We start from the raw sequence: 144,179 nt of genomic DNA on the forward strand, positions 1-144,179 counted from the left end.
CATTTAAAACACTGTCAGATTTAGGAGGGGACGGTGCGAAATCCATCAAATGTAAGACAAGACTGGAAAGAACACAGCAACATATTGCAGTATTATTCTTTGCGATGGATCTCTGCTCTCAGCTACGCAGTTGGTTTCAAATGTGGCTGACTTTAACACGAGCTGATACTGAGCCAGAGGCCTGCTGCTGCTGCAATGCATTCTGGTCATCACCAACAGAGGGCGATAGAGGTTAGAACACATATTTTAAAGCTCTGTAAATATCTGTGCATGAGCTTGTAGATCATTACTGATCCTTCTCTGTATGTAACTCTATCTACTCCATTGTGACAGGGTAGATGTGTCCCTTACCCAAAGGCTTTCTTAAGACTGAAAACTTTCCCAATTTTTATGATTGCTTTGATGCGTCACGACTGAGAAATCAAAACTCCAACTTGGGCAATGAGGATATGTTTGAGAGGAGAAGAAGGATAAAGTCTTGATCCTGCTTGTATTTCCTCTCATAATTGCATGTGTAAGATATGTTCAGACAGGTTTTTGTATTTGTTAGACAGGGGAGGGGCTACTCACATCTGCAGTATCACTGTTTCAAGATACAGGGGCAGTGCTGATGTTTGTTGTGGGTACTTGTATTTGCAGACAGATGAAATAAAGATAATTCCAAAGGAGAAAAATATATATTATGTGTAAGTAGATTATTTGAAATGATTTACGTAATTGTGTACTCATAGACCGACTCACTTTAAGACATTTACAGATGTTTGTAGTTCTGTGCCGCTGTGTACATTTTAAATTGTGCAAATGTGTAGTGTAGTGTAAATGTTTGTTATTGGTTTATCCGGCTTAAATATTTGAATCCCTAACCCTAAATAATCAAAACTGGCTAGTGCAGCCCACCCCAAAAACCTATTTTAATTTCCTTTACATAAATAAAGACATTTGCACCATTAATGGATGCAGAAAAGGCACAAATTCTCAACCTCCAAATTACATCCTTGAATCATTGTGTTATAATTGATATGGCATGCAAATTGTCATGTCATGGTCAATGTTGCTGTCTGTATTTGTGTCATTATGAAAATGCTCAGTGCTATGGAGCCCAGAAACGAACGTAGGCAGTCACATGTTATCAGCCGTGTCACAAATGGACATCAATAAATGATAGCCTATTGTCAGTTGGATAATTCAAATGGAGTGTAAAGAAATGTGCTTTTCCACTGGAGTGGAGAGGACAGAGTGGTTGATTAACATTGGTGGATAAACTCACTGAGCCCCGGACTTGTCTAGCTACGCAGCTGTAGCTAACTTGTAATGAAACTACACCAGCCAGTACACGTAATGTCAAGCATATGCGCTGCATACTGCTGCTGTAGCATTAATAAACTATTAAGAGCAGCTAGGGCACTTAACTAACCAACACTACTTCATGGTAAGTCACAGACACCATGCTTCTATCTTCATAACATCTTTCTGTGCATGTTTCTCGTCTCCACTGAGGACCACAATGGAAATAATGGGTTGAAAAATGAAATGAGCTAGTGAAACATAAATAAAAGAATGAAATAGTTTCAGAGTCTCAAGTGAAAAGGAAATAGGAACCCCGAAGGCTGAACACTGATAGACAAAAATGGTGTGAATTCAAATTAGGACAGGCACAAATACTGTAGGTCTATGTAAAAAGCCTTATAAAGATATTTTAAAGCCCCTGAAAATCTTTTTTTTCTTTAAATATTGAATATTCATGACTCAATAAGCAACATTTAAAAAAAAGAAACATGTTAAAGTATTATAACACTAGTCATCAGGAATACGTGGGTGCGGTTTGATCAGATTAACAATGATAAAACAAGCCAAGTCATCAGATTTGATTCAAATATTGCTAAACCCTGATTGGTGCACAGAAGTGTGTGATGTCACCTTTTTCCAATTGGACTCCGCCCATTCCAATCTGGCAAGTGAAATAATCAAAACTGCTCCAACTTTTGCAGAACACAGCTTGTTCATATATGATCCTATGAAGCTGATTGAGAAAATATGTTTTTAAGGGCTTTTAAACACAGTCCTCTTATTTTTATACTGCAGCTGTTTTCACATACGACTGCATATAACATGAAAATAGGAAGAAACAGGTGGATTACTTAAAGATGATGTTTGACTACTGAATTTCTCTTGAGTCAATGTTAAAAAAAATTCTAACCAGTCAACCACAATGGAGAAAAAAAAAAACCTTGTTTACTCCTTATGTGAGAAACATTAGTCAACGGCTGTCTGAGGCCGAGGCCTGGCTGTGTGAAGTGGAAATGTGTTTGAAGTTAAAGCTGGAATGCTTGAAGAGTGGACATATCTGTGTTGTCACATTAACTCAGACACATAAGATCTTTGAAAGCTCTCACACATTGCTTTTGTGCTCTTTTGAGCTCAGCTTCTCAGTGAAGTTTAGCATGACAGGACCAACATCCAGTAAAACTATTAGGGAAATATACAAAGAGCAAAAAGTAAAGCAAGAAATGTGTAATAGAGGGCAATAGGTGCTTGTAGCATGTGAGTGACCCTCTCATCAAAACGTGGCACACATTTAACATCATTTGCAGACACAAAACAGAATTAAAGAAAGGGGGGATAACAGACTGAAGCTAGAGATTGTTGAATTAGCAAATTGAACTCAGAATACGACACCGCTTGTCCATTATAAGAACATCAACTACTCCAAAAGGGTCAATCATTTCAGAAATGAGAATACTGTGCAAGGAGATTGGAGGACTGCATGTGACCTTGTGCACAGTATAATTTTATGCTCAGCAGATTGATGTTGTTATCGCATCTAAATTACAGCAGAAATGATTATGACCGTAGGCACCGTGGATTCAAAGGAGGCAACAAAGGACTTTATCTGTGTGGCAGATTAATGTTGTGCACATATTCTCTCTCTTGGAGACACTGGACTCTGCACTCAAGCATACCAATCCCTTGAACTTCTGAGATAAGATAGCCAAGGTATATGAATAAAAGAGGAGGCAGGACATGTAAGAAATGATTACTTAGAAGAGAAATGTCTTCATTTCACTACATATATATATATATATATATATATGTTTTTAACTACGTTTAAGGAGTTTGTGCTGCAGTCACATAGTGAGGATCTTAAAACAGTGATTCTGATATGATAAAAATGTCTACATTGTCGGTTTCATTATGAATCTGTTATTCTCACTTTTGTTCCTGTTAGGTCACCAGATGACATTTTAATTTCCCATTCCTCTAACAGATCAGAGGAAATATGTTAAAATAATATCCATGGCAGAGAGGAGTCAGATCCAGAAATCCAGGGTATGTAAAAATATGAAATAAAATGTCATGAGGCAGTTACAGTGCCCTAAAGTTAAATAATTTCATCATCTGTTAGAGTTTATCATTCAGGGTCACATACCATAAATGTATTGTATTAAATGATAAAAAATGTTTCTCTCCGTATACTTACTATGATTATTATTTATTACATTCTTAATAATTAGTATGTACTCTGCACCCTCCCCCTCTCTCTCAGTCTCTAACACACCATTTAATTAGACTTTTATTGTGCTGTTATTCCATTTTGCTCCCTGACTACAGTCCACAGTCTTTTGCTTCCTCCTGTGCTATTGCTTCATAGCTCTAACTTTCATATCTGCTTGTTCCAGTGATTGTGCGTGGGCGTGTGTATGTATATGTGAGAAATGCAACAGTAAACGTAGATTGGGCTCACGTGCCGATACATCAGTGCATCATGCTGTGGCTTGTGTCATGCTGCATTTACAAGCAAAGCACAAAGAGCAAAGGAAGTACCTTTCAACTCATTTTGTCTCGGCCATTATGGTTGACAGATAGATAGATTGATAGATAGATAGATAGATAGATAGATAGATAGATAGATAGATAGATAGATAGATAGATAGATAGATAGATAGATAGATAGATAGATAGGGGGCTCAAGGTTTCTTTCATATTACAAATTTCAATTATGATGAAAAAGTATTATGAATTATGACATGATAAATCATACTGATTTCAAAGTTTTCAAATCACAGGTAAAGCTCAGAAAAAGCACACATTGCAGTGGGTGCACTGAGTCTTTCCTGCAGGCCATGTGAGAGGTTGAATACATATTTTGTGCAGGGGACAAAAGAGATGTGCTTGATGCTGGCCCTACCCTCTGTGTCAGTTAGTGTGGAATCAGGATGTTGGACTGAGGGGCAGGGCGCTGGGCCTGTTAAATATTGACTGCAAGTGTAATAATTAACCTGCCACCAACTCCTGATCCCTTAAACTGGCTGCTCTGCCTCACTGCCATTGCTTCACCGTCTTGGCTGACATTTACATCGAAATGCGCCTCTTTTAGCTTTAGTATCACCTTCTGTGTCTTCGTCTGTCTTGGTCCTGTCTGCTCTGTTTCTTCTTTTCTGTATTCCCCTCTGCTGCTCTGGCCCGGCTCCCTGTGTCAGACACCCTGCTGCTGCTCTTCAAACCTTTGGCCTCGTCCTGTGAAAGCCAGCGGGCCATGCATTTGAAAGTGAGTACAGTTCTTACCCAAAACTCAATTCTAGGATTTAAACAACGTAGAAGGACAACTCCAATCATTTTTTTAATCAAAAGAATACCCGACAGAAGCAGGTGGCAAACCAAAAATATATATATATTTGCTACTTTTATATTTTACTTCATAGAAATGGCTCTATGTTTAAGAAAACATTATGTATTGTGAGACAAAGTTTTCCTGACTTTAATATGCTGAAAACCTTAGTAAACCTAAGTATTTTTTCTCTTTTTTAATGTTTTAAAAAATGTACATTTCTTTTGGCGCAGATATAAAATAAAACATACTAGGTGTAATTGAAGTAATTTTCTAATAAATGTTAATAAGGCAGAAAGCGATGGATGCAGTCTGGTTAATCTATTCAACAGAATAAAAAGCAACAAAGTAAACAGATATGGTCAAACAGAGCTTCTAATCATTTAATTGCTTTATTGTTCAGTTTTGTTCTTTGTGCAGAGTTTTACTGCAAGGCATAGTCTACAGAGATATTTATCTGCAAGCTGCACAAGGCAGGTTGATAGAGAACAAAATGCATAACAGGATTTGAAAAAGACCTCGAAAAGCTTCAAACTGACAGAATATTGACAAACTGAGACCAATCTTTTAGTAATTATGAGGACAAATGTCAGTGTAAGCAGGAAATGGAGGGCCTGCAGGTACATAGGTCAGGCACACCCATATATTCACATATTGAAAAGTGCACTCATGTTGACAGCAACCATAAAATCTGTGTTATCTATACAGGCCTTGGCCCTTTGGCCGTGCTGTTGGAAGAGTGTGAGCAATGATGGCCTCTACTTGAGGCAATAAAACTGGGAGGAGGAAATTGCTGGGTCAAAGTCACTTGCAAGTGGATACTCCTCACGTACTAAAGCAACTGCCTTTAAGGCCAAATCCTGACTTAACCTTGGTGCTGTCTCTTGCTCTTTTCTCCTCTTTCTCTCTCGCTTTCATCTCAGGTATTTCCACACCAGCGCCCAACACTTAAAACGTGATCTTCGTCATAGGTTTGTCCACCTGCAACATGGCTGACTCGGAGAAGAACTGGAGAAGCTGTAATTTGTCAGCAATGAGCCTTCTGGTGCTTGCTGGATGTAACAGCAACTCCATGTGGAAATGATGTCCGTTCCAGTGGAGGTGCTGTTACCTGCAGAGAGCCGCCGAACACAACCTGACGAGGCCTGAACACTTCCTGAGAGGTCGCAAAGCTCACTGTTTCATTAAATGTTGAGTTCGGTTTTTATTTTGAAGTAGCCGAAGAGTAATGGGACACAAGGTGATGACCTATGAATTGACAGCCAGTGATTGTAACATCTGCCTGTCAGTTCTGTAGGCCACTGCTGTGTTTGTCCCTCTGAATGCGTACAGTACAGATGTGGATGTGTCTACAGTCGGTGTATCGACGAACCAACTGGGACGTTTGTGCCTTTTATACACATCACAATTGTTTTTGAAGCATATTTTACAATTAATAAAGTTTGAATGTGTTGCTCTATGCGTGGATGAGTCTGTCATTTGTCCTCTCTTGATCTGGCTAAGATGAATATGTGTTGTCAAAGAAAGTCAAACTTTAAAACTCATAATTATGATATACTAATAGTTACAAGATCATTAAAGGAATAGCAAAGATAAAGTTACCCCAATATATAGTTTATAGTACATATATATATATTTACTATAGTATATATATACGAACTATATACTATGTACTACGAACTACGAATATAGTATAAATATATATAGTAATGATGTAGTGTGCCCTTAATTGAAATCTAGCCTGCAAACACAATGAGTGTGTTTACAAAATCCTCATTAGATAGATAGTCATTATTGTCCATTGGGAAAATGTGTTTTCACAGTCTGTACATCATTAAACTAACAATGATTGATAACGGCCATCAAAATGTGACTTTTGCATTCTGTACTATTAACAATTCATCGTTTTGAAAAATGGCACGTTCATTGGACTTGAAAATGTTACATAGGATTCACATTAAAAGAAAATATTGGGCACCTGGGTAGCTCACCTGATAGAGTGCACCCATATATAGAGGAGGTTTACTCCTCGACGCAGCAGCCGCAGGTTCAACTCTGACTCAGCCCTTTGCTGCATGTCGTTCCCCATCTCTCTCCCACTTCATGACTTCAGCTGTCCTATATAGATAAATGCCCCAAAAATGATCTTTAAAAAAATAAAATATTGTTAATTCGTAGCAGCTAGTGTGTGTCCATATGCCTAGGCTTATTGTTCCTTATAATAGAATGTGTCCAAATGTAATACTGTGAAAATATTGATGTAGACTAGGTGACATGTCTATCTATCTATCTATCTATCTATCTATCTATCTATCTATAATAATGTAAGTGTCAGGCAACTGTTCGAGGGGCAGACAACCTGACCTGTGCAGTCCTCTACTCTGTATTTACTCTGAATAACCCCATGAGCAACCTGTCGTGAATACATTACTACAAATGACTTAGTTTCCTAATGAGACCAATTACTACAAAAATACAACTGAAGGGCGCCTGGGTAGCTCACCTGGTAGAGCATGCGCCCATGTGCAGATGCTCAGTCCTCAAAGCAGCGGCCGTGGGTTCGGTTCTGACTTGCAGCCCTTTACTGCATGTCATTCCCCCTCTCTCTCCTTTCATGTCTAAGCTGTCCTGCCACAAATAAAGCAAAAAAAAGCCTAAAATGCAAAAAAAAAAAAAAAAACTTAAACAAATACAACTGAAGGAGGGACAGTGAGGAGTTGTAGTCCAGAAAACCAACCAGCAGCCATGTGACATAACTTGGCCACAGGTATATTCTGGGTCATTATATTTGCTGTGTTTTGATTAAATTCGAATTTATATTGGAATATGCTTCAAGGAAAAAACAGTATGACCTGGAATGATGACCTATGAATATACAGGCATGAAACTGCTGCCTTTGCTGCCATCTGGCAGCTTGATGGACACATTGGACAGGGAGCAAAGGCAGTTACTTTCTTTGTCTGGTACGGATAAAGCATTGCATTTAAGCTGTTAAAGGCAAAGTCAAATATTACTCCCAGGCACAAATCAAGCTGTGTAGTCTGTCCGGAGGATTAAGCGAAGGCGGAAGTGGCGAGGACTGAATCATATTCGTTTACTTTTTGTGAATCGTGATGTCTCTATAACGGCAGTGGTCTTTTATTTAATAATCACCGAAACTAAATAAAGACACCGAGTTAAATACAACGTCGGTGTATCCGTAAATCATTATACTCAGTTTAATATATTAATAGGGATAATAAATAATGATAAATGTGCTTAAATAGATGTATTGTAAAATCAGAAGAACCAAGGACATAAGGACAAACCATACAATACATCCATGGGACAAACACTGCCATCTAGTGGTGAAGCGACAGACGAGCACTTCCCGTCACTCGTGACGCAGAGAAACGCGGTAAAACGATATTCCGGTTTGTAGAAGGAGGGCAACAGCAGCAGCAGCAGTAGTAGTAGCAGCAGCATGGCATCCGACAGCACCATGGATAACGTTAACGGACGAGAGACCGTTTCCCTGAACGGGGAGCCGATAGTTAAGCGGCCACGGGAGAGTGTCTCGCAGGACTGTCCTCTCCGTGTCCCGAAGGAGCCTCAGAACAAAGTGACCGTCGTGCTCGGAGCGCAGTGGGGCGACGAGGGCAAAGGAAAAGTTGTGGACTTGCTCGCAATGGATGCGGATATTGTATGCAGGTGCCAGGTACACAACTACGCTGTCGATTTAACTTCACAATTACCTGACTACATAATACAATGGCGGTGTTATTAAATCGTCCACTAACAGTAACATGGTTGTTTGGTGAAAGTCGTTACCGTTAATATTCATGACCGGGTTGCGACGTCAACAACCTTGTCTGACATCCCGGATGTGGAAGTGCTAATTGAATGCTAAGTTAATGCTAGTAAGAACCCGAGGGACAACTGCTTGCCTGTTTCTCTGGGTTAAAAAAAAAAATATATATATATATCTATCTTCTGCCGTGGTAGCATAATGTGCTCTTAATCAGGACATGACCTCAACATGTGAATGTAACTTTATGTAACGTTAACGTACTGATTGTCCATTGTTGCCCAGCTGTTCCTATCTCTCTTGGCAGTCAACCCTGTGACATTTAACTAGCAGAAATGTTTTTTTCTTTTGATCTCGTGACCAGACCACAGACAACAAAAAACACTGTTACTGCAGGGGTTGAATAACAGTTGGCCCTGTTCTTATGAACCAGGCTAAGGTGTTTATACAAGACTGTGTCACTGTAACTGTCCTCTGTATTGATGGTTTCTGTAGTTTTCTTGCCTTCAGTGTTGTCTCTCATCAGAAAACTGCCTTCTTGCCGAATGTCTGTTCTGTTTGCAGGGAGGCAACAATGCAGGTCACACAGTGGTTGTGGACTCAGTGGAGTACGACTTCCACCTGCTGCCCAGTGGAGTGCTCAACAAGAAGGCTGTCTCCTTCATTGGTGTGTGACAATCCTTGTGTTTTTATTGTTAAATACTTGTTTTAGTAAGTTGGCGGGAACAGAAAGATCCTAATAAAACAATAAAAAATGAGTATATGACCGAGATCAGGGTGGACATCGAAAGCACAGCAGATAACCTTATCAGTTGTAATGTGTCATGTAGTTAGTGGAGTGAGCTGTTTTTGTAGTGCACACACACCTAGCTAAACCGAGTATGCTTGGGTACATATGGAAAATCAACACAGTGCACACAAGATTTACAGGACTATAGATAGTTACACAAAGGTTAAACTAACCCACAGGTCAAACAAATAAACAGTCAATGTAAACGTACCCAGTTTTGCTACATTGCTCTGGTATCACAAATACCATTTAACTTTTAACATGAAAGAGGAAACATTTAAAGGAACTTCTGTTAAAGTAATTGGATTTAACCTCAGGGAAAACATCAGCAGTTTATTACTCATAAGAAGTTATTTCTCACAATGTTTGTTAAAGATTCATTTTGCATTACAGGCAACGGAGTGGTGATACACCTACCAGGTCTTTTTGAGGAGGCTGAAAAGAACCTGCAGAAAGGCAAAGGTAAAGTTTTCTGAATAATAAGAGAGAAGCAGTGATATCAACATATCATGTTCCTAAGAAAGCAGTGTCAGTATCAGTAAATGGAGCCGTTTTCATTGAAGTCATTTTAAGACATACACAGGTGTAAATAAATGATGGCTGAATTCCATTTAGTGCTGTCTGGGTCCTGGTATTGCACATACTGGCTTACTCTCACACTGTCATTGTTTACTAGAACATATGCATCAATCAGAGCCATAGGTCATATTATTAGTAATACCTGTGTTTTACCTTCTGTGACAAGTTAAAATGTTTGCTGTGAAAAGATCTATTCTACTGTCTAACAATTTCCATGTTACGTCATGAAACAGGAAGTGGTTTGTAACTAGACTGTACATTGTCAAATCTGCCCCAAACTCCACAAGTTTTGATAAGAGTCCCGGCCTTAAGACCTCTACATGCCAATATTGACTCATAGTCATAGCGCCACCTGCTGGCAACAGGGAATTAAAGCCTCATGTGACAAACATCTCGGATATATATGTGAAATTACATTGTGTGGTCCACAATTTACATAGAGCAACATAATGCACGTTAAGTGCAGGTTGTGTAACGCCACGTAGTGGACACAGGAAGTGATCCAAAATTTGCAATAGATATTTTCCAGTGCTTCGCACTTTGCGCACTGTCCAACGGTCGTGCAAATGTACTGCTGCGTCAACCGGCATCCCCGTCAGTAGCTCCGACGTACGGGGAGGTTTTCGCAGCTTGCAGCTTTAATTAAAATTTGTGTTTTCTGTTTTTTTTTTATTGTATACCACTTGTTAAAATGGTCAGACCAGAATTTATAATCAAACTCATGGTGATTTGAAACACTTAATTGCCTTAAGAGACAGGTCTAAGAAATATAAGGTGTGTTGTATTTCACAAGACTTTCAAAAATGTACATCATTATCAGATAATATGAAAGGGAAAATATTGGTTTCTGGCTTCAAAAACATAGAGCTGTGTCCCTAATACACAAGAAGCCCGCAATGGAATTTGTAGGATGTAACAATACCTGCTAAATAGATGAGGTATGCAGGTGTTTGTTGTAGTGCAAACATGTAATGTGGTTTTCATTGTATTGCATGCAGGATTACAAGGATGGGAGGAGAGATTAAAGATATCTGACCGTGCCCACCTTGGTGAGTAAGCATTTCCCCATTGACATTTTTGAATTAGAACTGTCCTCGTATTGACAGTCCCTTCTCTACCTCTAGTGTTCAACTTCCATCAAGCTGTTGATGGAATCCAGGAGCAGCAGCGGCAGCAACAAGAAGGGAAAAAGTAAATCTACTCTAAAAATACTGTATCTTTTACTTTAAAGTGTATATTTTGTGTACTGTTCTCAAGGTCGAGTGATTATTTTTCTATTAAAATCAATAGTTTATTAATGTTGTGTTTTTATATGTTCTCCAGTTTGGGAACCACCAAAAAGGGTATCGGTCCTGCCTACTCGTCCAAAGCTGCTCGCAACGGCCTGCGGGTCTGTGACCTCGTCTCAGACTTCAAGGTTTTCGAGGAAAAGTGAGTTTTCTGTTTTTCTTCTAATTTCCTTAATTTTCATATTTTCATTATATCACATTACCCGTGGTCTAAAATGAGATAACATGTCAAAGACTGCCGATTGGAACTTCAGATCGTGTCGCTGTGCAAAGTTTAATATTTCCAACTTCATAGTGTGCAGAGCTTTTAATGTCTTAGTCGATTCCGTTTTGGTTTTGCAATACTTTGGCGAGCTTGTAAAGAGCCGTTGGGTTTCCATCCCTAAATGCGATAAAGGAACTTCTCAAGACACAAATTTGGGTTCAGGAATATTTTATCATGATTTATTTTATTTTTTTTGTAAACCCAATGCTTCAATACTTGTAGTGTCTGTATCTTCTCCTGCCACCAGATGGCAACATCTGGCTGTGGTACAAGTGAAAACTGCTGTTGCTCTGCTTTTTAATGGGATAGCCTCTCTGTCCTATTATATCATGTTGTGAAATGATATTGTGTATTTACTTGCTGAGAGATGCACATACTGTAAGTGTTAATGAACATGTGTAAGCAGACTCTGTCCTCCTCGCAGGTTCCGTATGTTGGCAGAACATTTCTTGACCATGTATCCAAAACTTAACGTGGACGTTGACAGTGAACTGGAGCAGCTGAAGGTGAGCCAGGAAATGCTGACCGAATCACATCAGTGTGTTTTCACTCAGTCGCTTGGCATTGATGTTGTAACAGTAGACCTTGTTCATGGAAGACATTCGGACATGTCAGTGGGTGTAAATAATAAAATGAATGATGGCCGAATTTAGCTTTGCTTTCAAGGTCCTGGTGTTGTGCGTACTGGCTTACTGAGACACTAGAACAGAGACATCCTTAATGTTGTTACTAACAACTAGGCTTTTACTCATTTCAAATGCCTGCTGTGAGAAATGCTTTTTTTATTTTGTGAATGGATACAATTATTTAATCTATATTTGGCTTGATTAATAATAGTCTGAAAAAAAAAAAAACATTAGTAATGCTGATATTTGTTATGACACTAATGCAGCTTTTATAGATGGAACAAGTAAAAAATGATGACGTTGCCTAGAGATGATTGTTTATTCACTAGTTTTATATGATAAGGGTGTCAGTTCCCTCTCAACTGAGTTTGAATGGTTGACAGTAAGAGTTGTAATTGCTAAACAGTATTCAGTGTGTTCATTATCTTAGTATACAGTATTTTCCATTCCTAATAGGTTGTAGATTTCAAACAGCACATCTAGAGATGCACCTAAGCACTTGTTGGTTACTGTTTTTCAGGGACTTGCAGAGAGACTGCGTCCTCTGGTGACTGATGGGGTCTACTTCATGCACAGAGCTCTTACTGGTCCCAGTAAGAAGATCCTGGTGGAGGGAGCCAACGCTGCTCTGCTGGATATTGACTTTGGTGAGCAACACAGCGTTTGTGGAATTGATAATAAAGATGGACGGGTGTTTTGCTTCCTCGGGTTAACAGACGTCTCTCCGTTCAGGGACGTATCCTTTCGTGACGTCTTCTAACTGCACTGTGGGAGGAGTGTGCACTGGTCTGGGCGTGCCGCCATCATACGTTGGCCGAGTGTACGGTGTCGTCAAAGCGTACACCACCCGGGTGGGCGTTGGCGCTTTCCCAACAGAGCAGGATAATGTGAGTAAAGGCGCATATGAAATGAAGCAGTTTTTAGTTGTGTTAATTAGGGCTGCACAATATATGTTTTGTTTGTTTTTTTGCGTTATTGCGATGTCAACTTATGCTATAAACACATCGCGAAAGACTTTTTTTGAGTAAGTTGAAAGAGAGTATCGGTATAAAACTACTAGTGCTGTCAAACGATTGAAATATTTAATCGCATTAATGTCATAGTTAACTCGCAATTAATCTCACATTTTTATCTATTCTAAATGTCCCTAGATTTCTTTTTGTCCAATTATTTTTTCTCATTTTAATGCTCTTATCAACATGGAAAAGTGGATTGGCTCGCACGCCCAAACAAGTGTGTGCGGTGTGCCTGTTTTGTTTCCGGTCTAGCTAGATCCGGTGTGGTGTTGTAGTTTTTCTAACGTTACTAGTTGTTGCAACAGCATGTGGGAAAAAAAACTACAAAGTTTGCTAGGCCAAAAGGAAGGTTAATCTCGCGCTAAAAAAATTCACGCCGTTAAAATGGGTTTGCGTTAACGCCGTTAATAACGCGTTTAAGTGACAGCACTAAAAACTACACTTTAAAATGTAACTGTCATTCTCTTTTTGGTGGAGCATTTTATGTTCGATTCAATTTGTTCAGTAAAAGAATAATTCATTGATTTTCTTTGTTTTTTCAAATTTCAACAAGCAATTTTCTGTACTTTAGCAGAATACTGAATGCAGCAGAAAGGTAGAATTGAGTACATTTTAATATCTGTTTATTTATCGATCACATATTTTCCTCATGTCGTGCAGCTCTAATGTTGATGGAATAAAAGCTCCTGCTAATTAGAGATACATGTTTACAAGCTGAGAAGTCTTCAATGTTGTGATTCATCCCACTGGCTTCTCAGGCGCCAACATACTCCACCAGGTTGAAGGAGATATGCGATGTTATTGTCAGGTTACCACAGCAGCCAAGCATATTTAGTTTTAAGATGAAGGTAATAGGAATATTTTTTTGATGAACCAAAATTCGGGGGGGGGAAGTAAACGTCCCAAAAAAAATCTGAATGACCATTTCCAGTAACATCATCGTTTAACTTGATAAGATATCTTTTTATGGATGAGTTATCATGGTTTATAGGTTGGTGCGTACAGATTTAGATTTCTCCTAATTCTAAAATATCACTTGAGAACTTGGAAATAAAGCGAATATTTATCACATTATAAAGCAATCCTGCGATGAATGCAGTACCCATGCAGAACAATATATTACTGAGCAAGGACACACGGTGTCATAGATGTGAAAGATGCAGCACAGCTCAGCAGTACTGCAGAGAGATGAATCATCTGGCCTGTGTCTCCTTGTTCAGTAACTGTTAAATTGAAGCTCACTGCACTAGCATTGGTATTAAAAAAGGTTCCAGTCAGTACCCAGCTGTAGCCGTTATTGTGACTGTGGGGGAGTTTTTATTTTCATTGAGCCCCCGACACACCAACACGACGGCCGACCGTCGGCAGTAAAGCAGTCGGACTGATCAGTCGGCTCCCCGAGGTCCAAAAAGTGCCTCGGAACACACCGAAGCTTTGAAAGTTCTGTGTGTGCGCGAGACGTAATACAAAAATTAAAACCGGAAATGACAACGCGTCACGTGGGTCTGGCTTCTCCAGCCGATAGTAATGGCGGCTTGTTCCAAATACGATCTCGTATTTTACGAAAATAGTTCTCTGAAAGGTGTTTCTGAAAACATTTTAAGCGAGAAATAGGCCATACAGTTGCTGAATCTGTCTTCATTTCAGATCGACAAAGGTCAGTTTAAAAGATTTGTCAGATTTTGAGAGGCGTTCGTCACTCATCCCGCTCGCTATTTCCAGGTTAGAGTCCGACTGCCCGCCCTCCGACCCAGCAAGTCAGGTCGGCCAAAATGAAGGCCGACAGCTCCTCTAACAGACGACAGCACGGAACACACCGAACACACTCGAGTCACTGACCTCGCCAGACTGTCCGACGGCCGATTATCGGGTTGGTGTGTCAGGGCCATTACATGGAGATGAGACTTGACTAGTCAAAAGAGAGAAGATTAGTTGTAATATGTAGGGCTGCACAATATATCGTGTTTTTTTTTTTTATAAATCATCATCGCATTATCAACTGCTGCAATAAACACATCATGACCAGAGGCTGCGACATATCGCGATTAGGGCTGCAGCTATCGATTATTTTAGTAATCGAGTATTCTACCGATTATTCCATCGATTAATCGGATAAGAAATACTTTATTGTTTTGTTTTATTGAAGAGCAATAATAAACAATAGTTTGGTTAAATTTTCGGAAAAAGCAACATTTGTGTTGCCTACATTGCTTACAATATCATCTCTCAAAAAACTAAACCTATGAAGTGCATTTAAGTGCCATATTACGTTGTAAAGTTTTTAAAGAAAACATTTTCTGAAATGACATCAACCTCACACTAAGGCCTACATTAAACATACATAAACATGACCTGCAGTTGTGCAACTTAACTTTCAGAACTACAAGTTTCATCCTGAGACTGATCTGTATATAGGCCTATATGTAAATATATGTAAATATTAATTACATATACATTACACCGTTGCTAGTAGATCGTTGATCAGCTGTTTCTCCGTGAAGAGAGAGAGTGGTGCGAAACGATCAGCTGTTTCTCCGATGGGATAGTCAACAAGTCGGCTCTTTAGATCAATTTGTGGTCACCGCAACGTATTTTCTTGCCTTTTGTTTTTGCTGGTTGTTGTGTTTGGTGTAGTTTCATCGTCCATATAACTCCGTGATTTACTTTATCGGGTCCGCTTCGTGGAATGGATGAGAAATGTTTTCTGTTGAGATGCTGAAGCACTGACGTCGTGCTATTATTGTGGTAAGCTGGTTCGGTTTTTCAGTAGACACACTGTACAGGGATTTCGTTTTAAATACATTTGAACTGATTCCAAACTTTGGACACTTGGACACACTCTGTCGTTTTCTCCAGCCTGTCTCTTCTCTTAGCCCCTCACTATTTACGCTCTGGCATGTGCCGCCCGCAGACTTAGCAGCGTCTGGTGTGCGACAGTAATAATGATCCGTGTGGAAACGCCGTCCGTCAGCAATACAACGTTGGTAACATTTGATTTAACGAAGCTTCGAGGCAGATCATTTTGCATCGAGGATTTTTTGTAATCGAGTTATTCGAGGAATCGTTTCAGCCCTAATCGCGATAGATGCTTTTTTTCTGTTAGTTGAAAGTGAATATCAGTAGAAAACTGCACATTAAAATGCAACTGTCATTCTTTTTTTAGTGGTGCCTTTTTATATTCAGTTCAGTGTTCAATAAAAGAATGTTGGAAATGATTTCCTGTTTGTTTTAAATTCAACAAGCAATTTGTTGTATTTTTTAGCAGAACACCGAAAGCAGCAGAAATGCTGAACTGAGTACACTTTAATATCTGTTTATTTATCGCGAGTAATATAGACATTTGCGGACGTATCTGGGGGATTTCGAAAAGTATATGTAGTTTTATATTTCAAAGCAGTTGTTTTTCCTTTTTGTCTTTCACAGTTGACAGTGTGTGCTTCCTGTCTGTTGTGTTTCAGGAGACTGGAGAACTGTTACAGTCCAGAGGGCGAGAGTTCGGTGTGACGACGGGCAGAAGGAGGCGTTGTGGTTGGCTGGACCTGATACTGGTCCGGTACGCCCACATGGTCAACGGCTTCACTGCGTAAGAACCCATCTCAACCATTTCAGAATATCAACCCGATCTGCTAATGTGATTACTGGAGGTCCAGTTAAGCCTCATGGTGCACCCTGACTCTCCATTGCCATCAGAGTTGAACAGAGTGACTTCTTTCCTTGCAGGATTGCCCTGACGAAGCTGGACATTTTGGACACGCTGCCGGAGATTAAAGTGGGCGTGGCCTATAAGGTTGATGGACAATCTCTACCAAGTTTCCCCGGTAGGTCATTCCCATTTAGTTGTTTTGAAGATGTGCTCGTTGCTCCCATGACAGAAAAATAGTAGCCGGATTCAACAGTCAACAAGCATTAGCTTAATCACTTCAAATTAGATGTTAGTGTTGCCCTAAAGTAGGGGGCAGAGTTTGATCACTGTAGTATTTTCATTATCTATCATTTTATTTTTATTTTTTATTAAAAGACCTGAAAATAGTGAAAACTGAACTTTACAAGTCTGACCTGCACAGCTGAAAACCCAAATATAAATATATATATATATATATATATATATACACACACACAATTTTCTGTGATATAAAACAATGGTAGTAAAGCAGCAAATCCTCTCACGTTTGAGAAGCTAGAAACGGTGAATGTTTGTCATTTCTGCTTAAAGAAAAGACTATCTTGATGTCCTGCTCTTTAATTGAAAATATTCGACTTTAAGACTATCCATCTATCCACAAAGGTTTTAATGCCAGAAAAACACAATTGCTGTAAACGCAGGAGAGGACCCGATCACTTGGTACTACTTAGATTTTGGTTACAGGTGAATGAATGTAGCGTTTATGCTCCCCAGTGTGTTGTTTTACACGTCATCTTCTCCTAGCAGGAAATACAGCCTCGTGGGATTTGTAAATTTATTTTGCAGCAGATTTCAGGGTGCATTAATCTTCTGTATCTCTCTGCTCGCACCGCCCAATGGAGCAAATTGAATTGTTCAGCTAATGAACCAGAGGATGGTAAAACAACTTCTCTCTGTCTGCTTCTGATGTGACGCTGCAGCTGCTCTCGGCCAGCCTGTTATCACTGATTTCCCCTCATACGTTTCTCATCTTTATGGGGCTGGATGTTGGATGAAGTGGCTCTTATCCTGACCCAGATTTGTTTGCTAGTTGTGCTGCAGTCTTTTATCAATTAGACGTACACACCGTTTCAGATAATAAAATGTATCAATCTTGCGTGCAGACCATAAATGGCGGTAAAGGACAGCTGTCCAGCGTGTTGTTTTGACCAGTCTTTAAACAAATTAGTATGAATCAGTCACTGGAAACCAGAAGAAAAACATTTCATAAGAGGTAAGATCAACTTTATTGATACCACAATGGGGAAATAAATAGAACAGAACAGTGGTTCCCAACCTGGGGTCCGGGGACCCCTCAGTGGGGCGGCAAAGATCACAGGGGGTGCGCAAGTCTTTATCTGGTTTGATGTTGAGGTAAAAAAAAAAGTTTGCACATGTTAAACAAATTATGATGATACACTAAAATATATAATGTATACAAAAGTCTGTATAAAAACTATATATTTTTGTTCTCGCTTAAAATTGTAGGCCAAACCTCCGGGACCTCTTAACCTGGGACCCTTGCTGTCATCAGGTCAGCTGCTAGCTGCTATCATCCTCGTTTTTCACTTTATGTATAAAACATGGCGGAGAAACGTAAAAGTGCCGATAACTCCTCTGTATCAAAAAAGAAAGTAAGGCTCCATCTCGAGAGTTGCCTCAACTTTGGTTTCGGAGGGGGGGGCTCAGCTTTTCTTAGACATAAGTAGGCGGGGGCGCCAAGGAAAAAAAGTTTGTGAATAAAATAGGAAGACAAAATAAGAGAGTAGTAACGGTAATATGTACACTATAGAGTAAAGCAGCAAATCCTCTCACGTTTGAGAAGCTGGAACCGGTGAATGTTTGTCATTTCTGCTTAAAGAAAAGACTATCTTGATGTCCTGCTCTTTAATTGAAAATATTCGACTTTAAGACTATCCATCTATCCACAAAGGTTTTAATGCCAGAAAAAACACAATTGCTGTAAACGCAGGAGAGGACCCGATCACTTGGTACTACTTAGATTTTGGTTACAGGTGAATGAATGTAGCGTTTATGCTCCCCAGTGTGTTGTTTTACACGTCAGCTTCTCCTAGCAGGAAATACAGCCTTGTGGGATTTGTAAATTTATTTTGCAGCAGATTTCAGGGTGCATTAATCTTCTGTATCTCTCTGCTCGCACCGCCCAATGGAGCAAATTGAATTGTTCAGCTAATGAACCAGAGGATGGTAAAACAACTTCTCTCTGTCTGCTTCTGATGTGGCGCTGCAGCTGCTCTCGGCCAGCCTGTTATCACTGATTTCCCCTCATACATTTCTCATCTTTATGGGGCTGGATGTTGGATGAAGTGGCTCTTATCCTGACCCAGATTTGTTTGCTAGTTGTGCTGCAGTCTTTTATCAATTAGATGTACACACCGTTTCAGATAATAAAATGTATCAATCTTGCGTGCAGACCATAAATGGCGGTAAAGGACAGCTGTCCAGCGTGTTGTTTTGACCAGTCTTTTAACGAATTAGTATGAATCAGTCACTGGAAACCAGAAGAAAAACATTTCATAAGAGGTAAGATCAACTTTATTGATACCACAATGGGGAAATAAATAGAACAGAACAGTGGTTCCCAACCTGGGGTCCGGGGACCCCTCAGTGAGGGGCGGCAAAGATCACAGGGGGTGCGCAAGTCTTTATCTGGTTTGATGTTGAGGTAGTTTGCACATGTTAAACAAATTATGATGATACACTAAAATATATAATGTATACAAAAGTCTGTATAAAAACTATATATTTTTGTTCTCGCTTAAAATTGTAGGCCAAACCTCCGGGACCTCTTAACCTGGGACCCTTGCTGTCATCAGGTCAGCTGCTAGCTGCTATCATCCTCGTTTTTCACTTTATGTATAAAACATGGCGGAGAAACGTAAAAGTGCCGATAACTCCTCTGTATCAAAAAAGAAAGTAAGGCTCCATCTCGAGAGTTGCCTCAACTTTGGTTTCGGAGGGGGGGGCTCAGCTTTTCTTAGACATAAGTAGGCGGGGGCGCCAAGGAAAAAAAGTTTGTGAATGAAATAGGAAGACAAAATAAGAGAGTAGTAACGGTAATATGTACACTATAGACAGGTGGGGAGAATATATATATATATATATATACACACACGCACGCGCGCGCGCACATATGAAATGGCGGGCGCCTGGGTAGCTCACCTGGTAGAGCATGCGCCCATATACCGAGGCTCAGTCCTCGACGTCGCGGGTTGGTTCCGGCCTGTGCCCTTTGCTGCACATCATTCCCCCTCTCAATCCCCTTTCATGTCTAAGCTGTCCTGTCAAAAATGAAGGCCAAATAAATAAATAAATGAAATGGCATATTGCACAGGTCACAGTAAGATGTACAGAGTAATAAAATAATTAACTATGAATAAATAAGTGCCGAAACTTTTTACGCGTTGGCTCATGTTTCATCTTTGACTCAATGTAATCAATGTGCTTCTGTTGTAGCGAACATGGACGTTTTGACGCGGGTGTCAGTGGACTACGAGACGTTGCCCGGCTGGTGCTGCAACACGGAGGCAGCTCGGAGCTTCGAGGAGCTGCCGTCACAGGCACAGAGTTACATTCGGTTCATCGAGGACTTCCTGCAAGTGCCAGGTTTGTCAAGAGGCACTTTACATTAATGGATAGACTGCAGCCAAACTGTTAATTTGCTTTGCCAAACCTGCCAGTCACGTCTTGTCTGTCTTTCTTTTTCTCATTTCATTTCAGTGAAGTGGGTTGGAGTCGGCAAGTCCAGAGAGAGCATGATCAAACTGTTTTGATCCGTCTGCGGACCTGTAGTCCTCCTCAACAAACAGTTCAGATAATGATTTCAGGTTTTGATAGGATTACCAGAGGAGTTAAAAATGCAAAGTCTCCTAAAGGAAATACTTCACCAGCAAGGCTATTTGTGAAACTTTAAGTTGCTGCTTGGGAATCACATTTACAACCATTTTTCTTGGGTATAATGTATGCATTCCGCATAATGTTTTCTATATTTATTAGGCTGTTAACTTTTAAAACTTGGTGCAAATGGGTCGATCATTTATTGCATTCTATAGTAAAGCGCAGTTGTTGTTTTTTTTAGCATTTGAAGCTAATTAATCTTAATTGATCTGTTCTCCAGATTGTTGTTTTGTCACATATATCTGCAGAGCCATTGATGAACAGATATAGAAGCCTTCGTATTAAAGGGCACAACATAATAAAGCAAAGAGATTATTTTCAGACTTCGTAATGAGATGGACAAATGATTGGAAGCCATCGTGCGATCAGTCTGATTGCAGACTTTTCTATTGAACCATTTTAAAACACTTTAAAAACACGAATGCATCTCAGTTAAGTTTGTAACAATATTTTCATGATGTATGTTGGAATGAACATAATGCTTTTTAAATCATCCTCAAAATAGAAAACTCAACACTAAACAACTGTTTTCTTCATCATAATTGAGGAAAAGTAGGTAGAAATTCCACGAACATGGAGACATTGGCTCTTTTTGAGAAGTTTGTGTAAATGTAAAAAGAAAAATGACCAAAAGGCAGTAATGTTCCAATGTTTCCTACGTCATTCATTGTCAATAATGTAAAAGACTCTTACTCAGCTTACTCTTATCAATAAAAGGAAACTAACCTTTAGTGTTTCTTTTATTTTGTCATTTTCATTCAGCTTTTAGTAAATGGTTTAGCCCAGAGAAATTCAACAGGGGGTCCGTGACCCCTAGGGGGTCCTCAGAGTTAGTGCAGGGGAGCCGCCAAATTATGTTTACAAAATAACATTTACATTTTTTCAAAAATGTATATATGGCTGAAGATATTCATTAACATGAATCATTTTAATAGCAAACATAAATTGGCCTTTTTGTGTGTGTGTGGGGGGGGGGGAATGTCATTTACACATTAAAGTTAAGCTTACTTTGGGAGCCATACAGTTCAGTTTAAGCCATTCATTTTCATCCGTGCGGCTCAGTTTAGTGCAACTTTATTTTTTATACAGAATGTGTAGTAGGGGGTCTTTACTCCGTCTCTCTTTTAGCTAAGGGGTCCTTGGCCTAAAAAAAACATTGAAGACCCCTGGTTTAGCCTATTTATGTCTGGAAAACATAATTCTGAGAAGGTCATTGTTTTAGGCGTTAATGTGAAGGTGTAAACGTGTTTTACATGTTATTATAAGCATTCTCACATTGTTCTGCTCCTGATGCATAGCTACTGTTGTGATTCACATTAATATTGCTTATAGGGGTTTAGAAGTAAAATAAGGTAACTACCACAGTTCTGTTGCTGTCTTATTCATAATGCACACATACTATCCTTTATCCTTTTGAAATCTGCACCTGGGATTGTGTGATGGCGCTACGCTGTGTCTCTGCAAGAAAATGTAACATATTTATATTATCGATGGATCAAATTAATATAATTTGAGAGGTGTAGCTCATAATGATAAACCCACAGGGATTTAATACCTGACTGCACTTCATATCAGCTTTGGTTCATTCTTTCTGTTCCCAGAGAGACAGACAGCTGGTGTCTAGCTGGTGAACATAGTTGAGCATTTAGCAGCTAAAGAGACAGATATTTCCTTCTAGAAGTTGGTGGAAACAAAAACAGCTAAAAGGAGGGTTATTACCATTACATTCGCCAGGTGTTCAGAAACACACATGATAATGTGGCTTTATATCTGCTGAATGTGTAAATACTCATTAGTTTGCCAACACAATTTGTATATCAACTTTACAAGGAATTATGCATGACTGATATTTTTTAAACTAACGTTTAAAAGAAAATCTCACGTACCCCCTGCAGTACTCCAAAGTACCCCCATTTGAGAAAGCCTGCTTAATGCAGTGGTTCTCAACCTTTTTGAGTCGTGACCCCCCCCCCCCCCCAACCCCCTCGACAACGAGAAAGAGAGCTGCAAACCGATGTAAACAGCTGTTTCTACACGCCTCCCCCTGCTGATTTGGAGTGATTTTTGTGAATGCTCTGATTAATACATGTAAACAAATAATGCTTTGCTTTAATGACAGTTTAGTTTCAGCAGCTAGCACCTAGCTTTGTCCAATGTGCTCCAGGCTCTGTGGCTTTTTGATGTGTTTGTGACTTTTTCTCTCCCCCTGCCCCACCTTCAGACCCCTTTCTGTGTTCCAGGACCTCTTGATTTACAAATGAGGCTCTGAATATAACATGGAATGTACCAAACTCACACAGTGATGTAAAAACCATTCCCCAGTCTAGAATATGTTATTTCATTTTTTGCTCCCCAACCATCTGGCGACCCCCAGAAATGATCTTGCGAAACTCCTTGGGGGTCCCGACCACCAGGTTGAGAACCACTGCTTTTCTGCACTCTCCTTCACGCACCCTAGCCTGTGATCATTTTTCTCTCACTCTTCTTACTTTACACCCTCCTTAGTTAGTCGACTTCCTCTCGCGATTTAAAAGCTTTTCAGGACCGGGAGGCATTAGATTAAAGTGTAAAGTGGATTTCTTGGCATATTGATTAGAGGTGTAACAGTGTCCTGGAGCTTCTCAGATATTTCAGTCTGATGCGTTAAAGGCCCTGCACACACACACACACACACACACACACACACACACACACACACACACACACACACACACACACAGGTGTTTTCAGCTATGAAGGCCTCTGAAAATGCTCAAAAAGAATGCAATGTCATTAAAGTCTGCAGACAGATGCATAAGAAAAACTATTACTAGTTCAGTCAAAGTGTTTTCCTTGCTTGTGCAATGATATGATAGGCTACACGTTTTTAAATAATAGCACAATTTAGGTAATAAACCTAAAATCTTTTTAAGTACTAGTATTAATAAGCTACTGTCGGATAATTGGTGATGTATGCTTAGTAGATAAGTTGAAGTCATTCTTAAAGTCAAATTCTGTAATGTGATGAAAATGTACTCCAATAGAACAGTTAATATGAAAACAACTTAATATTGAATATTGAATTTGTAGCTCCGTGCATCACTTTGTCTGGCATTCTGCTAAAACCCTGATCGTATGTGGTTTTTGGATTATAAAGGTTAATATGCAAGTTACTTACAGAAGTTAAACATATGACTATCCACTGCTTCACATTGTGTAAATCCAAATATCTTACTTCCATTCAAACCACCTGCAGATCATTTCGCTGCTTTTAAAAATCGCATTTTATTTCATTCCTAAGAAGACTTTGTGTTTTTGTGCTGCTTCCCTATATAATAAAGACATTATTTTCCTGATGTTTTTTTTTCTAGTATGTCGAAAGTGCATCTTCCGTTAAATGGGCAAAATTGCAGACGTTTGCTAACCAATCAATTTCCAGTCCAAGAAGTCCCTGCATCATCAAAAAATGGCACAACGTGAGCTTACAGTAGATCATGCAAGAAGGCTTAATTGAAAATAAAGTGCTCATAATAGCAGTGTAGTCCCCCTCCCCCTCTTGGTACTGTCTGTTCCCCTCTCTCCCTCCCTTCTGTTTACTACCACCTTCCTTTACTTGTAATTGTAAGCACATTTATCATCAGGTCAATAAAGTTGAGCATTTCATTCAAATCTAGCTACTTCTCAGATGTTCATCCCTCATCAGATCTCTTTTTTTCCCCCCACTGGCTAGATGTTGATTCATTTATCTTCATACTGCCAGCTAAACCATACATAAAGTTAAAAGGATACCTGGAGTTGAAGCCATCGACCTACAAGAAGTAAGGATTTTAATTTCTTTGCATGTCTGAGGAGTTTGATGGAAGTGGCTGACTTCTTGTGATATGAGCAGAAGGGATTGTAGAGAACCACTTATAACCACTTTTGATTGTAGCATGACCTTTCAGAGTTCAGAAAATCTGGAGTAATGTTTGTATTTCTGAGTGTTTTTTTACTTTTTATATTTGAACTACTTCTGATGATGAACAGTCAGAAGAGTTTTCCTGACAATAACTTATGCAGTAGGAGAGAATCGTTTTTGTGCGAGCAATGCAAAAACTACCAGGCTTTTGCTTTTCCTGCAGCATTTTCTCCCTGTGTTCTCCATAGAGCTTTTTTTTTTTAAACATTGTTCACTGCATTTATAAATAATCATTCCTTCGTTCATTTCCGTAAAGCTTTCTCATACTGCACTGTCATGATTTATGTAGCCAGAGCAATAAGACACCTGTTTCACTGGGGTTGGACCGTGTTCCGTTTTTGTAAGAAAGGAGAGACAGCAGCTCTCGCACAGACTGAATTGAAGGAGCTAAATGTATTTAACCGTTTATTTGGTGAGTGCATAGAATAAATCCAATTCTGCTACTCAGCAAGTAGAAACCAAGTGCAAAGTATTTGCAGGAAAAGATGGAGAAAGATTTGTCAAGTTCTATCTTATTATTACATATACTCATTTGACAGCTGCATCTAAATACATTATAACAATGTTATGTCTAATGTATTGCTTGTATGCTTTCTCATTTTAGTAATTAGTGATAGGAGGTAATCTGTTTATTACATGTGCATATCTTACTGAACTAGTGAATAACATATCAGTGGGCACTAAATGTCAGATATTGTAAAAAGATTTTTTTTTTAAGTGTACATTGTACAGTATATTAGTATTTCCTTTGCTCAAAGGTACAAAAGTAATTTAGTGCATTGATTAAAAAAAACAAAAACGTTTAGATTCATCTTGCTGAGGAGGGCGTGTCAAACCTTTCTGATCATTGTTGGTCAATACAGCAACATAGTGTGATGGTGTGTAACTGGCTTAACCTGACTCCGCCAGATGGATTTGCTCGGCATATCCATCTGGGAACGTTCCGTTGGAGAACTTTTGGGAAGGGGCGAAAATACTGGTTAGCTGATTGGATAAACCATCTGTCTATCACCACCTATGTTGGTGATAGACGGGCCAAATCAACCAATGAGATCAACGATATATCAAACTCTTGTCGGGAGAAGAGCAAAAACATCTTTTCCTCAGAGAAAAGCCTCCAGTGCCGTTTTTTGCTCTTTCAATGAAGGAATACTTTCTAATTTGGATAAAACTTGCGCGTTAGCTACGCTCATCTCATCCGTGGAAGCCGCCATGTTGTTTAGACTGAACAGTCGCTTCTCGTTGCGTCACACCTAAACCCGCCTCAAAACTAACGCTGATTGGTCGGTCGTTTGGCGAACGGCTCAAAATGTTCTCTAGCTCGCGAGATCAGGACGGTCTCACGAGGCTATAGCTGGCTGTCAGTTTAAAAAAAAAAAAAAAGGGCTTTCTGTGGTTGTGAGTAATAAATATGTGAAAACTTGTATCTCCAATCGACAGAAAAACATCAGAACCTCTTTAATTAAAATATTATGTGCTCATACTGTAAGTAAATGTGAATGAGTCTTTTCATGTATGTCCTCCAGCCCTTACTGTTGTTTTGTTGGCGGCTTCAAAAGACTAGAGAGCTGCAGGTACACACAGCAGAACAGCTGCACACCCAGTCAGTCTGTAACGTCCAACCTCACCATCGACCACCACAGCAGTAAACTAATGGGCTCTCTCAGTCTGCTCCATCTTTCTTTCTTTCAGACAAAAAATAACAATAAAGTATAAAAACACAATAAGTGTGTAACAACACACCAAAAGAAAAACAATATCTACAAAGTGTTACAAACAATTTGTTCAATCCGCCCGAAAAGGAGCTGGACGAAGCCGTAGCTTATTTTTCTCACCCCTCATTCCTGTATATATCATATATTTTGTAGAAGTATGTATCATATATTTAATATTATATATTCATAGCAAGATAACAAATAGACATAAAATATATATCGTTTTAAACATCTACCAAACATTTTTTTTTACATTTTGCACCAAGCCACTTGCTCTTCTGTCAGGGCCTGTCACGATTTCTCCCACAAACACCATCTCTCACTTCACGGGTACAACATGTACGAACACAGCAACAGCACAGAGCTCATTCAGACCTGTACATTTTCAGCAATTACAGCAATGTTGTATGTAGATCAGGTATCATGTACTGTATGTTTGTTGGGTCTTTTCTGATCTCTAGCTTCTCTCAGCTGTATATAAGAATATATTTCTTTTCAGTTACTCTCCGTGGTGGCTGTTAGGGACTTCAGCAGAGCTTCCAGGATGTAAATGGCAAAGTGTGCTAGGGCAATATATCAGGCTAAGCGGGAAGAACAGTTTTTGTTCAGAGAGGAACTTGGACTTGGAATCGGAATTGGAGGTAGTACATTAACAGTACAAGGTTGTACTGCACATATTTATATTTCATTTATATTACTCTAAACCACCTTCTGTAAACCAACTGTATGCTACTGTCTACACTGCAATCTATTTCTTGTCCTGTCTATGCACCACCTGTCTATACTTTGTATATCGCATTGCACTTTTCTGCTTTTTTTTGCACTTCTGGTTGGACGCAAACTGCATTTTGTCTTTGTACTTGTACTCTGCACAATGACAATAAAATTGAATCTAATCTAATCTAATCTAATCTAATCCAGTCTAATCTAATCAAAAGGATCAAACATGGCATCCAGACAGTTACCATCTATATACATAGCAAGCAGCCACTCCCTGAATCTGTGAGTAATAATTAGTTACATTCCGCTCCTGATTAGGATGGATGTTATTGGATGGAGATGTCTAGGATTGTTTAATTGATTATTGATGAATCACCATCATCCCATCTCCCCACCCAGCAGCTATAGAAAAAGTATCCCACATCTTTTGTGGTCAGAAGCAACAACATTGATTCTGTCAGGACGCAAAGTGGGTTTTCGGCTAGTAATACACACAAAAGCCTCCACAAAATCAGCCATTTACAATCAAACAATTATTTCTCTATGGTGGATTGAACCGATCAGTGGATGAGGTGATCATATGGATTCAATAGAAGTGGCAAGCTGCTCAGCATCAAGTTCCCGTTTGTGTTTTTCTTAAAAATGCTTGTTTTGCTGAGTGATATATTTGATCTCCATAGCCAGTAATGGTCGGCCCTGACTGAGCAACACTGAAGCATCTTCTGTATTCGCCCACTTGGCTTTATTTATATTTATATTAGTTTTCTCTCTGCGCCGCTCATTTGTCTCTCTTTCAAAAAACATTTACATTTCCTCTTTTACTACTTATAAATGTGATATGGCCTCACTTTAGTAGTTTCTTTATGCCAGTTCAGTGAAGTTATTACTTAAATTGTTTATACAATAACAGTAAAATAATAATGTGATAATGCAACATTGATGCAGATATATTTTGTCATATAGTTGTGTGTAATGTTTGAGGAGAACATCTATTGTCATTTCTGTGGTCATCTGTTTAGTACAGTAGTGCAGTGGCAAAGATATGAAAAACCTTAGCAACACACAATTTTTGTTATTAGCCATTAGCTAATTTTAGCATGCTAACACGCTAAACCAAGATGGTGATCGTGGTTTGCAGTGTGGCTCCTTCTTTGCATCTGCATGTTAGCATTAATTATTGTGAGCATGTAAGCATGCTTATAGTAGCATTTAGCTCACAGCGCCGCTGTGCCAAAGTACAGTCTCGAAGAACTCATCGAGTATTCTTTGAGTATTTAACAGTAAAGTAAGGGAGGATGCAGTGAAAAAGTGTTAAAAGAGAACACAAATCCCTGCAGTTATTCAAACTATATACTAGTGTATGATTAGTGTGTACTGATTTGTAGTGATGTAATCAATTTATTAACAGTCTCGCTATTAAACTTTGAAAGCAGGAATGTCCTGTCAATGCTGGTACTTATGATGTCTGAGAGTTTGCTTCAGTCTCCTGGATCTGCATTAGAAACCCTATCGCCATGTTTATATACAGCACACACGCACACGCAAACGCACACGCACACGCACACGCACACAAACACACACACACACACACACACACACACACACACACACACACACACACACACACACATACACACACAGAAAGAGAGGCGCAGCAGTTCTGTCGAGCAGAGTGTGTGAAAGATGGAATATAGAGAGCAGGGTGAATGGTGACTGAGCTGCAGAGTCTGCAGAGTCTGCAGTGTAAAACCAACCAATGTAAATGTCACCATTATGTGTACCTTTTAATTTATAGTGAATGAGTGCTGCATGACTGCTGGCTGTCTCTATGTTAGTCCTATGTCACCTGCCTAGGGGCTGCAGATGAAAAGTAATTATTTTGACTAATTCTGGCATATTTACATGGTGTTTTTTTTTATACAACAATGTTCATAAATATGCATGGTCACTATCAAATAAACCAATAAAATAAAAAATAAAAAATAAAAAAAATAATCAGATCTCAATGAATCTCACACATTGATCCTGTAAAATATATTGATACTACTGCATTGGACATTTCATTTAACAGTCATTCACAATAAAAAAAAATGGAATGTGAACAATTTTAATTACAGAGTGAAGCAAATGAAGGTGCATTATGTCATTATATTGTTACATCGTTACCTACTGTATAAAAAAACAACTAACTGGAGTCTGAAAATAAACAAAACATGGCTCCAGCTTCATCATCATATCCACCTTCCTCTTTGCTTCCCTCTCTCACTCTCTATATAAAATCTGTTTGATTGAGTATCTGTTTCTGTCTTGTGTGCTCAGCAACAGCCTCTCTCCTCTCCCACTCACACACACACACACACACACATACACACACTCATGCTCATACACACCTCTCTGTATGCGGCTGCCTGAACTCCTGAAACACTATGCATGGGGCGACTGGTACTCTGGATTCTTATGATTCTTCATTTTGAGGTAAGCGCACACAGGCTGGACTGTCAGTACCCTACATTTACATTTTACGGACCTGGATGGACCCTAAGTGGCAATAAAACGGGATCACTACGGCTATGGCTTGGTTGCAGCAGCAGCAGCAGCAGCAGCAGCGGCTACTTAATGCAAGACCTATTACAATTTCCTTTTGTCTAGTGGTGTATAATCTGTCTGGCTTTCTGTGTTGCAGTCTGAGGTGGGTATGCAGCAGATAAATTGCTGTTGATAGATGTTCGATGAGCAGTTTGCACATTCAGATGTTCTTTTTAACTGTGTAGTTCTGTGTAGTAATATGCTTCAATAATGTATTAAGTGTAAAACAAAAAAAGTGGATTATTGTGTTCTTTAAGTAATTCATGAACTACTAGTATATTGTTATTCACATGAACAATCACACATGTATTGTTGTATTTGTCTCCTTTTTTCATACAAATGCATGGAATGTATATACAGTAAGAACCAGGCATTTTAATGAATCTTACTAATACAGGTATGAGTTTTACATACACTGCTACCTTCTGGCTATGTGATGTGTTTAATTTAGTGAGTGGACAACCTCCTTGTGTATTCCCAGCAGCTGTAAAACTGTTTGGAGAGAAGTGTATATTTTGCTGTCACTGTGTGACAGTTTATTGCTCTAATTTTGGATGAAGATCAACAGCAGTCATCTGCTGACTAAGGAACTGCAGTCTACGAATTAAGAAGACAGGAGCTTGTTAATAAGCTTGCAGTCCACCGATGCAGAGTGAACTGGAAATGGCAGACCCACTGGTCCAAATGATAAAAAAAGAATCTTTCCCTCTTAAATCATTTTTTAAATCAAGTTTCCGTGACAAAGGGAGTGTCGGACACATCTATCAGTTTTCTAAACTCCATCGCTTTAACAAGGTAAAGATGCATCAGAGTGCAGAGGCTCCAGTTTTAGCTGTAAATGAGAATGCCTTCTTGGTTTGAGCCGACAATGACCAACATCATCACACCGAATCAGGTACAAAGATCTCTGACATCCCTATCTGCTGTATGTGGAGGTACCTGCGCTTTGCCATATTTCTTCTGCACCTGCTGATCTGCATCACCTAAAAGGAAATAAATCTTCATCTACAATGGGGCATCTTTTTCATCCAGAGCAAAGAACTGAATGTTTACATAGGTGTGGGTGGAATAACAAAGCTGAACTGTCTCTCATCACAAACTAAAAGGCTTACATGGTGCATATGAGGATGAGAAAAAAGAACAGTTGGCTTCCATTCCAAAACATGAGCGACTTGTGTGTGTGTGTGTGTGTGTGTGTGTGTGTGTGTGTGTGTGTGTGTGTGTGTGTGCGCCTTGCTGAGAGCTTCACCTTGTTGTTGCCTGTCATTGAGCATCATCCTCACTACTGACAGCTTTTGTGTTTTTGAGAAAGTGAACCTATTGTTGTTCCTTCTTATTTAAAATCATTGATGTCAATGCTGTTAGTGCTGAATTGTATGTTAAAAAAACGTGTCTCTGCTTCTGCCTAGTGTCCCCTCCTTCAGAGTGTGAGGTGGACGGAATCCCCAGTAGTTACGGATCCAGGGACTCTATCCTCAGGCCTGGCTCGAAGAGGGACTGGAAGAGACGAAGGCGTGGCCAACTAGAGCGGATTGACAGGTAAGCTCAACTGGTATGGGTGCGTTTGTCTGTGTATTCACAACATGGATCATTTACGTTTTAAAGCCACTCGTGCAGTCACATCTGGTCGAAGTGACAGATGACTAGTGTTTTATTGGGAATGTTGCATTTACCGTGTGTCAGCAGTTCCATTTAATGCCTCATGTGCAGCTAATAGGCTGGCTGCTGCAGGCCTGTATAAAGTGGTGCTCATACGTTTATAAACCCATGCTAAAGTTGATTAAAAAGAGGAATGAAACAATCATCTTTTGGAAATTGATCTTAATGCCTTAATTAAAAAAATTTGGAAAAACCCAACCTTAAAGGACACCAATTTTCTTTGTGAATGAAAGATGTATCGTACATAAATAAATATTCTTCCTTAAAATACAGGGGGCATAAGTATACACACCCCTATGTTAAATTCCCTTAGAGGCAAGCAGATTTTTATTTTTAAAGGCCATACCTAGAGATTGGCATGGTCTTATTTCACTTAGCCTAATAGCTGCTTTGATTTGCATTGAGAGATGATTTTATAGAAAGTACCCCATGCCAATCTCTAGGTATGGTGAAGGGTATGTAATGATGTGGGGCTATTTTAATTCCAAAGGCCAAGGGAACTTTATCAGGATGCATAGTATCCTGGATCCATGAAATAACTGGCCTTTAAAAATAAAAATCTGCCTGCCTCTATGGGAATTTAACATAGGGGTGTGTATACTTATGCCCCCTGTATTTTAAGGAAGAACATTTATTTATTTAGGATGGATTTTTAATTAAGGCATTAAGCTCAATTTCCAAAAGAAGTCAACTTTAGCATCCGGGTTCATAAACTTATGAGCACCACTGTGTATACCGCTGGGGTTGCTGTCAGGCACTGTGGTCAGTATGAAACCCTTGTGTTTGTGTGGTTGCTGATGTTTCAGCTGCAGCAGCTGGGATCCAGGCCACACCAGCGCCGAGGCTGGCAAAGGGAAACAGCAGCCTGCGTACGGACTGAGTGGAGGTGTAGCCATGCGCTGCTCCACCCTACTCGGCATCCTCACAGGGGTGCTTCTCTACTTGGTGCTGGGAGCTGTGGTGTTCCGTGCCTTGGAGGTTCCACGCGAGGAGGGCAAGTACATGCAGCTGCAGGACACGCGCCGGGACTTCCTGTTGAACTTCACCTGCATGGGCCCAGACGACCTGCAGACCCTTATAAAGGTACAGCAGGTCTTCTCATGACATCCTCTTGTTATCTACTTTTTATTTTGGAATATATTCCAAGTGTTTAACAGATAAACAAGCACCTATCAACAGTGCAGTCTGCTAAGCTACTCTTCCCTGATGGGTTTGAGCATATTAGTGACACACTACAGACACTTTTGTGTCAATTTTGTGCTACCTAAAACAGTGGTTCCCAACTTTTTGGGCTCGTGACCCCTTCTAATTAAGAAATATCTGTTGCCTCATCACCGGTGCCTTGACATGTGTTGTGAACAGTTATACCAAAAAAGAGATTTTCCTTCACTGGTGATGTCATTTGAAGGATTTTTACAGGCCTGAAGACGTAAACGCATTTCACAAAAACATTTTCAGATTTTTTTTCCTTTCCTTGTCTTATCACTTCATCTTGTGACCCCATAGATTTTTATGTGGGAGCCTTTTGGGGGCTGTGACCCCCAGGTTGGTATGTATTATAAAGACTATTTGTGGACGACTTTAATGCTGCAGCATTTCCTTCCTTTCACTGTCATGCCAATTTCAGCTGTTTGATTTATAGACAACTTTGCAAGCTAAAAACATAATAATCAACTTTTTAGTTAGACGTTTTGTGCTAGAAACTATTTGAAACTAATCATTTTATGGTTATGGATTATTATAGTGAGGTGAAATTTTGTGTTGTTTTCTGTCCGACACACAGCAGGGTGTCAAAGTGTAAAACTACACTTTGCCCTGACTGCTTCACAGTTTATATTCATTGGGAACTTGACAACGCAACTTATCATATCGATCAGTTGTGTGTGTGTTCTCAAGGTGACCCTTCAGATTTAGTGTTTGCAGCTGGTCAGTGAAGCTGTCTGTGACCCTGTAGGCCAGATAACAGGTGTGGTCAGAGCAGCTATGTAAAGATGGGTCAGCTACTCTGTGTGTGTGTGTGTGTGTGTGTGTGTGTGTGTGTGTGTGTGTGTGTGTGTGTGTGTGTGTGTGTGTGTGTGTGTGTGTGTGTGAAAGCTGACAGTTGGCAACCGTGCTGTGATCCTGAGATGTTTGTCCTTGCTCCAGAATGAAAGTTGTAAATTACTGTTTTAGCCTGCAAAGTGATCTATAGATGCCATATGGCTGACATTTGAAAAAAAAAAAAAAGGTTAAAGAGATCTGAAGGACATGACAGAAGTAAACAGGGTGGTCCTTTATTCAAGCAGGCCATATTTTGTTTTTAATTATTTAATGGAAGATGATAAGAGATCTGCCGCGCTCCTTTAGTGCATCCTGTTTACTGATTAAATGAAAAGACTGAAAGGATAATGAGGATATATCAGAGTTTATAATATTAGTAACGAATGGATGAATACTATGGAACCCCAACATGTTCAATATTAAATGAATAAAAAAGTTTAAAATATACAACAATTTGTTAAAAACAATGAGAGAATTTGTTAAAACTCAACTCATTATTTTGATTACATCTATTTTCATAGTAATCCAATTTTATAGGAGTTCATATTTATTTCATTATAGACAATGCTTTTTCAAAATGCCCGTTTCCCAGTGCCACTTTAATTTTGATGTTGAGTTGTATCCATAATGAAACATTATTTCATAATGTCCCATTTCCTGGTGGTGTCGTCATCTGTCACCGCCCCTTTACCTTTCAATAAATGTCAAATGGGTATTAAACAACCCAAGGATAAAAGCGTGAGAGTGAATGCTTAGAGAACTCTTGAAAGGACATTGTCTACAAACTCATAAATCTTAAAGAAAATAAAGGTTAACAAGCATCTGGGGGCTTTCTAAAAGAACAAGGTTCTAGGTTTCCAAATTATTATAGTAGGCTACTTGAAATATATCTATATAATAAGCACCCAATGATTTGATTGTGCTGTCAGAAAAACAAACATTCATGAGTGAACCAGGCAGCTGTTAAGTAGTTCTTCAGATGTTTTTCTGCTCAAGATGCGGCGTTGTGGGTCAGGTTTCACTAGTCTCGCATTGCCAGACCTTCCGCCACAGCGCTGTGGAGGAGGGTCTGGCTAGTCCACACAGCAATCCGGGATTGTAAAAGAAAAAGTGCTCTGGTTTATTGGCATGTCTTTAAACCAATCACAAACGACGCTTGCAAAATAGACTGGGGAAGGAACTTGTTTTGGTTGAACGTGTGTACGTTCAAAGGTTGTTTTAGTCGTGCAACAGAAAACTCAGATTGGACAGATAGTCTAGCTAGCTGTCTGGATTTACCCTGCAGAGATCTGAGCAGCAGTTAACCACAGTCCTCAGAAGTCCACCGGAGATTAAAATTCCAACACAAAGAAAGTGGAAGGTAACGGACATCCGGGCCGAAAAGACGGACATACGGTGGAATTTGCGGCGGCGACGGAGCAATCCCGGAAGTGGAACATCCAGGATATAGATTAGGTTTCACTGAACCAATGTCAGCTGATGTTTCAAGGTCCTCAATAGAAAAGTTCCTTCCTACTACAATCTGTTCTCAACTGAGTAATATGAGATGTCAAAAAAAACACAAGACCACTCTTGTACAGTCATACATTTTCTACCTCTGGCTATAAATGTGGTTGATCATGTGTATTGAAACACATAAATCTATGCTGACATGGGATTATGTATCTGCACAGTCAGGCATGTCAGTATATGGCGATGCAAAGCTCTACAATCGTAGTCCATGAAATGTGGCTAAATAGGCTGACAGGCTAGGATGTCAGACAGTATTGTTTTTCTGGCTCCTAATAGTTCAGACAAATTCCCTGCTGTAGTGAACAGTCTACACAGAGGCTGCGGTGCACATTGTTAACCTCATAATGTAACCTTAGACCCTGAATTTAATTTAACATGAGCCAGTTGAGGAGTAGAAAAAGCTTTCCACATTTCCACATTTCAAATTGTTCAAGCCACAAAACCAAAGCCCAATTATTCATTTTTTTTTTTACCGCTGACTTCCTAGAGGGAAGCCACCTAAACACCTAAAGCAGCTAAACACTGCACTGCCTCTTGGAGATTATTTTGGGCCTTACAAACTTCCTTGCTTGATATGACTCAGTCAGATTTAGTGAAGTACAGCTAATTTCATAACCCAAAATGTGCTGTGTTAGTTTGGCAAACTATTGGCCGTGCTTACACTAATTAGGAGCTTCAGCGATTCAAATGAACGCACAGCTAAAATCGCAAAACAATAGAAATCAATCCATTTCCAAATGAGTTGGGATAGATATATGCAGTGGCGTCAGTCCAACAGAGAGGATCAACCAGACTCAGCCCTGTCTTTGTCATCATAAACGTCTTATTAGAAGTAATTATGTCTGCAGAGACCACGTTCAATCGCAACTTCATCATACTCAGCTTTAAATTCAGAGTTAACAAATGTCTCAACAAAATTGATAATTTGATCAGGAATTAGATTATCTGTGTATCGGGGCAGAATGGATCCGTCACAATTGTACATCACCAGTCACTTCTTTGCCACTGACTGCCTGCTACTGATGCCATGACAATGCATTTTCTACAGCATTACCAACATTACTGGGTTAGTTAATTGGATAATGATAAACAAAAGCTCATGCTTACGTGTGTGCCTTTGAAACGTTCAACAAATGAATCATGTGTACAATTTGAATTTAATGATAGGCTAGTTGATTAGTTTGTATGGTTATGCTAACCCCTCTTTTTTAATATCCAATTAAATATCAATTGCCACCAAAAAACCACTAAACTCTTCTCTTCTCCACCGTCCCTTCCCAGGAAGTAGTGGAGGCCGTCGGTGCAGGTGTGGATCCCAGCAGCAACATCACCTTTACCAGCCAATGGGATTTGGCCAGTGCCTTTTTTTTCTCAGGGACTATCATCACAACCATCGGTGGGTGTCCAAGCATAAGACGACTGATTAAATACTTGTGACTGGAATCTGTTTAAATTCTGAACTTTACATTTTGTGTCTTCAAATCGGCTGCTCTTCTTCTGACCCCACATGTTCAGGTTTTGGAAACATCTCCCCCAAGACAGAAGGAGGGCAGCTGTTCTGCATTTTCTACGCTCTTGTGGGAATCCCGATGTTCGGTATCTTGCTCGCTGGAGTCGGAGACCATCTGGGTACTGGGCTGAGGAAAGCTGTTGCAAAAATAGAGACTCTCTTCCGGGTCAGACCCTCAACAGAGCTTTCAATGTCTTTCTTTGTGTGCATTGTACATGTACTTCCCTTTTATTTGTCTCATCCCACCATGTTGTTTCACCTTGCCGACAGAAATGGCGAGTTAGTCCAACCATTGTGCGTGTGATCTCAGCCGTCCTGTCCATCCTGCTGGGTTGCCTGCTCTTTGTTGCGGTGCCTATCCTGGTTTTCCAAGAGGTGGAGGGGTGGACTCTTCTGGAGTCGGCCTACTTTGTAGTTATCACCTTGACAACAGTGGGGTTTGGAGACTACGTTGCAGGTATACAACAGTTCATCAACCACCCACGTGTTTCTTAAAGTGCCCATATTATGCTCATTTTCAGGTTCATAGTTGTATTTTAAGGTTGTACCAGAGTAGGTTTACATGGTTTAATTTTCAAAAAACACCATATTTTTGTTGTACTGCACCGCTCTCTCTCACTGCTGCAGATCCTCTTTTCAGCTGGTCTCTGTTTTAGCTACAGAGTGAGACCTCTTTTCTTCTGCTTCTTCTGTAGTATCTTTGATTGCACTCGCACATGCTCAGTAGCTCAGATGTAGATCATGTCAGCTAGCTAGCTCCATAGACAGTAAAAGAAATCTTACAGTTTCTCCAACTTCAGTCAGTTACAAGGCAGGATTAGCTAGGAGACTTCTAAATGAGGGCGCACATGGAAGTAGTTCTTTTGTAGATTATGGTGAACTAGTGTGTGTTGTAGCAGTGCTTTGCTATTGAGAATGAGGTAGCATGCTAGCGTTAGCATTAGTGTTAGCATGCAAGTGTTAGCATGCTAGTGCTAATGCTACGAGCTAACGGTTGCGGTTAGCCAGCTCGTTTCGGCAGGACACATTCAGAAACCGTATCTCACTCAGAACAGCATGGATGGATTTTTTTCAAAGTGTGTATGCGTGTGGAAGCACCAGAGACACAAAATAACTCCCCAAAACCCAGAAAAAGTGTTTTTTTCATAATATGGGCACTTTAACATAGTTTGCAGTGGTGTGCAATGACTCTCATGCAGGCTGAGTCCGGGTTCTAATCGTACCCACGGCCCTCTGCTGCATGTCGTCCCCCTCTCTCTTTCCCGTCTTCAAGCTGTCCTGTCAATTAAAGGCCACAAAAGCCCACAAAAAGAATGTTTATTCAGTGCACCAATACATCCCCATTAAAAAGCCTTTAAAAAAAAAAGGGCTTTTCAATACACAGATAAATACATATTTACTCAGGACATTTCCCTGTTTGTGCAAAGCAGCTGAAGTGAAAGCATAATTTCCGTTGCAGTCTAATTTGTTGATATTCGACTTGCGCTTTCTTTTTTTCATATTTTTGCATTTCCGTTGAATTTATTGATCTGTAGATGAGTATGACTTAATTAGCCTTCCATAAATATAACTGTCAGTTGTAATGTATTAAGTTCCCTTAGCACAGACAATTTTCATTTACCTAATACATTATTCAGGACTCTTTCCTTGTAAGAGATGCATTATTGATTACCTAATCTGCTATACTGTATAGTATCTCGTATGTTAAATGTGTATTTACTTCATAGAAAATGGATGGATGGATGGATGGATGGATGGATGAATATGTTGCCTTTACCCACTGCTATATACTGTGTCTTTGTATCTTATCAAAGGGGATTCTGGAATTGCGGGGAGTGACCACTGGTATAAGCCTTTGGTTTGGTTCTGGATCTTGTTGGGTCTTGCCTACTTTGCATCTATCCTGACAATGATTGGTAACTGGCTTCGAGTTCTATCTAAGAAGACCAGAGCTGAGGTATCTCTCTACCTCTCCTGTCTGTTTTTATCATGTCTTATCTCTGCCACTTTCTTTCCATCATCTCTGTATTTATCCTCTCCTTTTTAGATGGAGGAGCTTCGAGCCCACGCCACTGACTGGACTCAAAACATCCAAAATATGTCCGTAGATTTTCGCATTGCAGGAAAAATCGATGACCCTTTCAAACGGCGTCGGCGAAAGCGCCGCCACGGCCCTCGCAGCCAAGGCCACAGTGTGTCAGCTAATGAGGCCCCTGAGGGGAAAGAAGAGCAGCGTGAGAGTCAAACAGAGTCTGGATCTTACTCTACCTCCTCCTCCTCTAATGAATCAGGATCTGAGTCAGAAACACACTCCCAGGTCACTCAGACGGAGCGAGTGCCTGAAGAAAAAACTACAGAGTCTGTAAAAGGGGAGACTCTTCCAGATCCCCACTTGTCTCAGCCTCTGGACTACTTTGGGGAGAACCTTGCCTTTATTGATGAGTCTTCAGATGCCCAGAGTGGTAAACTACATTTGGATCCTCTGCTGGATACATCACAATCCAACTGTGCACGTTCTCGTCCGCCCAAAAGGAGACGCCAAAGAAGACCTGTTCCACAGAGGAGCCCCAAAATCAACAGCTCCAACCATGACAAGAAGGAGCCCAATGGAAACCCCAAACCAGTTCCGGGCCACCAGTGAAGCCTTAAGACTGAAGCTGATTACAGAAACTCCACCGCTAGCACAAGTATCGACTTGAGAGATATGAGATGTGTTCATAGTCTGACAGAAGAGTTCTTAATGTAGCAATTTATTTGTGTATATGTATGCTTACTTACGAACACTTAAGATGAAAACACGTTGCAGAAGCCTTAGCCACTTGTGGTTTGCATCTAATGCTCTTAGCATGCGAGTGTGTATGCCTCAATCAAAGATGATGAAGTGATTTTTATGCCAATGTTCCCATTACTTTCTGAGGTGTTACTGCTCTCTACTGGGCCAAAACAGAAATGCACTACCACTCTCTCAACATGAGGGTTCCCGCCTTTTATTAATCCAAATAGTGCAAGAAACAAGAAAGAGCAACCAAAAAGCATGTGGTCAGTGTGTTGCTCATGTTAAACAGAGGTTGCTTCGGTCTAAGATACTCTTGAATCCTGCCAACAATTAAACGGGTACTAACGAGGCTCTTGTACATTTTTTGGTATGTAATAACTTTTTTTTAATACTGTGTACAACCGTACCATTTGCATTTTGATGGCCAGATGCATTAATCCTACTGTACTGCATATATGTAATAAAGATATTTTAATGAAAGCAGCACTGTGTCTTACAAGTATGTTTAGCATATTATTACTAAGTACTTGGTTTCTTAAGAAGCTGTTCCAGCCTATAAGGTTCTCTAGGAAATCACTTTTATCATCATATGTTGGGTCAGTGGCCTGGGGCACGAAGAATGGCACATCACCCATGAAATCAAGTAGGTCAACATGTCTAACAAAGCTGGGATGGAGCATAATAATGTGCATTAGGGAGAGCTGAATCACTATGGGTGTTTTCCAGAGACCAAACACCAAACACGTATCACACTGAACCACTGAAAACCAGGATTGGCTACAATATGTGTCCCAAACTTATTTTAGAAGATCTCACAGTGCCCAGCATACAGTGTCTCTGGGATCATCTATGGACTAGAATATGGTATCAGGTTTCATACCAGATTCAATTACTCATGTCACAAATCAGAAATCGTCAGTCGCACGAAATGTCCTACACCTCTTGGTGGCAACGTAAGCCTCTTCTAGGATCAAACCAGGGACTCTGACTTTGTCATCATGTGTCCAACAAATCATCAAAATGTCCAATTCACATTTTTATAGATGTAGTGTCTAAACACCACCAAGATGTCAAACTAAAAAACAACAGAATTTGCGAAAGGTGAAAAGGAAACACTTTCAATTTTAGGGCGCTGTTTGAAAATACTTTTGGTGTTAATAGCCATGGGCTGTTATAATAGCTGTTATATTCAGACAAAAGGTAAACACATATTTAAGTGTAACAAGATGAAGAGTCCACAGCAAGGCTTAACCTGATGATGGCACTGAAGGAAAAGTCAGGGGATCACCAAAGACATCAGAATTTGGCACCATACAAGTCTGTAAGAAATCACATTGAACTCTGTTGAAATATTTCAGTCTGGACAGATGACTGACTGACATTTGAATCCTTGTAGCAGCTAAAAACAACACTACTAAGACAAGAAAATAGGAAAGGTTTTAAACTGATTCCAGGCAATGGTAGTTGTTTCTAAATGAAGTTTTGCATTTCTCCGAGTTGTGTCCGGTACAATGAAATACAGGCCTTATTTTGTGCAGAAGGCGAGGATGAAAACATTCATGTGGCTTTAATGCTCACTATAGACAGATTTAGGTTGGTAGAGACAGGCCAAACATGTGCTGCAGGATTTGAATAGCACGCATACAGTACTGTTATTGTAGACGTCCTGTATAAATGCCCTTCAAGTTGTCAATATGGCCCTTTTAGCATGTGCTGTCGCTCCTCAGTTGATCCATGTAAGTGATACTCGGCTGGACTCTCTACCTTGGTGTTTCAATCTGAAAATGGCACCAAGGACAAACATGGTGCAGCAACAGACTTTCTGCAGTTGTTTTGTTGTCTGTATTGTAATTTGAGTTTTAAAAAAACGCCTATGTTCCGTAATGTCACAAAATATCTGGTACATAAAAGTTGAAGTTCATACTAAATTATAATCCCACCCCCTCCCTTTCTAAGTAAATGGATGCAGATTTCTCTCTTTTAAAAACAACCAGCAGATGGCATACACTGACACATTTCCCTCCATATGACAGTCCAACCCTAACTTATACAGTATACATCCATACATCCAAGGTCTTTGACTGAAATTGACTTGCATTTGTTTGTCTGAATAATTTGAAATGAGACAAATTGCACTTAGCCTTTTGTTGGCGAGTAGGCAAAACGTTATGGTGAGTAGGCAAAATGTTTTAAAGAAGCAGAAAGCAAGTGAATGTTCATCGGCCGTCTAGAAATCTGACACTTTTACTGCAGAATATGTAAAAAGTCGGGGGGGGAAACGGCAGCCTTCTGGCATTGCGTTCAGGAAGTCAGCAGGCAGTGATGATGTGCTGTGGCAGTGGGTGACCTTTTACTGGAGGACACACACTCAGCTGCTATAACGTCATCAGTACTGCTGTTGCTGCAGAGTCCCTGTGCTGCCACTAGAGGGGGAATAATGGCTAGTGTTTGAAGTGCGGATGTAGTCTACACTACTGACCTGGAATTAAAGGGAAAATTCACCCTGCATTAGAATCCAAATATGTTAATTCTACAGTTTTGCACACTCCAGGTTTGCACAAGTATTTCCTTCAGCTGGAAGACAGAAACACAGACTGCAGACTTGTGTCATTTAGAGACAAATTCTGGAGCTGCTCCATAATGAGGACAATTCACAATTCACAAAGGGACGCTGTACACATCTTCAACAAAACATCTAGGCCTGGCACTCCATTGAGTGTATCCTGATGTCATTATCAAGCCATGATGATCTGATCTCCAATTTAGTCATTTACTGACCTAATCATTATAATATAGCACAATGTAATGCCCTGTTTTAGGGTGAATTTTCCCTTTAAACTTAATATAAATGTAGTAAGTAATAGGAATATATACAGTATACATGTAGCAACAGAGACATAAAGCCTTCTGATTGTATAGCTATGGACCAGGGCAAACTGAAATTGAAGACCACCATGCTGTTAGTAAGTATCCTACTCTGTATTCAGTCTACTAAGCTAATATTAATGATTATAAGCTGATCAAGGAGTTTATAATATAGATGGAGGCTGTTCGCTCTCATTGATGCAGTGCCCAATGCTATTTGTGTATCAGGCACAATGGCTCCTTGGTATTTATGTTGCCTGTCAGCTGACACCTGTCTGAGGTCAGGACCTGCTGTTGGGAGCACCCTAGGGACCCCAGCTGGTATTTACATTGTGCCTCTACTCCTCCACTCTTCATAGCGTGAACACAATATCCTTGGCGACTACTTGCTGTCATGAGTAAGACAGTTGTAATATTATAATGCAGAATGATCTGTCAAAAATGTTTTTTTTAAAAACCCATAAACTTAACTGTCTGTACTGATCTGAACTGTTCATACGTGAGTTTGTTTGGCCTTCCTGTCTCTCATAACCACACACGCACACACACACACACACACACACACACACACACACACACACACACACACACACACACACACACACACACACACACACGCATCCTCATTATATCTATATTCTTTTCATTTATTTTATACCTTTGTTGTGTTGTTTCACGTATCCAACCTTATGCTTGTTTTTTTTAATTCCATGCTTACTTGTTTTGTATAAATTGTAGATTTCAGGACTTTTGTAATTGCTCATAATCCTTTTTGCCCCCCTCATCTTTAGGTGAGATTCCTTCTATAAGCCCCTAGGGGTTTTACTCTTCTCACCTACACAATCTTTTTTTTCTCTTGTTGTGTTCCTGTTGCCTTGATTTTATTGTGCAAATAAATACTACTAAAAGAATCTCAAAACATAAACTATGTTTATGCTTTTTAATTGTTTATTTTCATTCTCTTTTGATTTTAATTTTTCCTTTAGTTATTTAGTTACCTTGCTTTTGCTGTTGTTGCCTTTTAGTGTTATTATTATTATTATTATTATTATTATTATTATTATTATTAGTAGTAGTAGTAGTAGTAGTAGTAGTAGTATTACCACTGGGTGGATTGCATAAATATATATATATATATATATATATATATATATATATATATATATATATATATATATATATATATATATATATATATATAAACAATGTTTGAATTGTTCTGTACTGTGCTGTAATTGTTTGGAAATTAAGTAAATGAGTTGCAATAAAAGTATAAAAACAAATACATAAACTGTTTCTGGCAGATCCAATGTTCCGGTTTTTGAGTGAATCTAATGAATATAGCATGATAAGAGGGTGATGCAGACTGCAGCAGTATGAGGATGCAGTGTCTGCAGAATTGCAGTGTCTGCAGCACAGACTCAATCACCTTGCTTCAAGGTCGTAATGACACTGCCGTCAGTTTTTCCTCTCATGCACGCGCACCACTTGGAAAAGCCTGTCTCGTGCCCAGAGCCAACTGCAAACATGACCACATCAAAACGCATGCCCACTGTTGTCCTGCACCTCTGTGACAGAGTGTGGCTGTATCGCTTATTGGTTTAAACAGGCTAGACTAACGTGTATTGGGCTATAATTAGAGAGGTAATGCTGCCGGACTCATTGGGGAAATACTCACTTGTCCAAAGTCTACACCGTGGGCTGCTATAGGCTACTGTTTTTTTTGTTTTGTTTTTTCATATCATTTCTTTTAATTAGTGGACAAGGTTGTCAACTCATCCGTGACAACTTCCCTCCTCTCCGTGCCAGCTGTTACCAGGCATGTTGGAGAGCAGGGGGCAGCCTATTTTGAGAAGCAGCAGGCTACCAAGAAAAATCATTGAATTGTTGATAAACATTAGCATACACAAGCGATATCTATATAAAAAAAAAAAATAGTAAGTAAGACATGTTTGAGAATACTATTTTTTTTTTTATAACGCATCTGGCAAACTGTATGGCAGGCTACTGTTTTTTCTTTCCAAACTACTACACCTTGATTATTTCCCCTTCTTATCCCATTGCAGTGCTCTCCTGATCTCCACTTCCTTGGCTCCTGTCCAACCAGGCCTAGTGTAGTGGTGGAGAGAGCCGGGTTAGTGTCACAAGACCGACAGCATGACTACATTTTCCACAGAGGTGTGCTGCAAGGGACATGTAGGCCTATCCTCTTCTTTGATTCTCTCTGCAACAGTCCCCTAAAGCATGTGGCATAATTAAAAAAAATGTCTTCATACCAGCCATTCTAATATTAGGCCTAAATGTTATGCTATTAGGTTGTTCGTATTTTAGGTTAATACAGCATACTACATGGATGGGAAATGTAGGCTACCAAAAGACCAATAGAAAACTAAATTTAAACGTAGGGAGTATACAATTCTATTTAAATCCCTGTGGAAATTCGACGTTTTTTTATTTTCAGTGGGGGAAGTGTGCTGCAAGAACAGATCAAGTGGCACGACACAACTGATTTGTTGACAGCGGATCTGAAATCAACACTCTTTAAGAAGCGGATCTTAATAAATATACCTGGACTATTAGGATTAACGTAGACTGGGTCATATTTTTCCCCATGAGTTGCAGGCCCTTATTATAATGCTGATGACGCTGGTGGAAGGTGCGTACAGTACGGACGTAACGGAGACAGCGGACGCAAATTGGGCAGAGGGAGGGGGGAAAGACACGGGATAGAGGCTACGTCACTGAGCTAAGTCAAGCTAGCAAGAACAATCCACAGATACCGGAAGTTACTTAGTTTGAGCTTGTTCAAATAAAATCATGATTTGTGTTCATTTTAGTAATATTAACAGTTATAGGGATTATTGGGAGAATGTTGCACATTGAGGTAGTAAAGGATAACTGTATCATATTAGACCTCGCTTATTGCTTTTAAAACGGTGTCTGGCTCGAAGTTAAAATATTATGTGAGTCGACAACGTTTTATTGTGGAAGTTCTTTTTTCTTACCGGACATTCGGTGTTTCTTCTTGAAGTCGTGATGCTGATGTCCAACTACAACCTTAATGTGGCAGACGAAGACGAGAATTTATAACACCAGCGTACAGAAACCGAACAGTCGGATAAGGCAGTGTGTCGCCGGTTGTTGTTATCACCTTATTATACGGTAACGTAGTGATGCGATGTGAGAAACCCTGCAAGGCTTGGACTGCGCCGTTAACCCGGTTAAACCGACTGTGGACTCGCCAGCCGCAAAGACTTGACTGACTTCAGATAAAAACATCAACCCTGCGATGTTTTTACATTACCCAGTAAGTAGCTTTGCTCACCAGACACTGCGGAGAGAGAGCACATAGTGTGTTCAGGCTATTATTAATCTTTGTGCGGAGATGTCAGCTGTCTTAACGGCAGCCTGATGTGCATCATGCACGATTCGAATCGCCTGGCAGAGCTAAGTTCGCGTGGCCACGTTATTGGGGTAGGGGGCACGAGCCGCCGAATAAACATTTAGCACGCTACATTGTGTAATAATTCCCAGTACAATCTTCCTTCTCATAATTCACACGCAAATAAATGCTAAAACACTCTGGCACTGGCTAATGCTCTACTCACCGGGTAACCCCCCTCCCCCCACCAAAATGTCTCAATAAATGGGATGCATGGTCACTTGAGTAAATGAAGAATGCAGGTTCCATGGTTAAATAAGATGCAGCGTATATAGCCTAAATGTTTTCGTATGGCTCACCGCAGGTTCTCACTCAAAAGGCGAGTCTTCCTGCATAGGCTAATAACACCCCGCACTTCTCCAACTGTACACACTTGAGTTTTTATTTATTTATGCATTTGAACCCCTCAGAGTTATTCTTCCTTCTGTTTTAACACACTGAACTCCGCACGACACCGAGCCTGCATGGACCGGGATTGAGATCACTGATCTTAAAGCATAATCCACTATGGCAATTAACCTTTCACCGGTCCGAGATCAGTAGACAAGGTCACCCCTGGGTGCTGTTCTCACCGTCTCCACAGCGCGCCGCATTTGAAACAACTCAAACTGAGTTTTATGTACAGTGATGCGTTATCAGGGACAAAAATCGCCGATGCCCCCTAACAAGAGTATGATAAAATAGCTTTGAAACCTTCAAGGCGAAGGAAGGACTATGATCTATGTGCTATGACATTTGACTTTGAATTTATGGGGGAAAAGTGTATTTCAGAGATAGCATTTAGTACAAGGAATTATTTGAGTGTATGCCAATCAAACAAAGAAGAAGCTTAATCTACATTTTTAATTTAAATGAATAGTCTTTTTTGAAATGTCACATAAAAAAAATGAAATGGTAAGTTCTGATCAGTTCCAAAGAATATCAATAAAGCATCACAGTTTGTTTCCACATATTACAGTCTTGTTGTCAAGTTTAAAGTTGCCGTTTGGCTATAATGTTATACTCTTTAAAATGTCCAAAGCCAGAGCCCTTTTTAAACTTTAAAGAGAAACTTAAATTATGTTTCATGCAATGTTTTAAAAAAAAAAAGAAAAATTGTAGTTTCTAATTAAAACTGGTCTTTTTAATTATTTACAGAGAGTTATCACCAAACTTTAGCTTATGACTTTGTATAAGTGAGGGACAAGGTGTTGGCTTTACTCGGTCTGTCCTTCAAGCATTCCTGTGACGGTGACCTTTGGAGTGTGTCATGCAGCGCATGGGGGAGGGTACCCGTGCAGCGTGCAGAAATCTGGATGGATACAGGGGAATATGTATGTTAGGAATCAAAAGTCAGTGCTACGACCATGCACATGAACTACCGCAGAGGAAACAAAACTATTGCCAATATAGAGGTGTTCTCTGGTACATGTGAAGATTGGCACTGTTAAGAGCCTTTTAATTATCTAATATGACAACTAGTTCTCAGATATCATGGTTATTATGAGACTTAACAATATGTACTGTACTGACCTGACCAATAACGTGACTTGGCTTTAAGTTCTGTGATGGTACTAACAAACATTTGCTACTTTGTAGGTGTCCTGATAACTGCAGACTTCAACCCAAAGCAATAGCACTTCATTGAGCTACCACTGGGTGTCACAGATCTACATATAGGCTTCAAACTCCAGCTCAGCAAACAGGTAACATGTTTTCACATCACCTTTTATGAAATATTATCCTATGCTTTAACTAGGATTATGTCTGTTATTTGTTCATTGTTCAAAAAGTTCATTATTGTGTGGCTATGAACCTGTGATGGACTTTTAGCTGGCAATGTTAAAGCAACTCATAGGGCATGTTGAAAGAGTGGGCTGTGATTGCCCTGCAAACCCAAAAAGGATAAACGAATGAGGGGAGAGATGATCGTGAATGTGAGAACCTCCAAAATTCTGTGTGAGGAGAGAGGAGCAATCAAGGTGTCGAGGTCTTAGGGGCTCAATGATGCCGTAGCTTTAAAGTTTTTTTGGATGCTGTACATGCAGCCTGGGGGGAAATAAAAAGCTTAGGAATGTCTCTTGAGCAGAATCAAAATGAGGGCCACAAAATAAAGCCAGATGCCTGTCATTCATCATTAGGAATCTTTTTTGTATTCTGTCAGGTAAAGTGAGTCAAGACTTTGTATTCAAAGCTAAAACACTGGTAGTAAGTTAATTTCTGACCTTGTCAGTCAGCTTATTATAGGCCTATATCAGGTTTACAATTAGTACTGAACATATCTATCCAAAGTCACCTCTTCCTCTCTTATATGGAATTCAAGTCTATGTTAAAATAAATGTCTACTAACATTTAGCTCATTTAGCAGTTAAATAATGATGAAAACTGCTTATGTAGGATAACAGTATCAAACTGTTTCCAGAGGGCTCTTTGACCTAATGGGTTTAAGCTACAGTATATCCAACCATTATCATCTACCAGCTGTTAAAGAAAGCCGATTGTAGCCTGGCCCATCTCAACACACACGGACGCACGCACGCACACATCCAACACAAAGCTAGCAGGCGCTCGCAGTCTGGAAACCGATTTTCTGTCAAACCTGTGCCATGATATCACACCGCGGAGAGACTTTAATGCTGTACTAGTCTCCGCTATCAGGTAAGATGCAGCCTAGTCCGGGTTAGAGTGACAAAAATAAACCTCGGCCCCAGCAGGAGAGAGCTGGTCAGTCAGGATTAACGCTAGCTACCCTTAGCTTAGTTAGCTAAGGGTAGCTAACCTGTCGTTATAATAATGTGTTTGCTGTTCTTAAAGCTAATGCTAACGCTACTCAAAACATGCTGGTACATTAGTTTACAGTACACACGACACGACACGTTTCTATGGTGAGTGAAATAGATAAGCATTTAAGATAACATCAGCTGGTTGTTCGCTCTATTTAATATGCTTTCATAAAACGAATAGTAACCATAGCTTTTATGGCTTGCTTTTGAACATGTTCTATATGGAAACCGATGTTCCTCAACGGAGATGTCGAACTGGCCTGGGGTACACATGTTGTACTTGTTGGTCTGCTTTAAGTCTAAGCAAAAGTCAGTCACATTGTTGATTATCTGGGTTCGTGTTCTGTGTTATTGGCCAACTTATTTACTGAGCTTGTAAACTCAGCCCAAGTAAGCTAAACTTTAAACAGGCGTGTTGCTGTGACTCCCTTGCTGCTTGCCAAACAGTGCTACAATCAAGTCGAGAGGGGGCAAACTCCAAAGAAAGTGTCGACTGCCAGCTAACGTTACTACAGGATTGCATTATCAGCTGTAGCAATAATTATGATAAAGACATAATGTTCATACTTGGTTTGCAATGAGTGATATTTGGACCAAGTAGTGAGCTCCTGGCTCAGTGTCTTGACCCCAGGATTTAAAAAGCCATACTTCCCTGTGTTGTGAATATGGATAGCACATACATTTGGAGAAATTGTGTTTGCTAGTTGACATTCAGGAACTGGATGATAGCATTAATGCAATGAAAGCCTCCTCCCTATTCTTTTGTCTTAGTGGGTCTTGGTCTTATACACCTTATATTGAACAGCTTTGATCACCTTCAAATCCCATTTTCATGTGCATGTCCCGACTGAAGGATAGAGGAACAATTATTGAACAGATAAGTTAAAAGACAGTATCTTAATAGTAGTATTTTGATGTAATGAAGCACAGAACATCTTGTTTTTCGAAGAGTCATGCTGGATGTTAAGTTGTCAGGAGAGGCCTGTTCATTATATGTCTATAAATGAGTAATATATAACATTCATACACCACAGGTCAGGACTGAGCTCTCATTGATTATATGCCATCAACATACACATTGTTGACTGCTATTTTGGTAGTCAGGGTGCTAGTTAATTTGTTTAGAGATTGCATATAAATGAAACAAATCTTAGTCTATACACTATGTACCATAAAGTAAATAACATTTACCATTTTATGAATTATGCCAAGCACCTATACCTTTATTGAATTAGGTCGGTAACCCAAGCCATTGTGTACAGAACATACAACGGTTACTAATGCTAATGTTGTCATTGTGGGCAGGGTAAGAAATTGGGGCATTGAACCGACCATGAACAACAACCAAAAACATTTTTAATATTGCAACACTTTGCACAAGCTGCAACTGGATTATCAACCCAACTGATAAACAATGAAAAATGGGTTGGTAATAGCAGTGTATTGGCAGTATGTACACATGAGACAATCCCAAGTTACTTTCAGGCCTTAACTGGATTGAGGCTATTTAGGCTGCAGACATCGTCCTCACACAGTGATCTATTAAGTTGGAACAAGAGCACAATCGTTAGAGTAAGGCTCTGCATTAATGTATCCACTGATGAGTTGAAGCACAGAGACACACAATACAATTCATGCCCCTTTGTTGGTCCCCTTTTCAACCTTTTTTTCTGATCCCTGAACTACTGTTGTCAAATTAACAACAGTGAGATCTACATTTCTATCATCATTTGCAAATTTCAGACAGTTTAATGAAACATGAACAATTAGTCTTTGTTTGGCTATACAGTATACTGACTGGGTCCCCTTTATTACAGCAGTGGTACACCTACGTTCTGAATTTATTACCATAATTTGGGCAGGGCGGAGTGGTGGTCCCTTTGCTCACACAAATATTCACCCAGCTGTTTGTTGGGTTACTTGAATGCAAGGAACAACCTGACGCAAAGGCCCATCTGATGTTACTACGTTATATGTCAAAGAAATCAGATTGTTTTTAGGCTAATTATCTTATTTATAATGGATGCAATGTATGATTGACAAAGAACCCTGCCATTTGGCATTAGAACTTTGTTACTGGAATCTCAATCGCAACTTAAAAGCACAACTACTTGGCAATCTAACCATTCCCATTGCTCTGTATTGGCTTTGCATTAGGTTGTGTAAGGTCATAAATGTACACTCACTTAAGAAATTAAATATATTTTAATTGTCATAATGTACTTCTTACATCTCCCATAGTATACCTTTGGTCAGCATTTTGAATCCAATTAAATCATAAAGCCTTTCTGTCTTGTTGCAGTTTGATTTTCACATTTGTGGCAATCTTGACCTTTGATACTCAGCTAAAACTGAGCAATCTGTAAGTGTGTGAGAGTGAACTTGTGGGTTTTAAAGTATTTTAGGGAGTATATGTTTATTGACACTTGAGATAGATTGAGATCGGGATCAGGAAATTGCAATGGTTTAGTAATAGATTTAATGATAAACGTCAGCGATGAGTTAGTGGCAGTTTAGAAACATCTTCTGTTTCCTGCAGTGCTGAAATTGTGCCAGAGATTTTCTTTTTCTCATTTAAGAAGTTATGGTCGCTATATATATATATATATATATATATATATATATATATATATATATATATATGTATGTGTGTGTGTATGTATGTATTTGACTATCATTTTGGACTCATGAGCCTTCTGTGTGCTTGGATTTGGATTTGTAAACATATTTTATTTCATCACAAGCATGATATATTAATCATGCCTCTTTCTGTAATTAAATTAAGAACCTTTGGCAGGTAGGCAGGTTGCCGCAGTACTCTTACTGCCTTACTTGAAGTTAAACATAAGTTATGTGTCTGAATAGGGAAGAGCGGTTACTGTTTATGAGCATAGCGACCTTCATCCAGTCACCTTGGCTATTTTAATGTCTAGAAATGTCACAGACAAAGACTTGACACTGTGGGGATGATTCAAGGACTGTTTAGTTTTTTATTTTAGGTATGGAATGTTCTGGTTTGGTGACTCTAAGGTGTCGAGAAGAAATAACACAGACAACACAGGAACTAAGTTCTGCTAAAGAACAAGAGAGGGAACAAGCAGGCCTTTTGTCATGTTTGCATGCTGATAAAGCAAAATGTGGGTGCTTTTTACAGGCCACGGCTTTAGCAACGAAAACCGACCATGATCTTAATGTGATGAACCACAGGTTACTTGGTTAGTAGTCACTGGGGGCAGTTCAGTGTAGGTTAGTTGGTCTTTAGACTTTGGTCTAAATGCAAAGGTACATTGTTTTGCTAATGGATTAAGGCAACATTTACACTACAGATCTTCAGTCCCAGTTCAAAGTTTTGTCTGTATCCATTTTGCTTTTTGGCTGTCTCTTTCCTTAGATTCCTGTGTTTACTCTCAAACTATCCCACATGGATAAACTAACGGCATAGGTGCAAACAGTAATGAGCAGTAATGGTTGGTGAAAAGGCTTGGAGACCACGTTTTAGGCAATGGTAGGGTCCTGTAGCCCATGATGGCACTTTCCCCTCTCTCTTTTAGTTGGTAGATGCCACAGAAAGAAGAAAAAAACAAGACATTTACAAGTGAATTGCAGTGATTGTGATTATGATAATGCCAATCTGTGCTTAGATAAACATTTCATTCAAAGATATCTGACTCCCAAAGGATTATTTAAATTGAGAAAAGAGACTCAACAACAATCTGACAATATTAGATTGCATGTACTTTTTGCCTGTTTAACTTTACATGTTCATAATCTGACCTGTGCCATGTGTTAGCAAAAGTCAGATTTTGGTCTTTTACCCCAGTTGACGTAATTTAAAAGACAAAGATGTGAGGGATAAGGTTGTATGCCTTTATTTACTTTGTTGTTTATTTTTTTCCCCTCTAGACATCATGTCTTCCAGGGAGCGTCGGACAGATGTCTACATAAAGGCAGAACCGAGCAGTCCAGAGGGAGGTGGGGGAGGTCGGATCAGCCCTGGCGGAGCCTCCTCAGACTCCTCTCACAGTGGAGGTGGAGGAACCAGAGGAGACGGGGTTAAACGTTACTCTCCGCCACTTTACACACCGGCTCTGCGTTGCCACTTCAAAGACGAGGGTGGGGATGGGGCAGAGGAGGGCTCCACTGGAAACGGAGCAGGGCGATGCAAGTACGCCCTGAGCACGCTACCGAAGAGGCTGTGTTTAGTATGCGGGGATGTGGCCTCAGGTTACCACTATGGCGTGGCGTCATGTGAGGCCTGCAAAGCATTTTTCAAGAGAACCATTCAAGGTGTGTGTTGTGATGAAGTTAAAGTATTTCCATAGCAGAACAAGCAATGAACAGTTAATTTTTTCCTCTGACTCCCTCTGTAATGTAACAAGTTAAAACAAGACAGGTTTTACATTTAGAGCATTTAAATCATGTCAAATGTGGAGACCTCTGTATGACACTGACCACTATTTTTTTTTGCAATATTTATATTTTCTACATACAGCTGCACACTGCCAGTATTTTAGTTGTCCGAAAGCTTTCATTTAACTTGAAACCATAAGAGCACAGTTAGTCAAACTAGTTAAAACTATTAAGATATAGTAAATAGTACTTCAGATAGATATTTCATTTTAATTGTATTTGCTCGCAATAAGTTTTTTGCATGTTTTGAAAATATATTGTAGTGTTACTTGTTGCTGTAAAGTCATTACATACATTCTATGTATTGTATTGGGGAGAAACAGGATGTTTGTTATACCTGTATGAGGGCTGGTATAGCTTGAATGTCGGGCAATAAAATAAACAAAGGATCATAGCTCCAGTACCAACCTGGAACAGCTTGGGGCATTCCAGTCTCCATAATGGCCCTGACACACCAACCTGATAATCGGCCGTCGGACAGTCTGGCGAGGTCGGTGACTCGAGTGTTGGGTGTGTTCCGTGCCGTCGTCCGTCAGAGGAGCTGTCGGCCTTCATTTTGGCCGACCTGACTTGCTGGGTCGGAGGGCGGGCAGTCGGACTCAATGACCAATCTGATTGGTGGAGCGCTAACCTGGAAATAATGAGCGGGATGAGGGACGAACGCCTCTCAAAATCTGACAAGTCTTTTAAACTGACCTTTGTCGATCTGAAATGAAGACAGATTCAGCAACTGGATGGCCTATTTCTCCCTTAAAATGTTTTCAGAAACACGTTTCAGAGAACAATTTTCGTAAAATACGAGATCCTGTTTCACACAAGCCGCCATAATGTTAGGCTGCAGAAGCCAGACCTACGTGACGCGTTGTCATTTCCCGTTTTAATTTTTTGTATTGCGTCTCGCGCACACGCAGAACGTACGCTCAAGACGGTGTCGTTTCGGTGTGTTCCGAGGCACTTTTTGGACCTCGGGGAGCCGACTGATTAGTCTGACTGCCTTTACTGCTGACGGGTTGGTGTGTCAGGGGCTTAATGGGTACAAGATCTGAGTAATGCAGAATAAGGACCCACACCACACGTTATTCTTTAACATGTCTCAGTACACTGTCGCTACAGCCACCCCATCCGGTTTATGCTGGTCTGTCAAACCATAACCTTGAACATGTGGCTGTTATTGTACTGTATGTGGTGGGCAGGTTACCTTGTGTGATTTCCACCTTGAGAAGATTGCGTGTTTAAAAGATCAGAATGATTTAAGAAATTGAAGAAGTTGGTTTTCATCACATTTGTATGTCTTTATCTTCTTCTTAACTGTAAATTTATATTTTCTATTCGTTCATAAAGGTAACATTGAATACAGCTGTCCAGCATCGAATGAGTGTGAGATCACCAAGAGGCGCAGAAAGGCTTGTCAGGCATGCCGCTTCACTAAGTGCCTCAAAGTAGGCATGCTGAAAGAGGGTGAGTGTTCATGGTGTGCAGAAGCTCTGTAGCCTGTCTTTGATATTACATCTGAGGGGTAAATATGGTATATGTCTGTTCTGTGTTTTCCCAATGTAGGAGTTCGTCTTGACAGGGTCAGAGGTGGAAGGCAGAAGTACAAAAGACGCCCCGAAGTGGAGAATGCAACATACCAGAGTGCCCCTCTACCACTGACAAAGGAGAGTGAAAAAGGTGGGATTTATATTCCTGTCATGTCATTAGTGTTTTGGCAACATAGTGTAATACTACTACAATAATCAATTTGTGCAAATGAGATAAAAAGTGGTTCAATTCCACAACATTTGTTTTGGTTTAGCTATCAAATGGCAGCTATCAGCCAGAGCTAAAAGACAAACTGTAAAAGTGCATTCAGCCCACATATTGACTATATGATATTGGGCTCTCGTTAACGTCTGAGAATGGGTTTTTCTTTCTTTTCTTGTGCAGCAAAAGGCGTCTGGTTGTCGCTAGGCAACACATTATCAACTGTCGATTGATTGTGTGCTGGCAAGCTACATGTTACTACCAACAGCAGCAACGTCCAGGGCCAGGCAATTAAAAACACAGTAATCACAAACAAATTTAAGTGTGGGGTAGATGGCAGCAGTTCAGTTGGGAGGTCCCTCCTGTGCTCCTCTGATTCAGAACTAGAGAGAGAAAGCTGCTCAGAGATGAACTGTTTTTTCTCAGAGTGCTCAACCCCAAAACAATGTGAGACATGCTGGTGGGTAAAACATGAGGTGGCCAGAGAAAGCATACAAGCAAAATATGAAACACTTCAAACCCATTGGAATTGATTAGAAAACAGCGCCCTCTACTGCCAAGAAAATAGTTCACTGAAAGTCCTTTTTTCTCTCTGCTAATTTGCACAAATTTGGATGAACTAACTTGGAGCCCTTGATTCACATAAATATGGCATTTGAGGAGTTTAAAGCAAAAACTCTCAGTTGTATTGTATAGAAATAAGAATATGTGTACGTTAATAAGAAGTCACTTGGCAGGTCTAAAGCCTATATGTGAAATAGGGATATGGGAATATGCAGCATGAATACAGTGCGGTATTTAGTACAGTTAACACTTGTACAGGGCAGCATGTTGTGTAAAACTACATTTTATGAATTAGTTTATGACCGCGTTGATATTTTAGGTATGAGTGTGTCTATGAATGTAAAGCAGCAATCTGTGCATCATATTAATCTGTTGTTTTGTGTCTATTTTGTGACATAGGTTCCTCCAACATCATTGTGTCCCACCTTCTGGTGGCAGAGCCAGAAAAGTTATTTGCCATGCCTGACCCTCTGCAGCCCGACACAGCCCAGCGCACGCTCACCACCCTTTGTGACCTGGCTGACCGGGAGCTGGTCGTCATCATTGGCTGGGCCAAACACATTCCTGGTAAGAGATGCAGAGTGGATCAAATAGGGGAGGAGAGGCAGTGATAGCATGGCAGCAGTGGAAGCGATGTAATGATCTAATTTCACCAGGAGGAAACATGCTGTGTCAGAACTGGAATATTGACCATTCTAAATGGGCTTTGTGAGCCTGATTCTGATGGCTGAACAGCCTTATTGATACAGTAGGTAAAACAAAATGTTTAGAAGATGGCTGTGTCTCATGTGACGTTGTTATTTGTACACGCTGTGACTATACAAATAACAACATGTAAATAGGAAAATGTTGGCGTTATTTTGTCACTTATTGGGAGCAGTAGACTAGATGGAGCCGGTTACCTCCAGGATCTGTGCTAAGCTAGGCTAACGGTGGGTGCGTCAGCGAAACAGTTAAACAAATCAACAGTGAAAACACCTTGAACTGTGAAGTTTCCCTTAATACTTTTCCCGTTGAACTTTTTGACACAAGACAAAATAAAAGTTTACTTTTTAAAATGTAACGTGCAGAATAATCGTTTTTCTCGATTACACTGTTTGGCTACTAAAAAGACATGGGACCAGTGCTTCCTGTGTCAATTGACAGCAGCAATGTGAACCTATTGCCAGTTTGCCTCCTTTTCATTTAAATTCCTCCCCTCTCTCTCTCTGTCTGTCTATTCCTCTGCAGGCTTCCTGTCGCTGTCCCTGGCAGACCAGATGTCTGTGCTGCAGTCAGTGTGGCTGGAGGTGCTGGTGCTGGGTGTAGCGTACCGCTCGCTTGGCTGTGAGGACGAGGTGGTGTTCGCAGAGGATTTTGTCCTTGATGAGGAGATGTCACGTGTCGCTGGACTGACAGAGCTGAATGCAGCAATTAGTCAACTTGCTCGCCGTTTCAGGTCACTAAACGTGGACCGGGAGGAATTTGTCATGCTAAAAGCCATCGCACTCACTAACTCAGGTACATATACTTGTGTAGTTGAACAGTTATGCAGATAAATAGATCTCACAGAACGAGTATCAAACTATTAGTATAGATTCATTATCAGTGGGGTACTTTATCTTGTGGGTTTTCATATCACTTTCCATGATTAGAGCAAACTGAAACTGCCTATGTGTTCTCTAGTGGTATTATTGATCATATCAGGGTTTCCTGCAGCCTTTTATAATGGAGTCATCTTGCCTGAAATTAAAGCGGCCTACACATAATCCGCGGTAAAACCGCTCTGCACTGGCCTTTTCCGTAGTTTTCCTATTGCGAGAGCGGTGGCGCCCAACTAGGCGCATCGCTACCCTTGCATCGCGCACCGCTCAGAATTGCCGCCGTGCGCTCAAAGTTCAAATTACTTCAACTTTGACCTCATTGCTGCTGACCTTTCAAGGCGCAACCATGGGAGCAATAAATTCCAGAACGTTCCTGCGCTGCGCTGTACCTCTTTGCTCTGCGCCCAACCTCGTGGCTTTGCTGCGCATCATGTGTAGGCAGCTTAAGAGTGTGTCAGAGGAAATAAACATTTTATGAAATATGACATGAGGCTTTTTAAGGGGCAGTGTTCACCACCTCTGCTGACAAATTTCTTGGGATACCCTGCACATAACTAAGTGGAGTATGTATAGTGTACATGTAAAACTACACTAATTTTTCCAGTTGATTATGTACAATATTAGGTAGTTCATAGCTAAAACTAATGCAAGTTATAATGTTCAGTTATTGCTGAAACTGTTCTAGATAATAAATTAGAATAGAAGAGGTGTTCATTTTGGAGGCTGCAGTTTGTGATGCTGCTAAACTGTTTTGTGTTATACAATTCAGAGTATAGTATAGGGAGAGGTGTTTCTAATATTTATCATACCCTCACTGATATAATCTCAGCATAACACAATGCAGTTCAACAGCACCACAAACCACAGCCACCAAAATGACCAAAAAGTTGACAACAGGAGAAAGATTTATTGCCAGAGTTAGATGCAGTTAATTATTTTTTTGTTTCAGTTCTTAGGCAATGACTACAGCAACAAATGTATTTGGCAGCAGATCTACCATTGCACAAACATACAGTGTAGTGTAGAAAATGAGACTTATAGTTTTTGCAAGGTTGCCATTCATTGCCTTTATGCAGTCTTTCCTTAGAGATTCACACAAGTTTACAGTCAACAGTAGATCATATAGCAGGTCCTGCTTGCACTGTAGATCCACTGTTTGTTTTATAAATAGAGCTCAACAGTGACTGCCAGCTTTTTGAACAGCTCTGATTTCAAAAGTGATTTTTCCCATTTAATTGCTCCATTGGTGTTTAAGAAAATGCTTACATAAAAAGTTTTTGGAACCAAGTCAACCAACTATGAGATTAATCGTGACAAGATACAAGACTGTGTACATAAACTATCATAGACTTCAGTGGTAGCAGCTCACTAGCCGTTTGCGTGGCTCATCATGTTAACCATGATTATCATCATGGTTAATAGTTAAGTTACTGGGCAACAAAGGCTTTTTTTTTTTTTTTCTGTGACAAAAGCTAAGAAAATGTAAATGCCCTACACTGTGCCTCACCATGTGCTCCCTGCTGTTGTGTCAGACTCTGTTTACATCGAGGACATGGAGGCTGTGCAGAAGCTGCGGGACCTCCTCCACCAGGCCCTGCTGGAGCTGGAATGTCAGCAGCACCCAGACGACCCCCAGCGGGCAGGACGCCTCCTTTTAACATTGCCTCTCCTCCGACAGACTGCAGGCCGTGCTCTTACTACCTTCTACAGCATCAAGACCCGTGGTGGTGTACCCATGCACAAACTATTCCTGGAGATGCTGGAAGCCATGATGGACTCTCCCTAGAGCAGAGAGCGGCAGAAGTGAATAGGATGCAGAGAAAGAACCAACAGAGATCCAGTCTTCAAGAGTGGATGAGTGGTTTGTGAGAAATGAAAGATTTTATTAGAGACTTAATAAGGAAGGAAATGGTCCTTTTTCTCATATGAAGAAAGGAAAAGAATATGAGAAAATAAAAAATCTCATGTATTCATGTCCCTAAGTGGGAACTGGTTATTTACAGTCAGATGTAACTGCCACACTTCAGTAAAAGGTCCGAGATCCAAGAGTGAAAACATTTAACATGAATACCAGACTACTTCTCAGTTTCAACTATTTTCAAGGTGTGTTCCATCACAGCATTGATCTGCAGTTGCATAACCACTGAAGAACCACATTTAGGTACCCAAGAATAGACTGCAGACATGTGGCTTTTAAACTGTTATAAATAATGCAACATCTACTCATGAAAGCCATAATAACATATCCGGTGAAAGACTTGAGGGTCCAGTATAGGGTCAGATTGACACGCACATGGAGTGCTTGTATTTACTATAGTTTAGTGTGCCGTTGTAGGCAAATTCATAGGAATTACTTGCAATATGTTAAAAGCAATATAATGACTCGATTATTGTCTGTCACATTGAAAATGTGGATAAAATGGTGAGACGTAGATGTGTGGGTGTATATCAGTAGTTCTCCACTCTCAGGACCCCAAGTGCAGATTTTTGAAATGCTAGCTTCTAGAAGAGACTGGTTTGTGTTGGGGATGCCGGGTGATAAGATTTAAAAACCTGGTAAGAGAGAAAACCACCAGCATGTTGGGGGTTAAATCCTGGTGTTGGGATCCACTGATGTGCATAGTAGGTGCTGCAAGATTCTTTATAAAAGGTTGTGCAATTGATTTGTAGTCCAGGTGAAGTGCAAATGAAGATTATGTGCTCATGGAATGCTCTACTTGGAAGGTAAATATATTTGTTGTAGGTAAATCCTATTGGCACACAAAAAAACTGGCTTCCATACCAAGAAAGCGTGAGTGTTCGTGTGCAGTCCAAAAAAATGAGCTACACTGAGATCAGGGAAGAACGTGACTCTTTAACATTAAAGCGTGGCAACAAAAGTGGTTAGAAAAGAAATGCATATGCCTCATCTGCTTTTTTATACTATCCTCCTCCACTATATCTCCCCACTATTTTTGACATCTGTGCTGTTCAAAAATAATGTTCTGACCTATTTGATTTCTGGGCTATAACACTAATCCATATGATTATGATTGATAGGCGATGGTGAGATTTTGCTGCATTTTCTGCAGTCGTGAAGAACGTTGCATAAAAGATCTCAATTGTTTTCAATGTGAGATCCCTCCTTTGAGTACGTACATCTGTTGAACTTTTACTTTGTAAGTGCCCGCAATGGGCTCAGGGCAGCAAGAAATGCTACATTTGCAACATCTTGCTTTTGGATGTTGAAACCTTGTCTGACAACCTCCTGAAAGTCCTACTCATTGCTCAGCAGGTTTGCATACTTACAATAGAAATGATCATTATAGTAAGCTTCACATGCAATGCAAATCTACAGTATCTGATGTCAAAATCAGATATATTTATTGGCCAAAGGGCCATTAATCATTCAGCCATGTACAGTTACATTTAAATAAACAGAAACATGCAATTTATAGGGTGAGGTAATAAAGCCAGCAAATGTGATACAAATTGCCCATTACAATTATATTTGTGCAGCTTACAGTGTTCTGAACTTTGTAAAGACTTGAAACTTGCTTTTTCATACATTTTCCTTTCTAGGATTTAAGGGTATTTTATTTACATTGTGACACTGTAGTGGATTTGGTATTGAAATGAAGCTTTCCATTCAGAATATTATAAATACTAATTGTTTTTTAATGTAAGCAGTTTCCTGAAGCTGATTGTCATTTTAGGGATCAATTAACATGGCTCCATAGACGTTGAGGCTACAGAGGGCTACCTCAGGAGGCAGAGTAAGCCAGATGGCCAAATAACTGTGCAGACAAATGTAATTCTTGATCTTTTGATCTGTCAACTTAAATTTGAACATTGGGTTTATTGAATGTCTCTGCAGTTGTGAAAACACCTGAGATCATTAATTTGGTTTTCATAAATTTAAGGTGTATATGGCTCATAACCCTATAATATGCCCCATGGTACAAAGTGTCTCACACTGGCGGGCAAGCCTGCAGTTGTTATGGTTTCCCAGGATTAATGGTGAAGCTCAAAAACGCTGGAGGTCATTTATGACAGTTCAAATTGAAAACAGTTCAACCTGTCACACAGGTGTTATAATAGCAACAGCTAGCATGGTGGAGCAGGTACGGATATCTTGCAAAATGTGACACTGATTCACCTGGTTGGTTTTGTGTTCATACGTTACAGCTTACATATTCCTGTTATCTCTCAAACAAATAAATATAGATGCCTGGGTCGAAATGAGCTGTTAAAAGTTTCTTCATATAACTCGGTCATTTACACAATGGTAGATTTTTCATTGACATACAAATATGTTTTAGGTACGGTGGGTTAGGGTGAAGGCAAGGTCATTTGCAGTGTCACTGTTAAAATTATACAGTCATTTGTAGTTTTATTAAATATGTGCGCATTAATATAAATGAGCAATACAATAAATTACCAAACCTCACAGTTCCTTGTATAGCCACAGTGTAAATTTAACATTGCCAGTTATAATAAAGAATAGCTACTAAACGTTATATTATTTAGAGGTTCAAATCAATGTTTGTATTTTGAAAGACTATTTAAATGATTAAATTCTATTTTTTACTCAATTTACTGTTGTTTGTTGACACTGCTTTATTTTCGTGTGTTATACTGGCTGTGAATTTCTGTGTAGATTTTTTTTTTTTTTCTCCATTTAGATAAAACTGTTTGATGTCCTTGTCTAAACATGTCCACATAAAAATCACTGTGAAAAAAGTGAGATCTTCCACTGTCTGAGGCAACAGGGAGTGGATTATTGTAGGTGCTTTGTGTTGTGTAATAAATGGACACACCACCACCACCACCATATATCATTGGTGTCATCTCTCCCTGTGTGTGTATATATATATATATGCATGTTTGTTTGTATTAGATGGGGGAAGTGTGATGAAGACTATTGTTGAAACTTGTTAACTTCATGATTAAATGATTTTTGACCATGCAGTGCACATAATCACATTTGGACACACTCTTGATGATGAGGGACAGACAGTCCATCAAAACTGGTGCACAACCTAAATGCTGGACACACTTCACATGCAGTACCTGAGCATGAGAAATGAATACTCAAGAATAAAACAATCCATGGGTGGTATAGTAGATTGCGTACCTGACCATACTGTTATTATAAACAATTTGCCACCATGTGTTTCTGTATTCATTTTTGCACCTTTGACTGCAGGTGTGACTTTTGTGAAACATCACTGGACGATTTAACATTTGCGACATTACACTGTCAAGTCTGTGTAGGATTGCCAAAGAGTGTGCTTGAGCAAAGGTATTGAAACTAGACCTAGGCCTACCTTTACTGCAGCAAATACAATAACTTCCTCTACCTCAATGTACGTTTCCCTTGCTTTATATTTAATAAATAGATAGATAGACAGATAGAAGAACTGTCACCCGTTGATTTTATATAACGTTAAACAGTTTAACTTCAGTCCACAATTTTATCAATCACTCTGACCAATACTAGCTACATTAGACATAGTGCTTCTTGCTAGCAGATGGCGCAGTAAATAAAGATTTAGCAGGCCCAAATCTGGAAGCGGGGTTAAGTCCCAACAGTCAAATGGTGTGGGACGCTACTGTAGGTAACGGTGTGTTAAGTTAGAGTGACAGTAACGTTAAGTCAGCTTGAGGTGTGTCTGAGAGCAGAAACGCAGCACAGGACACACGGCAGCCTGCAAACCTACCGCAGGACTTTCTCAACGCTAACTGGTTAAATAGCGAGCCATAATGCTTTCCATCACAAGCACTATCATCAAAACCACCCGTGTCATCCAGCGCGCAAGGCTGCTTCACACTTCCTCTGTTGTCAAAATGCCGATTCAGGTAAGACTTGCATGCGTTTAGCTAACATTAGCTGTGTGTGCTACATGGATGAGGGTGTCGTTGTATTTTACTGAGAATTAACTATAACTACACTCAACGACTATATCGCCTTTCTCTCTGTAGCTCACCATGCTAACTAAAGTTATCCCACTGAAACCCGTCGCCATGACAGTCATTAGCTAGGAATTATATTCTTTATTTGTTTATCACGGCCGTTACCGTCCTCTCGGTACTTTACCAGCAGCTTCCTCAACATCTGCTGGTGATTTGAACGTAGCATAACGCAAACTGTCAATGATTAACATACACTAACGTTAGCTGTCGTCTTACTGTCTACGTATCTGGCTGGTCCAGTGCCTTATATAGCCACTCGGAAACTGATATTACCTTAAACGGTTAAACTTTCGTTGCCCTGTTTTAGTTTCTTTGTTTAATTTAGTGTCAGTAAATGTATGTATAAAGCATACTTATTCATACAAGTTAACTTAGAGCTAGGTTATCTGAGGGTGCCTGAACATCTCAGTTGCAAATATTGTAACGTTACTTACAACTGTAGTTATTAAAATATCTTAAAGGGCATTGTTAAAGTTTAATGTTTGTATTAGAGCTTCCTGAAAAGGATTTTAAGCACTCGGTAGGATTAACTTCATGGCATTCGGCCATTCCGAAACACACGCTTCTGTATGTGGTGATTTGTCGTCCTCCAGTGGCCACCACATAGCTCTAAAACAATTCTACCTTGTCACATCAATTGTTTTATATCTACCAGCCCAAGTGTGCGCCTATTACAGTTACAATTTGTATCATGTTCAGATTATCTACTCTTCATCATTTGGTAAACCACCAGGCTCCAATCTAAGTGTTCATGAGTACCCTAATTGGAGACTTGTTTATTTTAACCCAAGTTGACTAAATATGGAATTAAAAAAAAGTTGTATTTGATGTTTCATATGTTTTGTGCATATTTGTTATAAATTATACATACAACTAACTGACATAAATTACAAACAAACAACAAACAAGATGTGTTCTACAAAGCTGAGCTCAGCAACAATGCCAATACTGTATATAAAACAAACTCTCAAACTATGTTTATTGATGAATAAAGTGTACTTTTCAATAATGTACATTCAAAGTTAGCAGCATTTAAGAAGCCCAAAACATAAAGCAATGTCTTCAGGAAATATTTGTCACTAGTCTATACTGTACATTGTACAGTATGTAGTACGTAGTAGTAGTAGTAGTAGTATGTATGTAGTACTAAGTTATATGTAGTAGTACAGTATATGCCTACTGTAAGTATGCTGACACTTTCTGACTTAATGAATCAACTGATTATACCTACTAGTAAGAACAGAAATGCAATTTGCCTGCAGGGGCAGACAAAAATATTGGTATCATTCACTGTTAATTGTGGTGATGGTAATTTGTGATTGTGGGTCTTCTTTCTTGTATTATTGTCTTCTCAATCCCCAACAGGTTGGTGAACATCTCCCCGCAGTGGAGGTCCAGGAGGGGGAGCCAGGAAATAAGGTGTCCATGGATCAGCTCTTCAAGGGGAAGAAGGGAGTCCTCTTTGCTGTACCTGGAGCTTTCACCCCTGGTTGTTCCAAGGTTGAGTCCAGACTATCATCTCTGTTTGCTCAGTTCTTGTGCACAATCATCATTGCATCCACTGATGTTGAATTTGTCTTGTTGCTTTCAGACTCACCTCCCAGGTTTTGTGCAGCAGGCTGTGGACTTAAAGAGTAAAGGTATACAAGAGGTCGCTTGCATTTCTGTCAATGACGCATTTGTCATGGCTGCCTGGGGAAAGGAGCATGGAACAGATGGCAAGGTATGGACTACAATTTTTGTGCAATCAGCAATTTCTATGACAACCTGCATCAAATTGTGAGATAAAAGCCGACCACATATCGCCATCATTCAGAGGATGTTAATATTTGCATACCATAGATGTCAAAGAGCCGTGGATTCTTGTCAGCCATATTGGTATGAGTAAAGTCAATCAAGGAGAAGGTCTGTGGAGGCAGAACTCAAAGAAAACAACATCATCCTGGAAGGAAGCAGAGAAGACAGCCCAACACCGAACTAGCTGGAGAAAGTTCATGATGAGTTAAATGACAGATGTTAAAGAGCTGTGGATTCCTGTCAGCCATTTTGGTATGAGTAAAGTAAATCATGAATTCTCATTTGCGGTGGATTTGAACAGTATGCAATCCCAGCAATCTGCTGAAAACAAAATACTGTAGTGCACTGGGCTGTGTGCACAATATAGACATTTGAGAAATCGTAACTAACTGCACACAACCTTTTGGTCCCTCTGACAATAAGATGTTCACAGGAGATGATAATGCAAAGATGCACTATCACACTGTTAATATACTGTTGGCTCAATGACATTATCCTTGTGCCTTGTAGAGGTAGTTTAGGACATCAGTTCCTTTGCGTCACAGTTTCTTAGTGGCCTTAGAATAGAGAGGTTGATGACACCGCAGATATCACTGTGCATTTGATATTAAAAGAATGCTAAGCTTACTGCCACTTTATTCTGCAGGTCCGAATGCTGGCTGATCCTACTGGAGCGTTTACAAAGGTAAAACTAAATGTCTGGTATATTAAAGTTCTCTTTAATGTGACCGTATACTCATCTCTTTTTCTCTCTGCCTCTCAGGCAGTTGACCTGCTACTTGACAGTGATCAGATTGTGCAGGTACTTGGGAACAAGCGATCCAAGAGGTAATGATCATTTTGCCTACTTCAGTTTTGCAATAATTGATCGCATTTATTTTTAATATTTGTAAGCCAATGTAAACTTAGGCTGTGACCGAAATCACTCCCTATTTGCTGTAATGGTGCATGGTAATAACTGTCCACCATTTTATTTGAGTAGCTGAATTTGGAGATGTACATAAGAAGTGTGCTTCATAAATCTCAATTTAAAGTGAACTCTATAGTAAATTGAATTTCACCTTTGAGTGTCTGTTTATATAGGAATGAGTGGACAAGGGAGTGATTTGAAACAGCAGCAGATCTGGAACTTCTTTTTGTTTGTTTTTTTATCGATTTTAAGAGGCAGACACATGTAAGCATGTGAGTTTTTGAACCTCTGCCATTGGCCTCTCTTCATGGTGCAGATGTCAATATTAACATTATAACAGTATTTTTAGAATAATACTAATCAAACGTTATTGTGTACTTCAACATCCATTTTAGATACGCTATGTTGGTGGAAGATGGAGTTGTGAAGAAGATCAATGTGGAGCCTGATGGCACTGGGCTGACTTGCAGCCTGGCTTCCAATGTTCTGTCTGAGCTGTAGGCTTATTTAGAGCTTATTAAACCAAACCAAGTTACTTTAAAAGTAGCACTAACAAAGCCCAGTATTATACTGTTCAAGCTTCCTCCTTTTCCTAAAGACGGATGGAAAAAGTCACATGGATGCTAATGTCGAAAACAGAGCTGGAAGGTAATTACTGCGCACAAATATGACATGAATGGAAATCCAAAGGAACTAGCATCGTCCTCTGTACACTGATCCTTGTGAGTAAATACAATTCACCCTGAAAGCAATAATTACTGTTTTCCTGTATTGTTCATTTATTTTAGAATCAAATGTATTACCCAAAAGAAGTTTTCACTTGCAAGGAATTTGCCTTGGTGTATTTGGTGCAAACATTTATTAAAAAGAAAATAAACAAAGCAAAGTACTGATACAGTCTAGAACATAAAGCCAAGTAGATGTATTACAATAAAAAGTGTTAAAACACATTTAATAAAAACAAATCTGTACAATAAAACTGTTTTAGAAAGGGAAAGAAGGAAGGCTGTATAGTTTAGTGCAGGGTGTGCAAAAGTTTACAGTATATAATATGTGCAATGGTCAGGGGTAATAGTCGAGGATGAGGCCCACTGCAGTCAGAAGAAAACTGTTCTTGTGACACGAGGTTTGGTCCCGAAAGTTTGTGTCCAGGGTGGGAGGGATCGGCCACAATCTTTCCTGCCCGCCTCAGGGTCCTGGAGGTGTTCCGGGAGGGATGGCAGATTGCAGCCTATCACCTTCTCAGCAGAGTGATGATACACTGCTGTCTGCTCTTGTCCTTGGCAGTGGCAGCAGCGTGACAGATGGAGGAGGGGAGGGTGGACTTGATGATGGCAGTGTAGAAGTGCAACATCATTGTCTTTGGCAGGTTGAACTTCTTAAGCTGTTGCAGGAAAGTACATTCTGTGCTGTGCCTCATTGACGAGCACCTGGAAGATGATGGAGCCTGGCAAGGACTCCCCAGTGTTGACTGGGGAGTCACCCAGGGTGATGGAGTCGGGTGGGACTGTGTTCTTCCAGAAATCCACAACCATTTCCATTGTCTTTAGAGCATAGAGCTCTAAGTTGTCCTGTCTGCACCAGGTCATTTAGTTGGTGGTAATAAAATAACCCATGGCTGTGATCTAATAATGATGAATGATGCAAGATGACAAAATGCCCAGTGTCATAATGTTTTCATGTTATAATTTACAGTACAAACAATACATTTGATTCAAAGAAAGCATGCATAGGATATAAATTGGCCAAATAAAGTGGCCATCTTAAAATGGTGTGACATGGGACAGACAAGCACATGGTATGAACATACTATATAAAGGATATTTGTATAACAGAGTTTAATCCATCCTTCACAACTATGCAAATTTTTGTAGCACATTGCTATAATTTTTAAAACAGACTCATGTATCTCAGAATCAATATGATACCTTGATTTAGATATTGAGCCTCCTAAAATGGATAATGTGGGTTACTTAGCGTTTGTAGCTACTGTGTATTATTAAGTGCATATAACTAAACTGTACTGCAGGTAAATTCATGAAATAAGGCTAGATTGATAGTTGCTGCCTTGTTGAGAAGTTGTAAAGTTACAGTGCAAGTGACTGTTCAAAGCATGAATGTATTATGAGAAGTTCTTCTAATACGGTAAAGAACTGGTCTGTTTATCCTGTAAGTCAACAATCTGGGAATGTATAGTGACCACCACCCCGTGACGTAAGGACGCAAGAAGCGGGCGCATTGCATTGTGGTCGCCGGTGCCTCGGAAACAGAAAGCAGTGGCGCTCGCGCTCCATGGAACTACGCCAAGAGGCCTTAACATTAACATTCAGTTTGGACACAGTAAAAGGTAAGTTGATACTCAGCCATTACCATGTGACTGTCAGTAGATAAAATATGCCGTTACAAAAATAAGAGTAGCGTTAGACGATAGGAAGCAGTAGTTACATTTAATAGTAAGAAGCTAGCTACTGTTGCAGCAACTTTAGCGTTAAGTTAACGTTAATTTCAAGGCGCCTAAATTCTGAGCTAACGTGACTAACATGATTCTCGATTCACAGCGCTAGCTAACTGCATCGACTATGGCGAGGATTATTTAATTATCGCGTAATGTTTAACAGGTAACAAGCCGTGGCTACTCGTAAGGAAAAAAACGCTGGCGCAGTCTGAATCAAGTGAACGTTAGCTCGTGCTAAAGTTGTGCACTGAAATGTATTGCGCGCGCAATTCAACACTGGGGGTATAACCGTATTGTTGCGCGCCAGTCGCTATATATCAGTAAGTGTAAAGTAAACACATGGATGTTTATCCAGTATCTAGGTGTGGAACTGTTTGAATACCAGGGAAACATTAACATTATATAGATAATGACCCTGTTAGTGAAGCATTTTGCAGTGGCTGCTTGTTTGCAAAACAACGGGCCTTTTGTAACGTTATCCATGAAACATCTGCTGTTAATTTAGTTAAAATTAGATATATATGCTGTTTTTACATATTCATTTGCTCCGACCAACGTTCAATTGATTGAAATATGTCTATATGAAAACGAAACTGACTGAGGTTGGAGTAATGTTAATGAAGAGAAACTTAACACCCTGTTTCAGCTTAAACAGCTTAAACCCTTTACATACTTCAAATCCAGAACGCTTACTATAGCTAAGCGCCAGGACTTATTGCCAAGATTGATCGTATCTCGTAAAAGTATTTCTCCTAAGCTAACATAACAGACGAGGCATCTGTAGGAAAGTGAAGCTGGCTTCAGATTTATTTCCATCCATACAAAATGTCTACAATTGCTACACTGTTCACTTGATGTCAATGAATACTTGAAACTTAAAACTGACGCAGTCAAGTTTAACTCCATCTTGAATCAGAAGGGGGAAACAAAACGATTTAAAAATTAATGGAAAACTTAAGTGATGGGGTTGCATTCTCTCAGTTGCACTGATTTTTATTTTATTTATTTATTTATTTTTTACAGCATTTCAATTGATATTGTTGTCTTTGTGTTACAGTTCTGTAGTTTGTGAGCTTTGACCGCCTACAAAAGCAGCCATGTCGTCGACGTCCCAAAAACATAGAGATTTTGTGGCTGAGCCCATGGGTGAGAAGCCTGTGATGGCTCTTGCAGGCATTGGAGAGGTCCTTGGCAGAAGACTGGAGGAAAAAGGTTTTGACAAGGTAATGGAGATTTGCTTTATTTGCCTTTTCATGCAATTTAAACTTACAAAATGCACTGTCCATAGAAGGTCAAAATGCAGTCAGTAAGTAACAAGAATATTCCAGATCATATAATGTTTGTAAAATTTGACTACAATACACATTGTAGTTGTGTAAAAGCAGCTGTTAATATAGTTTTGAGTATGAACCAGTTGCTGCAACTGTTGTGTTAACATCTTCAACATGTTACCATACTTTCAGTAAGATTGAAATCACATTAAGCATAACTTGATTAATGATGGCATTCCAAGTAAAAATTTCTCAATCTTACTGCCAACACAGCAAATGATAAAAGCTAAATTCTATAATGTGGGGTAAAAATAAGTTTCCCTTAAAAATGTTTGTTATCCAGTAGGCTACGACAAATCTGTCTGGTTATCTTGTAGGCATTTTTTTGATGTGTGTGTGGGAGAGAAACAACTTGCTCAAGATCTAATCCTATTGTACTTTAAGGCGTCAACTTAGCCACCCCTTTTCTACATACCAATATTCTATTCATGCAAGCATCACTATAGAGCTGGAGAAGAAATACTTATCTGAGCTGTTTTTCAAGCTGTGATTAAACATTGGCTCCTTGACAACAGGGCCGTTGATGTGGGATATACTGTAACCCTTGCATTCCTGTCTTGATTAGTTTTGCTTTCATATCTCTGTTCCCAGGCGTATGTCGTCCTCGGGCAGTTTCTAGTGCTAAAGAAAGACGAGGAGCTTTTTCGGGACTGGCTGAAGGACACTTGCGGGGCAAATGTCAAACAACAAGGTGACTGCTATGGCTGTCTTAAAGAATGGTGTGACGCCTTCTTATAAAGCATTCAGTTGTTGTTGTTTTATACTTCTAAAGTCCAAACTGTACATTACATCTGTAATCTTGATTCAATTCAGCTACACCATATATATGAACTGACACTGTACACTCTAGGGAGAGTATTGAAGTCCAATTTATTTTTAAATTATACTTAAAGCTGTTAGTGTATTTCTAAAATCCTTTGACCCCCAAACTGAATTCACACATTACACACACAGGTAGCCCTTTTATGGTGGACATTTTAACTTGTCGTAGTAGTAAAAGCAGTAAGTTTAACTAATAACAGTAATGGCTCCTGTCACTGAGCCAGCATGCAAGTAGCAGGGCTGTGACCCAGGGACACCTAAATGTAATGCAGTCCTTATCATTGTTATGCTGTGAGAACCAACTATAGAGGTGCCTCAGGCTAAAACGGTTAGTTTCCAGTTTTGGGAAAAATTCATTCAATTCTCATGTTCATCATATAAATTTTGTCCGACGTCATTGGAATATTGCATGTACCTTCTGCTAAAGGTTTCATTTTAAATGTATGGTTCATCCATTGTTGGTCATGTACTGGTAATGTTTTTTTTTTTAACTAAACATGGCTAGCTTGTTCTATGTTTAAACCTTATACCTTCAGATACATTTTGATTCAGTTCAGCACCTATTTTTCTTTCTGTGTAACCTGATGATTTAGCAGTACAATCCAGACTAATATTTGTACTCACCTTCCACTCTTGGGCTTCTTACCCCATTTGCCTGTTTTAAAGCCATTGGAAAGTTGATGTAGCTTTTTAAATAGCACATCTTATCAAAGTTTAGTATGATGTACTTTTGGTCCAACAACAATGTTTAAAAGAGGTGCATTGTCTGTTTGAACGGTCTTACAGCAGGTGTGACTGATTTATGTGACACACAAAAACTAATCCTCAAAACTAATGTTAACACTGGTTTTAGCAGATTTTTTTATTTTTTTTTTTTAATTACAAAAACTTTTAACTTTTGATCTCAAATAAAGAAAAAACATGGCCAGACCCCCCCACATATGGTCTGCTCAAAGTTTGTTTGAACCCGAAGATGGAAAAGTATATGAATAAAGATGCCAATGCAACATACTCAAACACTTTCAAAAATGTTTCCGTCTATTGCTGATTGCTGCAGCCTTTACATTAAATAATTTACCTACAAGTATGTGTCTGCCAGATAAGCTAGCAGTAAACATACATTACAAACAATTAGGGGTATGCAAAAAAAATCAATTCACATTTTAATCGCGATTCAAGCTCTACCGATTCAAAATCGATTCATATTTTTTAATAAAAATTGTATGTCTACTGCAATCACATGGGAAAAGTAACTACATTTACATACAGTCAATCATTTTTTTTAATCGAGAATAGTTTTTGAATCAAATCGATTTTGAATCGAATCATGACGTTTTCTGAATCGTGCACCCCTACAAACAATACATTGTGTGCCTGCTGGAAGTGCTGGGTGTAGAGAGAAATGAGTTGCGACAAGTATAACACATTCAACTTGGTGTGCTTAAGCGGCTACCAGGATGTAAGATTTTGATTAAACACTGTCAGAATGATATGACAGCCATCTAAGTCAAAACTCATACCGTGATACAGTAAACCAATCAGCACCCTATTTGTCCCTAAGAGGCTAAAGTTGTTGATATGCTGTACTCCTAGAATAGAATGTATTTAAAGCTTTAGTAGAAGTTGACTTAGTTTAACAAGAGTGAGGTAAAACCCATCCCTTTTCTTTACCGTCACAAAAAAAGATAAATCCATGGTCACAGTTTTCACTGACTTAAATGAAGCTGGAATACCACAGTATGTCCAGTACAGATGTATTTTGTAACACCAACAAGCTTGATTTAGGTCAGGTCTTCATAACTGAGCTTGAAATTATCTTGATGCCTTAATGCATGCTAGTTAAAGCATGTTATTCACTCAGATGAACTATAAAACCTGCAGTAACGTACACTATGTCCAGGCTGTGTCACTTAATCTTCCACACACCACCTGCCAATTGAAGATGTAACCGATGTGTAGCAGCTTTTTTTTAATTTTTTTTTATAAACACTGGCTGATGTGTTTGCATTTGACTGTGAAAACTTCAGTTTTGATGTTACGCCTATTAAAAATGAACAAGTAGTATCAGATTTGGACACATTTGTTTTTACATGTTTATTAAAGATTCAATTTTTATCAAATAAAGTCACAAATGAGAGAAAATGTTTGATAACAGGATGTTTTATTTCAATACGTGATACTCCATGGTTACTCTTTCGCCAAAGCTCCAAATTTGATATTTGCAAGACACTGAAAATACATTGGTTCATTTTTGGAAATTGTCCAGAGCAGGGGTTCCCCAAAAGTGTTGTCGTGTTGAAGATGACGTGGGACCATGTCCGAGGGAACTCTGAACGAAAGCGGTTTTCTTTTTGTGTGGATATGATTTAACAGAAGTAAACCATTGCCTGGGCTGTAGATGAAGAAATAATCACAGAGAAAGTGACACCTTTTGATTAAAATAGCAATTCCCAAGTCGTTCACATCAGTCCTCGATTCACAATGAGTAGAGACGTTAAGCCGAAGGACCCCTTGTCTGGAGAACCTCTCCTACCTGATTGGTTAAAATGATGATGTACATCTCCCTTTAAAAGTACATTATAACTACTGTATTTATTTATTTTTTGCCTCAAAGAAATATAAAATTGGTCAGGTGACAGACTCATAATAACGGAGTAGATTATTTTTCTTTTAATGGCTTAGATTATATAATTAAAAGTCCATAACCCCTGGAATGTTTTTGGGGGTCTGTGTGCTATTGAGCTATAAAATCTGGATTTGACAGTGATCAGATGCTCAGAATTGTTGCTTTAGTTTCACAGTAGCACCTAATGCATACACACACTTGCACATCCACACCACAGAAACTATCGAAATGAGCAAAATCTTAATAAAACCTTGAAATGAATTGATTACATGGTGATAATCCACTCATTAACAGCTGCTGTCTTTGCTAGATACAAGTAACTGCCAAATCAGAAAGTGGATGAGGAATACAAAATATATTGACAATAGATGGGATATAGCTCTAAAGGACAATCTAAATGTTAAGGGAGAAAGAACACTGAATGAAGACGTCGACCTGTAAATAAATCATGTGTAATCTGAAGAAGGTTTTTACCTCCATCTACACGTAATCGCCACATGGGAGATGTCATACTTAATTACCTAACATAGGCTTGTCTTTTCCCTCAGTTATCAGGTCTCAAATGTATGGACAATTTCTATGGGGAAAACCGACAGCCCCTGACCTATCAGAGTAGCATCTGAGACATGTAGCACCACCACAATCCAAAGACCTAATGTGGGAATTTAGCCTCCCAGTTAAGTGTCAAATGCTGCAGAATCCTTAATATGAGTCTGTTCCTGGGACTGTTGGAGCTCGTTAAGACACTTGATGCTCAGATCATGCATGCAAAAGTTTCCTTTTTGGCAGTTACCTGTAATATGTATGAGCATGAAATGTGTTTTCAACTAGATGATAGCCGTTTGTTAAATTTCTCAAGACGTCCATTCTTTACTTTTGATGATGATTCTGATTCTTTATTGATTGAAGGGTTGGGTTTTGTTTCAAGCTATGTTTGTTCTTCCTCTCTAACATTGAGACTGACGTTAGCAGTTAAAGAATTTAGATATTTTTGTAGATTGTGGACTGTACATCGGCAGCTTTTATGCAAGGTTACTATAGTACATTGATGTCTTATTTAGATCAGAAGTACATGTACACACTGTACATACATGTACATACTGTACAGTTGTACTGTTAATCACAACAATCCCTGATTGAGCTCAAAGCAGAGCGCAGAAGAATTTCTTCTCCCTGAAAGGGTTCTCTGAGGTGGGCACAGGGGTGATCAGGGGGTCGTCGCAGGAGTGTGCGTCGCAGTACGCCATCAGGTCGGCTGCTGCCTTTGATACCTGGAGATGAAGATGATCAGAATAAGGGCGACTAATAAACAAGATTACATTAGTTTTCAACCATTAGTTCATTACACAAAGTCAAAGTTAACCTTTGATTTCATTAATCTATCAGTCTCTGGATTTAGAGGCTGCATCACATTCAACTTTTGCGATGTTTTTACACATTGGAAACCCTCATCTCGGTTGTCTTCATATACTGAAGTATGTCTAGAATATCTTTGGTTGTACAGTACAGTATGTACTAACTTGTACTATTGTCCACTTTTTCGTTGTGCTGCAGGTAAAGCTGTTTAACTACAGAATATAAACATACCGGTGTATTCAGGATCATACAGATTTAGCTTAGTGTAAGTTTTAGCTTGCATATATAAGATGATGTGTTTTAGAGCACTATCTGTATGACCCTCACAAAGATCATTAGTGTATTGTCTTACAGCTCTAGTAATGATGGGTATAATCTCCCAGCTTTCATTTGGAACTTTGCTCTTTAGAATATCTTTTTCCCAGCATGGCAGCAGATGGCTAGAGCAAATGTATTACGTCCTTTGTTTCTGTCTGAGGTCCATGCATGTCATTATATACATGGTGAAGTCGTAATAATATTTCATAATAATGACACCAATTACAACCCCTCACCCAATCATTTTACAGTCTTAGGTTTTAAGCCTTACATTTCAGTGTCTTTCAGTGACAGCTCAAATTTGGCTAATGAAGACAACACTAATCAGTACATACATGTTTGGGTTTACATTTCTTTCAGTTTAAAAAAAAAAATAGAAATGAAGATATACAAATGAAAAGTCATAGAATACCTCTAGTTTTGCTTTATGGATTTCAATCTAAATATTTTAAAAGTTCACATTAAATTGCTAAATAGGTATTGGTTCTTAAAAAGTCTTGGAGTAAAGAGAAGGAAGCACCTAATCGTTCAAAACGTTTTCTCATGTCTCTCTCAGGGCAAAACCCTCAGCCCAATCTCCCCCTATAAAGTTATGCTTTGCCAGAGGTGACAGCAGCTGAATACTATCTCTAAAACATGATTTTATATATATATATATATATATATATGTATGTATTATTCAGTATGTTATATATAAGTTTGTCCCCTACTTTTCTTCTTTTTTTTTTTTTTTACACACTTATGGATAGTTCTTTTTTAAGAGGGCAATGTGCCACTGTAAGGTGTTTATGATGCCATTAGGAACATGACCGAAGCCAAAAACATTTGGAAACTGTCCAATGGAAAGCATTGACTTAAAGTGCATCTGTGCTGTCCTTTCAACTTTGATTTGAGGCTTTAAATGTACAAAAGAGGATCAACTGCAAAATCTAACCTTTACTTTTTTTAATCTGAGGGCAGGTTTGGCTTGTGCAGCTGCATCAATCATTGGAAACCAGTGTGGTAGTATTATTATGCTTTGTGTGGACATGTACTTACTGCAACATAGAAACAGATTCCAGTGTTGGGCAGTACAGTGTCTGGACTTTAGCTTTTTCAGAAAGTCAAATTAAGATAGGCAATGTTATTTAATCCACTGTATTGTTTTACTCATCAACTGCTTCTATTTCCCCCTTTGTATCGTGTTTTAGCACATTACACTATTATGATTCACATCAGTGTCGGGCTTGTCTTACCTTTATCCTGCAGAAACTAGCCTCTATCTTCAGTTGCTCCACCAGCTTCCTGGCTTGACCGACACTCATTGTACTGTTCACTGGGGTGTCTCCTTTCATCCTGGCCACAAACACAGCAACATTTAGGCTTCATGGTTTTGAATTGGATGGAAAAACATTCTGTAAATCTTTGCTTTTTTCTAATTGAAGTAGCTTCCATATAGCCCTGCTTCTTCAGAAATGATTGATCCATTAATCCTAGAAATACAATTAATCTCTTTGACTAAATGTATTCTACAAACAAATACAAATGTATAAATAATGTTCATAGGTTGCAATACGTTTAAATGTATATTTCCTTTTCACACACCTAGGGTTATTCATTGTTGGTAGAGTTTTAATACATGACTCTAAGGTGTTTAAATGAACTATATGTGTGAACTAAGTTTTAAGACAGAACATTATACAGCACTATGATGTCATATATGATGAAAGCTATGCTCAACAATTATAGTATTTATATCTTATTCATATATTTTGGCAGCTTTGGCTGCAAAGCAAGCAAGCATGAAACCGGTCAGTCTCCAACAATGGTATATTAATAAAAAAGTATAAATATCAGTCAACATTGTGTCGTAGAATTGGCACAGCTGCAACATTATGTCAAAGTACATGGGAACAAAAGCATATATATTTTATCAAATGTAAAAGAAACAAACTGGGCCAAATGGTCAGATTTATTCATCATGGCCCATAGATTCTCCCACTACAAGCAAGAATACAGTAACCATAGACAAATCAAATGTAGAATGAAATAGGCACTGAAGCAAATCAGACATGTATGAAATGATGAATAAATGTGCCTATGACTGAAGAAAATGTGGCACAGATGGAAAAGGAATCAAGCAAGATGGATTGTCAACAGGGGGAAAAAGCAGAGCAGCAAAAGAGCGAATCTATTTGAACCGTTCTGGACCTTTCTACATTGTCTTTTTCCTTCTATCCCCATCCACCCCCTTTTCTCCTTACCCGTATTATAGTCCTCCTCAGGTGCAGTCTTCCCCCCTCTTCTCTCTTATTTTCTCTCTTTTTCTGCCTCTCTGTGACCCTCTGTAAGCTTACGTTTGGTGGTTTCAGTGTAGCCGGACCCCACCCCTCACAGACAACAGCCTGGATGGTACCCTGCTCTGTACAGCCCAGTGCACTGCAATTCTGCCACAATGAGCACTAGATTTGTGGTGGATGGATAGGATCACCCCCTCGGCAGTGAGTGGTACCTGCTAGATGGAAGGAGAGGGAAGCCATTGGTGAAGGTTTTCTAATGAGGGCGGATCGTACCATTTTTGTGTTGGAAAAATTAGGGCCAACTGACATCTCTCAGGTTTCAAGCTCTGAGATGGAACAGGATGTCTATGTGGTTTGGTTTTGGTTTTTAGTGCTAAAAGATCATATACAGCTTGGGATGTGAATTTAAGAGGCCTGAATCATTACGTCTCTCTCTGCCTTTTGTGATGCCCACCCTCTCCTCTGTTGCTATGGGGACTGCTCCAGTCTGGTTTAGTGGTTTACATCACAGTTGAAATTGTAAAAATGTTCTGCTGGTATTTAAATGACTGTGCATGTGCTACACATGAAAGTAATGTCTGATTTCTCGCATACTAGAATAATGTAAAGAAAAAATGAAATGTCATGGACGGACGGGAAAGCAGAGTGGATGTATTTTTGTCAGTAGCCAGGCTCTTGCGATGCTTTTAGACCAAAGACTCTGTGGAGAGAAGAGCTTACACTACGCCCACAACAGCTCTTTCTAGGTCGTAACGCTGTCTGAATGAATAGCAATCATTTGTAGTTGTGTATATATAGAATAAAGATTATTTGACAAATGTACCTCCCATTAAACGTGATACATCTTCTACATCCTGGAGATTCCGAGGATACTCGTGCAGACGGTCGGGCTGGTAACCGGCAACACGCAAAAGTCTCGAAAACGGCACGACGCCATCTTTGCTAGGCTAGCGTTTGCTCGGCCTTAATGGCGCTATGATTGTGTCCCTCACTTGTCTTTTTCGGTGGTGACATCTCGTTTAGTTGTAATGTCTCTGGTAGCGATGAGGTAGTTTCGCGTTCTTGCTTATTTATCCTTCGTCCTTGCCGTCGTATGCCTAACTAGTTCACTCTGGGGCAAAACCATAGCCTGTATAACCTATGTACAAAACTACATATTGAAAGACATGTTTGAATGTACATTTGTAGCTTTGTGTTTGGTGGTAAGATTTATTGAGAACATTTTATACACTAAGTAACATTTCTTGTTCTGTTTTTTCTTTTGGGGAAATTCAACATAATTGTATAGTCAAATAACAAGAACAGCTTACTAAAATTACGAAGAGGTGTTTGGTTAAGTCCACAAAACAAACGTAAACTAGCTTATATAGTCCTTTTATAGTAGTAGTATCGCAATATTTTCCGTGGCAATACTGTATCGATATAATACACATATTCCAAGTATCGATCTTTTAATATGTATTGGTCAGTTTGTCTGCTTGACAATCCCATTCTGCAGCAATGAAATTGAAGTGAGAGGAACAAACAAAGAAATGTATCTTTTTAGATAAAACATGTTGACAAAGTTTCCTTTTGGGGACATCATTTGAAAATGGGAAATATTTGACTTTGGAAAAAAGGTAATAATATCGCAGAATATTGCAATATGTTTAAAATCGCAATAATATCGTATCGAGAGGCCTCTGGTGATTCCCACCCCTATTTTCTTGTAGATGGATTTAACTGATCTCAACACAGCATGCCAGTTCTTATAATCCAGTATATTGTTTATTAAAGTTGGTAGTTAACATTTCACTAAAAGATGAAAAAACATGTAATGTTTTTATGAATGTTAGAAGAGCAAATGAAAGGATAATCTTTTAGTAAATTGTAATGTAAGACGGTGAAGCTTTTGCAGCTTGGTGTAAACATCAGAGAACAAAGAGCTGCTCACACTCTGTGTCCTTATCTCAACATTTAGCTTTTTATTGTGTTGCATTGACTGATTTTAATCTTTATTATTACTCTGCCAGGGACTGCAGAGGAACTTCATGATAGCAGAGTGAACAGCAGTATATTTGGATTTATAAACTGAGGCTGCAGTTTAAGGACTCCATCTGCTGGATGATGCTGGCAGGTTTGACTGCATCCTTCACTTTGTGAAAACCACTTGTAACAACAAGCCTGCTCCTGAAAAAACAGTCAGGAGATATGTGAACCCCCAGCTTCTTTTGAGGTAAATATTCAAATCTAATTATCTTAATTGTAATAATAACTTGGTTTACAGAAACAGTAGACAGCAATAAATGATAGTACCATTTACAGAACAGTTAAGGGAGGTAATCCAGTATAAACCCATGTGACTCAAGTTGACCTCACCTTTTTCTGGAGAAAATGTCAATTCATAGTCAGAGATGAAATGTCTCATTCATTTTGTGAAATGTCAGCGTTAAGAAACAAGCTTTTTGGGGAAAATAAACAAGTGCCAAATTAAGTTTTTTTTTAATTCTTAATGATTAGGTCTTGATGTTTGGGCCAGATCAACTGATTAACAAGTTGCAAATCAGAGTGCTTTTTAAGTGACTTTTTACAAACCAGTTGCAGATGAAGTTGAGACAGAAAATCATGGATTTCAGAGCAAGTTGCACCTACAATAATTTGATCATGGTTCATAACCAAGGAGCTGAAATGTATCTCCAGCTGTAAGAGACTTTTTACTTTTATAGTAATATATATTGACATCCCACGTTAGTTAAACAGGAATCCAATAATACCAAATTATATTTAAAACATACTCAAAGTCCTGTTTATAAAATCTGTAACATAAACTGTAAAAGGTGTCCTACATCATCAAGTCTTTTTTTGTAGCACAGGTGTAAGTGATAACAAAAACAATAGCTCTGTTCCAATTGTGTCCCAAATGTATCCCGGTAAGATACACAATACTAAGGTTGTGCAGCCAATAATGTTAATTAATGTCACCTGTACTTTTCCTGTTATGATCTGTCAAATGTCTGCTGATAAAACAATAGTGAACAGGAGGCAGAATAACACAGGAAACAGAAACAAACATGGCTAGGACAACCTTGGGTTTGGCACAGCTTTTTCATATGGAGCAGTCTTGGCTGTATGTGTGCACTTGGTACGACATAGCAGTACTAATACTAGGGATGCACCGAATCCAGATTTTTGGGGTTTGGCCAAATACCGAATCCACTGGTTAAGATTCTGCCGAATCCCAAACCGAATACCGAATCCTACTCCCATCCTCAGTCCATTAACACAGTAAACACATTAATGAAGTAAACAAATGGTTAACACAAGTTTTTAGCTGTGACTGTCCTTCCCTTGCCGTACCTGAAGTTGCAGCATTTTGACTGCTGTCTGTAGATTCCTTCATGCACAACTCGTATTCTTTCGGATGTTTCATACGCAAATGTTTTAACAGCAGCGATGTTGTGTATTGTTTCGGGTCCTCGCCACCACGAGACAAATCGGCATTGCAAATTGAACACGTAGCTGGACTTGAATGGCCTTCTTTTGACTGAAAGTACTGCCAAACAACACTTTTTCTGCTCACGAGTTCCGTTTTCACTTTCTCACAGCCTACTGCATTGAGCGGTTCACCTACGTAAACACCTTCCCGTAATCAACGGCGCCGCGATTACATCGACCAGCGTAGTGCAAGCGTATATTTAAAATCCCAATATAATGGCCGAATCTGAAGCCGAATCCTGGATTCGGTGCATTCCTAACTAATACTGAATTGTTAAAAATCTGAAAACCCCTTTTGATTCAGAGCCTTAATATAGATGATATCATGCAATATTAATCATATTAATATTTACTAAAACCATACATATTCCACTGTTCATTTCACTTTGAGAAATAAGATCAGAAAACTCGTATCAATTTATCAGTTAACACTTAATTTAACCCCGTATTTAGCATTTATAGTCAGTACATAAACAATTACAATATGCTTTTAACTCACTATTATGTATCTTTAAGCAGCTGTAAAGTATTTATAAATGTATTTCTCAACAACTAGTTCATATTATGAAAAATCCAGCATATAAACATTTGATGAATGCTTAATAACAGAATACAACATAAGGGTAATCATACATAATGACATGTCAGGAGATGTAAACACATATGTGAACAGTTTCACAGAAACAAAATCTTAACTCACCGTCCACTTAGTAGATTTTCTGGAGCTTTTAACCGCATCGCACAGTCCTCTTCATGAAAGAGTTTGCTCTGTTGTCACAGTTAAAAGTTCTGGTAAAACCAAGTAAGTGAACCTTAAAAATGTAAGTCTTATCAATTGGTTATTGATACATTAATTCAACTACTTATGAATATGTTTTATTTAGCATTCCTTTCCTGTTAATACACAAGTTGTGGATGCTTCATAGGAAGGGTTATAGTTGTTGACCAATACATTAATAGCCAATTAAAATTATGTTATATATAATATATAATATATATTATATTATATTATGTTGTAATGACTGCAGAAAGGTAAATGCTATCCATTCTGTACATGCACAATATACAATAAATAGCCCTGTATCTCAGTTTCAAAATATAATGAGAGCACATAGAATAATAAACGATGATTTCTCCTGTGGCTGCTGTTTGAATAGCAGCTGTAGCCTACTATCCATGGTTTTCATGATTGTTTTTTAGGCCAATTTTTTTTCATGTATTCTTCTGCTGAGCAGATTGGTTTCAGGCAACACATCTACACTTGAAACCCAAATTTAAATCCAGCAGGGACTTGGCAGCATTGCTTGTAATTTGAGTTTTAATCCATGTGGAAAAAAAAATTATTGTCCTGGCACAAACTCTGAAAAACAGTGACAGCAGGTACAAACCAGTACATGACTGCAAGGGCTGTGTCTAAAACGCTCCCCAGATGGTCCACTAGACCTCCTGTTTCATCTCAGCAGGTCATGCTCTGGTGTAATTAGTGTGGGTGCATGACATCCAGTAAATCGGCCATTTAATAATATGCTGCCCTAATGATAATAATGTCATAGTTAAAAGTGTAAACAGTAAAGCAGATGAGCTGTGGAAACTTATTTATTAGGTACAAGATAAGTAAATCCTTTCCAAAATAAGAGTGCAAAATGGTTAATACATAAATCTAGCAATGTATGTTTAATTATCTAATATGCTATAAATATTACAATTAATTCTTACTCTTAATTGTTTCTTTTGACTTAATTAATAATTCTTAATTAGGTTGAACTAAATTAATGCCGTAGCACACTAGAGCCTTCAAGTGTGGAAACCTCAAAGCCTGAGTTTTCTCACTTGATTTCTCACTCACTTGATAAAAATAATTAAAAGCTTTAGTATGTGACTCAAATACAAATGTATACAGTTTGGTAAATACGACAGAGTTTAGTGACTAGAACGTCTCATAGAATAAATGGAAGTCATAATGAGACCTCAAAGCTCTCTTGTTATCCACCTGTGTAATGCTGTCAGATTATCATTGCTCTGTCAAACAAACTGCTGTTTCAAATCAAACTTGTGTGACCTGGTCAATGCATTGTTGACATTTTGATTTGAATCCATGCAGCATATTGCAGTGCAGTTCTCTACCTCGAGGTTGAGGTCAATAAATATTGAAACAATGTTGATTTTCATTTCCACCCATTTGGGCCATTGATTCCATGATTGGACCCAACAGCTAACAGACACTGAAAGGTTGGACGTGTTTCAAGCTCAACGGTAGCTGTGGTGTTGTTATGGAAGAACAAAATGCATGATTCATTATCTGTGGGACTCTGAGGGTTATTGTCTGATGATGACTAGGGGCTTTTAACAGCTGCTGCATCTCAATCATCTCCAGAATCAAACCACAGTCCATTATAATTACAGACACATTCCTTTTATATAAATGCAATGTAGTGAAGAAATAATTTACACCAGAGCAACGTTAGAGGTGACACCAGATTTGCTAGCAATTGGTATGTAGGTGTGTGCCAACAAAACATTACTATGGAAACATTCAGGATAATCTCCAATAAATATGTCAGAAATTGTTATATTGATTTAATTTGGAACATTGGGGCATGCATGCACTGGCAACATTATGATTTGTTTCATAATTAGATTGGTGCTGACAGATTTTCCTTTGCAAACCTATTTCCTATATACTACTAAATGGCTTTGTCTAATATGTTTTCGGGGAGATGTTATCACAGCATTTTGTGATAGCAGTTTCCTTGTCATGTCATAAAAAAGTCTCACTTGACGTTAGGCTATTTGCTGGGCTAACACTGCATATCTGCAGCTGATGGGAATGTTATTAGTTTAGCAAGTATTTGCTCTTAAACCGATATTGTTATGATTGTAGGAGCAAATTTAAACTTTTACCTGATGATGGCGCTATATGAAAAGTGAAGGGATCAACAAAGTTATTACAGTTCACCCTGAGGGGGGCAATGCCTCCAATAATAGCTGTTGAGACATTTCTCTTAAAACCACAAATATCAACCTTGTGGTTGCACCAGAGGAAAAGTCAAGGTAGGGACTTTTTGGGATCACCAAATTATATAGGGTTCATCATCTGAGGACCATAAATGTCCGTACAAACTTTTATGGCAATCCATCCAATAATTGTTGAGATATTTCCATCTGGACCAAAGTGGTGGATCGATATAGTGACATTACCGTCCCCGGAGCAACGCCCCTAGCATGGCTAAAAATGAAAATATGGATTAGCATTAAACAGGAAATCCTGAGATCAACGCTTGCACTCAGATTTGTCAAATTAGAGATCGAGGAGTCATTATGAAATACAAGCCTCGCCCTCACAGTTTAATACAGTAGTGCCCCACACTGCTCATGCTTGTTATTTTGCAGTAGTTATTGCCTGGCTGGCAATGAGTTTGTTTTAACCTCTCTTACTGATCGATCCGCCCCGGGTGCTCAATCACACAGCTGTGAATCCCAAACCAGCTCTTATGTAAGAATGAGCGAAGCAGATCTGGGTGGGGTGATCATCTGAATCATCAATTGCAACTGGCCGTTTGTATTGACGGTAATGTCACTGCTCAATACTTTCCAAATAGACACTGCTGACTTCATTCAGAGAGTGCTGGTGATCTGTCGGCAGCGTGAGCTTCAGCCTATCACGGTGCGTGTTTTTTTAGGATGTTTGAGTTCCCCAAAGCTTTCAGCACACTCACAGAAACAATCACAACAAATTCAAACAACAGACAGTCCCAAGAATGATCATTTTCTTTTTTTTTTATGAAAAGAGCCAGTTCCAGTGTGTTTACTAGAAATTAACATGGAGAACAACTTCACAATCCAGCCATCAGGTTTTGTACTGCACAATTTATGTTATGGTAACATTATCATATTCAGCTATAACCAACAAAAGAGAAGACAAGACGGCAAATGAATCACTTGATGAGAAAGCATCAGTCAATCTCACCAACACAAGAACCAGATTAATCAGAGTGAGTGCTAATCAAACATGTAAAAAATGGAAGAGAAAGTACATGTGCCTGAGTTTGTCCACTGAGCACCTCCTCAAACCTCTTTATGCAGCTAGTGCAACTGGTGTGTTGCACAACTGTTCTGCCTGGCTGGGAGTTTGACGTCATGCCAACACAGTATAGTCACATCTAAACCAATGATCATTTTCCATACACATCACTTTTCTTGTCATCTACATCCATGTAACTCCACGGGGTAGATGCTGCTGCTGCCTAAATCTTCTAAACTTCGTTCTTTTCTGGGAAGTCGTTGATGCATGAGAGGCCTGTTTATATTTGAGATAATATTCTTGACACTTTTCCGAAGCGTATTTACTCGACTTGACGTTTTGCATAAAATGTTCTGCTACAAGATTATTTATAGATGCATTTTTTGGGGGGGCTTATATGTCTGTGTTTGACTCTAGATTCCTAAAGTTTATATGGTCCACAGCCCATGTACGCTAAGAATATATTTTGTTTTATGAAGCGGTAAACTGTTTCATAAGTTAACTTTAGGTAGTTTACCTCAAAAGCAAACATATAAATACAAAAGTACCCTAATTCATCAGTGGATGTGGGTTTATAACTTTGTCTGTATTACTGACATTGTAATATACATCATTGTTGTTCAGTATTAATATTGTCAACCAATTCTATTTAAAAAATACTTGACATCACATCATGAGATCAACTACATATACAGTACATAGATGCTACTGAATTTAAACTGAATATTCTTTTGCCATTCACACCAAAGAATTGTCAAAAAAAAACAATCTGTCCAGCAGTTTTATCGTATTGAGTTAAAATCAACTAAAGTCTTGCAACTGAAACATATGCAGGCTGTGTTAAAATGTGCAGATTTGTATTGCAACAATGTTAATATGCACAGTAAAATTGAATAATTTAATACTTTTTTTTTATGTGTATGTTTTAAACAAGAAATAAGTGTGCACAGCCATGCTAGCAGGCTTAAGCACAGCGGTGCTTCGAGCTAAATGCTAATTTCAGCATCCTAACATAGTCACAGAGCAGGTATATGTTTAACATCTTAGTTTAGTGTGTTAGCATGCTAACATTTGCAAATAAGCACTTAAGTACAGCTGAGGGTCGTAGAAATGACATTAGCTTTGCAGGTATTTGGTCACAAACTAAAATATTGGATAAACAGACATTTTGACGTGTAGATTGTGCTACATAAAAGGTCAGGGGATTCAAGTTTTTACAAATCATCTTCTGGGGACCATGAACGTCTTTAACACATTTCATGGCAATCCGTCCAATAGTTGCTGATATATTTCATTCAGGACCAAAGTGGTGGACCAACCTACCAACCAACATGTCCATCCCTAGAGCCATGTTGCTTTAAGATTTTGAAATTATTTTTGAAATCTGTGTTTAATCCTGTGTTTATGTCTTTTTCATGAATGTGTTTGATTTCACTCAAATTGTGAATTAAAATATATACGCTGCACATGTCAACAAAGTATATTATACATCACAACATGTGATACAAATATCATGCATCTTGTCAAAATTTCAGTTACAGGATTAATGTTTTAACTCGACAGCTTTTAAGTCATTTTATCCTTGTATTTTTTTTCTCTCATAAATGCTGATGAAGGACAGAGATTAGTGTCAAATATTCCTATGGATGGAGATTTTCCCATATAACATAACTGAAGTCAATGATAAAACTATGACCCAACCTAGATGACACATTTTTCACAAGATTAACACAGTTGCAGAAAAAGCAACATCACAGTTTTATTGACCACAGTGAGCGATGAGTTGGGCTTGTAAAAATGCTTTACTGCTACATTTTACTTTCTCTGTCCTTTTTATCATGCATGTTAAAGGTGCTCTAAGCGATGTCACGTGTTTTTTAGGCTACAACATTTTTTGTCACATACAGCAAACATCTCCTCACTATCCGCTATCTGCCTGTCCACTGAACACACTGTAAAAAAACGCGGTCTCTGTAGACAGCCCAGGCTCCACAAATGGCAACAAAAACAAACTGGCCAACCTGCACCACGAAACATAACAAACAGTCTTCCAGCGTTCCAGCCAATAACCGACAAGAAGTATTTGGGGGTGGGGATTGGGGGGTTAGTGCGCGGGAAGGGAGGGAGAGGGGACGAGGAGGAGGGAGGGGCGAGCTAGCCTTGTTTTGTTTGAAAATACTTCAAACGTCAACAAGAAGTGACATCACCCAACATCGCTTAGAGCACCTTTAAGGAAGACCAACAGGAAAAGGCTACAGATCCTTCTGTTGTGCACACAGTCACTCTGAGATGAACACACTGCACCAAGGCAGCACAAGAATAAAGCCTGGATTGAATTGGAACAATGTAAGCGGACCTCCGTATTCAAGCCCACTTCATAACGGTCACCTTTAGCGGTATTCACCACTTTTTGTCAGCTGAATGTGACGTACAAAATAAATGTCTTTGTGATATAGCAGCATTGTATTAGTCACAGTGCACCTGAAAGAATCATGAAGAGTATAGTCCGTACATGAAGGTAAAAACAACGTCTTAATACAAGGACCAGTTACTACAATATGAAAATATTACATTTGATTAAGAGAAACAATCCATCATGAAAAGGAAGAGCATCACAGGTTAGATAACATGAGTTTTTGGGTCTCTGGAGGAGGATGGGCGGTGGGGTGAAATAGCACAGCATTACTATGATAGTCATACCTGAAGAGTTCTTACCCCCGTTATGAAGGAAGGAGGTGATCTGCTTTTTTCTTGAATCGTTTCATAATCATCATCAGTCCCATGAGTCATTATCCTTCAATTCAATATTAGGTACAGAAAAAAACACCTTTAAAAAAAAAAAAAAGACCAATATAGTACAAACAGGAATAATTAAGTCCCCACAAATAAGCAATGCACGGATATATAATGTTCTCAAAACCTTATCATACATACTGTAACAACTTTCCTCTTTTCAAGTGCGAAACGGAAGATTTCTTTTACACACACACACTGACACTCACAGAGACACTGGCCCTTCAGTTATATGAATTAAAGAGAAAATGTTCATTTTCTTTCCATGTATCTCTCGAGTACAAACGTCTGAGGTCAGCACTGACTCAAAGTCCATACAACCTGGAATGAAAGAAATTGCTTCAACAGCCATTTTGCATATAAAGTCTGTATAAAAATCAAGGAGCAATAGCAACAGGCCCTCTTCAAATATTAATAATACTACACACCTACTGGGAACTGGGCTGGAGAAACTGGAAGAGTGACAGCATGTTTGGTTGAAATCTCTCCAGCTGAAATAAAGGCAAAAGGTAAAAACAGGAATGTGGTATGTTGACCTGCGTTTACTGAAGTCTGATAACAGTGACACTGTAATACTGCAACGCAAAGCACGGCTCAAGATCCTTATTGTCACTGCAGAGTTGGAAGATGGCATTCTGTCCAAACAGCCTTTCTTACAAAACAAAGATTCATGAAAAAAAACTAAAAACTGTAAATACACAGATACAGTAAAAATGTATACCTTACATGATGAAGAAGTTTGTCTGTAGAACAATATATAGCCTATATCAAAGTCTTTTAGACAGAAAATAAATCCAACAAGCAAAATTCAGGATCATTTTACAAAGTCATATTTATAATGACAACACGACCAGATTACACTAAAGGCTAAACTGAAGGCATTTTGGTCTTAAAAACATGGAGGAGGGCATTTTGTTAAAAGCTAGAAAAGGGGCCACTGGAATTTAGATGAAATATTACAAGAATAAAAACAAATACTAACAGAGCTTGTGAACTCTTACCTCAGGTGTAAAAGTTTATATGCAGTTACGTTTAATCGGATTTTCATTTGTTGGTTTTTATGGATACAGAAACTGTACCTTCCCACTTGTCAAGTGAGCTTTAATCAGTAATATATGTGTGCGTATCTCTGGACTATCAGAGTGCCGGGGTGTCCCTGTCCTCGGTCTCAGATAAAAAAATAAAATAAAATAATAGGAGCAAAAGTCCTCTCTTACTACACCTGAATCTTTCTTTACAAGTATGTCATATTTTACACTGTTTAACAATGGAAATTATAATTTATTTTTCAAATGCGTACATCACAAATTATTGTATATATTAACAGCATGTTATCAAAAAATATGTATGGCATCAGTTTAGAAAATGTGCAAAATAATTCTCATCCTTACCTACCAGTTTAGAAAACATCACTTCTCCACTAATCACTGATTCTTCCCATACAGTAAATGAACTGATATAATATGGAGTCTTAACATGAAGCTATGATGCTTCAGAAAGCTGGATAGACTGCAGTTTGTATCACATTGTTTCACGCCTTTTACAGCCCCACATTTAAGTCTCGATCTGCACTGACTTTGCACATGTTAATTGATGTATGAGCCACAGTTTATATTAAGAAGATACTTCTCGTTTTTTGTATTTTGCCATGTTTAGTGATGTTTTGTTTTAACCTTAAACCAGAAGACTGACTGTGCAGATTGTCTGTACAGTACCTATAACGGTTAATTGAATGTGTATTGAATAGGACTCAGGCCTCGACCTTAACAATACAGTGGAAGAGTTCACAGTGAATCATTCTTTTCTAACCAAACCAACGCCTTCATAATAAAAGTCATGCATAGTCATGAGGGACACAGTAAAGTTCAGTAAAGACAATAAGGTAAAGGAACAGTTAGGGAGTAACAGACATCAATCAATAAGCTACCAGACATCATCATCATCTCTAAAAACAGTGATGTTGTTTTACTCCTTCATGAATATATTAAAATAACTAAATATAAAGTAGATTTGGCTTTAAGAGTGTTCATGACTTAGGTAAGATAGTGAAACTATACAATTTTTCATTTTTGTTTTTGGTTGTCAGTCCCTTTCTGGTACTGTGGGAAATAACACTGTCGCAGGATGTTAAATCAAAACTCAAAAATCAAGGGTTTCAAAATAGTTTCAAACAGTTTTTTCACCATAACACATATTGGCTCTATGTTCCCGACCAGACAGGTTAATGTTGCCTCTTTACTTTTACTGCGTTGTCTCCAATAAATGTCACTGCCATGTGCTTTTTATATTTAGAGAAATATCTGTTTCATGTTAAACACCAAACAAGATTTTTTTTTCCGCCATAAGAAAAGAAATTCAAATAATGCATTTCTCTTATGAATTCACCACAAAATAAATAGTGCACAGTTGGAGAAGGTCTGTTGTTTTAAAGCACATCATTACAGCAGGACAATACTTGCCAACCCACACCTTCGGTCAGATATACTGTAAATCATAAATGTGCATAAAGAAATCTCTGAAAGCACTGATGTGGTTTCAGCTCTGCAGTAAATGTGTTTATAATTAGCTTATTTCAGTGTATTAACCTGCATAATGAAGTGTAGTTTTTATTCACACACATTAACACTGTGTTATATTGTCACTCCAACCCTGTGAGTGCACAGCATTATTTTAGTCTAGCAATACTTTTTATTTGCTAATATACAGGCCGCTTCACTGAAATAAATCCATTCTAAAGGCCCTGACACACCAACCTGACAATCGGCCGTCGGACAGTCTGGCGAGGTCGGTGACTCGAGTGTTGGGTGTGTTCCGTGCCGTCGTCTGTCAGAGGAGCTGTCGGCCTTCATTTTGGCCGACCTGACTTGCTGGGTCGGAGGGCGGGCAGTCGGACTCAATGACCAATGTGATTGGTGGAGTGCTAACCCGGAAATAATGAGCGGGATGCGTGACGAACGCCTCTCAAAATCTGACGAAAATCTTTTAAACTGACCTTTGTCGATCTGAAATGAAGACAGATTCAGCAACTGGATGGCCTATTTCTCCCTTAAAATGTTTTCAGAAACACGTTTCAGAGAACTATTTTCGTAAAATACGAGATCGTATTTCGAACAAGCCGCCATTATCGGTCAGCTGGAGAAGCCAGACCCACATGACACGTTGTCATTTCCGGTTAAAAAATGTTGTATTATGTCTCGCGCACTCGCAGAATGTACGCTCAAGACTGCGTCGCTTCGGTGTGTTCCAAGGCAATTTTTGGACCTTGGGGAGCCGACTGATCAGTCCGACTGCTTTTACTGCCGACAGTCAGCCGTCGGGTTGGTGTGTCAGGGCCTTTACACATTTCCATGAGATGTTTGTCCCTTTTGTGGTTTTCCAGATTAATGCTACTCACGTCCCTGCTCGGTCCGCGTTACTCTATTGCACAGTTTACAAATAGGAAAAACCCATATACATGATAATATTAACCAAATACAGTGACTGAGGTCTGTGTAAAGAAATTCTTCTCAACCTTGTAACCTAGTTCAGTTAGTGATAAGACACAAAAGCATGGGAAGTAAAGTGCATTGTAATAGCCTGTGTGTTGCTACATGTGGTGGAAACATCAGAGTGGTGTTGTAGAGGAAGTAGGGCCAGTAAACCTTTTCAATGTTTGTGTACCTGTTCTGCATGCATTAATGATTAATGGCAACAAAGTCATTGTATTTCTGTGTGAATGTAAACACTGGGAACAAAAAGGAAGAGGCATCAAAAAAAGAAATGAGATATCTGAGAGCGATGTTACGTCTATAGAAAATATTGGCACATCATCTTATAAACAGTACGCTGGATGATAATCATGTTGTCTAAGAGTTACTACTTAAACAAATGAAGCATCCAGTCTTTTGTCTCATGTTTCACAGTATTAGAAGTGCACTAATTGCCAAACACACCACCATTTTCCAACTGTAATAGCTCTCATCATGTCTCTCTTCTACAATGTGCTGCACTCTTTCTGTGTCGCTCATGAATGCCACTATAATCTCTTCTTTACTTGCAGTAACACACACTCCTGACCCCTGACCTTCCTCACACCTGCGTCTCCACGCCGCTCAGTTTAGGCATCAGGATACGTGGAGTCACCCCGGAGTTGAGGTCCCTCTCAAACTCCAAAAGTTGGCCCATGAAGTTTAGATTCGGGGACACTACTGGACGACGGCTCCGCACGTATTTGTAGGCATCCGTCATTGTCATGAGGGTGTGCTTCATAAGGTACGCGATGACAATGGTTGCAGAACGGGACACGCCTGCCTGGCAGTGTACCAACACTCCCTGTCCACTTTGATATGCCTCCTCTGTGGATGAGAACAACAAAACAGATGAGCTCAATTTTCTGAATTAAGTGAGTAAAAACTGGCTTAAAGGTCCCATATTATGCTCATTTTCAAATTCGTACTTGTATTTTAGGTTACTACTAAAACATGTTTACATGCTTTAATGTTCAAAAAACACTTTATTTTTCTCCTACTGTCTGTCTGAATATACCTGTCTGAAATGCTCCGTGTTAGTGTCTACCGCTTTAAGCCCTCCTCCCTCTCTGCTCTGATTGGTCAGTGTTTCCAGGTCTTGATAATAAAAGCTGATAATGTTGCATTCTTTTTCTTTTCTTGACTTGAAATCATCACTGAAAAAAAAAACAACCTCACAAGTACAACAATATATCAGAGGTGGGAGTCTCACCAATGAACTCAAAAACCTCCTCAAAGTATTGTCGAAGGTTTTGCTTGCTGTTATCAGTGGCTGGCAGCCTTTTGTAGCGAAGTCCAGAGTTGACGTGGTAGAGGGGCAGGTGTGTGGTCACGTTAACCACGTAGCCGATGTTGAGGCGCAGCAGCAGGTCCAGGTCCTGGGCGTCTCTCTCGTTCCCCAGAAACAGGAAGGGCAGGATGGGACTGATCACGGCGTTCTCCGCATCGGGAGTCATCGCGGTCTCATCGGACAGAGAAGCTGGCAAAGAAGACGAGAGCGGCAGAGAAAGGTGCACTGGAAGAAGACGAGACGGAGAAAAACTTTGTTTAACATTGTCTGCAGTCTGTGCAAACCAATTAGCTGTATTTACTGGCTATAAAAGAGGTCTGGCCGTTAGCACTTTGATTTGAGTTGACATCTGCAGCATATAAGGGAAAAATACTGCTGAATGACATTCAACCCAATATGACCCAATTTTATGTAAGTGATTGCAGTGGAAAATGAGTTACTTCACAGATATTATGTCTATGTTACCACTTGAGTGAATTGCAAGATATTCTTACTTCTGCTGTTCTCCTCATCTTGCTCTCTGTTAAGGGAGTTGAGGGCCAGGTGAAGGGACTGAGCCGACGGCAGGGAATGTCCTCCCTCCCTGTCTCTCTGCCAAGGTTTGGGTTTGATGAGTGTGCCAGGGGCGGACGGTGGAGGCGAAAACGACACAGGTGACGGTGGAGAGGCAGAGCTGGGAGAGGGGGAGCGTGGATATGCTGCATCTCCGTCTTGCTCAATTCCTACATCTTCGGCTTTATTCAAGAGCCTCTTCAGCGAGCTCCGGCCATCGTCGTACCCAGATCCTGACCTGCGGCCCATAAAATCAAAGGCAGCCATTTTTCCCTGCTGAAGCCGGCGCCGGCCAGCACGGTCTGTTAGCTGAGACTGTGCATATTCCTGGAGGTTTTGACAGTCCAGGAGGGCAAGGCCTGTTCCGTTACTGCCATTTTGGGCCGGGGTTGAACAGGTCTTCCCGACTCCTACTCCCATCCCGGCACAGTGATTCTTTTGGGCTTTCGAATGGGTCATCTTCTTGGCCAGTTCTTCAGGCCAGATAGTACGCACGCTGTAGTCATCATCATCGGCTTGGAACATACCCATCGAATGAGCTGCTCCGATGCCTCTTCCAGGGGGTTTGTCTCTGCGAGGGTTAAATGTCACTACTATGGGGTCGCTGCTGCAGTAGCTGCAGGTGGAGCTGCCTGTCTGAGAGGCTTTGGGGATGCAGCCTGTGACGCAGCTCTGTATCGCCCGTAGAGGGGCCGAGGATGACAGCGGGGTACAGGGCAGGCATCCCCCCACCAGTTTTTTACGAAGGATAGCAGGACTCTCAAAGTTTCCGGCCTCGCCAGAGCAGGAGGCACAGCGGAGAGGTTTGAACAGGGTTGCTCGGCAGTCAGACACAGTACTGTTAGAAGAGGAGGTGTTGGAGGTGGAGGCGGTGGAGAGACACCCACCCAGATTTCTTAGGCCCATTTCCTTGCCTCCTCTCTTCACTGCTCCGACATTATGAACACAAGAAAACGAGGTGGAAGAGCTTCCTCCACCTTCTTGGCAGCTGGCAGGGTGCCCCTTACACCCTCTGCATCTTACCAACCTCCAGCAGCCACAACTGAATGGGTGGGTGCAGTCAATGGTGCAGGTATGGTCAGGGCTGGGAAACCCTCCAGCCTGGGAGGAGCCGGGGGACAGGGGTAGACCATGAAGAGTGTGAGGGTGGAGATCCCTGGTGCGGGACGGGTGCGGCTGGCTGAGTTGCTGAAATGAGACTGGGACATGGGTGGGCTGGGAAGGAGGGGATGATGGATAGTGGGAGTTTAGTATGGAGGCATGGGGCACAGGGACAGAGTTTTGGTGGTAGGGCAGACTGTGACTATTTTGGCTTTGATGGACAGTTCCCAGTTTGGAATTGTTATTGCGACCTATAGAGGGAAATTCCTGGTCGCATCTGTTAAGAAAACTAGTGTTTTCCTTTTCACTCCTGAACTTATGCTGCTGCGCCTGAGCTGGAACAAATTGTAGGCCACCTTTGGGGGAAGATGACAGCTGAATATGGCGACTTCGCTGTGACTTGTGTTCAACACCACTTGGCCTCCCTGCAGTTCCACTTCTTCTCTCACATTGCCCTTGATCCAACTGTGAAGAGGCACATTTCCCTCTGCCACCCTTTACACTTCCACTGCGCCCTAAGGAGTTGCTGATTCCTCTTCCCCGTCCTCCTTTGTCCACCGTCACCCGGATATCAATAGTATGTGTGTGGGACGGCAGCCGTGGGCCGAGAGTTACTGTGCCATTGCTATGGCAGTGGCTAGGAATGTGTCCGACACCTGCTGGGATGACAGGCTGGTCGCTCTTGAATTTCTGCACACGAGAGGATCTGCGCTTGCATTCCAGAGTCAGAGATTTACAGGAGGGTGGATAGAAATGGGACTGCGAAGGGTGGAAATGAGGAGGGTGTCCATTGGCAGAGGCTGATATTTGAGAGGAGTGCTGCTGGATGGTTTGTGGGGAAGCCTCACACAGGGCTACGTTTTTAGGGCGCTGAATGACCACTATGCGCTCATCAAGAGGGAGGGGAGGCATCTGGGTTCATGCAAAGCTGTCCAATGAGCAGGGAGAGAGAGACAGAAAGAGAGTAGTTATGAAATGAATTTCACAAACACTGGAAATGTGGGGCGCACTTTACTTTCCATCAGTTTAGACACAAACAGCACATGCTGATGCAAAAGTATGAACATTGCCTTGCAGCTATGGAATATTTATGATACAGTGCTGATATATTGTATATAATGATATAGTACATTACAATATTTTGAAATTCAATTTAAAAAGAATAAAGGTAAACTATTTGTGAAATGTAAAGTAAAACCCCAAACACATGTTGACAACAACAATGTTTTGTATGTTTTGCGTGTTTTTGTAAGTCATGTCTAAGGCATCTTTTGCAAAACACACACAGAACAAATACAAAACCAACAATGTTGCATCTCAGTTTTGACCATTAACATGTCACACATTTCCTTTCACATTTTCTGCAAATGAAAGGAGTAACCCCACTGAGGTGCATGTTTGTAGTGATTATGTTTACCAAACCCATTTCAACATGCACATCACAGTCTTTTACCTGCTTATACCAGGGCCACTTGCCAGGCATTTAATGCTCATCTATATTTGTAGGACTTTGACATTTAAATTTGAACCTCTTTTCCTAGTAATATCATTACTATCAGGGCATACAATCCACAGGTGCAAGAGTGTGTACCTGTTTGCTGTTAGCAGCAAATAATCTCAGTTAATCCTAATGGCAGTGAGGCTTCTTAAAAGCTCTGTGACAAAAGCTGCATCAAATGAGCTGGAACAACCTTCATCTCTCTGATGGGTCCTCATTCTTAACAAGATGCATTCAGTCACATGAAAAGCCAAGCTAAGTCATGGCTGATAAGAAAAATAGCTAAATATACTGTAAAACTGCTGTGTATGTTTACTGCTCTTGATGTAGAGGTTTACAACAAGCCCATGTATGTGAATGCTTCTGTGATGTGTACATGTATGTTTATGCAATACTTAAAATTGACAAAAATCGGCTGTCTTTGTACTGAAAGATAATACAGTGACTCTCAAAAATGAGCTAATGGCTCAGTGGGATTCTTTACTTTAAATGTTTAATGCTGAAGAGCCATGCGAATATACCTGAAATGAAACACTTCCTGCTCCCAGCCATCTGTCCTGCCTCTGGAATAAACTAAATTAACCAAGTCCTTTGGGCCAATTAGAAATTAGCATTTGTCAAGGCCATGGCATAAACAGAAGGTCACCACGTACACAACAAAAGAACTCAGCTGGAGAGAAAGTGTTCTCACCATGACCCAGCAAAAAGAGATCAACTGAATGTAGTTTATAAATATGCACTTTTTAATAAACTACATATCGAATTTATATTTGTATCATTAAATCGCCTTTTTGATCAATGTGAATAATAGCAGGCTGGTACAGTTACTACAGGACTTTAGACTTTACATTTTTATATTAATTCGGTACATTCATTATAAGGCTGCTCCAAACCAATGATTGTGGTTAAAATAAAAATCCACCCTTTGATGCACACACTGTTAAATACAATCAATATGAGATGTTCAGTGCAGCCAGGAGTTGTTTTGGTTGAGTAAGGGTTAGGGTTACTTTAATTTAGTTTGTGCCACACTAGCGGCATGGCTGTAGGGGTACAGGTCGATTGGGAGGACGTTACATGCATGCTAACACACAAAACTAAGATAATAAACATTAAACTAAACATCAGCATCATAGCATTTCCATTGTGAGCATGTTAGCATGCTGACTTTAGCTTTCAGCTCCAAGCGCAGCCTAAATACAGACTTATAGAGCTGCTAGCATGGCTGTAGACTCTTTTAAACAGTTTACATTACAAAACATATTTTGTCATGTGCTCCTAGTGATATCCAACATTGGGATGGAGGCAGAAATTTCATGTAAAACACATTTATCTGCATGACTAGATACCACTAGGGTAAGTGAGAAGCTATTTAGATAAAGCCACCCTTTAAACTCCACAGTAGATGAGGTGGAGATTTACCAACCTTGAATAACATTGTTCAGATTTAGCTACCAAACAACAAACTAGCCTGTCATTGGTAATTTTCACATAGCTGTTTTTCAACTGTGTTTGTTAAGGTGGATTTACATTTTAATTATAAGCCCTTCAAGTCATATTTATCAAGAATCTCTCAGGGAGTGGAATACTAAAAAGTTAAAAGGAACAGATACTGAGGAAAACACTGGCTGACAGAAACAAATGGGTAGAGAGAAAATACAGGGGGACAGATAATAACGTGACACTGTAAACCACAGACTACAGGGGAGGAGGGAACATGTCAAAAATAATCTGGGGATGCCTTCAGTCCCAACACAACACAGATACCGACCCATGGAGAAAGCAAACCACGCTCCAGTGTCCCCATGCCTATATCCACGCACAGAGTCTGGTGATGGTATCCTCATCTTTTTTTTCCTTTTTCAGCCTTGCCTGTGGTGGAGGGGGTTGGGGGGTTACAATGACCCAGTTTTATCATGGTGGAAGTCACTATCACTCTGATCACTTTTCTCTCACACACTGTAAACTGCAGGCTGGCTAGTGGCCTTTTTACTCACTCATAGTCAAAGCTTCAGCAGACAGTAAGGACCACACAAAAGTGATTCCCTTTTGAAATTTCACTGCCATATGTTACGTCACAGCAAGAATACAATATAATGCACTACAGACTATAGTGAAGCATTACTCTGGAAACACTACACCATCTGATGGGCTAATTACTGGGACAATAAAAGTTTCTGTGTTGGCAGCATTCCTACATACAGTCCAATGTGCAACAATGTACAGTCCTCAGCTGCTGCAATATATGTATAAGGCTTATAAAGTACTTTGCATTTTTCCTCAAGTTTCATGAGGTTTATTCATTAATTGATGCTCAGTTTGTTGCATGTATCTGCCTGTGCTGTGACTGCACATCTGTAATGTAATGTTTTACATTTATATAACAGCCACAGAGTTATTAGTTACTTTTCAGGTTAAGATATTACATAGAAAATATGTATGATACACAAACAAGCAGTGTTTGGTAGGGGCACCTTGTCTCATTTCAGATGTCTGTGAGTTGTTAGCAGTGCCACAAAAGAGACATTTCCCTTCTAATTTTCTCTGTTGAAATGATCCAGTATTTCACAAAAAGCAAAGATTACAGAAAAGGCCAAAACATGGAAACAGATTTGTGCATCAGAACCTTTAACCCCCGTTCTTTCCTGTCCCATTAAGTATGTCATCATTTGTATAGTGATCCTTTGGAGGGGGCCCGACCCCTAGGTTGGGAACCACTGGATTTAACCTAACTTTATATAAAGTAGTTAAAACTAGTTCTACCTGAAGAAGTGACAACAGTTAAGGCTACAGTACACATTAGTGTATTAACTATCAAACAATCTTATTTATATATATATAGTCACAGGGGATATTTTTATGTATAATGAGTCATTTTACTTTTGATTCTTAAGTACCTTTGCAGATAGTACTTTTGTACTTTTAATGCAGGAGTTTTACATTGTTCCATTGGTATTTTTTTGAGTTCTTCTTCTACCACTGGTCGTGTCAGTTATGGTGATCTGGTTTTGTAGGACTTTTGGTTAAGGACAATTGAAATGTTGACCGAACAAGACAAATATCCTGTCATCTCTGTGCATCTGTTCACTGGACCTGAGGGCAGGCTGCTGCAGCTAGCGATAGGATCCACCTAGGAGAATAAAACTGTAAAATGGTGTGCGTACTGTTGATTAGGAGGTTAATTAAAATGGTGTTTAATTACCTGTGTTAATGTGAAATCCCTCCAGTTGGTCGGTCTTTCTAACTTAAGGCTGTAAGCTACCTGCTCTGCCAACATACACATGCTGAATACTGTTGTCTGCAGTGATTGTCTTTCAAAAATGCCTCAATTTGCTTCACTTAGAAGTTGCAGCCAAACAGTACAAAGTGTATAGACTTGATTGTTTTCATTATTGCCCCCTTGATAATAGTTCCAATTACCAGATCCCAGAACGGAGATGGCAGCCAATCTGACAGCTCCAAAAAACACAACAGGGAGAGAAAAAAGTATCTCTGCTCAGTTTGATGGTCAAAATGCATGTCTCATGAATGCGGGGGCTGTCAGACATTCTGTGATGTATAACTGTAATACTGTAGACCAGGGGTCTTCAACGTTTTTTAAGCCAAGGACCCCTTAACTGAAAGAGAGATGGATCAGGGACCCCCTACTACATATTGTTGCATATTAATCTGTGCCGTATAGCATAGACTACTAAACTATTCAAATAGCCTAATAATTATTGACATGATTTTATAAATCATGTTTTAATGTTAAGCACAGTGAATCTTTAGGATGAACTGTATCTGTGGATGGCCTTAGTGACTACCTTACCTATATGCCAGTAAGCAGTAGGGATTTATATTTGCTAATAATATGTTGGATTCATGTTAAGAGCTTTTACATTTTACATTTATTTTTTTAAATTAACAATAATTTGGAGGCCCCCCTGCATTGACTCTGAGGACCCCCTAGTGGTCCCGGACCCCCTGTTGAAGATCTCTGTTGTAGACTATTGCCAGGCTACAACCTAGCACAATAAGAAGCTATGTTTATTTATGAATAAAGCTATGTGTGTTGATACTCTTTGTATAAGAATCACAGCTGAGTACCAAGTGCATGACTGCAGCAATATTATGCATCAGATGACTCACATTAGTATTGCATAGTATATAGTATATATAGTGAGATTGCATAATACATTTACTCGACATATATGACATCAGAAGTTTACAGTAAAGTGTGAATGCGTTATGAGCTCCTTTCAGAAGAACTGAGGCCCAACAGCCACTGAGGATCCTGTATGAAAGTTCTGACAGAGTTATTACTGGATGTATTAATATTTAAGGAAAAGGCTAACGTATGCTAAGTTTTGCAGTCACGGTAGCTGCTTCAGAATTTGAGCACATGAAAGTGTAAATTCAAACTTGCACGGATAAAAAAAAAAAAGAGGAGTGCCACTCAGTTCCTGTTAAGCGAGAGCTGCATGAGCCCATGGGGGAGATCACGACACCCTCCCTTGGCTCACTGCTTCCCCACCAGCAGAATGAAGATAACAGCTTCACAGGCATAAGCCAGAGAGAGGAGAGCGGTACACATGCTAATGTTTTTTTTCCAGATGATTTAACTCTTTCCCAAACACCTGAGCAAAACCTGCAATACAAAAAAAGTTATAATTTGCTTGCCTGACTTGCCTGACCCAATGCATGACTTATAGTAGACTATAAAGAATCTGTGTGTGTCTCCAGCTGCAGAGGCAGTGCAGTGAGTGTATTTTGGGACAAGTTGTTGAGGGGGCTGATGTTTTTGGGAACAGATGGTTGTCTGGCTGTTCAAGATTGATGGCGATCTCCCTGTTCCATCTCCCCGCCCTGGCTTTATGCAGCTCCTTCATCAAATGGCACCTGATAGCCAAACACCCACGCAGCAAAGTGGACAGCACCTGAGCAAAAACTAAGCAATAATGTGAGGATGTGCAGCTCAATTACTGGCCTGTAAAATTGCTTTAGTTTGAGAATCTCTTCCTCTGCTGCATGAACAAGATTCTTTTTCCTCACAGTAAAAAAAAAAAGGATTCTCGAGATAGTGGATGGGCGGAAAATTAGTCATCAGAGTCACTTGTTTCCAGAGGCTGATGAGCAGGCCGTTTCTGTCAGAGGACAATCCACGTCTCCACATTTTTGCTTGTGTTTGGCACAAAATGACAGGAGGTGGTCCACTTCTCTCTTTATATGGGCATCCACACACATAACTAAACTGACAGATGGACCAGAGCCAGAGCTGTGGGCACTAAGGAGAAAGGCGCTAGGATGTTCACAATAATATAGCTAACAGCATTGAGGGTCAAACAGCTGGTGTCACTGATCCTACAGGAGATTCTTCATCCACACAAAGACTCAGCTGCTGTGGAGCTGCTGTTGTGACTGAAAATCAATGAACAGGTTCCTGCGGAGAAGACCGCCGTGTCAACGTGTAAAAAAAGTGTGTTGATGGATTTGTGCTGTCAGCAAACTGACAAGGGTCACTGACCGACTCTGCTAAGCTAAGCTAACAGGAATATAAGAGGTGCTGGAAGGCCTTAACTGTGTCTCAGGTGTTGCTGGCCTCTAGCCACTGCAACCTTGTCTTCCTTAAGCAGCAGAAACAGTTATGTGATCGTAATAAAACTAATTGCAGGTAAAATGTATGCGAAATCAATAACAATAAATTCTGCTGATTATTACATATTAGATGGGCCAAATAATGCAATTATACAATGTCAGAACAGTGCAGTTGAAACCACAACTACTTTGGCTTATGAATAAGGAAACATGACATAACATATGAATTAAAGGGGCTGTACTCGAAATACTGAAAAGAATTTAGTCTGGGCTGGGAATGCCTCCACACGGTTCTCTTCAGAGTTTGATTGACATTCAGAGTCTGGGCCAGGAATGGCTGCACACGGCTCTCACCTCTGACGTGACAAGCAAACATGAAGCTGCTGAGCAGTAATGGCGGCAGCTAGCACTGCTAGCCGTGAGCTACTCTGGCTGAACTGATGTACATTGCTGGGATAAAGCCTGACATCTGCTATCTATTTTGCAAGGTCACCATTTCTGCAGCACCTGGTGTTTAGCCCAGCCCAGGACAGTTGTGAGAAAATAATACAAACAAGCCAGAGTGTTTTTTGCCCCTATCCCAGAATAGACAAGTGGTGTGGCCAGCCCATACTCCAGCACTGACACTAACTGTGGAGATAGGTCTGGCTCTTCACTGCGCACTACCCAGGCCGGGCCTCCGTGGGATATCGGTGCTCATGTGGAACTCATACACTGATCAGCGGCTCACAAAGGGAGAGAGAGGGTAGAGGAAACCGGGATTGGGGAACAGCGCTACAGCTACAAAGGCTACAGTGCAAACAGAGCATTAGTTAACTCCATGGTTAGCTCACACTCACTGGGGCAACCTGGCTTCCACGGGATCGCTGTGCTCATCAGTGGTAACATTTACTGTCCCGACCAGAACGCCAGTGTTATCAGTGGGTAACCTCCGTATGAGCACCGATATCCCGCACAAGCTCAGCCTGGGCAGCATGCAGTGCATAGCGGCCACGAGTCGCCGTCGATCAGCCAGCCTGCGAGACATAACACGTACAACCTATTCTCATTCCCAGGTCGTCAAATACAAACGGCAATGGGAGGGACTCACATGCACTAACATACACGTGAGGTCGGACCGGTATTCAGATGTTATTTTACCTTTGCACAGAGCCAGGCTGGCTTCTTCCCCTTGCAGATTGAAAATAACCTATGTGAGCTGTCTTGAGTCAGTTTTCTACTTAATAATTTAACCTGATCACTTGATTGATGAGGAACTAAAGGAAAAATAAATGGAAGTTGTTCCCTTTGTGGTTTCATGTGGTGGTCGTTTTCTTAATCTTCAGGAATGTGCACAGACTTACAGATGTAATGCTGAGACTGACATAGAGCAGAATTAGACAAATAAAAAGTAAAAGAGCCTTCAGGTACAGTATAAGCAAATGTTGAAATAGAAATACTTTCCTTGCCTGCACAGATGCTGATATCAGATAACAAGCTAATTCACAAATCAGCAGAGAAACAGAAAATGAGCACGCTTATCAGGATTTAAACACTCGAGCATGATTTGGCATCAAAATGTAAAAAGTCAAACATCAGAAAACTCTATAATGTATTGCTTATCACTGGAAATCCATTTGCCTGACCACCAAAGCTTCGTGGGTAGCATGCAAATTAGTACCAAATTCACAAATGAGGTTAAAGTCTGCTTCTAAGAATTACAAAGACTCTGCACAGCATTGCAGTGTGCCTTGACACTGGTGTCACAGCAGCATGTATAGTCTAACTTGTAACACCCGCCAGTGTGGAAATGTTAATTGTTACTGCGGCAGAATGGGTTGTAGATGGAGAAAGATGGCAGAAAGTGAAGCGCCTTCTGCCCATCACAAATATGATATGAATTATAATGACTACTAAAACACCCTGTACAGATAGCTGCTTGCCAAACTGAGCCACAATCTAATTAGAATGAGATATCCCACCCCAAACTTCTATAACTTGAGCTATTCACTTACAACAGAAAGAATGTAATATGCATGTTGTTTGTCTTTGTGTGAACATCAAGTGCTTCTGACAGAATCGAGTATGATCAGCTATATCTATATACAGATCATATAATTAATCAGTTATAGTCATACTGCAGCTCTCAGATGAATGTGGTCACAACGCTTTGGGAGACAGATCTAACATCTAAAGCATGTATTTTATGTTTACATGTCAGGTGTTTCTGTAATAACTTAAGGAACATCTCAAAACAAATTTGAAATGATTTGAAGATATTGTCACATACATACAAAGTGAAATTAATACATTGCCCAACTAAGTGGAGTTGAACAGAAAGAAGAACCAAATAAAGAGAATTAAAGAGAATGTGGACTGAAAACATTATGACTCACACTCTATCGGGCTTAAGTCACACATCTAATGATGTAAGATTTACTTGGGACAAAGGGAAATGACTTGCAACTTGAAGTCCTGCATAATGTAATGACTTGGTTGTGACTCAGATGCCCAAATGAGAGTGTTTAGTCAACAATACCATGATAATGTTACAATAATGACACACAAGGATGCGCCTTGTGTTGATGAGTAAGCATTCTTAAATTTGACTTTGCATAATGTCTAAAATGTCTAAAATACTGGTGTATTGCTAAATGTGTTTTTCAATGTAATCTGCTTTGTTTCACTGTCTCATAAGAGCTCACACCACTACAGGCTACTGAGGGGAAGTCAAAATAATTACATCACCTTATCTCCACAGTCAGCGGACAGAAAGTGATGGAAGCAACTGCACAAACTGGCCAATCAGAGGGCAGCGTGATAGGGAACATTGAGCTATCTCCTCCCCCTCCACTATTCAGTCAAACTGATTTAACACTGAGATTGATACCTGACTTTAAGGACATACAGTATTATACAGTGCAGTATCACAGATCATGATCCCCACACAGCCATGGATAGGCAATTGTTATTTTGATTGCTTTATTTTATAGGCGATAAAATGGGATTGGTGGCACTTTGGCTGCTGAGCAATATTTTTTCAGGGTGGCCCAGATTTCCTGCCTATGCCACATTTTAGACATATTCTATAATGAAATATTTGAATCAAATAGAAAACCAATCAGTAACAGACAGCACCTCTAACAGCAGAATTGTTTTAAATAAGAGCAAGGCCTGCACAATTTCATGGCACATTTTTATGTTAAAAAATAAGACCTCTGTTCAATTTAATAATCCGGAAATAGAATACTAAGAATAGAAAGTGACAAAAGCAGCTTGTGGAAAGGTTTTGTGGTTGGTTGGGATTTGAGCTCTCTGTCACCTAAAGATAAGAAGAACAGTAATGTGCCTTGAATATATTTTAAAATCTTTGAAGAATTATCTCTTTAAAAAGCACATGGTTAATGATTGCTATGTAGTCAGCTGATGTTGGAAATCTCAGATCTTAACACCACCAAATGTAATGCTTGTGCCAAGGTGTTTCTGTCCACCAAATGTCCTCCCAAACTGTAAATGTTGGACATGCTGGATCTTCCAAACAAAAAAAGACAGACAGGCAGGAAACACATTGAGATTAATTGGTGGAGACAACAACTGAACAAACGTGGTCTAATATTACACACTGTGCTCTGTTGCAGAATTTAATCCATGTTTGTTTCAGAGTGTATTTTGATCTGAACCAGGGAAGGAGTTACAGTACTGCTTTGTAAGAATCCAGGAACTTGTTGGATGGAGCAGGCACAGGGCCAACGAGCCAAGTCCCCCAAACATATTGTCCCCTGCAGGCCTTTCCCCTCAGAAAAATAACACCAAAAACAATCTGACACTATTCTATTTGACAGAAGGTTGCTCAACTTGAACAAAACAATCAACAGCAACATCTGTTAGTTGCAGTGTGGTATAACAGCATTCTGTTTCTATCCTCCCCTCTGGAATTTATGCAAGATCATCTTCATATAATTGAAGAAAACCTCCAACAAAGTATGAGTATGTGCATGAAAACAACAACACAGGAAAACCCTGAGGCGGCCGGCCTGCAGCATAATCATTTAGAAGAAGGGATGCTTAACGAAATTATCGTTATTAATGGTGGGAAAGTGATTTTAAGGTTAAATGCTAATCAGATCATTTTAATTTCAATAATTTATCTTTCACATACCTTAACTTCCCTGGCACGGCCCACAAATAATTCATCCACTGTCTACCTGCTCATTCCTATTAGTCACAAAAGACTATCCCAGCATAGGGATAGTCATCTCGAAGTAATGCCCATACCTGTATATTTTATTAATATATTTCACACATAGCTTGTATTTTAGGGTTTATCCTTTCTCCTCCCTGAATTTCTACCTTTGCAATCATGTAGAATGTAAGATCTGATGATACACAGTCAATTTAATTATTATTCCATTGAAACATTAAACTGTCACCGGAAATGGCTGCCTATGGTTTGATATGGGGGAAAGCATTGAGTCAACTCTACAGTCTATAGTTTCAGGCCAGAGAAATCTAAATCTGAACTAAAAGCAGCTTCAGACAGTGAGCTGCAGAGTGGGGTGATTAGTCTACACTACACTACACTACCTGTCACCTTACCTTTAAAAAATATTGCTAAATGCAGGCTTGAGTTTTGAATTGGTCTGTATGTCCCTACACCGCTTGGTCTTCCTGCAAATGCACTGCAGTGATTCTTCTGTGTATGTGTCTTGCTTGTGAAGTTAGTGTCTCTACCCTCACGGTCCCTCAGATCCACCTCAGCTGGTCTCCTCTGCATCCAAAAGTCCAACCTCCGCAGTTTTGGGGACAGAGCATTCTCCAGGGCAGCTCCCAGGCTCTGGAACTCCCTCCCCCAAGAGATCTGCACCTCTGAGTCCCTCACCATCTTCCAGTCTCGCCTCAAGACCCATCTCTTCTCCACTGCCTATCCCTAGCCCCACGCCCCTCCCCTTTTCATCTGTGCCTGAATCTTGTTTTGTTTTGTTTGTTTGTTTGTCTCTATTTCTATACCCTGTAAAGCGACTTTGAGTTCGTGAAAAGCGCTATATAAATTCAATTTATTATTATTATTACATGAACAAGCTGCCCGCCTCACACTACCCATAGTCTCACCATGTTTGTTTTCTACTTTTCTAAGAAAATACAATTAGTAAGCGTCAACCAAAAATACACTGTGTTTGATCCATATGGAGCCTTTCAAATCGCTCTCATCAGTCAGTTACATATGTGTATATGTATGTTGGCTCCTTTATCTCTGCACATCCTTTTACTTACATCACCCTTTGTCTCTGCTGGCTATGTGCACAACAGACAATGTTGACATAGAATAGAGGATTGACACGTATGTCAATAAATCACTTGCTGATGCTATTTTAAAGAATGTGCTCACATGCTGCACATCTCTCCAGTTCTGCCACTCACCGGCTCTTTGTAGCATCTCAACGGCACCACCGCAAGCAGAAATAAACCAGCTATTCATTTTTACATTCTTCCTCTGCATTGTTGTTTATATAGTGGCTGTTCTGCAGGCCAGTCATTTCACATCTATTAGAACCTGTCTATACAGTCGCTAGATGGCGCACTGCCTAATTTCTCTGTATTTTAAAAGCATCTTCGCTGCACATGAACCTTTACCATAATGACAAATAAAGCTGATGTGGGCGACAGCCAGGACCCGGGCCAGCAGGCCTGCCTGGACCTTCACTTAAAGCCTACTCACTCTGATCAAGTTTGGATGTGTATAATTTGGGTTCATTTGTTGTTCTATACTCGGCTCTTTCACATGGCTGCAGTTATTTAAATCTCCATAAATAATACAAGCTTATTATGGATTACAATCATAACGGAGCTCCTTCGAGCGGCGGTGAATAACATGAGGGTGCCCTACATTACATGCTTTTAATATGTGGCAGTAGTAAATTAAAAATACTCGGGCAGCATGAAGCCATTGGTGCTGTAAGCTAAAGCGGACCAACACGTAGTGCTGTGATAGGCAGCCGCTGCACTGAACACAGCCTGCTGATGGGGTGCTCACAGGCTGCAGGCCGACCGGACCGACCGCCGCGATAAGTAACGCTACTACAAAGAAACATCACTTACATCAAGCCTGGCAGTCCCGTAGTGTTTTCATCATTTATGCGCAGAGGTATGAGGAATCCTCATGTCTGTAGTGGCCCGAATAGCACGACCGGCTGCGTTGGTATTGTCCAGATGTGTAACACCTTCTCTGCCTGCTCGTTTGTTCATGTATTTAAAACAAACAAACAAAAAAAAATGTATAAAAAAAAAGAGCTGGCTGGAATAGAAGATGCACAGCTCTGCCGGACTTGAAATAAACACATATATAACTACATGTCATCAGGAGTGCTTGGCTAACTCAGCTGGCGTCACGTCTGAGCGTGTGTCACTCTGAGCTGCGATGCGTGTGTGTGAGGAGACAGACAGTGTTGGGGAGGTGGGCTCTATTGTCTCTACTGTGGATGACATCATCCCAGACCAATGGCGAAACACACGCGATGAAGGGCTCAGGGGGCGAGCACGCAGCACGTGCGGGCTGCCTGGTGGTGGAGGAAGAGGAAGAAGATTGACACGGATGTCTGCTGACCAGGAAACTATCTTCTGATTGTGTGAAATCATGAAATAGAATGGATAGACTAATTTTAGCAGTTAAGTCACTGATGCCAAGAAAGGCAGCTCAAGCAGAGACATTTAGCCGTGCCAGGAGTGACATATAATAGGTTTCAATCATAGACTGGTTTTATTTTTGGTTTGACAACTCTCCCCCCCCCCCCCTCCGGCCTTTTTGCTCTTAGACAGAGGTGCATGGTCAGCATGAGCCCCTGGTAGATGGTCCTCTGTTGTTTGTGCACCTTTCCAGCCATTCAGGTGTGCAACCTGGGTTTGTTTTTCACATATTTGGGCGTGCATCTATCTCATGTGGCCTTTTGTGGGTTTAAAAGCTCTATAAAATATTCCCATAGGTGCTGTTTTAGTTCGACAAAGACATGACCAACTGTTGCCAAACATTTACTACAAGTATTGTAGACTATTCAAGTACAAATTTAAGGTAGTTACTTTAAGTAGGTCCATGTCATACTACATTATATTTTCTATAGTTTATTTCTTTATTGTTTATTTCATATTCATGTTTAATATGTGTGTTTGTTTATGTATGCACCAAGCACCAAGGCAAATTGCTTGTAAGTGTAACTTACTTTGGCAATAAAACCTTTTCTGATTCTGATTCTGATTCTACACTACTTTTCAACACATAAAATATTGTAATATTGTTACTTTTGTACTATTGTTACAATTGATACTTTTATTCCACTGCATTTATTTACACTTCCAACCATAAGTGCAAAATGCAGTAAAATGCAGATTAATGTGCATATGTAAGCCTTTAGAAAATACTAGATATATGGCCTACAGTATGAACAACATATATACAGTATAGGTATAAATAAGTAATGGCAATAGCGAGATATGTACAGAAAAAGGTGTATGATATGGATACAGTGTATACTATAAATATGTATGGGTATGTGAAAAAATGATATATAGTGCAGGTAAGTGTATAGTAAGACAGAGTCATAGTGCAAACATATATAGTATATTGCCTAATATATAGGCTAATATTCCCAGGGGCCATTTTTCTGCATATTTTGCTAATAAGACTTATTACAGATAAGTAACAACAATGTGACATTTTTATTGTAGGACTTGTAATGGAGCACTATTAATTGATTAAAGGATGAGTACTTTCTTCATCAACCTAAGGCAGTATAATATTATGTGACAGATTATGTGGCAGAAATTTACAGTAAAAGAAGTATGAACTTTTCATCTAAGAGAAATATGATCTGAAAGTTTCTGAAAATCTGAATTTCGGACAATGTTTGACAATTTTATGTTGGTTCTGAAATGTATCAGCGATTGTGTAAATTGATAAGATGTGAGCAAATATGTGACAAAATGCACTTGAACAGTTGCCAGTCTTCATTATGAAAACTGTAGTACTGATATTAACCATTGTTCTTGTATTGATCTGCTGATTGTGTTTTCAGTTAGCTAATTAATTAATCATCTTTGTATGAAGAATAATCAAAATTCTGTACATTTGAATAGTAATACCACAGTTAATATAATAGTATTCTATTACCAGTTAAAGTTCTGCTTTCAAAAATGCACTAAAACAAAGGTACACAAATTCTCTCACCAAAATGTACTCCAAGTATCAAAAGTACTTATGCAGCTGAGTGGCCCCTTGAAGAGTTATATTATTATATATTATATTATTGGAATTTTATTAACCAAAGTAATATAAGGTGTTAAAGGTACATAGACTTTTTATGTGCTGTGCTTTTATTTAATGCATTTTAAAAACGATGATAACGATGATATACCTACAATATGCCTATCATGTTTTTTTTTACACACACACACACACACACACACACACACACACACACACACACACACACACACACACACACACACACACACACACACACACACACACACACACACACACACACACACACACACACACACACACACAGACTGACAATATTGTCTTTATGAGCGTGTTATTTCTGGGAAAGCTTTTTTAGCTTGAACAGAAAAATCCATAATTTCTCTCTTCACAAGGAGAGGAGATGATTGACACAGATGTCATGCTGACCAGGAAATGATCTTCTCATTGTCTGAAATCATAAAATAGAATAGAGAGACTAATTTTAGCTGTTAAAGACATTTTTGCTGTCACTGACGCCAAGAAATGCAGCAAGCAGAGACATTTAGCCGTGCCAGTGACATATCCGGATATAGTAGGTGTCACTATAGGTTTGACATCTCTCCCCCCTCCGGCCATTTTGCTCTTAGACAGAGGTGCATGGTCAGCAAGAGCCCACTGATGCCCAGTCTTTGGTAGATGGTCCTCTGTTGTTTGATACCTTTCAACCCATTCAGGTGTGCAACATGGGTTTGTTTTTCTATAAAAGCTCCCATAGGTGCTGTTTTTGTTTGACAAAGACATCACACCTCACCCAAGCTTGCTCAGGATCAGAGGAATTTCAGCTGAGCATCGGTAAAACAATCCCTGGTCTCCCCTTTTATAACTACATTTGAGCTGCACATTTCTACTGCAACTTCTGACATGTGTGTCTCACAGCCTCCACACAGAGAATCACAGCTTGTCCTTCTTGTATTGATACTGCTACAAATACTTCTGGATCCTCTTGTCTGCCCCTGCCAACACTGGTGACACGTCGCCTACCAGCCTCAATCCAGGCTCATTCACAGCTGTGACTGTAACATGTAAATAAAAGTCATTCCAATTCCCAAATTAACAGCATTTCACATCTCAATGGATCATTAGTGGTGATTTTGCACTTGCTGCACTTGGTAATGTAATGATGTGTACATTTGGTAATATGAATATTACGGTTGACACCTGCACTGTAAATTACGTGAGTGTGTGTTTTAAAAACATCTATAAACCTCTTAATGTGTCGCAATTAACACTGCAGTGATGTAAGCTCACAGAAATGACTTATGATTACACAAAGTATCCGTAAATAGGAGTAAAGACTCCTATTTTGTTCTGACGTGTCTTCTACAACAGAGACTTCATTGTGAGTGGTTCATACTTGCATAGTTCTCCTTCATTTCAGAGCAGCAGGAATGGAAGGACAGTAATTATTTTCAATACGCTCCTCTAAGCTCTTTATATCTGTTCAGGAAGTTAGCTTACAATCTGTGGCCAAAGTTCTGTTAATTCATCCGGTCCCAGGAGAAGCAAGTGACACCTCCTGTAAGCCTACACAGAGAAACATCATTAGCTTTATTTGGAGTCCTGTGTCTGGCCAACTGGTGAATATAAGTCCAATATCCACTCTCCCTTAAGGGTTTTTAGCATCTACTAACTCCTGAGGGAAATATCCAGCTCTTTAGCTGCTGAATGCTAAACTATTCATCACATCTGTCATTTAGTGCTAGGCAGGTACCGCACAGTGGGTGAATCAGAGCATATTTGCTGAAAACAGCTTCTTACTACTGCATGAAAACCACGGTGATGAGAACAGTGAAGCTAAAAAATGCTTTAAAAAAGCCCTGGAGTGCTGAGGGGAAGTGATGAGTCATGTGGGTTCATCACTACGAGAGACACCTTTCACATTACACATTGATCCATTGTACAATTTGAATATTTATCAGTGCAGCTTTAACCAAACTTTAACCAAAGAGGTTTCAAATGCATCTTTTTTGGTGTGGTCACACAGGCCGCTGCTATAGCTGAACCTGGAAAAACAAAAAAAGAGAAAACAGAGGATTTAGGATCAATAAAGTATCACATACCTTTTGCCAGTTCTAAATCTGTGACTGTCTTTACCCGCTTATTCCTTCTCAGGGTGCCAAAGCATATCCCAGCATGCTCTTGGCAACAAGTAGGCTATGAAACCCATCCAGGCTCAGCATGTGTATGCATATTAAGTCCATGGCTCATTTCCTGCTCAATACAGCAAAATGGTAGAGCAGGGAAATATGGATAACACATAATAATTGAATATTTGTAAGCCTTGATGAAATAAGGGGATTTTTGTAAACAGAACAATAATTTGAACCAGCCAGCCTTTATTAAATTATGTTAGATTTTAACAGGCCAGTACAAACACATTTTTCACCGGAGATTAAGTATTTCATTTATTTAGTTTTGGGAATAAATTGTAATGAAAATGTACATTCAAAATAATCTGGTTCTGGCTAAATGTCAGCAGCAGTGTACTGTATTAACTTTGTGTTGTTTTCTTGTTTTAGTTATTTTGTCAAACTAGACTGATGCATAACACCGGAAATCCACAGAACACAAAATTCTGCAGCTTCATCTGCTCCCAGCTTTTTTATTAAAAAACGTGTTCAGTCCTCAGACCTTCACCATATATAGAAGAAGTGAATTAATTCAAACCTTATCAGAGAGTTGGCAGCATGTAGAACTCATTTTTTCAGTTGTCAAAGAATCCAGAAAATTAAAACTCATTCTTTTTGAGTTATTGAGCAAATCATAAGGTAATCTCACTGTCCAAATGATTCATAGAAGTGACAGTGTGCCCACAAGAAATATTGACTTCTACCACAGCGGGAGTTCATTTCCCACTTACTGTGTCTGGAATTAGTACATCTTAATGCTTGCAATAAACAAAAGGCACAATTATCAAGACACTGCCGGGAAAGTAATGACATCATTTTCATATTTCAAACTTTTTGTCTCTTTTAATTAGTTTATCTATTGTGTTGCTGCTGTTGAGCTTCAGGCTAAACAATCATCAACGTGATAAAACCTAAACCTAAAGTCATCTACCACCTCTTTCCATCAAAGACGCATTGCATCAGTAGAGCTCCAGTTTCCCTTGTCTGTGGTCTTTAATGCTACTCATCATTATTTCTATTCAGTATTCCTATTTTATGCTACTTTATACTTAAATTCCACCACATTCAGAGGGATATGTTGTCATTTATGTGACATATATAGTTACTAATTACTTGTCATATTAAGACTTTACATATAATAAGCTTCTAGAATGCAACGCATTGTTAAGGATAAAACCATTGGTCCTCAACCATTATGGCTTGTGAACCTTTCAGATGTCTATCAGTTGTTAAACTTATTTCCCCTTTAAACTTCTCAGGTGGTTTCATTTAAGACAACCAAAGGTATTAATATCCAAATTTGTGTAGTGAATATAAATCTTTATCAAAAAGAATTTATTTTTTTCTTCTTTCCAACCCTCATTATATATCTCACGACCCCTCAGATTTATCTTGTGACCCTTCGGAGGAGGCCAACCCCTAGCAACCAATGAACTAAACTTCATAACTGTATATAAAGTGTTTAAAACTAGCTCCACCAGCAGCTACAACAGTATAATTCTGCATGCATTTAACTTGATGCATCAGTATTAACAATCTAATCATGTAAATAGACAATGCATTTTCAGCAGAAAATTCACGTGAAAGCTGAAAAGCTAAATTGCTCAAGCTAAACTGGATTGTTAGCTTAACTGCGTAAAAACAAGGTAAAGATGTGAGAATAGTTGGAAAAGTGGGAATGGTTTTAATTAGTATGAATTTTATTGAAAAGTTGAATACCACCACTTATGTAAAAAAAAATTTTTTTTTGAAAAGCTAAAGCTAAACTGAATTAGTGGCTTTAAAAGTTCAATAATGCCAAAAGATGTAAAACATTGTACGGTTTGAAATTTATTTTCTAACTGAAAGTACGAGTATGTCTAAAAAAAGTCATAGTATAGTGGCCGGGTAGGTTCAGTGGGTAGAGCAGGCGCACATATATTTAGAGATTTTATGCCTCGACGCAGAGGTCCAGGGTTCGACTCAACCTGTGACAATTTCCTGCATGTCTTCCCCCTCTCTCTCCTCTTTCTCACCTGTCCTCCATTAAAGGCGGAAAAGCCCCAAAAAAAATAATCTTTAAAAAGTCACAGTGTAGTATTTCGAAAAGCGTCATAGTATAATATGTCCAAAACAGTGATTAAAAAAAAGTCATAGTATAGTATGTTGGAAAAAAAGTCAAAAGTCATGGTATAGTATGACGAAAAAAAAGCATAGTATAGTATGTCGAAAAAAACTGAAAAACTGGGAAAAAATAGTCTTAGTATAGTATGTTGAAAAAAAGTTATCATATAGAATGTTGAAAAAAAGTCATAGTATAGTATTTGGAAAAAAAAGTCATAGTATAGTATCTCGAAAAAAACTGAAAAAAAGTCATAGTATAGCACGTCAAAAAAAAGTCATAAAAAGTCATAGTATAGTATGAATAAAAAAAAGCACAAAAAAGTTATAGTATTGTATGTCGCCAGGAAACAACACTACCTTGAGACTACTTTTCTTTTTCTATATTTGAATCTTCATTCCTGGAAATTAGGTTTCAAAATTCATTATACCCATAAGATTTGAACCCACAACCTTCTGTCTTTCAATCATTCTATTATCTCCCTGTATCTGACATGGTACAGAGCTTGTAGTATGTCGAAAAAGTCATAGTATTTTATGTAGAAAAAAATCATGAAAAAGTCATAGTATAGTATGTTGAAAAAAGCCAGAAAAGAGAAGAAGTCCGAAATTAGTCATAATATGGTATGTCAAAAAAAGTCATAGTATAGAATGTTGAAAAAAAAGGTCATAGTATAGCATGTCGAAAAAGTCATAGTATACTTATGTCGAAGTTTTTCTATAAAAAGTGAAAGTATAATATTTTGAAAAAATTAATAAATTAGTCATGGTATGGTATGTCAAAAAAGTCATAGTATAGTATGTTGAAAAAAGTGATACAAAAGTCATAGTATAGTTGAAAAAAGTGATACAAAAGTCATAGTATAGCATGTCGAAAAAAGTGATAAATAAGTCATAGTATAGCATTTTGAAAAAAGTCATAGTATAGTATGTCGAAAAAAGTGATAAATAAGTCATAGTATGTCGAAAAAGTCATAGTAAAGTATGTTGAAAAAAATCATAGAATAGCATGTCGAAAATGTCATAGTATACTTATGTCGAAAAAAGTGTTAAAAAAGTCATAGTATAGCATGTCGAAAAAAGTCATAGTATAGTATGCTGAAAAAATTTATGAAAATGTCACAGCATAGTATGTCGAAAAAAGTGATAAAAAGTCATAGTATAGTATGTTGAAAAAAGTGATACAAAAGTCATAGTATAGCATGTCGAAAAAAGTGATAAATAAGTCATGGTATGTCGAAAAAGTCATAGTAAAGTATGTTGAAAAAAATCATAGAATAGCATGTCGAAAATGTCATAGTATACTTATGTCGAAAAAAGTGTTAAAAAAGTCATAGTATAGCATGTCGAAAAAAGTCATAGTATACTGTGTTGAAAAAGTCATTGTATAGTATGTCGAAAAAAGTGATAACAAAGTCATAGTATACTGTGTTGAAAAAGTCATTGTATAGTATGTCGAAAAAAGTGATAACAAAGTCATAGTATAGTATGCTATTTCACTAGTAATATTAGGCTATCCTTATGATTAAATATGATATACACTATATTGGAATATACGCATTTACTCTAACAGCAATTCTCTCCCACGCAAATTCTCTCTCTTTTGCAGCAGCCGCCTTTTTTTTTTTAACTCGCTGTATGTGCGCATGAGTATTTCCGCCGACCCGTTTGTTAGTGGTTGTTGCCATGGTGAATCGTAGTATCATGGCTCCATTCATGCTGCCTTTTTATTGTGGCGGTGAACCTACTCTGAGTTGATTGAACCAACTCATATCAGCTGTTCTGAAACCGAAAACTCAGAGTTTCCCATCTGAGGGTACATCAACTCAGACATCAGGGTTAGACTCAGAGTTTGTTAAACCTTGTACTTGAAATACCAGGTCTTGAAACTAACAGCAGCCTGTAAGGTTTGAACACTCAAACTTCAGTCTCCCAAGCATTCTCTTATCACCCTAAACTATCTGACCTGACACAATAGCGCACGTTTTCGTCTATACGTCTTTTTCACTTTGTGTATTTGACCCGAAAACTTACTGAAACTTATAAGATTTGATCACTCGACCTTAGGTCTTCCACTCATTCTCTTACCACTCTAAACTATCTGACCTGACAGAAAAACATATGATTTTGGCATATTTGTCCCTTTCACTTAGTATTGGACCTCAAAACTTACTGGAAGATATACAATTTGAACATTCAACCTTTGGTTTCCCAATTATACTCTCATCACCCTAAGCTATCTAACCTTATATGAACTTTGGTTTCGTAATTATATCACAGTATAGTATGTCAAAAAAAGTGATAAAAATGTCATAGTATAGTATGTCGAAAAAGTCAGTAAAATATGTCGAAAAACATGATGTAAAAGTCGTAGTATAGTGTGTCGAAAAAAAGTAATGAAAAAGTCATTGTATAGTATGTCAAAAAAAATGTGATAATAAAGTCATAGTATAGTGTGTCAAAAAACGTGATGAAAAAGTCACAGTATAGCATGTCGAAAAAGTCATAATATAGTCTTGTCGAAAAAAAGTGATAAAAAGTCATAGTATAACATATTGAAAAAGTCATGGTATACAAAGTCATAGTATAGTATGTCGAAAAAGTGATAAAAACATTACAGTAGGGGCGACCCTCTAGCTCACCCAGTAAGAGTGTGCACCCCATGTAGGCTGAGGCCTTTGCAGCGGCCCAGGTTCGAATCCGACCTGTGGCCCTTTGCTGCGCGTCATCCCCCATCTGTCTCCCACCTTTCCTGTCTATCCACTGTCACTCTGAAATAAAGGGAAAAAATAATCTTAAAAAAAAAATGTCACAGTATAGAATGTCAAAAAAAGTGATTAAAAAATTCCTAGTAAAGTATGTCAAAAAGGTCATAGTATAGTATGTTGAAAAAAGTAATTAAAAAAGTCATAGTATAGAGAGCAATGAGAATACAGATCTAAGATGGTCAAATTGCTTTGGAAACCCCCTCACCCCACATTTTCCCAACATTTCATACTTTACTTTATGTACAGTTTGCTGATAATATGTGTGTACCTTTGCTGACTTTTACCAATGTATGGCTGCAGGATCTTTACTTGTAATGGTGTATTTTTTTTTTACATTGGCGCACTAACTTATGTAAAGGATCTGAGTACTTCTTCCACCACTGTCACCACTAAGTGTTGTTTTGACTCTGGTAATTTATAAGGCTGTAAAATTGTTGCACAGGGTTGCATTACATTGTCAGAAAATCCTGTTTTGTCTGTTTTTAATGTTTAGCTAGTTTTGTAATGCGTCACTTCAATGAAATAGTTAATATATATATATATATATAAACCCTACATCTACTTAACCATGTGCTTTGGTGCTTGCATAGACATAATTTTAAAAGACTGCGAGAGTACTCATTTATTTAAATGTGGAATTAAGACAACAAGGCATCTTACAGCATCATAAATGAACAACATTTATTTCTTTTTGTACATTAAACGTGCATATCAATAAAATAAAAATTGATCATATAAATACCTCTACTGTAATACTGTTACAATAAATATGGCTCTATAGATTCTAGGTTAAATAAAAAACAAACTTCAATATCAACTGCTGTGTGAGACACTCAGTCTTCTCTTTTAGGACATTCCCATCATCCCAGATGATGAATCTTTTTGGCAATTGTGCTATGATTAAGACCTAATAACACTTCCAACAGAGTCCCACTGGAAAGTGACCCTTTGCTCTCTGCTGTGCTATGTCTAAAAGTAACGTTAAAAAATGTTCACATGTCAGCAGGACAGATAAGAAAACAGGTGTCCCTCTCCTATCTGTGGAGTCAATGGCAAAATAGTGTCATGCCTTTCGTCAATTTGTGCTGGAGAGCAGATGTGCACACACAAAATCACACACACCACACACACCACGCAAAAATCCTAAATGTGCTTATTGAATTTATACTTCATATTACAATTTAAAGCGGGCACTCTGCTCCAGGTTGACTTATGTTGTAAAAAAGGCATTTTTAACCCTGGCTATGTCAAACATGAGATTAATTGAGAAAGCTTTGTGCGTAAGGGGGCCAGGCAGAAAAGATTATGATACCGCTGTGATTCACATGTACAGGAACACATCAACACGTCAACAGCCATGTCAAAATATTACGTACAGTAGGCCTACTTCAAAATAGATTACCAAGAAACGTTTACTATGATAACATGCAAAAATAAACACACCTACTCTTTCACAAAACTCCCACGCACAATGTTCATCTTTTACATGATATACAATGAATAATTAATGTATAGATTGAGTAATAAATATCAACACACAAATATGTCACTTAGTCTCAGTAATGTCATTCCTTGTATGTAAATGTCAAGTATAATGTCCCATGCAGCATCTTTTTACTTTTCCATATTTTAACACCCTTCAAAATACTGCTTTAATCTTGTGTTTTCTTAACACTTAAACACTCAAATAATTGTCCACACAGAAGTTTTACATTTCAAGTGACAGAAGGTTTGATGTGATTTATGCTGATAGCAATGATTGGATAAATGTCCAGTGGAACATAGCGTTTCAAAAAAAGGATAAAAGTTGAGAAGAGGGTTAATGTCAGTGGCTAAAGCTAAACTTCACAGCATAGTGGGTGGTAACAAAGTTCCAAAGTCCAAAGATTCAAAGTCAATCAAATATTGCGCATTATCAATAATAACTAATGATACAAATAGTTATAAACCTTTGTGAAAATAGACAAAAACAGAGCGAAAACACATTCAAGTACACTGTAAAAACAAGAAGAGGAGCTGTGTCTGTGTGTCGCCCTCTGTCTCAGAAGCCAGGCAAATGGCAGTAAGCCTCCAGGGAGGACAACAGGATGTAGAGGAACCAGAGGGAGAGGAACATGAAGAAGGTGAGGAGCTTGGGTGTCCGTGGGCCCCCGAGCTCTCCACCTGCCACGCTGGGACGCCGGCGGTAGAGCAGCACCACCACACACACCAGCGCCATGATGGTGAAGACGGTGACGGAAAAGGCAAGGGAGCCTGGGTTCACCTTGAACACCTGGCCTTTGGTCTTCCAGTAAACGGACGCGATGGTCCACGCCACCCCGATGCCCAGGAACACATTGACTGCGTTGCTGCCCGTCACGTTGCCGATGGAGGCGTCAGCATATTGGTCCTGGATCGCAGCCACTTTACTCGCAAATGTATCTGTACACGAAAGAGAGATATGAATAATATAATTATAATGACAAAAATAGAAAACGAGAGAAAAAAAGAGAATTTGTGCAAGTCAGCAACTGATGGAGATCAGTGGTGTGCAACAACCACCAGGACTACAATTACAGGTATTTAACTGCATGCAATATACAATTTAATCATCTTAAAATAAGCCAAGAGATATGGTGCTTAAAAGTTTTTTTTCGTGGTAAAAATAATTTATAATAAGGCACCCTTTAGATAAATGTTTATAAAAAGGCATTTTATGCCTTTATTAGATGCGGTAGTAAAGAGAAATGGACAACAAAGGTCCCCAAACTGATTCAAACCAGGAATGTTGCAGTTCATGATTAGTGTCCTAACACCCCACTGTGGCTTTATTAATGATTAATAAATACTTTGTTTATGCTTTATAGACAAGTTAGAGACCATAAACAAGAACATGTTTTAGGTTGAGAATTCCTTTGACTGGTGTCTTTTCTATTCAGTAATAATGCAATTAAACTTTGGTAATCGTTAGTTATAGGTGTTTTACTTTATAATAAGCTCTCAAGTCTGCAGCTTGAAATGTTAATAATAAAAAGAGTTTTTACAATAACCCACCTTACAAACCTCTCCATGTACAACATTTATCTTTGAGCAACCGTTACACATTAAACTGGAATATAAATATTATTTAAAGCCAGTCACAGTCACTTTCTAAAGCACAGATATGCATTAGTATATGAAAGTAAATCACTACAAATGTAAGAATGTAATGTAAAAAAAAAGAAAAGAAAATGTATCTTAAACTCTCTGCCCACCAAAATGAAAGTATAACGTAGGCTCATACTGCCACTACCTGTTGATACTTTAACTTCCTGATAATTGCCTTCTAACCCATTCTTGTAGGGCGAGTCCTAGGATTTGCCAACTTAAAGGAGTGCGTGGGGCTTACTGAGCTCAGTGACCTGTCGAAGCCTTATTTCCATATTCTCATTTGTGCCTCTCTGTGGCAGTGTTTAGGACTTAGTGAAGGGAGAATACAATTAGGCAGCACACTGAGAATAACAAGTGAACCAGTCTTTTGTTGTTTACAGCTTGTTAATGATCAAGACAAGAGCTCAGGAGAGAATTACTCTGACAGCACAGGCGGAGGCAGAGGTTACACAAGTCTTCCCAAGCAGCTGCTTCCACTACACGCACAACCCCAGAGGAAACCCAGGACAGGTCTGCTGTTAGAGCCGATAGACACCACAGACGCCCACCTGGAACAGAGGTGCCTAGGGCCACGAACACCACAGCGGTGACCGAGTCTTTGAGACCGACGGTGCAGCCGAAATGAGAGGCTAAGTCCCCGGTCACAGCTGTCAGAGCGCCGATGAGGGAAATGGACACGAAGAAACAGGCCCAGCCGTTCCAGTACTCAGTGGGTGGGACAAAAGCGAAGAGGACTTTCCAAAAAACTGTCAGGAAGTGCATGATGTAATCAAAGCAGGATGGCAAGCGTTCCTCCCCGCTCTCTTCCTCATCATCGTCACCTGGCAGAGACAGAATACATGCATTAAGGCCTGCAAAATGCGCACAAAGACTTGCTGCGTCTGCCTTCTCTGTGGACTATCTGAAGACCATATACCGCAGTATACAAAACTGAATCAGACCAGAAAATTAGATGTCAAGTAGATCCAGCTGTAACATGAAATCTCAGTTCAGAAATATATTAAATCATGAAACAGTAAATAGTTCTAGCTTCATGCTTTAATCAGACTTAGATAACATGTCTGACAGCAAAATCCAGAAAAGACGATACCAACCTCTTTAAGCCATTTGACAAATGTGTGGGAGCTAACCTTTTCATATCATTACATTCAATCTCAATATAGCTATGACTCATTGATTGAGACATACATATAGGCAGGAAGCATACTCTCTATTTATATTTGCATGAAAATCTGAGTGAACTCATCCAGAGAGGGAAACTGAGAGAAAAGAGCGTATTAACAGAATGACACATCTCTGGAGTCTAAATCAGCTTTTAGCCCAAATGCTTTGTGCACTAGTGCAGATCTAAAAGGTTCACAAAGCCAAGTGAATAGCTTTTTAAAGGACAAAATAAAAAGGGTTCACCATTCCACATACATGTACATAAATTCTTCAGAGCCATTAATTGTCCAGGCAGAGCTGGCCAGTTTAGTTCTTACAGTGAGCCACATGAGGAATTCACCACATCATGCATTTTTAATAAACTGTCTGGATTAAAAGGGAGCAGCAAAAAAGCATGAAATTGCCAAAATATATTAAAACAGGTTTATGTAAGCTCTTTCATTCACTATCTATTAAATTAGGCTTTTTGTTTTTAAAATGCAGCCAGTGTCAAACTGGAGCATTTGGGATTTTATTAAAGAAGTATCTAATAAAACAACAACAGCACAACAGTGAGGAAGGTGAGAAGCAGCTGGTGGGCCAGATCCAGCCTGCAGACTTACTCTTCCACAGGTTTGGTCTCAGAGGAATGAATAAATGAGACATTTCACGACGCTGCGACTCACCTGCGCTGACAGTGACAGCACTAACAAACTGCTCCCTCCAGCTGCTGCTCCCCACCACCAGGGCCAGGTTCGTCTTCTTGATCAGCTTGTCCACTGTGCTCTGCAGACAGCCACAAGGACAAAGAAAGCAAATGCAAAAGGACAAGTTTGTGATACACAGTATCAATATAATCTTAACACTGTCATATGAGACCAGGGACGCCGATGTGGTGAATTAAGGTGCATTAACTGTGTCACTCTACCTACTGTGGTGCACAGTTAGTCACCAAAACAGTTGAAGGGGAGCACAAAACCCCACTATCCCTCAGGAAAAAGGCACGTCGGCAGCATGAAGCTGCTTTACACCAGTGCGGAAAGTGGAGCCGTTAGTATCAGCACCTCACACTGGAACCCTGAGTGCAATATCATGTTACATCTTAAAGGGGTACACCACTAATTTTATTCATGAAGATCAGTTTACCTTTCAAAAAGATTACTACACAAAACGAAAATGGCTCTGACAGGAGTTTTTTTTTAAGTCTGAGAAAATAACCTGGATGATGTCATAGTGATGTCATCAGGGTTATCTTAGTTTGAGTTTGCAGAGTACACATTTGTAACTGAAAGCCTGCAAAATGAGAGAGACAAACAGGTGGTGTGGAATATGACAGACAGGCAGGGAGGGTCTAATGTGGATGAAGACACTCTCAAGTTGCATTGTGGAAAATGTGGGATCCAATGTTTTTTTGAGTTTTAAGTCAGGACAATGAATAGAGAACTATTCTTAAATGTCATGTTATTTGGTTTGTTCATGAACTCTCATAGTGTCTATAAATTAGTTTAAGGATTTGAAGGTCTTGACATCCTCTCTGAAGTCCAAAGAACTGCTGTGATGGTAGAAAGAGAGCATGTAAATCTTGTAAGAACATATTAAATATTGGCATTCATCCACCCAAAGCAGCTTGTTTAAGTTCTAAAATATGTGAACATCAGTGGGATAGGTGAGTGTGGCTCTGATGGAAAAAGCTGCTTATTTGGAGTTACCTTGAATTCATAGGACTCCTCAATTACCACCTCCAGCTTGGTGTGCTCACCCAGACAGGGGCACCCCATCTTTGACACGTCTTCCGGTCCCACTGCTGTCTTGTTATCGTTGGTGTCTCCTGCGGCAGAGGGACAGGTGTGTAAACTATCAGCCAGTATTTCCCACATTGCTACAAACTAAGATACTGTATCTACGGATAATGAAACCCAGTCTTCCATGCGTACTGCTTACATGAGAATTAAGCATATTAAGGGGCACACGTGGCATTAGAATTTATGGTAAAACATTTGCTATGCACGGGACACAAACATTCTAATTATTGGATTAATTTGAGGTAGTTTTATAAAACCAGGCAGACCTTTATATATTCCATTTTAGTTTTTGATCATTTTAAAAATGCTTTTTGTTTGTATGCATCCAAGAAGTCCTGTATGACCTAAGCGAGTTAGATTATTTCGTCACTGTAACAATGTTGACTTTGGAGATCTTGTGGTGTGAGCATGCTTGTTATAAAATCAATAATCAAATTTTATTGCAAAACCCCCACAAAATTGAGCAAAAATGCGCAATATTAAAATAACAAATTGCCAAATCTGAAATCAATTATGTTTCTATTTTCTTTTGCAATATTGTCATTACAGTAAATGTTAGTGCCAGTGGCAGACTCAGGCTGTCTGAGGGGCATGGGCAAAAGAAATAAAAAGAGCACCAGCTGTATGTGATGGGGCAACAGTGTGCAGAATGTAAGGCAGCCTATATGACACTGCATCCCATTTTCTCAATTTTAAGGCCACCCTAGAGGGCACTTTATCATGTTTGATCTACCCTTAACGACATCCAAAAGAGCACTTTTGCTGCATTTGTTTCGAACATGGGAGCCCCAAGGGAGGGGCAGACCCTCCCTGAGTCAACCAGTGGTGTGTATGTCGAAAAATGCACATATTATGAATAACTCCATTGTCCCTTTCAGATGTAAGCCTGATCTAACTGCTTAAACCCAAGCTATTTTAAAGTGCAACGATTAAACCGCGAGTCCTCCAGCATAAAGTGCAGATATATGCACCAAAGGGACTTAACATTTCACACCTTAGACCTTAGAGTTGCCACAGAGTCAAGAGGAATTTGTATCGATGAATATAAACTGCACTAGCCCAAGAATTTAAATAAAATATGAATGACAGTGTATGCAAAGTAAAATGCATTTCCAGCCATAAATAAGGAGGAACATCACTCTGCTGCTGTAGCATGCAGCTGTGTCCTCAGCTCACCGTGTCTCTGTCCCACATCCAGCAGGATGGGCTCCTCCAACACAATCGTGAAAGTCTTGTTCTTCTCGTACTCCTCGTCATCGATCACCTTCACATTCAGCAACTTCCTGAAAGCGGAGGGACAGGATGGACAGGATGGAGCCAAACAGAAATGCATGAATTAATAAATTAGCATTATTTAGGAAATGACAGCAGCTATATGTTAACCTAAAGTATGCGTTTGTTGCCTAAATTAAATACAAAATTGATCCCTGGCAACCAGTGAGAGCAGTTTTTTTATGCTAAGCCCAAACTTTTGTACGAATACAAACAGTGTAGCCAAGAGGTAGACTGCCTACACAATGAATCATGAAACAGAGATGTTAGATAAGAAGATGGAAGCTCGAGAATTGTTAACAAATTAACCAATATACAGAACACTATGCAACATGAAATAATAATATTTTCCCAGCACCCCACAAGAGGGCGGACTCCTTCTACACCATTAATGCCATTAGAGCACAAGAGGAATAAAGTGAGATAGCCCACACCCCTCCCACACACTTCAAGTTATAAGTCATGGGAAATTAAATAATTATCTTGTTCTCAGTGGAAATTAAGCGCCACCTATCTAGGTATCCATGCAGGTTTAAGCAAACTCTTAGGACATATCTAGAAATAACAGCTTGCGCTGTTAAATCTGAGTGCTACGAAAACACGTGAGGATGTGGTGTCAAACTGTGACCGACATATTTGCCTCAGCCCGCTTCATTCTCCTACACTGTCACAGTGAGTCTTTCTCTCGCTCTCCCTACATCTCCCTAATGATATGTGGGCGGCTGTCTATTTCTGTCTACTCATGTACACTCAGGATTCGACAACACGCTGGAAGAGCTTTTTGCTCACAGAAGAAAAGAAGTTTATTTTAAAGATGAATGATACGTCATCTGCTGTTTTATGTCAAGGAAAGTCATGCTAGTGGGAGCAAAGGGAATCGCAGTATAGCCTAGAGTCCTTACAATGGAAGTTTATCTTTTAAACAAGATGTTATTTCCAGTGTGATATGTTAAGGGACACAGTACGTTTATATGGTGATTCAGTTGCTATGGATTATTCACGTAGCAGCCATTTTGATATTACATCACACTTGTGCTGAAAGTAATACTGTTTGTCCTGCTTTAGGGTATGAAGTGCGCAGGAAAAACTGGCAGGGATCAGACAAACATTTACATTTTACAGACCTCTAACAAAAATACAAGCTATAAATAAAAAAGGCTGTCAAAAAACAGCGGGGAGTAGATTCACACACTGCATTAGGCTGATTGGTTGAGGTTGAGGTGGAAATTTAAATCTCAACCTCTGCCAGAGTCTAACGCTCATTTGCACTCATTCAGACAAAAGGTGGGCGATAATAACACAAAAGATGAATAAATCAAAACTGACTACAGATTAAAAAATAGATTGTTAAACAAGACTGAGGTGAGATTAGTTGGTCACAAAGTGACATGACATGTCATGACACAGTCATGACACATGAACCCTAACCCTAACCATAAGCATAACTTGTCATGACAAAAACCAAATGACACTTACTTAAAGAAGCGTTATGTCATAAATGTTTATGACTTGTTTATAATGTTTATGACACGTTCATGATAGTGTCATGTCACTCTTATGTAGATACCTTCAAGTAAAGTGTAACTGATTACTTTTATGAATACATCTTTCAAGTAAGTTTGTTTTTTAGCTGGTTGAACCCTAAGTACAACCAAAAAAAAAACATTCTGGTTCAATGGAATAACAAAAGTATAAATCAAAACTCAAGTAAGTTATGAGTCAACATGTGATGCTAATATGGTGAAGGTAGAAGTTGAACACTGTAGACTTAATAATCTAACAAGTCCTCCAAACCATACGACGATATAGGTTATTTATACCTACCCTCTAAAACGACCCACAGGAGTGTTTCATAAATTAGCGCCCCTAGCAGTGGCAGGAAATACGTCACATGAGAGCGTTTTCCGTCCTCATATCTAAACCATAGAATGTAACATCGTTGTTAATGTGAAACGGTTGCAGTTTGTTACGTTTAGGCACAAAAACTACTTGGTTAAGTTAAAAAAAAGATCATGGTTTGGGTTCAAATCAGACGTTACTTACTTCCAGTTACGCACGTGATGCATAAAGCTAAAAAAAAATTGACGTATACTTTTCAAACGGGACAGGAACCCTGGTCTCCTGAGTGAAAAGCCTGCGTTTGTTTGACCCATCCCTCCTTACTTTGGCACTCTTTTACTTCGTCACCTTACTTTCTGCTTTGCTCCCATCATAATTAGTATGGTCGTTAGAGGGCGCCACCATAATAAATGTAAATAGAAGTCTTAAAGGTGTGATAGAATGATTATATAGGGTATTTTACACTGTTCCTTAAGGTCTCCTAATAGGGTACGTAACATTGGTTGGGCTGAAAATGTCCCAGGTGCTATTCTTTTGGCTCTTATGCATCCCTGTGGAATGTCTTTATTTGGAACGACAGCTTTTCTTCCAAATATGGTATGCTCATGAATATTTAGATGAGCTGCGCGCTGATTGGTTGAGGAACCACATACACATACATTGGAGACGAGACAGCAGGTCTCATATTTCAGACACTGCAACGTTATACATTGTTTGTCTGCTATTTCATTATTAAATTCACTTCTGAGACTTTTTTATGCGAGAAATCAACTATAAAAGCTCAAATATGGGCCGTTTTACAAAAATTGATGGCTGAATGCAAATTTGGTAAGACGTGTATGACTTCAGGAGCTCCAGACAGTCTGACGAGAAAGTGGGAGCCTGCTGGGCTCCATACCTAGGGGGAAGTCACAGTTTCTGGGTTACTGGACTAGCGGGGCTCAGGGCTCCGCTCCCAGCTGCCAGCGTAACTATTGTATATTTACAGTTTGAATTTCATCACGGCATGTAAATCACAGCTACCCCAAGGTCTTACAAAGCTAACACTTTTGTCCGATTTCAATTTAAAGGACAATTCCGGCTCAAAACAAACCTAGGGGTTATTAACAGATGTGTACCCACTCGATTGCTCTCTGGGACATGTTTTCATGCTAATCGAATGTGTTTGTAGCTTGAAACAAGCTAGCGCTGACCGCTGATTAGCTTACAACGCTAGTATTCGGGGCACAGGGAAAGTAAAAACAAATCGCTATTTATCCCACTAAAAAGGCTCAAAATATCACCAAACTTCAAAGGTAGCATAATGAGGGTCCCTAAATGTTAACCGAAGCATTGAGAACTTTGTAAGTGTACAGACAGTTTATTGAACGAAGAGCTGCGGGAGCTCCGTGAAAGGGCTACGAGAGAGAGAGAACTATCGGTAGTCAATGCCGCAACACAGCCTCGTACTTCGGGAAACTGGTGGTGTACCTGCGGACATTGTGAAGCTATGGCCACCGAACAGGAGTGTCTGTTTTGCACGGAGTGGGACCTGTTGCGTCGCGACACCCAAGAGACGCAGTGTTTTGTACAGTCTGAAGATTTCCCCTCTCTGATGAACAGGGCTGTACTTGAAACTTTTTTCCATGTCCTGAAAATAAATTGGAGACGGCGACCCAGACCGGAGGGACCAGATGGACAATTATCCACTGAGTAAATACACTAGACATGCAGAGTGCGATTATTTCAGATATATTGAGCAAATTGCTTTTGATTTTAGTTTGCATCGCCAGCTGTAAGGCATGACTGGTTTTCAAGACGACGGCCGCATGTAAACAGAACGCGAGTGTCTTTATAATCTATCTTTTCAATAAACTGTCTGTACACTTAGAAAGTTCTCAATGCTTCGGGTAACATTTAGGGACCCTCATTATGCTACCGTTGAAATTAGGTGATATTTTGAGCCTTTTTAGTGGTACAAAATAGCGATTTGTTTTTACTTTCCCTGTGCCCCGAATACTAGCGTTGTAAGCTAAGGACAACATTTGCAATTAGCCATACATTTTCGTAAAACGGCCCATATTTGACCTCTACATAGTTGATTTCTCGCACAAAAAAGTCTCAGAAGAGAATTTAGTGATTAAATAGCAGATGAACAATGTATACAATTTCTGAGATCTGTGCGACCTATTCAGAAGACTACCTCATCTCAGATCAGTGGTGTAGCCTATGTAAATGTTGGGGCGTGACAAAGATAGAGACTAGAGCCAAATAAGGAGTTTGTTGAGATTTGCCCGTTTTCAGAGGCAGTTTCAAATTGTGAGATTTGCAGAGGAAAGAGGTGTCAATGGGATTTTGAGGTTCTATGTATGTCCTATTTACCCACCAAACTGTCATTATTCAACTATGACAAGGTAAAATCGGTTTTGCATTCTATCACCCCTTTAAATCCTGCTTGAACAAATGAGTTATGTGGGCATTTTCTGGGGGAGGACAATCTGGCACAAATTTAAAAAAAGTTAAGAATCAATTCTGAATATGCCAGAACTCTGAATGGACTCGCAACAACGTCCAATGGCGCTCAGTGAGGCTCGCAATTGTTATTGCTATTGTTAAATTATGTGGCAATTACGACCCATATATACGTTTATAGTGGCGGCCTGTATGACGGCAGCAAAGCAGGACGTAAGGTGAAAACCAGGTTAAGGGTGCTGGATGGGTCAAACAGAGGAGTTTCATCCAGGAGACTTGGGTTCGTGTCCCATTTGAAAATCAGTATACGGCAATTTCTTTTTTTTAACATTTAAGGAACAAACGGTACTATGTCACGATCTGTGTCACAAGAGTAATCAGAATTGAAGTCACGTAACAAATGTAGTGATTTGAACCAAAACCATAATATTTTTCTAAACTCGACAAAGTAGTTTTCATGCCCAAATGTAACCAAACTGCGACTGTTTCACAACGTTAATGACATGTTTAAAACCGCGAGCGTTACATTAAGGTATGAGGATGGAAAACGCTCCTGTGGGTCGTTTTTCCTGCCACCGCTAAGGGCGCTTGAAATGCTCCTATGGGTTGTATTAGAAGGTAGGAATAAATTACCTATATCGTTGTATGGTTTGGAGGACTTGTTGCCAATGGGCTAATTAAAGAAAAAAATCAACATTATGAGAATTTTGCTTTCTTGCTGAGAGATAAAAAGAGACATAATCCTCTCATGTCTGTACTCTAAATATTAAGCTAGAGCTGCAGTTTGTTAGCTTAGCATATAGACTGTAAACAGTGACTTCTATGTAATTAGTCCAGCACATAACTCCCTGTAAAACCACAACGTGGCATCTCAGCAAGTTCCAAAGAATATCTTTCCTTTGAAATTGGTGATACATTCGTAAGGTTGTTGTCCAAATGTCTGCCTCAGAGTTTGAAATGGTCAGTGTAAGAATCAGATAAAATAGCAGCATTCAATTCTGCTTTCTGAGCCCCGTGTCTCTTATTAATGATTTTATCAAGACAGTATAAAGCCCTCACTTACTACATACCACATTTCACAGTTAATCATCTCTCTTATCATCGTCTCCATTCCTGTAATAGTTTCTGAGAAGCCATAGTGGGTAACAGCAATAATCTACTATTGCATATGTCACACACAAATGTGAAAGGACGTCAGGACTGTATTTTCTGAGCTCTGGAAATTGATCTCTGTTTAACCTGAAACAACCGTAATCTCTAGCGCATGTTTAGAAAGTCTGGCTTTATAAATTCAATAAAAATGTAAGATTATTTTTGGGGCATTTTTGCCCTTTATTTCATACAGGAAATGAGAGAGAGGGGGAATGACATGCAGTTTAACTTGAACCCTGGCCACTGCTCAGACAGTTGAGGTTGAGCCTTTTTTATTTATAGCTTGTATTTTCGTTAGAGGTCTGTAAAATGTAAATGTTTGTCTGAGCAGTGGCGCTGGTACGTGGGGCGCATGTTCAACCAGATGAGATACCAGGGCACCCTAGTGTCAGTGCTTTTTGATTATTATTTTTTCACATTTTCTGACAGCCAATTGACAAAAAAAAAGTGTATGTTTTGTTAATTAATTAATTAATAATGAATTAATTAGCTGGATTATCCTGTTAAAGTAAGGCTGAACAGAGGGAATTCAGCTGAGGCCCAAGAGTGGTAAGGCTCTGCAGTTGAGACTGCAACCTGTAAAAAGAAGGAGCATGCAGCTGTGTGACTCTTTTTATTTGGAGTTTCCCTCTCCTCCACATTCTGCGTTGGTTTGGTAAGGATGCTCCAGTTTCCTCCCACAGCCAAAAGAAATATACTGTAAGTCATGAGGACTGGAGACTCCGGACTGCCTACAGTTATGAGGTATGAGTGATTGTATGCCTCTATGTTCACCCTGGGAGAGTATCTCTGCTTTCTGCACTCTGAATGTTGGTATAGGCTCCAGCCCTCCGGAGAGCCTGACAAAAGAAAAGCCAGTAGGGAGAATGCATAAATGCATGGCAGTATGTCAAATACCCATGACTGAATGGGCCACTGTCATTCAGCTGAAGAATCATGGATTAAACCAATGTGTCAGCCTGTCTCTGCTATGCTGAAGTGTCCTTGAGCAAGATACTGGAACTCCAGAGAGACTTTAATGTAGCTGAATATGAAAGCAAAGCAATGAAGAAACATGTTTTTCATATCTAGTAAATAAAATATGAATATTATATTGTGTTTTGGGTTATTGTGTACAGGATATTTATATGCAAACAAAAGGTTTTTGGCATTGATAATGATATGCCATCTTCAGAATTAAACTAATGCGCTCACACTCAAAAAAGTCATTCACGCATTCATCTTCTTTGGACTTAACCACTGTAACTCCCTCCTTTCTGGCATTAACCAAAAGTCACTCTCCTGCCTCCAACAAGATCAGAACAGAGCAGCTAGGCTTCTCACTGGCTTTGAAAGACAACATCACATCACCCCAATTCTGGCTTCTCTCCATTGGCTCCATGTTTGATTTAAAATAGATTTTTAGAGTTTACTGATCACTTTGAAAGCACATCTTGCCCCAGGCTACATAGTGGAAATGTTGAACCCATATGAGCCAAGATCCTTAGGTGGGGCCCTTCTGGCCGTTCCAAAGTTGAGGCTTAAATCTAAAGGTGATCGTGCTTTTGCCATCAGGACCCCTCGGCTTTGGAACGACCTTCCTGAGGAGATAAGGCTTGCAGAAACAGTGACCTCTTTTAATCAATTTCTTAAAACACTGACTTGCTTTTATGTGATGTTGTATTTTAATCACTTTTATTCTTTTTATTTATTTTTATTGTCATGTTTTTTATTTCTTTTTTAATCTCTTTTACCATTCTTATTTTTTATCATTTGCCAATCCAAATCAAAAAAATTTAGGGTAATAATATCAACAATTAGAATCAAATATGATGCATCTAATATGAGAATGAACGTTTAACAGAAGAATCAGTGTAGTTTAAATGGAGCAAATCTTTTTCTCTACCTTGATGAGTCTACAGAGGAAGCATGCTATTTAAGAAAGACTTAAACTGTAAACATTACCCAACCCTGACTCTGCTGCTCCACTTTTATCCATGTTGGTCAGGAAGCTCAGGATGTTATTGATCCTGACTGCATTAAGCATGAGAAATAAAGAATATCAGGGTATTGATTTTCTTTTTCAGAAGTGATCTCCTAACATTCTTTTTCATTTCAGCTTATGTAACTGCCCCCGTTATCCACCTCAGCCTCAACTAGTGTGTAGTTCCACACATTTTGAGGCACTAACAAAAACAGATACAAGAGGAAGCTACACACAAGCATCAAACGGTCTGTGCAGATCTTCCTCTAATCCATGAATACAGAATGTAAAATGGTTCTCTATGTTAGCCTGTTTATTTTGGCTCAGAGGTTTGTGTCTGAACATCATAATCTATTTACTGCAGTGCAGAATTTAGATGGTAAATTATTATTTAACCGCACGCCCAGATTTGAAACCGTTCCTCTTGGCACCCCGTCAAAAGCTTAAAAACGTGTCTTCCTCCACTCTTTCTCCTCTGCATGCTCAAACATCGACTGGGACAGGCGGATGTAAAAAGACACACAACACAAGAGACACTGTAACAAGTAACACACACACAGAGCTGCTTGGAGGGCCGCTGCCGAGCGTCAGCTCTATGTCCTGAACGCCCAGGGAAACACTTGGGTAAGAAAAGCCAGCTTTGTTTGAAGGATGAACTTTGGCAGCCTGCTGAGCAGTAAGAAGCACAAATATACATTTAACACAGAGCATGTGCAAACTCATCTGCACAAAGACACAAATACATGCATGAATACATACCTGCAAAAGCCAAAATGCTTTAAGATGACAACGCAAAGACACAGAGTAATGAGGTTTCATGTGCATCTTTAACAGGACTGACAGAACGCTCCAAATTAAACAACCTCATACAATATTTAGTCTGACTCATCTGAGTAGCATAAGGCAGGGACTAAATGTGATATTGTACAATGTCTAAGGCCCTTGGAAATCTGTTTAACAGGGGAACTTTGACTCAGTTGGCTCTACACCAGCTTAAAGGTCTAGTGTGTAACGTGTTGAGTTGTTAGGGTTTGCCCGTTCACAAACTTGTCCTTTTCATGAATATTTACCACCAACATCAATTCCAAGTATTCCTTTTGGCTTGAAATTTTACATTTGCGTTTGCATGGACTGTGGTAGACGCTCCATATTCATGCGCCATCTTGAAATATGTTAGCCTGTAAGGGACATACAGGACATACTGCTCCGCCTTTCGCGTTTTCGCTGTCACATGATAAACTCACAGGTGCTGCTAATGCTGCTAATGGGTATCGTCGCTTCCCGGGCCCGGCAAGTTTGAAGAAGGAAACATGGAGGACCACACGTATTCAAAATCAAAATTTCAGGAACAGGAGTCTTCTTCTTCGCCGAGAAAAAGAAAAAGGATATTGAAAAGAGCAAGTGACCGGCTTTTCGAAGCGTGAAGGCTACCGTAGCTGTAATACGTACTTTGAACTGCGTGGTGCGAGAGAGTTGATTGCGATATATGATCTCAACGCTAGATGGGAGAAATTATTACACATTGGACCTTTAAATAAATACCTTTATGTGGCAAATAGAGATGAATGCAGAATTTCTTTCCCTAACCTTCTGACAACAGATACAGCTGGCTGAAAAGATAAGTAAGCTGCTGTGATTTGACCCAACTGGACCTGGCAATTCTGATTAAGATCTGAGTCAAACCTTTTTACCTATGATCAGAGTACCCCCTGCATTCCCCTTTAAGTCCTTGTTTGCTATTCAAAGGAGCACAGGAGCAGCTGAGCACAGCTTTGGCATTTCATCGGTTTTCTTGTAGCAAACTGTCTCTGCTCTGCTGGAGCCTGCTCTCCACAGTCCCTACTATTCTGCTGCACGGCGACTGTGGAGATATGCATAACTCCAGATAATGTGAAGTGTGCAGATGCTTGTGTCACTGTCAACTTGTTACAGTCAGATGAGTCTTGGCTCAGTAGGTGAGGATTTTATCTAATGCTCAGTCTCCATTTGAATGCAGATACAAGCTGCCAGCCTCTCATTTTACATTGTTATACACAACTTTCTCATTAACCGCAGCTTCTGTAGCTGCCTGCGCTGTGTTGAGAACTTTTGGGACTCCTTTAACCCCTCTTCACTCTCTGTAATTGCTTAGAATGCTCAAGAAGCTCTTTTAAGTCTCCCTTTGGAGCGACATTTTGTTTGATGGGGGTTTAAAGTGGATTCAGCGCACAGACTTACACACGTTCACTCTTACAAATACACAGATAAATGCACAAAACACAAGCAAACTGACAAACACACACAGATAAATGATGTTCAAATCTCACCTGCACTGCAAGGCAAAAAAAAGGCAAAAAGGGAGCTCTGCATTCTCTTTGACACCATGTATTCACCTGCCTTTCCTCCCACTCAGCCGACCTACACAATACACCTACACACGAGGCCTGAACTCCTCCTCACACAGACGGATTCATCTGACATATTTTGTTCCTTTGGTGTGCTGTAAATCATTTTGATGTGACGAGCTTGATACTGTTAAGGGCATATTCTTTTTTAAATAAATAAAAACACAAATCACAGCTGTGGATAAATGCCATTCTTTGCTCATCACATCATAAAACAAACACCACAAGTATACTCATCACTCAGTCAAACCTTCCACACAACGTTTAAGAGAAAAACTGGAAAAACATCACACTTTCACCTCTGTCTCTCTCTTTCTCTTTCTCTCTCTCTCTCTCTCTCTCTCTCTCTCTCTCTCTCTCTCTCTGTACCTTTGCTTCTGCTCTTTTTATCTGCCTCTCTGCTGGTGTATCCATGAATCCTTCTGTTAAAATTATCCCATAGGTTTTATCGCATGCACCTGTTTCAGTAGTTGCTCAACCCTCATCCCTCTCCTCGCTGCTGTGCAGTCACCTGCCTGATATTATTTCCTCCGCTCTGTCGCTAACATACACTTCCTTTGTTTTCTGCAGTTAAGTTTCCATTGCTTTGCATTACAATGAACTCCCATATACAGTTACCTCCACAGAAACCCCAAAGGGCTGTGTGTTAATTCGTTCATGGAAAGCTGTTTCTATGCTTCTTCTTCTTTTCAGTTTTCTTCTTCGTTTTCATCAGCCACATTGTTTCAATATCTGCCTCACAATTATATCCTCTTATCCTCCCACGTCATCCCTCTGAAAGATCTAAACTTCTCAGAGCCAACGTATCTATGACTCATAAAAATAGCCCTTTTATCCTTTACCAGAATAGATAACTTACAGTAATCTAGCAGGACTGTTTAACATATCAACGTGTGGGCTGTGATGTTTGATAAAGTTATGAGAAGCAACAAGACATCACATCAAAGAAAAAGAAGAAATATTGCCACTCACATGGTCTCATCGTTCTGAAACTCCAGCTTGCCGGACACCTCCTCGTAGTCCTCTCCTGCCTTGGCGGTACCCTCGACGGTGTGGTACGGCACTGCCACCTTCCCTCTCGCCCCGGACGTCCGGTGAACTTTCACCTGCATGCTGCCAATGCTCTCGCTGACCCTCATGGAGTTACTCTCGAATGTAAAAATGCCAGCGTGGTCATCATCATAAATGGTAACCGTGGCAATATGAGCGCTGCCCAGGGCTGCCTTCGGAGGAACCTGGGAGAGGCCCACCGTGCTGTTGCTGGAGGTGATGGAGCTCGGCTCCAGGACAGAGACCTCGGCTCGATGCACGATACGTGGATTACTCAGGCGCACGTAGAAATGCTCATCCTCTTCAAAAATATCATCATCAATAACGCCAACAGTGAACTCTTTTGTTGTCTCACCGGGCTTGAAGACCAAAGTGCCTTCAGCAAACTCGTAGTCTGAGCCGGCATTGGCAGTCGCATCCTCTGTACGGTAGTCCACCTGAATGGCACAAGCAAAGAAAGAAACTTGATTAAATATTTAGTGTGTTTGGTTTCAATAAAATGCTGAATTATTCACATCTGTTATGCCTCAGGCAATTACATTTGATTTTTAAATTGACCATGAGCATTTACAAAATGTTTCATTACTTCTTATTACCTTCACAGTGCAGCCACTTTCTCCCCCATGCCGGGTCACTGACAGCTTCAGTGAGCCACAGTTCTCAAAGCACTGGTAGTGTGAGGTCTCAAACTGCAGGTAGATAGTGTTGGGATCTTCCTCTTGCCCAGTGGCCTCATGACAGCTCACCACCTTTCTGGCCTGGTCAGCGGCGTGCTTTTTCAAGATGTTTCCAGCTCCGATCATCATGCGTGTGGCTTGAATACGATAGAAGGCCCGGCTCTTCTGTTGTTGGACCAGCACTTGGTAGTTGGCCATCTCAATCAACTGCTCCATGTCTTTCTCCGGGTGCCTTTGCTTTAAGTCTTTCAGAGTGCGAGCCATGTCCCGCCGGGCCTCTTCCTCTTGATCTTGCTCCGCACTCATCCCTCCACCTTCCTCCACCCCCTCCAGCATCCCATCCAGAGCCTCTTTGGGGTGACTGTGGGAGTTCACACCCTGGCCGTCCATCTCCAAGTCCATTTTAGTAAACATGGCATCTCCCTCTGACTCTATGATAATGCCATGGGTCTTGTCAGCGCGATAACGCTTATGGACGTACTTGTAGAAGAGCAGGCGCCGGTCTGCAATCCAGGCTTGCAGCACACACACAGGGAAGAAGAGGAAGGTGAGGACGGCCTCCCAAACCTCCACCTCCCCTGGGGAGACCACAGACAGGATGATATACAGCCAGATATAGGCGAAGATGCTCCAGGCAGCAGTGACAAAAAACACCCGCAGGTGCTTTACCTTGCGGGTTTCATTTTCTGGCACCACGTAGACACAGATAGCGATGATAATGAACATGTTGAATGCAGCGCTGCCCACAATGGTGCTAGGACCCAGAGATCCAGCCTCAAAATCATGGCCGACCACTTCAATGACAGACAGCAGGATCTCTGGTGCAGATGAGCCCAGTGCCATCAGAGTCAGGTTGGATACCGTCTCATTCCAGACGCGTACAGTAGTCGTCGTCGTTTCACCGTTGGGCTTCTTGATGGTGATCTCCCTTTCCTGAGAGGTGATGACTTCGATAGAAGACATGAAGCGGTCTGCGATAATGGACATGCCCAGGAACATGTATATGAGAGCTGCAAAGTAAACAATGGCACGTGCCACCTTGTCACCAACTGCAGGGTTTTGGGGGTTCCACATGGGCAGCACCACACCATCGGAGCAGTTATCTTCACCGGAGCAGTTGGCTGGTGTGCTGCCAATATCATCATGTTCGGCGCTTCCCTGGGAGAAATGAGTGACTCCTGGGAGCAGAACCAGCAGAAAGGAGATGAACATACATGGTGTGCAAGGCGGAGTGAGGATACGCTTGTGCAGAAACATGGCAGCGTGATAATGCTCGGAGTCTTCTGGTGCCGGAGTTCAATCCACAGCACATGCAAAGGTCTATCCAAACCTCTGAAAGACAGCAAAATAAGACATTTGCATGGAGGATGAGATTGTCACATTCACTACATCAGATATTCATCATTCAGGGTCCTATTCTTGAAATAACCTCTACAAGCATTACAAGTATAACATCGCAGAAGTACTCACAGTCATACTCTTTTATATGCAAATGACGTGGGATCCAACAGTTTCGTTGGTCCGAGTTTGGAAAGCCAGAAATATTGGCACCTACTAATCATTGAGTCATTGGTATTGAACTACATAGTCAAACTCCCACACACTGTGCTAAGCAGCAGTAAAAATGTTACCCTCTGCACCTGTAGTATTGAGGGAAAAAGTGATTCAGTCCACCATGTATTGTCAAGTTCGAGGGGATTCCAAAAATAACCTTCACTGACAGTATAACAAAAAAAGAGCAGTTGTTCTTAGGCATCTTAGCCAGCCCTAATGATACAGATATTATAGGACTATTCAAAGGAAAAACAATCCTGGTCTCTCATGGACCTGACGCATGCCTCTCAACTCTAATATATTGTTTAATGCTACAAATGTATCATTTAACATAAGCTGTTTAAGCTATGTCAGGGGGCAGCTTAAAATCTATTTTTTTTTCTTGGCAGCAGCATTAGTGAACAATTTAAAGAGCAAAGCATTAATGCTGTCCAGAGGGTTAACATCTGCATCAATGTGAGCAGAGAGGGGGGAAAAAAGCCAAGAAATGTCATCTGGTGCTTCCTAATTAAAATTTCAAGACCATCTTCATGTCAAAAATAGGTTTCATACCTACAGCAGAAGAGATTTGACAATGCTACACATACCTACACATGCTCTCATTGACATGCAGCAGATAAAAGCTGCGATCTCCACTCTGACCTGCATAACAGGAGTGCACGTTTCCCATCAAGGCTACATTTCAGGGTGAAGTAGATGTATAAATTAATTTTTTTTTGTTGGCTTATAAATAAATGACAAACAGATTGTGGTTGGGGCAGCAACAGCATTATGCAACAACTCAACACATGCCTATCAGAGTGAGCAAAAACATCAGCAGGATCAGCACCATGGACAGCAACAAGCAGAAGCAACACAGCCACACAGGAAATGTGACCCTCTGGTTTTCGAAAGATGTTTCATCCTTATTCAACACAGATATTTCAGAAATATCCTGATTATGGAAGTTTAAAGCTTTCAAAGCTGTATGATGAATCATAAATCCATAATATTAGAGCAAAGTGCAAGACTGTGTACTTCATGTAATTTAGAGAGAATGAAATATTCCACAGCACTGTGGTGTGATATCATTGATTCCTTTCTATAATATAATATAATACTGCTTTCGGCTGGCACACAACCCTGCACAAATTTTGAGTGGGTGACGTTTCTATGGTAAAAGCAAGCTTTCCAACTGGTGGGAATGCAGGAATAAAACTTGTTTTTTTCATATAATACTATAGAGACAAAAGGTGTCTACATATTTTCATCTGTTCTAGTGGTGTTATACACAGTTCAGTGACATGCATTCCTCTCCAAAATCACCAGGTAGCAAACAAGCCAACAAGTTACAAAAGCGTGGAGATATACTCTGTCTTGTTTCTATGAAGAATGTACTGTAGGATTTTTTGGTCAACGTATCTACCAAGCTGAACGTTTTTCACCTTACTTTGATAATTTGCTAATCTTGAGTCTTACCAAAGACATTTTATAGATTCTAAGGATGCAACCCCCATGTTGGATCTTAACCGATACTAAACTACACTCCTTTGCATTGCTGATATTAGTTAGCAGTTAACAAGTATACCACTGACAAGCCCAGCAAGATGCCACTTTTCCATGTCATCAAGTTTCTCATTTAACCTTAAATACTTCTATTCAATAATTCCAAAATTATCCAAATCTAAAGAAATACAATGCCTCTGACCCAAAAAACATTATGATGATTCAATCCTCAAACGTCTTATTGTTTGGTAAGCACAGGCCTCAAATGACAGTTACCAGACACCATGAATTCCTTGAGACCTGGTGTAAACTAAATCAATAAACAGAAATCTAAGCAAAATATGGCACACCATATACCATTGGTTTGCATGCAGCTATGGGCTTTAGAGCCCAGCATAGTGGAGAAAAACCTAAGATGCTCACGCAGGAATATACTTAATGTTTCCTATTTTTGAGAAACTAGAAACTGCATTACTCACCTGGATGCAGTTGTCAGTGAGTCAGCTCAGTGAGGAAGTTGTGGCTCCAGGAGATGAACTTATCTTTCATATCACTCTGTAAAAAGACAGGTTATCTTAAATTAACAAATTGTAGAGAGAGTTTCATAATCACCGTGAAAACTAGCCAGAAAGGATTCCACATTAGAGAGTTTTAAGAAGCTTATTAAAAGCCAGAAATGTGGGCCAGTACATTTAGCAACTGGAGTAGAAATACAAATACAACATCACTGTTGCAGACTAGAGACAATTCAAAATGTTGAATTATGAATGGGTTCTAAGACAACTACATTTTTGGACATTACAGATGCAGAAAAAAAGCCGATTATGCCATCAGTAGGCTGTGCATGAGGGACAAATAGACCGGTCCATTTGGTGCGCACAGCAGTCCCAAAGATACTCACAGAAAGCCCTGAATCTCGGCTGGACCCTGGGCACAGCGTGGCTACCCTGCACCAGTTCAACAGAAGAAGACACCCCGTGTGCCATTCACACAGCAGGCTGGTGTAATGGTGTTGGCTTGTTGCGCTGGTGTCTTGGAAATGAAGCGTATCTTTCCACGGTGCTTCTTTGCAATTTTAGTCCTGACAGGTACCCTACCTCAGCAAACTTAACACTGTTGGATTAGTTCCTCTTATTAAATCCCCCTCGCGCCACCGCGGCGTCACCGTCCGCAAAGCTAAGTAATTTTCAAAAACCACAATGCGTTTCAGCTTTATCCTCTCCAGCCTACGTGCGAGTGTTGATGCGTAAAAAAAAAAAAATTAAATTACTGACTCTGTCCTCACTCGTCCGGCTTGTATCAGTCAGAAATTCTTCCAAACTGTCAATTTATAAAAGGCTTTAAGGGTGTTTTTGTTCTCCGAAAAATAAACTGAGTGAGAGAAAAAAAATCGCTTGCTTTTCTGTCTGAGCTGGAGAACGCAAAGAACCAAACAGGACTGCACATTAGAGTAGGCGTGAATGAATGGTGAAGGCTTGAGAAGACGCAAACCACACAGTACACGGATCAGGACAAGATGGATATCAAGCAGAGGGATGGTGACAGACAAGAAAGAGGAGTGTGGTGTTATGCAAATGGAAGTCTTCTCTTACTCTTGCGGAGGGCAGCATTGGCACAAGAAACGATGAACGAGAAGAAAAGCAGTAACACTGCAGAAACAGGGGAGGAGACGTTCAGAAACAGCGCTACACGCACGGCTGTATCCTCCTGACTGCGCATCACGAGTCCAGGATGAATGACCATTTCACTCCTAAATACTCATTATTTTCTCATTATCGTTATCAGCCGTCAGAACAGATAAACATGCTGTAAGCTAAAAGCTAAAGATCTGATATTCGAGGTAAAAACTCCCAGATGTTGCTGCCGGTAGGTCTGTAGAGGGTTGGTGGTTTTTGTTGTTGTCTGGATGATTATACACAGAAATGTAGTAGAGAATAAACACATTCTGAATTGGACCTCGAAATCATGACACACATAACTATAAACCTGAAATTATGAACATAATCTATTATTGGGGGAAACGAAACAAACTAAACTTTACTCTGAAGAGAGAGAGAAAAAAATAAGGAGGAGGCTAAAAGTCTTTAGCAGCCCCATCCATACTAGCTACTCCTCCTTAAACACCTGCAAACTAGATTTCTGCACAGGTAAGACAACTTTGCCATTCTGATTTCCTCACTATGGGGTTCAATAAGATGTAAAGTTTGGTCTTAGGGTGATGCCAGAGAAAAAACATTGGTAGCACTTTATAATAACTATCCATAATTCATCATTTATTAAGCATTAGTTAACTATTAGTTAATGGTTTGTCCATTATTATGTATTTATTGTTCATACATAATTTATGATTAGTAAAGCATTTGTTCACACAGTTATAAATGGTTTGTTCATAGTAAACAAGCCTATTAGCTAATGGTTTGTTCATCATTATTAATTTATTGTTCATACATAATTCATCATCAGTAAAGCATTTGTTCACATAGTTATAAATGGTTTGTTCATAATAAATAAGCCTAGCTTGAAAAATACGTTTGTAAGTACATGATTTATACTTAACAAATAATGAAACAACCATTTATAAATGAAATCATTTTCCCATTATAAACCAGTTGCAAGCTATTACTAAATGCTTTGTTCATCATTTGTAAAGCATTGCTCCTATGTTAAATCTCATAAATAAAGTATTTGTATACACACTCATACATGGTTTGTTCATAGTAAATAAAGCTCTCAATAATTATGTTTATAAATAGAGGTTTGACACTTTCTAAGTATTGCAAAAAACATTGGTAAATTAAATAATTTTCCCTTTATAAACTATCTACAAACTATTAGTAATTTCTTTGTTTATCATTTGTAAATCATAGTTCCTACATTCATTCTAATCAGTAAAGCATTAGTAAATACAGTTAGTAAATGGTTGGTCTATAGTAAGTAAGCTCATGTAAAACGTTTATCAGTTGATGTTTTTAATAATTCCAAAATGATGCATTAACCATTTGTAAATGAAGTAATTTTACCATTATTAACTAGGTACTCAGGAACGTAAAAGGTTGTTTAAAACTAGGAAGTTAATGATTAACAGACTATCTACACCTACATTTGTTCATGCCTTAAATAAAATGTTATGATTTAGAAAAAGGACTAAACTAATAGCTGGGGTGTTAACACATTTGTTACAAATACTTACCAATAATGTAATCCATGACTAACTCATGAGTTACTGATGATTAGTTAAGTATATTGTGTGAGCCCATCTAAAGTGAGTACTTTCTATGCTTTACAAAGCATTTATAAATGAGTTGCAAAGGCTAACAGAACCTGGACACACATGTATTGTTCTATTTGGACATGCCTTCAGAAATATGCCTATGGATAGTTAGTGTGTTAATGCATCTTTAACAAGCACTTACCAAAACATCAATTCATGATTAACTCATGACTTACTATTGATTAGTTGACTACATGGCGTGAGCCCATCTAAAGTAAGGACTTGCTATGCTTTACAAAGCATTTATAAATGAGTTGCAAAGGCTAGCAGATACAACAGAAACACAAGTAAAAACAGTATTTGTAAACCTTATTACGATGTAGTAAGAATGTACATTTATGAAATAGCTCGTAGTAGTGTTATTTAGTTGATATCAGTGTGAATTTGGACCAGAACCAGAAGAAAACTAAGTTAAAACTGGTTAAGAGCCAGAGAATTGAACATCAATAAAGAGACTAGGAAACCAGGATACAGTTTGAGAAGTGTATTAATATACACAGAAACATAAAATACACAACTAAAATAATAAAGTGCGCACATAAAAGAAACCCTTTTCAGTTCTATGAGCTCAATGGTTCTTTGATGACAAGAGTTCAGAGATGTTCAACGTTGGGGCCCATATGAGTTTGGTTTCTGTTTGTCCTACCACCATGAAGAAGGAATCCAGGGCAATCTGTATAAGTTCAGAGTCTCGATCCTGTAGCTCGCCACCCAGCCAACTGAACTGGGAATCTCTAAACCCTGGAAGACTCTGGGATCTGAAGAATCAATGTGATCCAATATCCCTCTCTGGACCGGACCTCCCGTGTGTAGCGCTTCTCAAATCTCCACCTCCTCCACCTGTAGATAAGGCCAAATCAGTTCTCTCAATTATTATTCAGTAATAAAATCAATTGCTTAGGCTACAATGAAAATAAAATGAGGTGATATTTCAGTTAACCCATATTGAAATATCTAAATCTCTATTCAGTTGTACAACCATTCTTAAATTTATTCTCTTAAGTATCAAAAGTATATAAATCCCTTTCAGGTATCAAAAGTACATTTATATTAATAGATAACCTTTATACAAAAAATACATTTCTAATTCAAGTTCAGCAGTTAAAACAGTTAAATATATAAAAGCACATAAAATAACTTTCTTGGACTCAGTGATCCAGTTTTTGGAAAGCCAAAGCTTGTAAAACCCGGTACAGCCCTGCAGACAAAAATCTCTTAATAGTCCAGAACGTGTTCTTAAACTATTTTATTTCTTCTGCAGTCTGTCTCTAAATAGTCAAGAACTCGCTCAGAGTGTTTATAGACTATTTTTTTCTTTTTAGGCCTTCTGCCTAAATTAGTTAGTTACTTCGACTAACTTTTGACCAGCCCAACATCTGTCTCTTCTGTCTACTATTGTCATGCCTGCATCAGAGAAATAATCAGAGATATGTCCATTACTGCAAAAGAATGTCACCGGAATAATCATAAATTCAATTCTATTATTTGTTTTAGGAATTTCTCTTTATATGTTTATATAGATTGTTATACAGTGTCAACAATGCTTATTTAAAGAAAGGCAACATCAAAAAGATAGATCTTCAGCCTTGATTTAAAAGAACTGAGAGTTGCAGCAGACCTGCAGTTTTCTGGGAGTTTGTTCCAGATATGTGGAGCATAAAAACTAAACGCTGCTTCCCCCTGTTTAGTTCTGACTCTGGGGACAACAAGCAGGCCTGTCCCAGATGACCTGAGAGGTCTGGGTGGTTCATAGTGTAGTAGCAGATCAGAAATGTATTTTGGCCCTAAACCGTTTAGTGATTTATAAACCAGCAAAAGTATTTTGAAATCAATTCTTTGAGGCACTGGAAGCCAGTGTAGAGACTTCAGAACTGGAGTGATGTGATCCACTTTCTTGGTCTTAGTGAGGACTCGAGCAGCAGCGTTCTGAATCAGCTGCAGCTGTCTGATTGATTTTTTTAGGGAGACCTGTGAAGACACCGTTACAGTAGTCAAGTCTACTGAAGATAAAAGCATGGACAAGTTTTTCCAAATCCTGCTGAGACATAAGTCCTTTAACCCTTGATATATTTTTAAGGTGGTAATAGGCTGACTTTGTAATTGTCTTAATGTGGCTGTTAAAATTCAGGTCTGAGTCCATGACTACACCAAGATTTCTGGCTTTGTCTGTTGTTTTTAACATTATCGTTTGAAGCTGAGTGCTGACTTTTAATCGTTCCTCCTTTGCTCCAAAAACAACCACCTCAGTTTTTTTCATCATTTAATTTAAGAAAGTTCTGGCACATCCAGTCATTAATTTGTTCAATGCACTTAGTCAGTTGTTGTATTGGACTATAGTCCCCTGGCGATAAGGTTATATAAATTTGTGTGTCATCCGCATAACTATGGTAACTTATTTTATTGTTTTCCATAATTTGAGCCAGTGGAAACATGTAGATGTTAAACAGGAGAGGCCCCAGAACGGAGCCTTGGGGAACTCCGCACGTCATATTTGTATGCTCAGATGTATAATTCCCTATAGACACAAAGTAGTCCCTATTCTTTAAATAAGACTCAAACCACTTTAGTACTGAGCCAGAAATGCCAACCCAGTTTTCCAATCGGTCTAGTAATATGTCATGGTCGACCGTATCAAATGCAGCACTGAGATCAAGTAATACCAAGACTGAAATTTTGCCACTATCTGTGTTTAAGTGGATGTCATTAAAGACTTTAACAAGAGCTGTCTCAGTGCTGTGGTGTGGTCGAAAACCCGACTGGAAGGCATCAAAACGGTTGTTTAGTGACAAGAAAAGGGTGAGTTGTTGAGAAACCGTTTTTTTCAATGATTTTACTTAAAAAATGGAAGGTTTGATATCGGCCTATAGTTGCTCATTAGTGACGTGTCTAGATTGTTCTTTTTTTAAGAGTGGCTTAATGACTGCAGTTTTCAGGGCCTGTGGGAAGATACCTGAGAGAAAGAGACGTGTTTACAATCTGTAGAAGATCAGTAGCCAAACAATTGGAAACATTTTTTGAAAAGGCCCGTTGGTAGAATATCAAGGCAGCAGGAGGAGGTTTTCAGATGTTGTATAATGTCCTCCAGGTTTTTTACGGTTAATCATATGAAATTGGGTCATATTGGCATATGTTTTGCCTGGACACTGTGACAATACATACCCTGTACTCGATATGGAAGCACTGATTGTTTGTTTAATTTTCAGAATTTTGTCTTTGAAAAAGGTGGCAAAACTCATTGCAGGCCTCGGTAGATAAAAGTTCAGATGCTACTGGTACTGGAGGGTTTGTTAACCTATCGACAGTAGCAAACAAAGCACGTGAGTTATTATTGTTTTTGGCAATAATGTCCGAGAAGAAGGACCGCCTTGCATTCCTCAGTTCCAAATTATAAATACAAAGTCTCTCTTTATAGTTGTTGTAGTGGACCTGGAGATTAGTTTTTCGCCACCTGCGTTCTGCTTTTCGACACTCTCTTTTTTTCTGTTCTTACCAGTATGGCATTTATCCATGGAGATCTTTTCTTATCAGAGACAGTTTTTACCTTAATGGGAGCAATGGCATCAATAACATTTGTAATTTTACAATTGAAATTGTCTACAAGCTCAGTGACTGAGACCCCTGAGAGGGCAGGTGTGGAGGAGAAAAGCTGAATGAATGTTTCACTGGTGTTGTCAGTAATATACCGTTTTCTTATTAACTTTGTTTGGACACTTTT

At 39.5% G+C, this 144,179-nt stretch overlaps 7 protein-coding genes across 14 annotated transcripts; 5 read left to right on the top strand and 2 right to left on the bottom strand.

The window, feature by feature from the left end:
- Positions 1–7,993: 7,993 nt before the first annotated feature.
- Positions 7,994–21,268, top strand: adssl (adenylosuccinate synthase, like). The gene is made up of 13 exons (XM_078265910.1): positions 7,994–8,303; positions 8,958–9,060; positions 9,577–9,645; positions 10,761–10,811; positions 10,887–10,953; positions 11,086–11,193; positions 11,741–11,822; positions 12,463–12,589; positions 12,675–12,829; positions 16,417–16,541; positions 16,679–16,776; positions 20,097–20,246; positions 20,361–21,268. The coding sequence occupies exons 1-13, from the start codon at positions 8,070–8,072 to the stop codon at positions 20,411–20,413; spliced, it is 1,422 nt and encodes a 473-aa protein (XP_078122036.1). The 5' UTR covers positions 7,994–8,069; the 3' UTR covers positions 20,414–21,268.
- Positions 21,269–32,048: 10,780 nt separating this feature from the next.
- kcnk4b (potassium channel, subfamily K, member 4b) lies at positions 32,049–38,857 on the top strand. The gene is made up of 6 exons (XM_078266757.1): positions 32,049–32,237; positions 35,988–36,102; positions 36,222–36,382; positions 36,487–36,700; positions 38,031–38,173; positions 38,264–38,857. Exons 1-6 carry the CDS (start codon positions 32,049–32,051, stop codon positions 38,855–38,857), a joined length of 1,416 nt encoding a protein of 471 aa, XP_078122883.1.
- A 6,018-nt stretch (positions 38,858–44,875) lies between these two features.
- esrra (estrogen-related receptor alpha) lies at positions 44,876–61,176 on the top strand. 2 transcript variants are annotated; one of them, XM_078265973.1, is made up of 8 exons: positions 44,876–45,164; positions 46,878–46,984; positions 51,965–52,348; positions 53,813–53,929; positions 54,029–54,142; positions 55,178–55,345; positions 56,009–56,278; positions 57,894–61,176. In XM_078265973.1, exons 3-8 carry the CDS (start codon positions 51,970–51,972, stop codon positions 58,145–58,147), a joined length of 1,302 nt encoding a protein of 433 aa, XP_078122099.1. In that variant the 5' UTR covers positions 44,876–45,164; positions 46,878–46,984; positions 51,965–51,969; the 3' UTR covers positions 58,148–61,176. The 2 variants fall into 2 exon arrangements, with proteins under 2 accessions (XP_078122099.1, XP_078122100.1); XM_078265974.1 differs by lacking the exons at positions 44,876–45,164; positions 46,878–46,984 and adding an exon at positions 47,786–47,936.
- Positions 61,177–61,941: 765 nt separating this feature from the next.
- On the top strand, positions 61,942–65,916 carry prdx5 (peroxiredoxin 5). The gene is made up of 6 exons (XM_078265975.1): positions 61,942–62,202; positions 63,682–63,816; positions 63,908–64,039; positions 64,760–64,798; positions 64,877–64,941; positions 65,419–65,916. Exons 1-6 carry the CDS (start codon positions 62,107–62,109, stop codon positions 65,522–65,524), a joined length of 573 nt encoding a protein of 190 aa, XP_078122101.1. The 5' UTR covers positions 61,942–62,106; the 3' UTR covers positions 65,525–65,916.
- Positions 65,917–67,259: 1,343 nt separating this feature from the next.
- On the top strand, positions 67,260–69,597 carry banf1 (barrier to autointegration nuclear assembly factor 1). Its single transcript, XM_078265976.1, has 3 exons — positions 67,260–67,370; positions 68,536–68,701; positions 69,401–69,597. The coding sequence occupies exons 2-3, from the start codon at positions 68,576–68,578 to the stop codon at positions 69,545–69,547; spliced, it is 273 nt and encodes a 90-aa protein (XP_078122102.1). The 5' UTR covers positions 67,260–67,370; positions 68,536–68,575; the 3' UTR covers positions 69,548–69,597.
- A 3,373-nt stretch (positions 69,598–72,970) lies between these two features.
- LOC144528271 (uncharacterized) lies at positions 72,971–93,860 on the bottom strand. Its single transcript, XM_078266758.1, has 6 exons — positions 91,790–93,860; positions 91,218–91,520; positions 90,573–90,832; positions 82,757–82,836; positions 75,167–75,266; positions 72,971–73,528 (listed from the first exon to the last, which is right to left on the bottom strand). Exons 1-6 carry the CDS (start codon positions 93,858–93,860, stop codon positions 73,400–73,402), a joined length of 2,943 nt encoding a protein of 980 aa, XP_078122884.1. The 3' UTR covers positions 72,971–73,399.
- A 23,473-nt stretch (positions 93,861–117,333) lies between these two features.
- On the bottom strand, positions 117,334–135,411 carry slc8a4a (solute carrier family 8 member 4a). Of its 7 annotated transcripts, none has more exons than XM_078265897.1 (8): positions 134,074–135,267; positions 133,400–133,914; positions 122,524–122,649; positions 121,469–121,485; positions 121,274–121,392; positions 120,239–120,350; positions 118,970–119,242; positions 117,334–117,713 (listed from the first exon to the last, which is right to left on the bottom strand). In XM_078265897.1, exons 1-8 carry the CDS (start codon positions 135,226–135,228, stop codon positions 117,334–117,336), a joined length of 2,697 nt encoding a protein of 898 aa, XP_078122023.1. In that variant the 5' UTR covers positions 135,229–135,267. The 7 variants fall into 7 exon arrangements, with proteins under 7 accessions (XP_078122023.1, XP_078122027.1, XP_078122021.1 ...); XM_078265901.1 differs by lacking the exon at positions 121,469–121,485 and having other exon boundaries at positions 120,251–120,350; positions 122,543–122,649; positions 133,400–133,662; positions 133,717–133,914; positions 134,074–135,246; XM_078265895.1 differs by lacking the exon at positions 121,469–121,485 and having other exon boundaries at positions 120,251–120,350; positions 122,543–122,649; positions 134,074–135,411.
- Between the last annotated feature and the right edge of the window lie 8,768 nt (positions 135,412–144,179).

Source organism: Sander vitreus, chromosome 13 (assembly GCF_031162955.1).
Source record: "Sander vitreus isolate 19-12246 chromosome 13, sanVit1, whole genome shotgun sequence".
Taxonomy (NCBI): Eukaryota; Metazoa; Chordata; class Actinopteri; order Perciformes; family Percidae; genus Sander; species Sander vitreus.

Bases quoted from the DNA above. Each gene is read 5' to 3' on its own strand.
- prdx5 (XM_078265975.1), top strand. From the start codon at position 62,107: ATGCTTTCCATCACAAGCACTATCATCAAAACCACCCGTGTCATCCAG. The intron at 62,203-63,681 runs GTAAGACTTGCA...AATCCCCAACAG, and splicing joins TTGTCAAAATGCCGATTCAG to GTTGGTGAACATCTCCCCGC. The intron at 64,040-64,759 runs GTATGGACTACA...TTTATTCTGCAG, and splicing joins AGCATGGAACAGATGGCAAG to GTCCGAATGCTGGCTGATCC.
- banf1 (XM_078265976.1), top strand. From the start codon at position 68,576: ATGTCGTCGACGTCCCAAAAACATAGAGATTTTGTGGCTGAGCCCATG. The intron at 68,702-69,400 runs GTAATGGAGATT...CTCTGTTCCCAG, and splicing joins AGGAAAAAGGTTTTGACAAG to GCGTATGTCGTCCTCGGGCA.
- kcnk4b (XM_078266757.1), top strand. From the start codon at position 32,049: ATGCGCTGCTCCACCCTACTCGGCATCCTCACAGGGGTGCTTCTCTAC. The intron at 36,701-38,030 runs GTGTTTCTTAAA...ATCTTATCAAAG, and splicing joins ACAGTTCATCAACCACCCAC to GGGATTCTGGAATTGCGGGG. The intron at 38,174-38,263 runs GTATCTCTCTAC...TCTCCTTTTTAG, and splicing joins CTAAGAAGACCAGAGCTGAG to ATGGAGGAGCTTCGAGCCCA.
- slc8a4a (XM_078265895.1), bottom strand. From the start codon at position 135,411: ATGTTTCTGCACAAGCGTATCCTCACTCCGCCTTGCACACCATGTATG. The intron at 133,915-134,073 runs GTAATAAGAAGT...TGTGCCATTCAG, and splicing joins AAAGTGGCTGCACTGTGAAG to GTGGACTACCGTACAGAGGA. The intron at 119,243-120,250 runs GTGAGTCGCAGC...TGTCTCTGCCAG, and splicing joins TGCTGTCACTGTCAGCGCAG to GTGACGATGATGAGGAAGAG.
- esrra (XM_078265973.1), top strand. From the start codon at position 51,970: ATGTCTTCCAGGGAGCGTCGGACAGATGTCTACATAAAGGCAGAACCG. The intron at 54,143-55,177 runs GTGGGATTTATA...TTTGTGACATAG, and splicing joins GACAAAGGAGAGTGAAAAAG to GTTCCTCCAACATCATTGTG. The intron at 56,279-57,893 runs GTACATATACTT...CTGTTGTGTCAG, and splicing joins CATCGCACTCACTAACTCAG to ACTCTGTTTACATCGAGGAC.
- LOC144528271 (XM_078266758.1), bottom strand. From the start codon at position 93,860: ATGCCTCCCCTCCCTCTTGATGAGCGCATAGTGGTCATTCAGCGCCCT. The intron at 90,833-91,217 runs GTGAGACTCCCA...TCTCATCCACAG, and splicing joins GGAGGTTTTTGAGTTCATTG to AGGAGGCATATCAAAGTGGA. The intron at 73,529-75,166 runs GTAAGACAAGCC...CTTCATCTCCAG, and splicing joins CTAGTTTCTGCAGGATAAAG to GTATCAAAGGCAGCAGCCGA.
- adssl (XM_078265910.1), top strand. From the start codon at position 8,070: ATGGCATCCGACAGCACCATGGATAACGTTAACGGACGAGAGACCGTT. The intron at 10,954-11,085 runs GTAAATCTACTC...TATGTTCTCCAG, and splicing joins CAGCAACAAGAAGGGAAAAA to TTTGGGAACCACCAAAAAGG. The intron at 11,194-11,740 runs GTGAGTTTTCTG...TCCTCCTCGCAG, and splicing joins TTCAAGGTTTTCGAGGAAAA to GTTCCGTATGTTGGCAGAAC.